We start from the raw sequence: 144,179 nt of genomic DNA, 5'->3' as shown, positions 1-144,179 counted from the left end.
ATGGTCAACTTACCTGCTTAGACCTTTGTTGCGCAGGGAGCTGGACCAGCTGACCTTTGGAGGAGGTCCTCCATTCCAACCTAAATCATGGTTCTGTGATTCTTTCATAACAGGTTTTTGTGCTTGGCATGAACTGCAGTGGGTGTTTGGGAACAGGTGACATGCAGAGCACTATTGAACCAAGGAGGCTGGATTCTCTATGTGGTAAAAAGATAGCCTGTTTGAGTTATGGAAGTGGCCCTCACGTTGTTCTTGCTACGGAAGGTGAAGTATGATCTGAATACTGCTCTTTCAGATAATCCACTTTAGTTAGTCCAGGTGTGAAAGGTCTGTGCTGGTAACGTGAGAGAATAGGGATATAGATTCTAGGCTATCAATTCCAGAGTAATAAAGAAATTGAAATGGGGACTCCTGACTGTCATTTCATCCTTTTCTCTTCTGTATTGCAGTATCTCATATTTTTTTTAGCTATATTATTTCCTTTACTAAAATTATGGTGATGCTGTCCTTTTGGATTTGTGGTCAACAGTATGTGAAGGTAGCATTGGTATGTCCATGGGATTAAGATCCATAAAGGGCATATATATATATATATACACTTAAATATGTATATTGTTATTGAATTTACTTTTCAGTTTGTAATTTTATGTTGTGTGCTCATTGGAAAAATAGAGATTTTAAACCAGCTTTTTACATTTTTATTGTAGAAGGAGAAGTGTATACGTGGGGCCATAACTCTTATAGTCAGTTGGGCAATGGTACAACGAATCATGGTTTTGTTCCCTGCCAAGTCTCTACTAACTTGGTGAACAAGAAAGTCATTGAAGTTGCCTGTGGCTCTCATCATTCTATGGTGTTAACATCTGACGGAGAGGTGAGAATACCTGGAATAAATCTCTCTTTTCTCGTAGTGAAATTCACATTTCTGAGAAACAGGGAAACATTCTGCACCTAGAGCACTAGATGTTTCTTCTTGCCACCCTCACAGTGCTGGTGCAACACAAATGTTTGATAAAAATGGAAAACCTGTTAGGGTCCAGCTGCTTTGAAGTGCATGCAGAACATGGATATTTGTGCCACATCTGCTTGTAATAAGAAATTGTAATTTCTTATTAGAGGGTAGTCAGTTCCTTCCTATGCTATACTCTAAATGCTTAATGGCATTAAAGCTGGCATTACTATAAATCACGTTAATGTAAGGAGTTCTACTCACCAAAGTAAAAAATTTTCCGTCATTTACTTTGAGGTGCCATTTATGCTCAGTTAGCCATTCTACTTCGGCTTCTGGAAAACTAGCAATGAATTCTTCCAGCATTAATGCAACTGTCATATTGCGTCTTACCTTTGATCGAAGGAACATAGAAGAATGGAATATATAAATACTATGAGTGGCATATTTTATGATTAAATTGTAAACTCATGTATCTTACTGTATCTTTAAAAGAATACATCCACTTGAACTCAAAATGTAGATTTTTATCCATATAACTTTTTTCTCTCTTCAATATATACTATGTACTCTATGTATATAGTCTTTTGACAATTCTTTTACAACAGGTATACACATGGGGTTATAATAACTCAGGCCAAGTTGGATCTGGTTCAACAGCTAATCAGCCAATTCCTCGAAGAGTTACCAGCTGCCTACAAAATAAAATAGTAGTTAATATTGCTTGTGGACAGATGTGCTCTATGGCTGTGGTGGAAAATGGAGAGGTAGGAAACTTGAAGTGAATTTTCTGACTGAATTTTATTTTATGTAATGTCATGGGATTTAGATAATTTCAAACTTATCAATAATGAGTTACTACTCAGAAAAGAAGTGTACCTTTCCACACTCCCTCAAATCTACCTGCTTTTACTGCTTGTAAATCCTTTGTCGTGAGTTGTCCAGCATATTCTGACATACTTAAGTGCATATTCCTATCCATGCTGATTATGATTTCTTCTTTAGACAGGAGGTAGAGTGAAACAGGGAAAATTGTCCACTAACATTTAGTTTATAGCTTTTTGGTTTGTGAGATTCCTCATAAAATTCAGCAGCTGTTACTTGGTGTCAACTATTGAAGTTGGAATGGATGCAAGTATCAAATTTCAAATTTACTTGAAAATACTGTTCTAAAGTAAAAATAGTATTGTGAGGGTCGGGAGATTTTTACAGATTTCAGGATTAAATCATATTGAATCTATATAAAAATCTCTCTCTATATATATATATACTTAGCATTTCATGCTAGATTTGTTTTTCCATATGTAAAATAAACTAAATTTGTATCACTAACTTACCAGGTTTTAGAGATAGTATTACATTCTAGCAAAAATGAAAGGACTGATGAATAGGTTGTCCCACTTCTGTCTTTAGCGTTTATAGAAAAATGAATTATTGTCTAGAGTAGATCATAAGTATCAAGAATGTGAGAATAATCAGTGAATGCAATTTTAATTTTCAGTGCTCATATATGCACACTTCATCTGAAGAGAAAACAGAGAAAACGCAAGTACATAGCATATATTTGTTCTACACCAGTAGTCCTTGAATCCCTGTCATACTTGTTTATCCTCATTGCAAAGACACAAAGAGGTTGTCGTGTTCTTGTTGGTTTAGTTCATGAGCTGAGGATTTTGGGCAGCCCACATCCTCTCTGGCTCCCTTGCTCCAAGCATTTCAGTTTAGAGCTAAGCAACTATTGACTGTTTGCAGTAGAACATATGTCCCTGAAATTTTCAGAGCTCAGTATTTTCCCTTTTTCTTTTATTCAGCATGAAGCTGTTAACAACCTACTCAAACTGTTGTGCGTGGCTTTCAGTTTATACTTGTTTTAGTGTGTTTCCTGTTTGAGGATTTTTGAATGAGAAATTAGCTCTTTGAGAAAAGGGAAGTATTCACACTGCATTAACTCTGTGCTAGGAAACAGCCATGTGAATCACTTATTTTCTACTCTTCATATTAAAATATTGTAGTCTTACACAGTCAGACTCTTAAAGAGCAACATGGATATGGAGGTTTAGAATTTTATATAAGCTCATAGTTGGTATTAAACAGGAAATATTGAAAATTATAACTGCAACTCTGAAGTAGTGATATTGCTTTGAAATGCAGCGGATAGTAGCAAACAGTGAAAATCCCTGTCTGTGTTTTGCAGGTCTATGTGTGGGGTTACAATGGGAACGGGCAGCTCGGCCTGGGCAGCAGCGGCAACCAGCCAACACCGTGCCGAATAGCAGCTTTGCAAGGAATCCGCGTACAGCGGGTACGTGTGCCATGCTTCATCTCACAGCCTTGATTGACAGCTGGAAATGTGCTGAGACATGTTCTGTGTTTAAAAGAGATAGTCCTTTATCTCTTTGTTTAAAGTGCCATTTATCAGAATAAAAACACGTATCTCAAAATGGGCCTCTGTCAGTCGGAAGAAGCTGTGACCCTGTGGAGTTCAGTGGGAATTTTGCCATTGGCTTTGATAAGGTCAGGATTTTACTTAAGGAGGACTAGGCCATTAAAATGTTTGGTCTTTTTGTTCCTGTGACACTTAATTAAAGAAAAAAAAAATCCTGTTATTTTAATAAACAAGAAAGTCTTCTTAGGCTACCCCATTCTTCATTAACCTCTCTGTTCTTTTCTGGGAAAATGCTGCAGTTTAGCATTATTGTCTTTCCAGCAGACTGAATATCACTTTAAGAATTGCACTCCAGCCAATGACTAACTGGTGTTTGGAGTCTGAACAAGTTGTCTCCAGCTGCTTTTGGTCAATAGTTGATATGATTCCATGCTTGGTCTTGATCTTCAGTGGCTACTACACTTTACCAAATAGCTGGGCTGCCACTGGTGTAACTAGCAAACTGATACCATCTTCTGACTGATAAGAAATATTTAAAGTAACCACAGAACTGATACTGAAAGTTTGTAATTGGTTTATCCAAAATAGGGGATATTTTCAGGAAAATGACACATTCTGCTAGAAAACACTGGGTTTGTAACCTAATGAAAATTAACAAGTGTTTTGAAATTTGGATCCTATTTATTACATTTACTCGGGGAAGTTATGGATTTTTAAAATCTTTGAAAATAAACTCATTTAATTACGTAGTTTTACATTCAGTTCCTAGGACATAGACAGTAACTTGGCTGGTAACAATTGCTGTTGGAGAATAACGTAATAAAGTGAATGTTATTTTCCTCTGCACTTATTCTCCTGTTTAGAGAGTATAAGTGCTCCAGCAAGTTTGACTTAGATCCCATTTCCATCCGCCTAATTTGCTGGATGTCGATTAAAACCAAGTTGTAGACCTCCAACCAGTAAATAACTTAAGGATTCATTTCATTTAAGGCACATCTCATGCTTCATGGATGTCAGTGGGCTACAGGTACTTATGGTATGTCTGCTTTGCAGATTATATAAAGATATGTGAGCTAGTTTTGAACAACACAGGCTCTGGTGAGCACTAGATCTGTCACAGGGAGGAGGCAGTTCTGTGTGGCTGCAGCCAGGGAGGAGAAGGGCAGATAGGGAGACCTTGCCTGTTCTTACAGCGGTGAGTTATTCATTTTGGAGCCCATAAAGTAAGGTCAGTGCAAGACCCAAGTTGCCTTCTTCTACATTTTTTCCTGCATACTATTCATACTTTTCATATAGCTTTCCTTTTTTTCCCCCAATTTCTAGCTATTCTTGTGCTGTGCTCTTGAGATTATCTGTCAGGCTTTCTCACTGATACAATTTTTGCCTCAAAGTCACCTCATCTACTTTGCTTCCCCTTTCAATAAACTTGCTGGTATCTGTAGTTTTTGTAATGTTTACGCTGGTATAGAATCAATAACATTAACATACAGCATAACCTGTATCTGTCTGTATTAACTTACTGTGACATAAAAATGAGATTTTTCTTTTTATTATTCCTTATAGGTTGCCTGTGGCTATGCACATACATTAGTGCTAACAGATGAAGGTCAGATTTATGCCTGGGGAGCCAATTCATATGGCCAGTTAGGTACTGGGAATAAAAGTAACCAGTCTTACCCTACGACAGTTACTGTGGATAAGGACAGGTAATACTTACAATCTAGCAGTCAGACATTAGTTGACATACTCTCAAAAGAGCTACAGAAAATTATGGCATTTTAAAGCTATTTTTTGGCAGAAATAGCCTATAATTTTTTGCAGTGGTTCTTTTGAACCACTGAACAGACTGAGAATTTGTCTGACATACAAAATCAGTGCATTGAAGTTTGATTTTTCGCTGAAAGTGCTTGAATCTGCCCCATAACCATCCTTGTGAAAGATAAACTGAATGTTCTGAGCCCGAATGTGCTGTTTTCTGCTTCGGCTCATACTGTGCTTTGTAGGCCTTAATTGCAGTTTCTCTTCAATGGTGTAGTTTCATTGTTTGAAGTAAATGATAAAGGCTTTATTGTCTCTGAATATAAATCGTATTTTAATATGCTGTTTTTGACAAGCAGTACACACAGAAAATATGAAGAGTGGACATCTGCAGTTTGTTTTATTTCTGCTATTAAATCTGACTCATAAAACAGGAGGGACAAAAAGGGAGGAACTGTTTCTTGGCTTTGTTGGCTGAAAATTAAGCTTAGATTTTTACAATTAAAAATTTCCTGTAAGTCCCCTATGGTAGTGGGGCAGTTATTTCTATTGCTGACTTAAAGCTGTTTATGTATGTGACCAGAAATTCAAATCTATCCCTTACTACTGAGGTCTTCATTTTGGCCTCCTGTCATGAAAAAGAACAAGAGTGAGATGTCCCTCTTAAACCTGTGTCTGTGAACATTATTGTAAGGAAGAGGCAGCTCCTTTGTGGGCATAAAACATAGCCTGGTTTTGAACTTTGCTATTTCTTTAGGGGTGTTTGTTCTTTTGCTTAAAACATAACTGATTTTTTTCCAGACCTTTTAGCTGCAGTTAAAATGTTACCACATTTTAACACAAATTTTAATGTTGTATGCTGCCTTTCGCTTTTGTTGGCCAGAATATGCATTCCTGGTGTCAGTGAGACAGTTACCTCACCACAGCCTGCAAGATTTGTACATACGGCTTTAAACAAGTTGTTTCTCAGCTATTTTCCCCAGGCAGCTGGGAAAAGAAGTAAACAAGCACTAGTTCAGACTGCAAAACAGTCCATTGTGTAATGGTGTACACAATGGGAGTTTTGAAATCCTAAATCAACTTCAGGATTAGTGAGATAGCCTAACATAGCTAAAATGCAGTTAGAAACAGCTTTCAATGCTGTTTCATTCTAATTTTTAATTTTAAAAACGTAAGTCTGTTAAACTTAAGTAGTAATAATTGTATGAGTAATGACACTTCAGCATTTCAGTTAGAAGTATGTTTAAATTCCTGGTTTATAATCATTACCAATAAGCAAGCAGGAAAAAGGGGGTTTTTTTTAGACTTTTTTTGAAACAGCTCCTCATTTCTTTCTTCATCATCTCCAAGTGCCCCTTCCCTGCAGCTTAATGCAGCCACTCACCTCACTGCCCAGCACCACTGAGGACATTCAGAGACCTGAAACCCATCACAGCTTGTCTGGGGAAGCCGAGGGGGTCAGTAGAGCATGTGCTGCAGCAGATATACTGCTCCGCTGCTACAGTGTCTCCTCACTCCCAAGATGCTTTTTTCACTGAGAAACTTGGTGAATGCACACCATTTGAAGAAAAATCGATAGCCCTTTACATTTTGCTATATATGATAGAAAAACATTCTTGCAATTGGAAATGCGTGCATGCTTACAAATGTGTTTTGCACCAGAGAAAGACAGGAGATAGCGAGCTTCTCCACTGCATTTTTGCTCTTATCAGAGTGACTTGCTTTTTTTCTTTCTTTGCTTGTAAATTCAGAGTTATAGAGATCGCAGCCTGCCACTCTGCTCACACGTCGGCTGCCAAGACCCAAAGTGGCCAGGTGTACATGTGGGGCCAGTGCCGTGGGCAGTCAGTGATCCTTCCCCACCTCACGCACTTTGCCTGCACTGACGACGTGTTTGCTTGCTTTGCTACCCCCGCCGTTATGTGGCGTCTTCTATCAGTAGGTGAGCTTAAATATTTTTTGGTTTGACGTTTTCTGAATACAGTCATTACTTCATAGAACAGTTGTGTGTATTTGGAGCCTAAATTTAGTTTATTGCAAAAATTTATACTGGGAAGCATAATCCTAATCATATATTACAAACGTGTAAATGGTTATAAGGAATTGTAAAAAAATGCTGAGGTCTGATGGCAGTGCTAAATGATTGTCTGTTTTATTTATGTGGTTTATTTCTATGAGGAAATGCCTTGTATGTGGGGAGGTGGGTCTTTTTTTGTGTAGCCACTGAATGTTACTGTACAATGGTATGGGTGGAGAAGCTGAGTTTGAATTTGGGGACTTGAGAGAGCCACGCAGAACCCTTAGGAACTCTGAAGCTTTCTTTGATGTCTTTAAGTAAACTACTAAGAATGAGGGAGCCAAATTCCCACTTTCCGAATTGGCCACAGGCGCTTAGAGTCTCATCACAAGTGATCAAGACCCAGGCTTCTGAGGAGACAAGTTGCTGGATCTCAGATATTTGATTAACATTAAGGTCTGTCTTGCTGGCCTTGGCTAGAATGTGGATTGCATTGTCTAACAGAGAGCTCATTCTCCAGCTACAAATCCAATTCCATATTGGTTGCTAATAAACCTACTAGGTTTGCTGACCTGATCAAAGATGAGACTCTTGGGATTGTCTGTAGGTGTCATCTGGAAGCTTAAGTTAAAAGCTAGAATGCAGGAACCTGTTAATAAGTAATTTGAACCGTATTGAGGCCATCATGCTGCCATTCCACTTCTGTACTGCCTTTGTAATTGCTTTTGTGTTGCTGTATGCTTTTGTCTGACAATTTTAGAACACTCCTTGCTTTCTTGGTGCCTTCTGTATGCCAAGGTAAGGAAATTCTGCTAATAGCACTCATATATCAGCTTTGAGAGACTAGAGGATTAAGTGGAGTATCCGGTTGTCAGGAAACTGCTTTTCCAAAATTCATGTTTTAGGGCACAGTCCAAAGACCCCTATTTGCTCTAGGCTGAGGCAGTTGTGCTTTCTAGGGTGGCTTCTTCAGAACTAGAAGACACATCCTTAATTGCTGTGAAAATTCTTAATATTCCTAATATTTGCCTTCTACTACTTAGATATAAATTGTGTTACTGCACTAAAATCTCAAGCAGTGGGGTGGTTCATTCCATGTAAATATACGTTTGTTGGTTGTAAATTCTACACAAAAGTATCTGTAGTATGTTCAGAATTTTCTTCCATAAGAAATGGTTATTTTATGAAGGAAATGGGGCATTATTAGTATATGTAGCTTAATCATTAATTCAGTTATATGTATCTTTTTATGTACTCTAGGAGGATTCTGGGGCTCTTCAGCTTCCACTTCTTCTTGCCCAGTTAAAATATTACTTCCTGCTATCAGAATTTCCCCTCCATTTTTTCCTCTTGACTTTATTGCATACTGAGGAAATTTTAAAGGGAGTTTGGAAGAAGACAAGAAGCAAAACCTGCCTCTTATTTCACTCCTTACAGGGAAAAGAACTGCTTGAGTGGGACTGAAACTCACAGTTTTCCAGTGGTCCTTTCCGCAAATTCACTTTTTCTTAGCTTCTTTCACAAATGCCACATCAGGTTAGAAATGCTATCTTAGGTTGGCTAAAAGAGTGATTATATTAATATATCATCATTCATGTAATTATCACCTTTGTGCTGAAGACTTCCAAGTAACCCATTTATTAATAAGCATATTGCTCATTTATACTCATAGATACTCAGTCTCTTTAACAGAGTATGGTTAAAGCTACATTCATAACTATTTCCCAAGACATCTTTTATCCCCAGCTTCATTGTCACCATGAACAATACCCCCAGCCTCCTTGCACTGCTTCACACCTTGGGAGTCATTTTTGACTGTAGCAGCTCCTTTTATTTTTGTTGGTTTTTTGACCTTGACTTCTTGCTCCATTTGGAAATACTGTTGCAACACTGTAGCAACATTGTACCAAAACCAGAGGAAAAGGTTATTTTATTTTTAAATAGAACTGATTTCAGGTGCACTTTCAAACCCACTTTCTCATATGCACCAAGTGGTCTGTCCAGCATCCCTGCACTGAAATGTGTGTTCAGGTGGCTTGAGCAGGGTTCCTTGTGGTGACATGGAACAAAGGGTGCTGGCTGTCAGGGCCTCATTGGGTCTCCTGGATTCCTTTTCGTTAGGTGACTCTGTGCTGGTTTCGGATGTGCCTTTTGCACACTCTAGGAGCTGAGAGCGAGCGGTCTCCTCATCCTGTCCCGCCTTGGTGAGCTGTCAGGACTGACTCACTGTTGCTCATCTTGATCCAAGTGTGGTGAGAACCACCAGGCAGCTGCGTCCTGGGATCCTGACATCTGCGGAGCGAGGTGCCAGGGACATCTGCCAGGCTTGTCACCCTTCTCTGCCTGTTGTACTTCGGTGCTTCCACATCCTTGAGTTCCCCTTTGTTCCCCTTTTGTGGCAGTTTTAACATTTCTATTACAATTCTTAGCACTGACTGCTGAGGAGTTTTTCTTGGCTTTGTGCCTTGTCAGTGTGAGCTGCCTCTTCATTTCCTTCCTCTGCTTCCCCCTTCACTGCTGTAACAAATAAAAGCACCTGTTTTCCCTCTTAAGTATTTCATAACTGAACCCCACTACGTTCAGTTTAGCTCTGTGGGCTGTAGGAGTCACCTGGAGATGTGTATTAGTGGACATCTGAATTGCCAGCTAACTTTGAAGAAGAGCTTCAGCTTTGCATTGGTTGTTACAATGATTACATATTCAGATAGCTGAGGTCTGAATAAATAAACCACATTGTACAAAAGAAGAATTAACAAGTATTTTACAGCCTCATTGTGTCAGAAGGATTTTTTTATTATCATTACATTGGGTATCTATCTCCCACCACCCCCAATCCTTTTACCTGTAATACAAAGCACTTAATATTATTATTGCCCTAATTGGCTATACCTGAACGTAAATGACATCCTCGGAAAAAAAAATTGCCCTTAGCAAAGTGCAACAGTATCAAACAATGTGTGTTAAGGTTTTTTTCTAGAGCTTATGGTGAAGGTCTTTCCATTTTGAGCAGAATACTATTCTTATTTCTGCCTTGGTAGGTTCCAGGAATTAGCACTTACGTAATTTGCTGTAGAGAACAGCTTATTAGTGATGCACAAAATTTGTATAAACCAGTAATGTGTATTTATATGGTGAGAAGACAAAATGTTTTCTAGGTTAAGAATGAGGTTTATGGGGTTTAATTTCCTAGTAGTATTAAAATAGATAGTCCTCCGAGGCTACCCAATCTGATGGAGATTTGGAAACAGTTCAGGAGATAACAATTTATATGCAGACAAAGGATGACTTTTCAAGGCTGCCTGGTAAATTTATAATGCAAGTGTCAGGTGCACAGTGGGATATACGTATACAAACAGGAATATGCAGACATTCTCACAGAGTGATTCTAATGCCATAAGTCCAGGGAAAACACTTTCTGAATAGACTTGTAACTGTTGGTATTTAACTTCAGGGTTATTGTACAGGGCAGTTCCACTGCAACCAATATGCTGGTTATGTGATAGCTTTATTTCTGCTGTAACATAATGTCTCCTCATGGGAGTATTTTAGAAAATCTTATTGTGATTTTTTTTTTCTATTGACCTTTTGGGTATCTTATAATAACTAACACTTTTCATGTAGAATAATTTATCCAGTAATGACTGATAGCATTTGCTATCAGATGTGGCATTAAACTTCTGAAACTGTATTAATTTTGTTTTCTGGCCTTACGTAGAATGGAACTTTCTTTTTTTTTAAGAGGGATATTTGTTTGGTGTAGGAAACTATCAAGGACTGAAGAAAACTGCCCTTTATTTGCTTTTCTGGGAGTTTGTACCAAACATGTCATCTACTGGCTTTTTTTTACTAGCCTTAAAGAGATGTCATATTTATTAAGGGTGTTAATTGCTGACAGATGCCCGGTATCATGTATTATGAGAGGTAGTTGTATTACTTACTTGTACTGCTTACTACTTACTGTTAATTCCCCTTTGTATTCTAGAGCCTGATGACCATCTAACAGTAGCCCAGTCACTAAAGAAGGAATTTGATAACCCTGAAACTGCAGACCTGAAGTTTCTAGTGGATGGAAAATACATTCATGTTCATAAAGTTCTTCTCAAAATTAGGTAAGGCACAAACTGTACAGTTTAATACAGCTAAACTGTATAGTGTAGTCCACTGTGCTGAGAAATCACTGCTCAAAATTCTTGACTTATTCTTAGAAACTCCTTTTTCCCTCAGCCGTGGGATTTACCTGCTATTCCTCACAGTTTCTCTCTTTACGTCATTTCCTCACTGCTTGTAATGACCAGACATGCTGCTTACTACCAGCTTTTTCATCACTTTCCCTCCATCTGATGTGTATCCTCCTTCATGCTACCTAAACGGCCTTGACCCTGATTTCTAATAACCCCTTTCTGCTGAGGGAAAAGCTCACTTTTCTTCTGCTGCCTTTCCAGTACTCTGAATGAGTTTTTCCTCCCCTGCATGACTGGTTTTCTCCACTGGGGTGATCTGAGGGTTTCATGTTTATTCTTGCCGTTCATTGCTTCTACAGGACCCTTTAGTTCTTTCTGCAACTTCTGTAGGTGCGCTTCAGCTTATCTTTTTTTCCCTTTTTTGTCAGATTTCTTGTCCTACTTATTTTAAGACTTCTTATCAGTGAAGCTGAGTTTTAAACTGGCTTCTCTTTTTCCTTTTACAGCTTTTAGCAAGTTAACACCACTTTACAGTGAGATTTGACATATGTAGATCTACAGATTAATCACATAGTTATTAAAATACGGAGATGAGTTAGTTATTGCTGATGCAGTTTCTAGTGAGATAGTCTAGAGACGCTGCTTAAGATCTCTCTGTCTTGCTAACTGCTTCTGCCCCATCCTCCTCATTGTTACAATATAGCCCTTTGCTATTTTCTTTCTCAAAACACTTGGCTGCTTCATCCTGCTTATCACCACTTTCGTATTCCTACTTCTGCTCCTGAGTCCCGTTAATGATTTCTTGTGTATTACTGCATAAAGTTAAAGCTCCTATTTTCTGGTTTTGGTCTTTTCTGCTCTCCTCCTACTACTCCAATTACCTGCATTACTATTTTCACCCCTTTGCTGATTTCATTGCTTGTACATTATACTCGCCCACTCTTTTTGTTTGGAATGCCACACGTCCTTCATCAGATAGCACTTCAAATCTTGTGTATCCCAAAAATCTTTCCGAGGTTCTTTTTCCTGATAATCAGACCACATGTAACTTTTTCTTATTTATTTTTTCTCACTCTGTTTTTCTCAGGTAATATGGCATTCTGGGAAGGAAACGTGTCTAATTCTGAAATGGATTTAAATGTATGGCATTATCAAAATAACATGCAGTAAACATAAAACATCAGGCACAGTCTGGAGAATTAATATTTTCTTTAAGCCTTATAGTCTCATGATGCAACTGGATCAGAGGATAATGTATTTAACATGGTATTTTGCAGCATTCAGGCTACTCCAGAGCGTTGTCATGATTTGCAGTGCTGTTAGAATTTCCTTTTCATTATCCAGTTATCTATCTTTTTACCACTTTTGAAGGCTTTTTTCCATCTCGTTCTATGTGTACTGTTGAACAAGATCACATTGGTGGTGGTTATTAGCTTCTCATGGCAGAGCAACACCCAGCTCAGCGTTTCTGCAGAAACATCCACCAGGGTACATGGGTGGGATTCACCCACTCTGCATTTATCCAGGCAAAATTAGATGTCTGGTCTGTCTCTGCTGAGGGACAGAGAGAGGGAGAGGGGCACTCCAGGGGATGAGTCACTCCAAAGGGCTTTGGAGACTGAAGGATGAGTGCCAGCTGATTTTCATTTATTTACTTATTTATTTTTAAAGGAGCAGTGAGCACCACCTTCGCTCTGACTTTTTACTCTCTTGAGGTGCTATTGTGGCAACAGACTGTTCCCCAGGTGTGTTGCACAGCTGGAGGGAGAGCATGATCACCACTGCTTAACATGAGGGAAACAAAGCCATGGGGTTTGGTCTGCTCTTCCAATGCCAGAACATGGTATAAGATGTGGCAGAAGCTAGAAAATTACTTTTTAATCTTTATTAATTTGACTTGATGTTTATTTATTTTATGAAAAAAAATACTAAGAAAAAAATCTCTGAAGAACCAGTAAAATCAAATATGAACGAGGTGAATTACATTATAAAATAAATCACCAGGGGAAGTTTAGCTTGGATATTAGGAAAAAATTCTTCACGGACAGGGTTGTCAGGCATCAGAACAGGCTGCCCCGGGAAGTGCTGGAGTCACCATCCCTGGAGGTGTTGACATATAGATGAGGTTCTTAGGGATATGGCTTAGTGCTAGAGTTAGGTTATGATTGGACTCAATGATCCTGAGGGTCTCTTCCAACTGAAACGAATCTATGATTATATGATTTTTAGGGAACAGTAAGTTACAGTGAGTTGTAAGTTACTGTGAACAGTAAATTGCAGAGTACAGCTATCAAAGGCAGTGCTTTTTCCTTGTTTCTGTCTTGCCCATCACAAACGTATTCAGACTTGTCAGAAAAAAAGATGATGAAAGATCTGGGTGGGAGTGTCTTTAAATATTTTAAGCCTTGAGTATGATGTTTAAATATAAGTTTAAACTGCATATGGACTCTGGCACTGTTATAAATGTTATCTAAAATATTAATAATTTCCCTCTTTGCTTGATCATGTCAGAGAAAACAGACTGAAATGTGAGAATTGTACAACTTTACCTATTACAAGCCAGGTAATAAAATTCATAGTTAATGAATAACTGATTTAAGGAAATGACATTAAAAACACATGGACCGTGCTTAGAGCTATTGTAAGTAGAAATGGAGCCTACTATAAAATATTAATAATGGAAATAAAGGAAAATTCTGATTTATATTCATAAGCTATAGGATTAAACAAATTAATGTGTTCAAACCAGGAAATCATGTAGCTAGAGTCTGTGGTTGTGTATTTAGTCTGTTATGACTGGTTGTTGTTTTTTTTTACTGACTTCTTGCTGCAGCTCATCTTTCAAGCTTAACTTTTCACAGGTTACAATCTTTGTTCGTGTTTTGTAGGTGTGAACATTTTCGTTCCATACTGAATAATGATGATGAAATTATAGAAATGAGTGAATTTTCTTACCCTGTTTACCGAGCCTTCCTGGAATATCTGTACACAGACAACATTAGGCTCCCTCCTGAAGACGCAATAGGTATTTGCCGTAAATGGAAATAACTCTGGGTTGCTGTTTCTGAAAAGTTGGATTTGTGTGTCCTAACAGGGTGAGGAAAGCAGGGCTTGTTACTTTTAGTTTTATTAGCGCTTAAATCTTGAGTTTGGCAGGTGTCAGGAAGAAGGGACAGAGTAGCAGGAAACACGCTCAAAGAGAATGAATGAGTGGTGGGAATGCAGTAAGATCAAAGATGCAAAACGTGCAAAAAGAACTCTTTGTTTCTTATATTAAGAACTTTGTTTTTTCCTTAAAAAGGCACTGATGCCATACTAAAACTTTTCTGTTTGAGTAGCTGTGGCAATATTCTCATGAGTGAAAAGGAAGCTGTTCCCTGCCTGAATTTAAGAGGATGTAAGTCATTAATTGATGCCTTGAATGAGATGCAATACAGTGAACAAACAGACAGAACTTGCGTAGTGGTAAAAGGGCCCTTTTTTGATATGTGTCCTGAGTCTTTGATTAATTCAGCCTAAAACAGTTGGGCAATAGATTAATTTGAAAAGGAATATGTATCTTTTGCACCAGGATAGTTAAAGCTGTATGAATTTTCACAGGACTGCTAGATTTGGCAACACTATATAGGGAAAACAGACTGAAAAAGCTTTGCCAGCAAACAATCAAACAAGGCATTTGTGAAGAGAATGCCATTGCTCTGCTTTCCGCCGCTGTCAAATATGAAGCTCAGGTAAGGAGAACTCTGCAGGCAAATCGTTGTTTTATGAGAAACAAAACTGTTTAATATAAACATAAATGCATTTAAGCCATGAGAGATGATTACTACAATTTCTGTTTCTGGCTTCCCAGATGTTTGTTTTCCCCTTTTTAAGCTATTAAAAAAAAAAGTGCAGCTACTGAGGTTTTTTTTCCTGTCCTTTTGACTTGCACCTGTGAGTCAAGATTCTGAATCTGCTTCCTGCCCCATCACCTGGCACGGCTCCGCACGCACATTTCTCGCTGCCATTTACGTCTCCACCCTTGGGTTTGGTGTTGCCTCCTCGCTTCCCGAGTCCTCCACCTGATCCTTGTGTCTGCCCACGTCTGGCACAGTCATTCTGGAACTGCCTTTTACAGGCAGCGGGAGAATTTACCTGTAAAGTCCCACCCTATTTACACGTGTGCTTGTACAAAATATCCAGTTTTGCCATGTTGTTTACAAGGAATCGTGCTGACACACAACAAATTACCTATTGTTCCTCTTCCCATATCCTGTCATCTGGTCTGCCCTTGGCTCTGGAATGTTTCACTTGCACTCAGCCTGTTATCAGCAGGACCGCAAGCGCTTTTTTTTCTTGTAAACAGGCAAATAGTTTCTAAGATGTTTTCCTTTTCTCAACTTCTTAGTGCTGTGCTGACTGTGGAAATAATGATGTGGTAGTTTTTATTATTCAGGACGTCTGCCTATGTATGTTAGACTTAGTAGCTGTTGTTATAACTGAGCATCTTAGCTGAGGATGCTCATCTTTCTGTTCAAGGTTTCTCCTGCTTTGCTTTACAAGAATAAACTTAATATAGCCAAACAGAAAATTACCTATTAGAAGAACCAAAATATGTAGCTGGTAACAGTGTTTTTTAAAAATAATTTTAAAGGATTTTTTGACACTTTTTTTTTTAAAAAAAATACTTTTGCTTTTGCCTGGCTGTGAAATATAGGATGAAGTTTTAAAGGAGGAGAGGCTGTAAGTGTAATGGAATGGCTTGATAAACAGTTCCAGGTATAGGAAGCAAGTAGAAAGAAGGGCCTGACACAAAAACTGAGTTTAAAGTGTTGCAGCCATCTGTGCTGTGTGGCAGCGGCATACGAGGTGACATGAATTTCTGTAGGAGTTGCAAGGACAAGGCTGGAAGTCGGTGAGTCTTGTAAAACGTAAGAGGGGATAACATCACGTTAGGAGATAATGAGATTATCAGCTGCCAGTTACGAAGCAGTTGTAATGAAGATATTGGAAAGGGGTGGCATGGGCAGCTGGGGTAGAGAGGAATTGTGTTTCCAACCTGTTGTGGTGGCAGAGGCCCAGCCCGTCAGGGAAGGCTGCACAGGAAGGGAGGACCTGACGATTTGATTCTCCTAAAAGCAGAAATCTTCATTAAAAGTTTACTCTGCGGTTTCTGCTCTTACAAGGTTTTCAAGTTTTGAACATCTGGAAAGCAGAAGTACCTTTAGTTGACCTCTGTCAAGTGAAGTACTTCAAGAGTAAAGATACAACTAGGTGTATTGTGAAGTAGTAAGCCTGACCTGGGCAAAGTACTGCAGTTTATAATGGCTGAAACACAATAAAAGGGATTGGCTACATGACTAAATATATGTTACCTTCCTCTTCCTTCTATGATTCAGTGTTTTGTTCTGTATATCTAGTATTTTTCCAAAACATTTAACTATTTTAACACAATCATCAGGTGGTGAATTGGTTTGCCTGCCCTGGGTGCAGCATGTGTGTTTTTGCCCTCCTCCCTACACCCACAGCTCAGAAAGGGACACAGCAGAACGGCTGCAGAGAAGCGCAGCAAAGACTTATCATAAACGTGAGACAGTCTCTGTCTAAGGGAGTGTGAAGTAAGCCAGGATCTTTTAATATCTTGTCGTATTCTCAGAAAATACAAAGACTTGCTGCTGCAAGTTATTTTAAAGCATAGGACCTGTTGTGATAGGACATGGGGCAGTGGTTTTAAACTGAAAGAGGGTAGATTTAGACTAGACATGAGGAAGACATTTTTTACAATGAGGGTGGTGAAACACTGTCCCAGGTTGCCCAGAAAGGTGGTAGATGCTCCATCCCTGGAGACATTCAAGGCCAGGCTGGATGGGGCTCTGAGCAACCTGATCTAGTTGAAGATGTCCCTGCTCATTGCAGGGAGTTGGACTAGATGAGCTCTGAAGGTCCCTTCCAACTCGAACTATCATAATATTTCTAATGCAGAAAATTTTAGATTAATCATTTTCTATATAACAGAACTGAAAGCCAATATTTCTTGAAACTACAGAATTAATGCCCAGGATTCTGTGGTCCTCCTCATAGATGAATACCAGCAAAGGCAGCTGCTGTTCATTTTATTTAATGTAGAAGTTCACACATTGGCTGTAAAGCAACCCAGGTTCTGCATTTCAGCATTTCAGAGATCTGCTGGAACTTAAGTTGTCAGTGTCTTTGATCTTCTGAATTGGTTTATTTCTTCTACATTATTTTTTCTTCTTCTCTTGTCATTCTTTTTCTTGCTTTTCCAGCTCTTTTTCATGGGAGATACAATGTACTTCTGTGCATTGTTGCTACCTTATTTCTTTGTCAATGATACTTTATTCTGCTTGGCCTCTGTTAGAGCTTAAGTTACATCTTGAGGGGGCAATAGACTTGAAACATTCAACCTAAGGAAAAGGTTTCAAAGGGAAATGCGCAGGTATTCCGCTAAATTTCTTTATACTATTAAGCCCTGCTTGCTATGTTTGTGTAGTTAAATACAGACTAAAACCAGCATGGATTAAGAGACCTGTTTTTGCTGTAACCCTTGAAGAGTTATTAATAGATCATGGATCATGCCGGCCATTTGGCCCTATTACAGCAACACCAAGACAATTTTTGGTATCCAAGAATGCCAGTTCCTAAATAGGGACACACAGTTCCCAGGCTGACCACGAAAGACACGAGTATCTTCACATCCAGTTTGTGGTCAGTGAGCATCATCGAATGTTACACCATATTTTGCTTTTATTTTCAGCAAGACTAGGATATCTGGTGCTTTTCACAGGATCGCTACTGAATTCAGGGCAGGGAGGAAAATACAGGAGTTAGTGATGCTCTAGGAGTTGTATGTGGGGAAAACTGATGGTTTTACTTATTAATGACTTTTCTAATGAGCTCAGTAAATGTGATGGAATTCTAGAGTCGAGGTGGGTGGCTGCTCCTGTTCTCTCAGAGGGGTTTTGTTGAATAGTTTGTATGAACAAATGTCATCCTGTCATTTGTGATCTGATCAAACTGATCAGAAAAGGGATTGCTAATCATAGAATCACAGAATGTTTGGGGTTAGACGGGACCTCTGGAGATCATCTAGTGTGTACAGCCTGGTATATTCTCTGCTAATTAAATGAATGACAGATTTGAAACATATAATTATTATTTCACCTTCAGTCATTCATATTACAAATTACCTCAATTTGTTCCTAGGACTTGGAAGAATTTTGCTTCAGATTTTGCATAAATCATTTAACTGTTGTTACACAAACTCAAGGCTTCGCAGAAATGGACCACGACCTCCTGAAAAACTTCATTAGCAAAGCAAGCAGAGTGGGAGCATTCCGAAATTGAGGTCTGACTGCCGCCAAGATGAAGAACACGTCCTCTTCTCTCCTGGAAATACTTCTCCTTTGGGGATCTTGTCCATGGTCAGAACGTGTAAAGGTTTGGAAAAGAAAGACTCGGCGTCCATCAGCTTAGGAAATGTGTAACAGTCTGCTAATGTATAGGTTTTGTAAAGATGGCCACAGCGTATGGTGAGAGTTCATTGCCAACAGTCAGAACTTAACAACAAAAATCTAATGTAGTAACTAACCTTTGCCATTTCAAGTTGAGCAAACTAAGCCATCATTATCTTCTCTGGGTTTGTTTGGTTGGTTGTTTTTTCTTTTTTTTTAAAACAATCTGCATTTGGATTATTTGGATTTTACGGGACAGTGACCTGTTTGCTGTTGACTTTCACAGTGAACTTTTTTCACCAGGCTAAGTTAATATGCCATAGCGGGCTCCTTTGTGCCTGATTTATCATCCAGTGAAGACGCAAACTTGTTTTTTCTGAACATAGGATAAAGCAATATGAATTCTTTAGGGTGAGAGGTTTTCTGATTGGTGTTTGAAGTGTAAATACATAAGCCACGAAGAGCTTCAGCTGGATATTACAGTTTTGAATTCCTGGCACTTAGGTCCATTGTTCTAGAGCGAATGAAAGAAGCCAAACTTTCCATGACACCCAGCATGTTCCCTGGCACCTCAACGGGCCAGGAAGCATTTGCAGTATTTGCTGGGATGTGAATTACTGTGCTGTGTGTTGTGGTCCTCAGAAAACCATCCGGCTTCTTGTTACCAAGAAAAAGAAATGCAAACAAAAAAACCTCAAGGAAAGGGAAGTTCCACCTGAGGTTTGTTTATTCCCATCTCTCCATCCCCCAGGAGATCATGTTAAGAAAGACAGAGGAAAAGACAGATAGTATGGAAGTAATAAGATGGGTCTTACAATTAAATCATAAGAGTGAAACTCGTGATTTTCCATGTGGCAATAAGGGCATCACTGACCATTAAGGGGACTGGGTGGCGAAGGGAGATGCTTAAATTCAAACTGACTAAAGTGAGTTCGAATGGAAGCCCAGCCGGTGTCACACAGAGGGAGGTTTGCCCCATTGCAGAAGATGCCAAGCTCATGAAACATGAATTTGAATTTTATCATTAACCCTGAAGAATCATTTCTCTTAAAATTTTGAGTGGGTGAAGTGACTTCAAGTGCCTTTTGTAGTATTTTACAAATAGAGAAGGCAAGAAGCTGGATGGCCAGCTCAGTGCACTAATGTATGTGACCTTCCCTCAGATCCTCGCTCTGCCACAGAATCCCTCGATGACTTTTTCTAATCCTCAAGTGTGGTTTCTAAGAACTTAATTCCCTTAAATGATCGCAGCCTCATTTCCTCATTTCTGAGGTAGAAAGAGCTGGTTTTTGTTATATTGGAGGACCATTTCTCAAACAATCCTGCTCTTTGAGGAGGAGAAGGAGAAGCACTTCCTCAGAGCAGGGGATGAGCAGCAGTGAGCAGGGCCTCTCTCCACATCAGCCCCTGCAGGTGTGAGTGGAAGGGTGAGGCACGCAGACACTAGAATTGACTTAGGAAGAACTTTGGCCATAAGCAAATTATTTTGGAAAATGCTGTGGTAAAAAAAATACTTGTGTTTGAGGCTTGGACTCTCACTAGCAATGTATCGGATCATCTACTGCTACCAAGCGTGTTCTGCCACCCCCTCAGTGGTCAGTCTAACTTCCTCCAGCAGCACAAGTCCACACTTCAGCAGCTGTGTCAGTATTTTGTATTCAAACAGAACCGGGCAAAAACTTTCCAGTACATAATGCAGTTTCATCAAAACCACAGCTTCCCTGGGTGGGGGGAGAGACATCGGTTTTGGTAACTGTGTTGCAAAGGACTTGACTCAGGCACACAGACAGAGGTTAATGCAGACAGTAAAACACTATCAATGTCGGGCACAACTTCTCTGCAAACCTTGTAAGATTCAGCCCAGCACTAACCATGCCAAAGCACAGACACAAGCCAAGCCTACCTAAGCCAAAGCTGGTTAGTGCCAGATGTTTTGGTGAAGCCAGGGATGGCTGGAGTGAAGTCTCTGCCCCTTTGAGTCCTGGGCTCAAGTCCTGTCAGCATTTTCTCAGCCATAGCAGCACACAGAAGGAGGATGTAACACCACAGCCCAGACTTTGTGGAGCAGCTTGTATTGGATCTTGCCAGCACATCCACAGCACTGGAAGCAGCTGCACACCCACCTGTGCCACCCACAGGGGCCTTTCGGTCCTTCCAACCTTCCCAAGAAATGCACTGTAATAGGTCTCCCCACGTTTCTGTTGTTTTACCTAAACTGTAAACCTGAAATGACTGGTTTTTAACTCAACATCTGATCACAATCCGTGCTCCAGGATGAGCCTGGCTTCCTGCAGACACCACAGAGCGATGGCGCAGGACCATGACACCGCACTGCTAAGCTGGCCCAAGTTCATGATGCAGAAGTTCAGCAGCTACTCCAGGCAAAATAGCAGGCTTGCTTACCAAGGTATTTTTGGCTTAATATAACCAATAGTGCCATGTGTTTTTCCAGTTTATTTCCTTCCTTTCCAACTTACTGCACACACTAAAGCCTAGGTGCAATTTCAGAGCAATTGCTAAAGCCTGTAATTTTAAGGGAAAGCATCTCTGGACTGAATGAGGGTGATTCTAAAGATCCAACATGTCAGTGTTGGATTTTCTTCATGCAATATGTATTGGTTGACCTGGATGCGACAGCATCACATTCATAGAGACATTTATTTATTTAACTTTTTAAACTTTTCATTCGCATGCACTTTCCTTGGCACTTAAAGGTCAATGTTTAAAAAAACAGACTGGCTTAGGTGGTTAAATGTGGATGTTTGTATATAGATCTGTGCTTAAAACCAAATCATGGGACATTTTAGAAGAAATTAGAGATGCATTTTACCATTGTGAGATAGTCTGTAGCAAACCTGGATTTGTGCATCTTGCAGGTTAAATACTTCATTAAGTATGTAAGTGTTGTTCTGTTTTAGGACACTAAGGACAAAATGGTATTTGTTAACAAGTGAAAATAAGCTCAAGTGTAAACTCTATCTGGGTTTAAATAGAGGGATGTTCCACTTTACAGAAGGGGACTGAGGTGGGTAACTTTCTGAATCGAATGCAATTTGAAAGAACAAGAAATGGCAGGGAGAGGGTCATTAAATATTTTCCTGAGTTACTGAAGCTGAGAGCCGGCATTGGCACTCGTGCCACCTCTAGAGGTTTGTTACAACGCCTGACAACCATGTAAACTGTTTTTATATGACCTGAACAACGTCCATGGGCTTTCCTTGTAAAGCAAAGCATTTAATTACCCCATAGAGACAAGACTCATTGGCTACTGCCTAACCATGTAGAAAGTTTACAGCCTGAACGTGATTTTATGTTTCAATTTGTTTCTTTGTAAACTTACCTGGTTTTAATAGGCCATTAATAAAAACACCATAATATTTAAGAAGTATGAGCCGGATTTTTTTCATTTTCATTGGGAGTGAAGAAAGTCTGACACTTCTAAACTGAGTTGACTACATAGTTAGTAGTGTGGAGAAAAAAAGAAGTAAAATAGAGACAGTATTTCAGAGGGATATTTTAAAGACTATTTGTGTTCTTCAGGAAACACCTGCCATCAGATAAATCATTTGTAAGCAGAATAAAAACCGAGTCTGCAAAAAAAGAGCTGGAGAATTTACATAAGTATATTTCCACCTTTCAAATAAATTAACACCTCACTGACTTCAATGATTAATGAAACTGTCCCCTGAACACCAATAATAGTTTCCTAAGCAAATGTACATTATGACAAACTTATTTGTTACGTTTTAGAATATTTCAGCTTGTACTTTGCACCAGTTTAAACCAGCCATCATCTCCAGCTGTTTCACATTGGACACAGGTATCTTCCTGCAGCCACTCCTGTACCTGAGAACACACACTTTACACATTCCCTCCATCTGCTCTGGTACCTGTGAGGAACTCACTATTGACTACAGCCTCCCTGCACTAGTGCTGCAAGTCAAATGCAGGGAGGAAGAAATGAAGTTCCTGTAACATGTAGGAACAAACAGGGGACAGCAGGAAGAGATTTGGGTATAAAACTCTGAATAAAGAGGCTGAGAGTCAGCTTGTCTGTCTCGAGGTGGCTACACCAGCCAAGCCAACTGATTAAATTCTCCTTAGCACCAGTGGGGGGAAACGGGCCTTTCCGAGGCACAATTCCCCTGACCACACTGCACACATGGAGCTTACACAGAGACAGGTTTTCTCCACAAATATCTTTCTCCCCAGTGATTAGAGTTACAAGCCTCACTGGTAGGCACCCAAAGTCCCCTGTCACATTTTCCATCCAACTCTTCTGCTCCGAATCCTAATTTCCTCCTTACACAGAAGCTTGGACATCCTTGGCTGTTTCCAGAAGTCCTGACAGCAAAGGAATGGATTATGAAAAGAGGCGGGGTGAAATGATGGGAACTCTTCTCAATGTGGACACCAACTTCTCTGCAGGACCACACGCCTCTGCAAGGGCCGTGACTGTGACCCAGAGCACGGTATTGCAGTCAGCAATAGGCAAGGGGGCATGGGCTTAAACTCTGCCAGGGGAAATTTAGGCTGGATATTAGAAAGAAATTCTTTACAGAGAGAGGTCAGGCATTGGAACGGCTGCCCAGGGAGGTGGTGGACTCGCCGTCTCTGGAGGTTTTTAAACTGAGATTGGACATGGCACTTAGTGCCATGATCTAGTAAACAGACTAGAGTTGGACCAAGGTCCAACTAGAGTTGGACTCGATGACCTCTGAGGTCTTTTCCAACCCAGTCGACTCTGTGATTCTGTATGGACCTGCCCCTGCCACAGGTGGTACCAATGGTGACCCTCCAACTAAAGCTCTGGTGAGAACCACATGCCCAGAACCTCCTATGGAAACTTCTGAAAGTAAACACAAGCCCAACAGCGCAACCATTTGTACCTCTGTGCCAAGAGGGAATCGCTGGAGACTGAGTCACCTCTGCTTACACCAGCTGCAGGATTGTGATACAGGAGGACACCGTTACCATATGAAGCCACCTGCTCATCTAATCAAAGAAAATTACCGACTATAAATCTTTTAAAAGCTATTTTATTTGCCTTGAAAGGAGAGAAACTGATTAGTTGTATAAAATATTATCATACATTTGATGTAAAAGCCTTCAGTCTGTTTGAACAAAAAAATACATTGTCACAGTAAAGAAATAATACATTTGTTCAGGTACTGGACTCTGTAATACCACCCTCTGGCCAAAGGATCGTGGAAGAACCTCAACTGCTGTGACAGCGCTTACAGCCGGTGTACCCCAACATTAACATAGATTCTGTCTGTAAAACTGCAGAAAGTGAGAAAATAAACACCAGGTACTCTTAACACTTCTGTACATTTTTCAGGAAGAAAGCTGAAGCCACATTGAGACTTAAAAAAATAACTCCATTTTATTTTAAAATTCATTGTGCTGCTCATAGAATTTTTAGTAGCGCTGGGATTAGCTTCTGCTCAACACAAGAACTGATGGTTAAAATGTGCTACTGTGAGTATTCTAGGATCACCTAAATGATCTCCAAAAAAAGCTACCCGGGGAAGACACTGGTTTAAAACTTTTCTGTAATGGATAGCAGGCTTTTCTACTTATCACTGTTTTAATTTAAGTAGCTGCAAAAGCTCAATTGCATAAAAATGGGTACTTTTAAAGCAAGACTTCAATTATTTATTTCTACTTCAATCCACTGGAAGTAAAACATGTGCTTTCCTTAACTGGCTGTTTTGAAAACGCTTTGCCATTGCAAGAAAAATTCCAGTAGCTCAATCAGTAACTTACAAACACATAAGATGAAAAAACTCTTGGGTTGATTTGGGTTGGTTTTTTTTTAATATTTAATTCCTTTTTTATTTTATTGCTGGTTGCAAGAGTTCACACGTTGCCTGTTAAACTCTGCCCTTTCAGTAAAACAAGACAGACTGATTTTCCCAACATGGGCTCGTCCAGTTTGGCCGCAGAACCCGAGTGCAGCCGCGCAGCTTTCCGCTCCAGGGAACACATTTGGTGCCTCTTTGTCAAGCTCTTTGGCTTGGCCACAGTTAGTTGAAAATTTGAAGAAATCAAGAACATTCTACATCATTAGAATTTGGAAATCTTATGCGTACCAGGTGAGGCTTAAGTCGGGGGTTCTTTTTTCTTCATGTGTGTAGTTTTTTGTTTGGTTTTATGGGTTTTTGTTTTAAATAATTGGTATTTTCCACGAAAAGAAAGTGCACATCAAGTACTCTGCCTATGGGAAGAAGCTTCGGCTTCCGGGAAGATTCTTTGTGGGATTCTGGGAGAAACCCATCTGAGATTCATTTTCTATGGAACTCACACTGATGGACAGTAACTGCCCTCGGAAATTACACCGGGGAGGGCGCAGAGGAAGGAAAGCTACAAAACACAAAGTACTGGTTTCAGTAGTACAGCTACAGAACGAGTTCACCTCCAATTCAGGTTGTACTTCTCATGGGAGGCCCTGATGCTGCGGGGTCTGTGACCGCTGTGCAGTTTAAGTTAATGGGAATTTGATGCGCTAATTATATACATAGAGAGAAATCTCCGCAGTATCTGGCCCCTCGTTTTCAAAATTCACAAGTAACAAAAATCTAAAAATGAAACCTAAGAAACAAAATTAGTGCATTTCAAATCATTCTAGCTAACATTTTGTCTTCAGACAGAAAACTTCAATCCAAGTAGACCGAATTGCCTTAAATCAGTAATGTTGCAATAGGAAACTAAAACACCTTCCAAGTCTGTTTTTAAAATCCTCAAAAAAATATATAAATTAAATTCAGTGGCTTACGTTGTATACAAGCTACACCATAAGGCAAAGTTACATGAAAAACATTTAAAAAAAATCTTAAAAGTCCAAATGCTTTCAACTAGCAGCTCGGAATAAAAAGCAACTAAAAAAGCAACTCACTTAATGAAGGCTGTAGAACAGAAACTATCTAAGGGGGCCTTCGGTGCAGCCCCTGGTCCTGAGAAGAATCTCACTTTTCTTCACTGGCTGAGGTATCATTTCCATCATTCAGCTTCTGCTTTTGCATTCTTGTTCGAGTAGATGCTTAAAAAAAAAATAAAGGAATGGAATTAAATATTTTCTTCAGAATAACTCTGGATGTGATTATTTCTTGTAAAAATTGGTAATGACACAAGGAATTGAATTACACCATTCTAAATAAAATCCCACATTTTAAAAGTAATTCTGCGCTGCTTCAGCAATTCCTGCTCAATGTCACGCTTCTTAAATTCCTTCCGCCCGTGCACTGAAGTTCTCCTGGTTTCTGCGTGTTGTCCGTGTTCATCCCGGAGGCGGGTGGATGGACATCAGGCATGGATCTCATCCTGTTGCCAGGCAGATACCGAGGGCCAAGCAGCCCCTGCAGCCCATGGGGGAAACACCTTTTCCCCCCAGGGACACACAAAACCACTGGATGTGAAGTGGAACATCCCTTCTTTAGCTCTGCCACAAGTAAACACTGGAATGTCTCCCCTACCTTAAAATAAACGAGAGGTGCCTGGGTCCCTGCTCATCCCTGGCTTGATGAAACCAAGACTTGCTAGGTAAGAACTTTTAACAGGCAAAGCCACTCAGCCACAGAGCTCAGATTCCACCAGAGAGTGGGAGTTGCCTGGTCAGACCAAGCGTGTTCCTTCTCAGGAGTGGAAAATACAAACTCTCATGTGGGGAGACTAAGACGTTTTGCTTTTTATGAGCTAGATTGCAATTTTATTTGAAAACCAGAAAAGCAATCCCATAAAATCTGAAAGGAATGCTGATCCATGGTAGAAGCGGCAGCAGTTTCAGGCATTTTAGTATAAAAGACAGCAACGCAACATGCAAAATTACCATACAATTTTCCTGTGTCTATAATTTTCCTTTACTATATTATAATCACCTAAAAAGGTGTTCTGGTCAACTAAATGCTGCTGCAATTACCAGAAATTTCTACTTGCAAGTGTCTGTCACTGGAACAAACAAAAAGCCCTGGCAAGCATTTAATTCCATTTCAAGATTTCTAGTGTTTAAGAAGAATTTGTCATGCTAATTTTCTTATTTGACATCTATGCTGCTGTGCCACTTAGTAGCCTCAAAAAGGCTTTTGAGAATTTCCATTTTATAATCCACATTTTCAACATTAAATGGAACAAGGATAAAAAACTAAGCAAGTTACCAAAATGACATCAGTGTCGAGCGATGTTTTTTTATCTAAGTAGGCACAAACTGTTTTATTCCAGGCACTCGCTGCTGTGCAGTTAATGAAAAGATAATACTCACTCATTTCTGCAAGTTTTTGCTGGAACTTGGACTCCTGGGGTAGGTGTTTGCTGCAGACAGAAATCATATGATTAAGCAGAAGTTAAAACCATTTTTTTCCTCATAACCTAACTTTAAATCCAGGTTAGTTCATTTCAGTGCTATTGCCTTCTCTTACAAAGACACAAACTCTCTTTTGTCCACACTAAACTCAAGAGTTGCTTGATTTCTCATATGTCAAATTGGTGTTTGTTTTTTAAAAGACTGATGAGACAACAGCACTCAGCATTAACACTGGGATGCTGGACGTATGGGCACTGGATAAATTCTTGCTTCTGACATCAAAGCATCCAATTGAGAATATTATGGTGCCATCTCTCATTTAGTATTTTGACTAAAGTTCACAAATTAATAGAAGCTGGGATGCCAGGAAACGTCAGGATGGAAGGCCCTGATAACCAAATATAAGTAAGATTACTGAAAAGCCCAGAACCATCTCTCACCTTCCGTCTGCTTCGTCTTGCCCTTCTATATCGAAGCGCAGCCTCTTCAGCGGCTTGGGAGCAGCGCTGACTTCTGCGCTGCGCTTTAGCTGACCCTCACTGTTGCACACCATCTGGTTTATTTTTTGAAACTTTTCAGAAGCCTGAAATGAGAAGACAATAGGGAAAGAATTACCAATAAATCCCAAAACTAAAACTTGTCAGACTATCCACTAAAAAATTAGGAGTTCTAACACTCCGCAGTTTAAGAACTCTATCTTCTGTCAAAGCAACTAAAATAAAACGCAAAACATTTTAAAAGTGAGGTCTGGATATTTGAAAGGAGTTAACAGAACACCCCTGTAATCTTTGTGCTTACAGGTTCCATAAAACACTATGTTAAACTAGAGAAACTCACTGGCAGCTTCACAGATGTCCGCAGGCAATCCCTGTTCCACCACAAGTTACATGCATTCAAGACCAGACATTAAAATATTTAAAACTCACCCCAAATGATTCGCCAATTGACACCAAAATTCTGCCAAAAGAAGAGAAGTGTTTAAGATTAAGCTGCATTTAACAACGACAGAAGTGTCTGCTGATTTGCAGTTTAGCATAAGACATTCACAAAGTCTCTTCCTCTATCTACATTAACAGTGCAAACCCACATTGTACTTTACTAATCTAAAATATACAATAACATTTTAACTTCTGTACACAGTGGGTCAGGTGCAATGGGACTCACTTGATCCTACTTTGGAAACACCCACTGGACACTTGTACATTTGCTGTCATCTTTGTCTGATAAGAACTAGTGACCAACAGGTTGAAACATTCTGCTCAGTCAACTAAAACATTTTGTTCCACAGAAGTATTTTCTCTTTAAACAAGTCTACAAAGCTCATTTTTGTTTTTCAGGAGTGCAATCCAGAGTCAAAGCCAACATTTAGGCAACTAGGTCAGAAAAACCCTTTTGGATGTGACAGTTCTAAACCAAACAAACCATCCCCAAAATACCGAACTTCAGTATACTGACTCAATTGAAACAGAAAAGCGCTCAAAGATGAATAAAGAGTCCAAATACAGGAGACAAACTTTTAACCAGAAAAGATATAATCACCACAGACTATTCACAAACAATATTGTGCACTTTTTCTAATTTGCTTCCACTGAAATCCCCAAAATGCCTTTAATTTAGCCGAAGAAATGCTTGTCAACAGCCTACCTGGACCTTGGAGTCATCTTTGTGGGTGACTGAAACCCATCGGAGAATTTGTAGGGGCTCTTCAAGGGTGAGATGTAGATGTTGTTGCCAGCAGGGACACGGCGAGGAGAGTTGGAAAACTGGTACGGGCTGCGAGGAATGTGTGGAATAGGTGACAGAGTGGGAGGCTATAAAAATAATAGATGAATCACAAGGTTTTATTCTCTATATATTCCTATTCTGTTAAAAAATTAATACTAAACACAACTATCAGCTTACCCTGTTGGATGCATACTGCAGAATGTTTGTCTTCAGATTCTGCATAAACACTAAGTTGTAGAAGACTATAATGGAGTCATACTGTTCTTCCCTGATAAGAACACGTTTGAAAGTCTACATAGGGTGAGAAAACCATACACAGTTTAAAAAAAAAGGACAATTTTACATCTGACAAACTCAAAGCCATTCAAACAATCTGCGTTAGACAAGAGCTAAGATGGCATGGGTGTTGTATAAAAGTCATTGTACCTACTATTTAGAACTGTTCTAAATTGTTCTTTTGTCCCAAACATATATGAACATCAGTAGTGGCACCTACTTAAAGAACTGACAGAGCCCCCTAGTGCAAAATCAGTTCATCAGTACTAGAACAACATTTTCCAAATTTATGCTCCCATTTACTTTCACACATGCAATTGCCAAAAAAAAAAGGCTTCACTACTGTGGAAGCCTTGCAAGGCTAAAAAAAAACCATTACTGACCTGATATGGATAAAATTGTGCTTTAGTCTTGAAGACATAAGTCTGGAGTTTAGCCAAGATGCACAAATACACTATGAGAAATTCTGCTAATAAAAGGATGCCTATAGGTCAGTAACTGTTAGTTTGATTTTCTACTGACTTAATTATCATTCTGTGCAAAAATTTAAGTGCAGTAAGGCCCTCGCAAAGAAAGCAACTTTTTAATCTTAGAACTAAGTCTGCAACTTTAATATATATGTACCTGTTTGATATATAAATGTACATCTCTCCCTGGTATCTAACCATATTTCTATGAAAGCTTCTGAAGTTATCTGCTCACCCCCCTGAACACCCAGAGAAACTTGGGTAACTTTTAAAAGATCTTGGGTTGCTTTTGAAAATCCTAGGAGCTGTATATCTGAATCATTCATAAAGCCTCCAAATATTATAATCACCCATTGTTTAGTATCTTTAAGTAAAGAAGCAGAATGACATTTGTTTTCTGAGGAGAGTTATCAAAGTATTGGTGTGAGATGTTTAAAGGGACATTTCATATTGGAGCCAGTTTTCTCCTCCACAAAATGGAGATACAATGAAGCAGAAGTTTTCTTTGTATGTTCAAGTGTGTTAGACAAACAGAGAGAAACAATTAGTTTACAACATTTTTACGGAGAGGTAACATTAAAGAATTCCCATACCTCTTGGTTTGTGTTGGGAAGCTCCTTGTACGCTGAAACTATTGTTTTAAATCTGAGATCTACATTCTTTACTTTGCATATGCCATACATGCAACACATCATGATCTATTAGAGAAACAAGACAAGACAACTGGAAATGCAGAAAATGAATTCAGCTGCTTCATTTCAGGTTAATAAATCAGTTGATGAGCTTCACTACTGGTTGTGCTCTGTAAACCAGCATGCAACTCAACTCCATAAGAACTTCCAGAATATACACCAAGTACTGTTCCCTCAATTTCTGCATGGCAATCAAGTAACTGGAGCTGATAGTATCATCTTAAACTCATTTTGCATGCTGCAGTTTTAGGGCAGAGTAACAAAACTTTCATCAGCAACGCATCTTCTGAAAGAAAATAAGAATTTTCTCAAGAAAATTACTACAAAATTTGGTATGTCTTCATTATTGTGAAAACAGCTGTAAGTGGTAGTTGAAGATCCCATAATAACTGCAAGTACTTAAAAAAACCTGAGATGATAGATTGTACTCTAAATTAATTTCTCCTTTGAGTGATCAATAAAGAAATAAAACCTCAGATTACAATTTCTAACAGCTAAAGAATGTGGAAGAAGCATTTTGTTCAGGAAAAGCTTTTTAAACTTTTAAACATTTTTTGTTAATGTTACCTGGTCCAAGTGCCTGTCTCTCATAAGTTCATACTCATTTTGCAGTGTGTGCTGGAAGAGGGTCCAGATCAAGGGTTCCAGGTCAGGATGGTCAGAAAGAAGCCGAAAGAACAGAGTGTGTAGTCGAAGATAGGCCAGTAGATAAACTTCAGAAAGAGAGAAGAAAAATAAACTGAAATTCTAATAAAAAAAGAGTATACAAAAATAAAAGAAACACAATGGAGGATGGACAGCAATTGTATGTTCACCATCTCCCACTACAAAAACTACAAACCAAAGGAAGGTGGTAGAATCCAGATTCAAAATAAATGGAAAAGATTCTTCATACAACTGGCATTGGACACACAGAAGTCCACGCCAAACCGTGCTGATCCTGTTATGTCTACTCTGATTCAAAAAGAGTCTGAACAAGCAGTTAGAACATGAATCTGCTGAGAGTTACTAAGCAGACACTACAAAATGCTCAGGAAAACCCCCAAGCTGGAGAAAGTAGAAGCTTGGGAAAGCATTCAAGGGAAAGAAGCGCACATGCTTGGCCAGTTCTCAAGCTTCCCATGACATCTATTTATGGTCACTACTAGAAAAAGGACGCTATTATAGAAGAACCTTCCATCTGAGCCCATATGATTATGCTTACAATCAGTAGACAAGTTTTCAGTTCGAACTCACAGTGTGAGCACACGCATTAATCTGCTGGCACCATTTTAGTGTTTCTTCCAGAGGCAGCTGAGGGTTTGCACAGTGTTTACTACAGATTCTATTACAATATTTTAAATGTTGAGCTCCAAAACCCCAAAAGGATAAATAACAAGAGATAACTTTGCAATTTCAGCATGTACAGAACCGACAAACCTTTTTTGTAGAACAGAGAGAGGGAGGTAGATTTTTGCGGCCTCTGTGTTTGGGGGCTCACACCTGGCTGAGCATCTGGAGCAGAAGTAGCACTTGGAGGAGGTCCAGATGCTTTCTTCTTAGGAGATCTCACAGGAGAAAGATAGCTGGAGATTCAACATGTATTAAACACTTAACATCACAGGATAAAGGAACAAACTTCTATGAATAATACTTGCAGGAACTATTCTCTCTTCCCCCATTAGAAGAAATTAATTGCTACTGTAACTAGTTACTCCCATATGTCACTTACAGGTCTGCTGCAGTGTGGTTATGTTGGAGAGGCAGGTTGAGAGCGGCAGTGGGCTCAGGCTGATCAGCTTGGCCTTCTCGTTCTTTTGACTGCTTGATAAGATCGAACACAGGCGACCCCTAGAAAAACGACAGAAAGTTCATTTTGCTGAGAAAAGACAACAACGCTGGGTGGAGTTTGTTATTACTTCTCTAAAAACAAGCCCCAGAATATGATCCTTAACAGAAGATTAATACTTCGAAATACTTGAGAACACTCACATTTTGCCAGATAAATTTTAACTATTTAACTGACAAAATTTAACTATGAAATACACCAAACACTTTTTCTGTTTCAATAGCAGTCCATTAGATATAGGCTAACCACAGTTGAACCATAGTTCTAGTTTAGAATCTCTTAACTTCCTATTAAATAACCATTTGTGAAAAGAAGAGCAAACAATACAAGAAAATACATATGCCACATTTCCAGAAAAACAAAAAAAAACCCAACCAACCCAAAAAACAAATTGGTGACTAAAAGTTACTGCTGTATATAATGTCAATCCACTTCTGCTTCAACATCTACCCAGTATCTTATACATGATAACATACAAAACATGGTCATAACTCATCTAACTGCACTGGGGATTATTCAGACCTCAACAACATCACGTTCAAGAGCTCCCTCTGGCAAGAGTTTTAGTCACTCACACGAAGTCTCTCATGCCCAAAACCAAAACCCATTTTGATTTTAGGTCAATTATCAGTACTTTAGGCAGCTGGAATACATCGGAACCTACTAAAAGACTGAGGTAGGAGGTGATGCAGCGAGAATCTAAGTGGAATGGAGGTTCTGGATGAAGCAACATCAGTCCTACTGATGACGTTGGTAATAAAGAGCAGTCTTGCAGAAACAAAATCTCAGGTTTTTGCTACTTGTGTGTCATGTACAGAGTAGAATTATGCTGAAACGTGAAACTCCATGGGAAAATATTTTGGTACCATATTTATAATTAGTTTTGAAAACACAGGGTTGCTGGCTTCTGAGTTTTTATTTTCTTTGAACAGGAGACTCATCCTTGAGCATCCTTGCCTTCCAACAGTGCAGCATCAGAGCTCCAGAAGCGACAGGAGAACAACTTATTAGCAAATATCTGCCTTCTCGGGGAAAAAGCAGCGTTGATAAGACTGGAAACGAAGTGGGCAAACCCAGACATTCAGCATTTTCCTCCAAATGGTCCCTCAAAAGACAGCAGTAAAATCAATCAGCTCAGCACTTTGTACATAGTGCATCATCTGACTGTCCAAGGTCTGTTTGATCCTACATATGCATGTTACTAACATTAAAATATGATGGCACAGATGACAAATCTGTAGCTACAATAACAAAAAGGAGCACAGTGTGCATGTAAAGCAAGCTGCATCACCTGTCTAAGGCAGTAAGAAAAAGGCCTAGTTACAGTAGACTACATTTGCTAGAATTAAAACTAGCATTAAGACCTTCCTCATTTAGCCTTATGTCCAAAAACTCCACTTTTATTCTGACGTGCATCAACTAAAAAGTTAGAGCAACAAGAGTGACTTCAGATTTACAATTTTTCACAATGTATATTTTTTTAATTACAGTTTTGGCAATACTGGAGCTGTTTCATCCGTAACAAAACAACCATCGGTTAGTGACTCATAACCACAGGGCTATTTCTCCATTTCTCAACAAGATCAGCTCTTGGGCTGGTTTGCATCATCTTTTCCTGGACTTAGGAGTTCAAGCATTTCTCTCTTTTTTTCTTTCGGTGCTGCCCTTGCTGAAAATGCAGGGACACAACCTTCTCCATTTCTCACTCTCCTGACCACTTGGCCTCTTCCTTTTTATTATTGTCATCAGGGTTTCACTATGCTCTGAAGAACACAAGTTCCTTTTCCAGGGCGGTCACTAATTCATTGCTGAAACATCTCTTGATTCCCTGACAGAGTGAATCCCACTTCATTCATCTCACATTTTAGCTATTAATGACAGAGAAAACCTTGTTTTCAACGAAGCATCAGTAGGAGGAAAAGCAGTTGATAAAGGAGAATGAGAGATCAAGAAACAAAAGCAAAAGTTACTATTTTTGAAGTTACTATTTGCCACCTGCAGTTCCAGGTCCTCCCTCAACCCTGCTCCCATTTTCACTACACAGAGTGGGATTTCATTACATCAGGTGAGGGGTCACAGCAGGTTGCTGCCTGTAGAAGGGACCTGCCTACATTTGTATCACTTCCACTCCTCTTCTACTCAGTGGCCTTGACAATCAGTCTCTGCATAAGCCAACTCAATGCTCTAAACCAGCAGAAAGCTAACAGAAAAAAGCAAAACCAGATTTGAGCCAGCTCTGCCAAGAACAAGCAAAGCCAGGAGAGACATTAGGAAAAGCCAGGGCAGCAACACCACGAAGGTTGGGAGCAGAGCAGGAAAGAGAAGAAAACAGAGAGTACATATCCCACATGTACTGACAACAACCTGTTCAGTCAGCTGATTGGCATGTGAAACTTCACCCTACAGGAATTCATGAAATCTACTTACTGCTTTCCCCCAGTTAGATCAACAACAGTAGCAAGAGGTTATTATTTGTGTAGAAACTTCTGCTTACAGATATTGAGTAGCAACATGCAGCAACACCAATAAACCTTTTCTGGCTCCTGCAAATACTAATTGACTCTGTGGTTAAAAACGTGTCAAGATAAAGGAGGTGTTGTCACCCAGCGGGCCCCCAGCAGCGCAGACCAGCCAGCACCAGCAATGGTGCGATGTGTGAAGGCACCGACTCAGTCCACACCCTGGGGCAAAATGTGGTCAGGCTACCTGCCCCTGACCGCAGAAACTTCATTAGAGCTGCCGTTACATGAGCAGGAAAAGGTTATTTGATTTTCAGATCTGGTGAAATTCTACCGCTGATCACAATTTCCAGCTTACAGCTGAGATGACTGTCGATGAAGGGCTCTGTGCTCATTCCCCAGGGGCTCCTACCACTCCTGCTGGTGGCCTTCCAAATGCACAGCCAGGTAGCTGGAGAAGTTGGTGCTACGCAGATGAGACTGGTGCCTCACAAAAAAACAAGTCTGCCAACACCAGAGACAAGTTTTCTCAAGTGCATCTACTCCCCACCTTGCAAAACGGATGGCTTTAATTACAGCCTTACCTCCTTTCTTCATATTTGAACACACACCAAAAAAAGACTTCTATTTAGTGAATCCGAAGCGCATTCTGTAGCTTGCAGGGAGTTTTCAAGCTTATCTGGGCAAACTCCGCTCAGCTTTAGTCTCACTACTTGGTATTCAATAATCTACCCCTCACTATAATGAACAAATTACAATGTCATTAACCAGACAATTACCGATCCTCTAAGTATTAGTCACAAAAGAACTTTAACCCCAGCCCAGCTTTATCAAAAAGGAATGTTTATCTGTAACTTGTTTCTAAAGTGACATTATTCACACTATCACAAATTTTATATTGCTTTTTAAAGCTTTTAAGCAGCACTTCAGTTCAACGGGTCAGCACCAATGCATTTCTTTCACATGACAGGAGTTTTGCACAGTTTTTACTTTAATGCTCAGTAAGTGATGTTACTAGATGCAGCCACAGGATAAATTTTACTAATTAAGTGAAGTGCTGCCTTTCATCTGAGAGTCCCCTGTGACAGTTAGAGAAGCCCCTTTTTATTAGCGTGAAAAGGGAGAAAGCAGTTAAGGCTGGAATTTCTCAGGGCCAAACAGCCATTGGCATCAGAATGAAGAACAATACTTAAAACTGACTCAGTCTCCTCTCACACTGCCAGGGCTCTGCTACACTGAGCTCTGGGCGTTGAGCGGGGCTTTGTTAAGCAAGTCTCTGCAGGATGCAGCAATACCTGCAGCACAATCACTTGCAGTGATTTTTTTCCCCAATCTGAAAACTCCTTTTATGGACAAAACCAGCTGAACTTCTCGTTGGCTAATCTGTATTTGGCTATGATGAAACTACAGGACACACAGGTGCTCCCCAGCTCCCTGATCTTTACATCAGCTCTGTTCCAACAACATGTTTAACTGGACTTTGGTTTCAATGAAAAGATTAAACAAAGGACCTAAATCCTTAAATACGGACAACAGCTTCCCTGGGGTTTGGGTGTCCTCCACTGAGTACAGAGAAGCCCCTGAGCAGCTTTACTCCCAGCAGTACTAGTCAGCAGTTGAAAACTGCTTTTGTCTTTATTTCTTATTGCTTTATGATTCCATCCTTTACAAAATTTCCTGATCAATTTTCAGGTGTGTTTTCAGTTGGTTGTTTTTTTCTTCTCTCTCTCCTCCCCCTCCATCATGTTAATGCAACACTTATCACTAAACTAGCATTTATCTCAATGCCTAGCTAAACCCATGGGAGTGCGTGGTGGTGGTTTGGTTTTTAAATGCATTATCAACACAACCACAGATTATTGCATCAGTTAATAAAATATAGAACATTAAGAAATGTTTTTCTTCATAATATGCTAAAAGGTCTCTGTGATTTTGCAAGGCAAAGCAAAGCTGATTTAGAATCAACATCTTTGGAATGGAAGTGCAAGGACTGTATCAGAATGATTTCCACTCCTCTTTCCCATGACAGAAATGAGCAGCCAGAAAGTTGACTTTCGCTTGCAACTGTATTTTCAGAAGCTGCACATGACAATTAGCATTCAGAATTCTGAAATAATTTAAACATACCAAAATAAAATACACTTCACAGTCTAAATTTAAATAGTATTTAACATGAAAAACACAGTAAGATTAAGGACTGTGTTTTAACTTCATACATATGAGTCGGGTTATACAAATTATGATCCTATTAGTGGTTGTAGTCACAAAATCTAAAAATAGAAACACTAACAACTGCAATGTTAACAGTTTAATTCATGTAAGAATACTGCCAGAACTGCTTTTAAGCCCTTAGAGCACATGTGTATTTAATACAAGTCCTATTCCTCCCTTACTGATATCCAGCATTTAAAAATCAAGTAATACTGTCATCAAGCTTTCTGAGGATCTCCTTTTATCTAAGTGTGTAGTACACAGAGGGTAAAAAAGCAGAAAAGAAAACAGTGACTGTTAATTAGTTCTGGTCATTCGAAAGCGATATTTTGAGGGGCTTTTCCTCCATATAAAAGTGGCTTAGAAAGTCATAAACCACAGAGGAAGTGGAAAGCACGCACTGATACACATACAAATCATGAAAACTGTGATTATTTGAAGTCCTTGATGCAAAGCACACAAGCAGCTGACCTGAAAGCAAGTGCCCAAGCCTCAAGCCTGTTAGGAGTATTCAAGTTCAGTTCTCTCATGTTCCAGTTTCTTATAAAATTAAGATTTCCTACCAAAAGCTGTTCAAAGGCCTAGTGAAAATGGAGTTCAAGTCTCTCCAGTCAGAGAAGAAAAGACAGGTCACCAAGGCCTGGATATGCATCTTAAACTCATGTTGCTTTAAATGATGCTGCAAAACAATTCTCTTTACAGTTTTGCGATACTCTCTTCCTCAAAAGCCTCTGGAGAGGCCTGGCAAGTCTTGGTAGAATTCAGACATTATTTTAGAACAATGAATACCACAAATTTCAGCCCCTCCACTCCAAAAATTGCGCTTCACCAGATGGTTACATTAACCAATTCTCTATGTTTTACAGGGTCTCTCAGCAAAGGTTCAAGGGGCTACTTCACTACCAGATATAAAAGCATCATCAAGGTATCCTTCCTAGCAATGGAGAAAGGTGCATGTGAAAACAGCCATCAAACTTCGGAGAGGCCCACCACATATACGTCTTTCCCAGAAGTTATGGGAAGGTGTGGAGAGAGACAAAAATCTCAAGTATATCACATCAAGACAAACAGTTGACAGACATGATTAGGTATTTGGGGTGATAGCTGCTTTTAAAAATAGTAGAGTCAAGCTAAATTAAAAAGTGAAACAAATTTAAAGACAACTCAGGGATTTCAGCAATCTCATTTTTATCCCTCTGGTTTTTAAATTTTAACCATGAAGATGATTGACTTCCTGTGTTAACTATCAGAATGTTCAAAAATATTACACAGACTGATAACTCTCTGCAAACAGGGAAACTACTGACACAGCTATTGCTTTGTAGCTCTGCAAACCAATCACCAGTTGAATATTGAAGAGAAAAATGGACTGTGGTCATCAGGACTGCTCCTATTTGCCAAACCTGTGAGACTAACTTTTTAGAAATGGCTTTGAAAGGAGTTTTAAAAGACAGTCTACATGCACAATTATATTTTTAATCAACTATTTTGTTTAAACTACTCTGGATGAGCCTGGTGAGACTGCCACTATGTGGTTTGCAGTAGGCTCTTGTACCACTTCCTTCAGCAGTTTTTCTGCTCAAGACTCACACGCTTTACAGCGCTTTTTATAAAGAAAAAGAAAGGCTTGCTGAGTAACTAACAAGTTAATATTCAGCACATTAAAGCCCTAACTACATAAATTCTCTAAGCTAGTACAAGCCGGTTTTGCACCAAAAGGCACTTCATCTTTCTGCGTCTTCCTCCTCATCATCCCCAATCCCTCTTGTGTCAGCAGACTTGGAGATCTGGTCCAAGGAACCAGCATTTTGTTGGTGGTGGTTTTATTTAGTTTCAGGGGTTTTTGCTGCTTTATGTAAACACATTTGTCAGGGGAGGCCTTAGTTTTACATTCAGAGCAGCTCCCCTACCCCTTTCACCTTATGGCAACACAAGTGTTTGTGTTTTGTCACACAAAGGGACAGAAATGATGACAAGACAAAAATCTTTCCGTGGCAGTACCAGGGCAGAGAAAGGGAAGTCATGCCCCTCAAATTCCCAGGTTTCTCCTCTAAAGTGGTCACGCATCTTGGAATCGGGTGGTCCTGCAGAAGATCTCCAGATCTTCAGCTCAGAGGCTCTGACAGGCTACTGCAGGTAAGGCTCTTTAAAGAAAATGCTGCCACAGGGCAGATGGGAACGCAGCTACTGGCTAAACAACAGATATTGAAAGTATGAATAAATGCTCAATTTTATCAGTGAGGTCTCGTGCTCTCTGCTGAGATTGCTGCTATTTAACATTCCCAAACAACAGGGAAATGTGTCAAGGGCAGGGAAGAGAAGGCTTCTAGAAGCATAAAATTATCCAGTTTTAGGAAAAATAAACTCACTGTGGAGAGATCTCATGACTTTCAATGAGTGATAATAAAATACCTATAATAGTCAATGATGATAAAAGCAAAAATAATGAACGGGGAAAAACGACCTTAACTTTACATTTTCAAAAGGGCTCTAATGTTATCATTATTTACAAATATATGGAGTTAGTGACTAATTCTGAAAACTCCAAGGTCAAAAGTCAAAGCTTAAAGAATTATCAACAAACTAATAAAACAGAATTATAATTGGGACAGAATAGTAGCCATTGGATTATCAGAGTCACCAAACTAAATTATCTGGCAACAAGACTGAAAGCCAAAACCAACTAGTATTTTGTACAGCCCATGTTCAGCTGTGGAAATAACTGCTACAAAACATGAATGTGAAAAATTCACTTTTCTTCAAAAGACAACGGCACATATAGGTTCGCAAAGCACTACAGAACACATTAATCCTTACTATGTATTTTTTGTTGAATGTTATCCAAGAAAATAGCATTGTAGGCCCATCCTCCACGTTTTCCACCCCCTAAAGCAATTGCTACGAGCCTCTTCCAGATGGTCCGTGGTCTGCACTGACAGTGGTGCTATAGAAACAATCTCTATCTGAAGTAATCAGCATGTTTATTGCCTCGCTCCCCTGGGGTAACCAGGCTTCAGTATCTCTAATTCTTGCACAAACGCTCCTTCTCCAGATCTCCAGGCAAAAGCCAAAGGTCTCAAAGTGAACCAAGACCAGTTTACTCCATCTCTGCACAAGAAAGTGTTTACAATATATAAACTAAAACCCACCCGATGTGAACTATTTGACTGTCAGAAATGCTAGTGTATCAACCAGCAACAAGATGTCCTGTCAAAAATCTTGAGGCTGAGAGTGGTTATCAACAGCCTTAAACTGTGAAAACACTTCGGAGAGTGAAGACTTTTTCAGTAGAGGAGGTAGAGATGCTATATGTACAATTACATTAACAGACATCACAGTATTAACAATATCATTTCTATAGTTATTTCCATACGTAAAACTTATTAAACTCAGGAGCAAAACAGCACAGAAGCACTTTCTTCAGAAGAATTTTTGGGTCACAAAATGTCTACATCAGTAAAGAGAATTTATTCATGTAATTACCACAGTAACGAGCAAACAGATTGTCACAGCACCACATCATGCTTTCTAGCAGTTTCATTTCTAACTGACTTACACAGTCCAGGTTCCCAGAACAACAATTAAGAGCAGTTCCAGGAATTATTTTTCCAAGCACAAGTGGAGACACGACAATGAAGCGCCTCTGTGATTTTCAGTTAAAGCCAATAATACAGTTTCAAGTCCCGTGTTCTTTCCAGTTTCTCATTAGCTGGACAAATTTAGGTACAATGTACCACTGACAATTCTCTTAATCCAGCTAAAAGTGGTAAGTGTGCCAGGAAGCTTTGTAGACAGCAGTTTTTTGAAAGAGCAGGACAGTATCTTTCACTAACATAACCAATGAGTCAACAAATTATGAACTGAGCAAAAAAGGACACAACAGATAATGTGCAGAGGATGTGGATGAGCATGAACAGAAAGACCAATTCTCTAGAAAAAGTAATATTAGCTAGGGGTTGGTACATGTCCTGAAACCATTAAGAGCAGGCTGCTCTGCGATATTTAAAACAAAAAAGGACTATAAATATCTTGAAATGTGCTTTGTATAATCTAAGGGAAAAACAGGACAAAGAAATTGGAGTTCCAAAACCAATATGCCATGTTTTATAACAAAATATGGCAACATGAGCATGAAAACTGTTTCATACCATGGATTTACGAGTGTAACATTACCGGCATAAACCCATCCCTTAAGAAGATTTGATCTTAACTTAAGCCAATACTTCTTTGACTGCCATTACAGAATATCTCAAGCTCAGTTACCTCAGTCTATAGGTAGTATTTTCCCAAGGCAGACAAAACCTGCCAGTCATCATGTTGTGTTTAGCTTTCAAAGCGGCAGCATATGCAGAGCTTCTGAGTGGTCAGTTGACAGAATTTAAGAAGATGTCTCCAATTAAGTAACTGCTTGTAAAGTAGAAACATTTAACAATCTGACAAAATACAGTATAGCAGAGGTAAGGAGTAGTGCATTGGAAATCAGGTTAACAAGAGAAGATTAAAAAAAGTCTTGGGCTATTATATGTCTTCATTAAAAATACATTATTCCCAATCTGAAAATGAATAATTGAATTTTGACGGTGGGATACAGAGCAGTATAAAAATCACTCAAAACACCCCAAACTTTTCAATGACTTATCCGAACAGATCACAGGGATTGGAAGAGACCTCAAAAGATCATCCAGTCCAATCCCCCTGCCGGAGCAGGAACACCCAGATGAGGTTACACAGGAAGGTGTCCAGGCAGGATTTGAATGTCTCCAGAGTAGGAGACTCCACAACCTCCCTGGGCAGCCTGGTCCAGTGTCTGTTACCCTCACTGAGAAGTAGTTTCTTCTCAAATTTAAGTGGAACCTCTTGTGTTCCAGTTTTTATCCATTGCCCTATGTATTATCATTGGTTGTCACTGAGAAGTGACAACCTCATGACACTCACCCTTCATATATTTATAAACATTAATGAGGTCACCCCTCAGTCTCCTCTTCTCCAAACTGAAGAGACTCAGCTCCCTCAGCCTTTCCTCATATGGGAGATGCTCCACTCCCTGATCTGAAACAAAAACTTGGAAGACACTGGACTCTATATTTTTTGATGTTACATCCATTTCATATTTACTTTTTAGTAATTTTACCATATGCTAAATGTTTCCCCTACTGTTTTCTCTCAAAGTTTTGCAGCTAGTTCTGAGATAGATATTATAGTGTGTTCTACTAAAAAAAGTTCAGATCTCCATACTGCCCTGGCTTTTTTCTGGTTATCACTTCACTCCCCTCCCTCCTCTTAAGTTTCAGTCATTGACAGCATTAGTTGGCTTCCTTAACTACAAATTGTAAATCTGTATAACCATACCAGAAACAATTCTATAATCAGTATGCCAGCATTAGCTTTTTATAGATCTGAGATGGAAAAAGTGTAACTAATACTGTCAAATACGAGTGTCCCTCAGTAAATGATGGAGTCAGAAGTGTGTTGCACTATAACGCGGGGTATCTGTGGAGTTACTCCAGGATCCTCAAAAAGACTAAAGAAAACTTAATACAATGCATCTGCTTTAATTTTTTTTTAACAACAAAAGATGTACCTCAGCTAGCAAAGAAAGGCAAAAATCACTAAAAAGGGAGGGAAAAAAAAATCATCTAAATGATTTATATAAGATCTAAGTGATTGTGTCTAAGTGGTAAACTACAGCTACGGTCACTTGTACCTCAGCAACATCTGCAAGAAGCTCAAGCTAACATTTCCTCAAATGAGGCCAGTATTATTTTTCAGAAAAATAATGTAAGACATGATATTCAGTGCCTTTTTACACAAATCTTTTTTGAAGACTTACCAGTAAAGGCTGCCTCAGGCTCTGGAAAAACATGCTGGAAGGCAGAACATTCCCTCCTTAGATATTTAGAGCAAAATGCTGCAGGAAGTTACCGACTTATAGTGCCTTAAAATACTTTGTTTCCAGTTTACACAATAAAGTCAAGCCTAATTGCTTTTCTGTGGAAATACAACATCTGATTACTGGATGGATGACTGGAGGATTACTGGAGGACAACTGCTGGTCACTATATTTAACATGAGCTACTTTAATTCACCTCACCAGCTTGGGGGATAGTAGAAAGAAAGGCTGGAAGCTATGTCACACTGTCATTCTGAATTATTTGACTAACAAATAACCGATACATAGAGAGCTGCAATATAGCCAGGTGACAGCACCATAAAATGTTTGCTGCCAATTCAACCTTCCTTCAACCTTTTAACTTCCTTCAAGCTTGTTAAAAATTGCACTGAGCTTTTTTTTCCCTTACCTGACTGAATCACATAAACTGCCAGATTAGAGCATAAAGTGACTTTAGAGAAAACACAGTTTTGGACAAAAATACCCAAGTGCTGAACTACCAATGCAAGTTAGATCCTGCTGATGCCCATGGAAATGACACAAATTTGCATTTCAAACTCAAAGCAATTCTATTTGGATGACTTCATGGGGATCTAGGAAAGCAATGCCAATCTTCAAGTTTTAAAATCAACAGTTAGAGAGAGCAAAGATCATGGGGATTCTTTTCTGAAATACCACATACCAGATCTCCCACTTTATATTGGAATAGAATTGATGGAAAACCTTCCCCTCTATGAGAAGGCCTTGTGCCACACACACACGCAGTGAAGGATTCCCATCTGGCATCCAGTCTTCCCATCTGCAGCCCCTTTGCCCACCTTTTCTGGAAATTAAAGCCATAACTGGGTTTGGAGGGTCCTTGCAAGACCCAGGAGGGCAACCAGCTGCCTCTGAAGAAGGGAAAGACCTTACAAAAGCCATGCTGGTTGAGAAGTACAAACCCAATGGGGGACTTAAGAGCAAAGCTGCCCAGCTAAGACATAGGCATGTGGGTCTTGTGTCTTCATAAAGATGAGGAAGCCAACACCGCTTTTAAAATGAAAAAATCTACAATGTAACATACCCTAAAAGAACATCAACATTTTAAGAACATCTGTGATGCTTGCTTTTTTTTGTGTGCTCGGATACTCCTGAGCATAGGGAGCAGATGTGTTTACGAAAATCAAGAAATTTGCATGGCCTCCGCTGTCAACATCTGTGCAACATTTGCTCCTTGACCACTTATCTTTCAGTTGTGTTTCTACTGGCATAGAATTAAAAACTGCAACATGTACAGAATGTACATGACTTTCCCTGAAGTAATAAATCAGTGACAATAGGCAATAGATGAAGAGCACCTATCAACAAAGCTGTGAAACTGACTCAGCTGACAAGCTACATTCAATTATAAAATGATCAAAACCTGTGTTTCCCTTGTTCTCATTAAATTACAAATATCATGCTGTTTCCACAAGAAAAATGTGAAATCCTGCAGTAAGAAAGTGCTTTTCTATTCAAGATCTCTGAATTTTTATTATAAGCAAATCTCAGTCATTTGTAAACAGAGCAAAGACAGTTTCAATGTTTCTGATGAAACCACTATGTTTTACATCCTATTTTGAGAAAATTCAAGTCTTTCGCTCCTAGTTTTGCTTCCTGAAATTTAAGGAAAATGAAATTAGCTTCTAAAGATTTTTTTTTTTAATTCAGTTGGCCTTTTTGGAAAAAAAACTTCACTGAAATATATCCCCACAGAGACTTCACATTTTGCCAATGTTTTCCAATAAAAAGCATTTCAAACTCTTTCTGTTAGTCCTACAATCAAGCTGTGGTATCTCTTTTAGCAATTGTAAAGCAGAAGCTCACTGATCAGTGCTTTAAAAGGCATCACACTCTAAAACTTGATTATGCCATGAACTAACATTGTGCATGATTTAATTGAAATACCTGAACACTGTTGTAGCATATAACTATGTTGAACTTGGCACCATTTACTTTCTATAGTTGAGAAAACACAGGTAGTTTGGGATGACATGGCAGCTTTCCTCTCTCTCCGAAGTATTTTAAGCCGCCAGGTTTATAGAATCATAGAATAGTTTGGCTTGGAAGGGACCTTCAAAGGTCATCTAGTCCAAACTCCCTGCAACGAGCAGGGACATCTGCAACTTGATCAGGTCGCTCAGAGCCCCGTCCAGCCTGGCCTTATAGAAGCCCCCCAAAATGTTTCCCTTTAGCTCTCAAACTCCAGAGTACGTAAAGGTTGAACATTATGTAGAGAATGATGCAGTCTGATGTCCGTTGAATTTTACAGCTTCTCCTACTATTTGCCCTAAGAAAACAAACCCAAACTGCAGCTTAGCCATTTCTCCTAAGTCAACTTTTCACATACTTTCTACTTGGATCATTTCCTGCCATCAGCACAGGGTGCAATACTGAAGCTTAGCGTCCTTGAACTGTCTAGACATGGAGTGAAGCCTGCCTCTCACAGGCATGAAGACTTCAGCTACACCTACAGCCTTGGGCACAGCCAGCACACCTATGGCAAAAGCCACTAAAAGTGCATTTTGATTGACAGGTCTGCGCAGGAAGAACAGTGCAGATACACAGCATGGTCAGATGGATTATATAAACAGTTTCTAATCTTAGTTTTACAAATGTCCTAACATCTTTCTCCCTCCCACCAGAAACTGAGAATCATTTCTAAGAAAGGCTGAGGGACAAAAACAAAGGGTTCACTATATATAAATATATATATTTTTAAATCAACTTTATCAAATCCACTATTGAGGTGAGCTCTGAAAGGATTATCTTAAAAGACGTAAAAACCCTATAAATTTAAAACCTCATAACTACCAGAGATTTCTGTTGTATTTTAATATGGAAAACCCGCCTGCCTCAGAAAACTTAGAGAATAAAGAATAAAGAAGACATGATCCTGAGGCTCTCTTCTAACTGAAATGATTCTTTGACATAAAAAACCAAGCTGACCTTGAAATTTCAACATACTGCATCTGGTAAGGAAACAGACCATTTTCACACTGACTTAGGTATATACATTTAAGTCATTGTGCGCACCTATACATTCCAGTGCTTTGCTATTTCAGAGGAAGCTAGACAAAGAATGTGTGGAAATAGCTGTCAAATGTAAAGGAATGACTATGTTTTGGATACAATTTTACTCCGCTGTCTTCACTTTCACTGTAGAGAAAATGCCCATTTCTGCTTTTGATTAGTGTGAGCATTAGTTATGGGCAACTCCACTGACTTCGCTACAAATATACTGATATAAAACTTACAGAAAAAACAAAGCAAATATGTAAAGTATTACAGTCCAGCGTGTGCCCACAAATACAGCAGAAGAGCAGACAGAAGCCTTATGTATAAACACCTCTGTTCAAGAAAAGCTCCTACAAAGCACCTCAACTCACATGCAATAATCCAGCAGTAGGAGTTCTATGCAGACTTCCTTCTTTTTAACTTAAGTGTCTAATTTATCATTCAGTGGGCATTTTCTGTAGTTATTCTGAAGCGTACAGACCAATGACTAAACCACAGCAAAACCAAGACAGGTTTCACCATTCACTTCCAATGGAATAAGAGGCTGCAAATGAAGGCATTTCTGAAGTAAGACCTACAAATGACAGTTTCAAAGAATCTGAATTAGTATCTCTCTGCTGTGTGATTCTCTATTCTGTCTGTTCTAACTGCAGGTGACATGAGGTACCTCTAGCATATTTGTCTGAGATTTTCTAACTCTCTAGATTGGTTGACATGAGTTTTTAGACTGTAATATGACGAGGAAAACAGAAACTAATATCAGTACTGAAGACAGTCGACCCAAAGCATCCATCATCCTGAAGTCAGTAAGAAAACTTACAGCATCATCAGTGGACTACAGATCGGATATTTGCCTTACAAAGCTGTCATCCTGTAGCACCCCTGTTCATCTCAACTCAGGAAGTATGACTATGTACACTATGTATTACTGCTCATTTTTATCCTCTTTTGTGGAAAAATTAAACACACATACATAGCTCTTTATTATGTTATAAACATCACTATTTCAAACCATTTACATGAAACTAAATTATAGGGTAGTAGACTAGAAGCACAGATCTCACTGTTGAACTTGGCAGAAGCTTTTAAACTTCACAAAGCAAACAGTGAGTTAACATCTGGCCAAGAGTCTAAATAGTAAAGATTTGAAAGCCTCAAAGTTGAACAGTCTGCCACAACACTTACAGCACAGCTTCCCAATTGGCTTAAACCAGTTTAAGTGCACTGGTGTTTCCCTAAATTACACATCTGCACTTCCTGCCCCATCCCTCGCTTCAGTGTTAGCACAGCTGTGATTCTGGAAATTACACATTTGTTAGGGTTAGTTTTAAACCAAATAGGTCTCTTCATTCAGCTGAGTGCACACACCCACACAACACAAGGGAAGAAGCAGAGAGTGGCCTGAAGGGATAGTAGGAGGGTTACTTCAAGTGACAGCCCGCATTCAAACTGTTTAAATCAATCATAAAAGTCATAGCGGAATCCCACGAATTCAAAAAGTGTAGAGAGAGTTAAGATAATATTTGTAAGCAGAAGTAAGATCTTTGTGGTCTTTCCTAAATAACAGGCACCTAATCCACTCTTATCCCCCGCCTCCATATCAACCACCATTTTCATTTCTTCTTTCAGAGATGATGTAACTGATACCTATTGAAACTTCCAGCTAATGACTTCAAACACTACTGCTTCCACTCCAGACATGAAGGACTTGCGTAGCCAAAAGTTAACTTTTTCTATTTATACCACTGAACCACTAAACCACCACAGTTGGCAGCTGAGAAACTTTGACAAAAGCCAGAAGCTCGAGTGACGGCTGTGCGGGACAGCGCAGCCCGCACACCACAGCCCGCATCCTCGCTGCCACCACCGCTGGAAGCACCCAGAGGACCCAAACCCTACTGCACGGACAGGTGACTGGGAACTGCAGAAGAAAGCTTCTGCTCTCAATGCAGTGCCTTTTTCTGAGGCTAAACACCTTGTTTCAGAGGACTTGATGACTTAGAAGCTATGGTGATGTTATTTACTCTAACAAGGAGTACACTGATGGTAATTAGTAACAGGATATCTATAACAAGGAGCAGAAAGTCAAAAGTACTTAAAATAATGAATGTATATCCTTGAGTGTCAGCATCCCTATCTAAACTTGGTAAGTCAGCAAAGTTCCACTAATTGGTGTCCTGAAAGTGAACTAGCTAATAATAATATGAAAACCACACCTCTACTCTGGAGGTTGCGCACCCCCCAAGGACAACCCCTACCAACTGAATGTGAATTTTTAAGATGCTGTATCATTAAATGAAGGCAAGACGACTCTTAGCCAATTAACACATAAGTAGGAATCCATATGTATTAGAAAGACAGGGTTCAGTACATACCAATGTATAAATAAAGTCTTGGCACCTGAGGTCTGCTAGCTTTGTGGAATTACCACCTGGCACTTACTCTTGCGCAGACATCAAGTAAATAAATATCTCTGTGTGTAAGATGGGCTTATTGCATACCAGGTACCGGACCCTGGTTGTTGGATGACAGACTCACTCTCTAACAGCAAAGGATGAGAAATCCCTCGTAAAGAAAACACTTGCTCAGGGTATGAGACATGGGTTTCATCCTCCCCTCTCCTGCCAGGTCAACCCAGTATCTCCCAGATGAACATCTTGCCTCTTCCAGGAAGATATTCAAACAGATTCAAGTGAAAATGGTGAATTCGTGACAGAAGGTCTTTCGACCAACGTTCAGACATCTGTAGAAGCCTAGCAGATGGAAAAATGGCTTTTCCTTTTCAAACTTACGCTACTTCTTTTACATTTCAGAGTCTCACTCCACCCCTTCCAAGATTTCAACAGAAAATGTTAAAAAAATCCCCCCAGATGTTTGTTCTTTGTCCTCCTCCACAGTTTTGACAGTTCTTTCTCACCTTCTAGCTATTAGGTGATCGGCACACTGAAAATACAACTGCTAGAATCCACCAACAACGTAATAAAGTTCATGAAGTACTGAATGTGTTTCATAAAACTTCAGGATATGGACTGGAATGAAAGAGCAGTTGTGGGGGTGAAGTCAGCTGAAGTACTTTTCATAGTTGTTTACCAGTTCTAATGATATGCTAAATAATCATTTAAGTGATCTTATGCTGCAGAATTTAAAGAGGTTATTTGCTGACTTACACATTTAGAAAGCAATAGTTCTTCACATTAATCAAGTCCAAGTTGTTTTTTGGCAGCAGTTCTCCCCAGACAAGCATTTTCATGTCACTATTTATCTATACTAATTAGCTTACCAGCTTGAACAACTCTCATGAAACTCTTTTTTTTTCCCTAACTTCTTACATTCCAGTTTTGTGAAGGAAAACAAATTAATACCATAGGGTTTGCTTGTTTGTTTTGTTTGGGGTTTTTGTTTGGTTTTGTGGGTGTTGGTTGTTTTTTAGCTATATGAATCCACATAAATTTTACTGAATTACTATGGTAAGTTCTTTCAATAGCTTCATAACGTTCTCCTTCATAAAAAAAAAAAGATTAGGAATGTGACTTTGTGCTGTCTCTGACAAGCAGAAGCTGAAATCCTCTCATACAAAAATCAGAGGACCCCATTCAGCCAGAAATGCAAGAGGCTGCAAGCACTTGATGTGGTGGTTGCAATTAATTTGGCATGAAAGTGAAATACTTCCTCAAAGAGTACACGGATAAACACCAGTAATCCTGACATGGAACCAGCCTGCCTCAGTCCTGGCCAGAGAATACCTGTTGGGCAAAAACTTAACTAAAGATCTGAAAAATAAAAAGTCATTACCTTAGAACTAAACAAATTACAAATGTCTTTCTACAAGTCCCTTTTAATCCCATATGTTTGGAATAGATTTTGAAATTATTCATGAAGCTTCTGTTTCCTTCCTATCATTCCTAGTAATTGCTTACTATAGCACCTGATCTATTTTTTTATAAAAGTCATGTTTTGCACTTGCAAAGTATTTTGAATAAGAATTTTTAGGCATGGAACATTTGGCAAAATTTTGCCAACTCAAACTTTGAATTTCCAGTCCTGTGATTCAGAAAGTATAAGCTTGAATGGAGCCAGATTCTGCCACATTGTTATAGAAAGCCATTTTAGTTATTTCCTGCCTATGCAGTGCAGAGAAATTTCAAATACTGACATTATTTCAATCGTGTTTGCAGAGCGACTGAATAAACACGTCTTTTTTAAGTTCAAAAAAATGCAAACAAGAATTCAGGAACTCAGATACTTTGTTCTAATTAAGGCATCTCTCTTCCTACCTGACATTTTTGAAACTGCTTTCATCGCGTTCCTATCCATTGAAAAACAACATTGCTACGATTGTTTACTAATCCTTTTTCCATTTTCCTTCCCTCTGAACAATAGTAATGTCCTTTTTTCAAACTTTTCATCTTTATGATCCTTTACTTTGCTTTTTAGCCCATCCCTTTTACATCACTCAATTCATATATTAAAGCTTGAAAAGATTTCACATTATCTAACCTCACCAGCCTACTGTTAAGATCAACTAGATTTACTTACATTTCGTAATCCTCTAATGTCTCATGTATACGTCTAATGCACGATACCATGCTGCCTCTTCTCTGTGGAATACACTGCAGTATACATAAGGAAGTTTAACTTTGCATATCACTTCAGGATGTATCTGGATGCCTGTTTTAAACTGCCGGCTCTCCATGTCACCGTCCCTAAGAAACATCTCTACAATATCTACTACATATACCCTAGGGCCTCTGAGAAATACTGTACTACATTGCAGCAGAACTATTTTCAATTATCTTTAAAGAATTTCATATCTTGCCAAGAGAGGTAATTAAATTACTCAAAAGATTCAATGGAAATGGTGATTTTGTTCTTTGTGCAAAGTAATTTCTCTGTTAAGGTGAGACTATGTAAAAGGTCAGAGACTTAAATCAGCAGCCCCTACCACACATACACATACACTGTTCCTAACTACAGAAAATGAAGGATTCATTTCAACTCAACTTCAATGAAGTTGAGGCTGCAAGGGAAGGTTAAGTACATGAGGCATTTCTCACCTTCTGTTGCTGCATATGTGGGAGGGAGGTGGGGGCCACCTTTTAAAATATATCAGATAATTAATGCACATGTTGACAATCTCTTATTCAATGACTGCTTGCTCCCTCTGGATACCTTTATAATGACATTCTCAGGAAAATCTATTTGCACATAAAAACACCTGAGAATGTAAGCAAAAACTGCTGCTGAGACTTTCCATGAGTTGCACAAAAAGCATAACTTCCTGCAAGTATTTATCAGTCATCCGTTAGTAGCCTAAAATGGTGCTGTAACTGCTCAAGTGTATTTACAATGCAAACAACCAATCTGCATATTGTATGATACCATTTACATAATTCCAGATAAGCCTAACGTGTTCACTAGCATTAACTGGACCTTTGAGATAAGAAAGCTTCTTTTACCATTAGACACCGCACATTTCTGTCGGTGCTTTCACAACAAATACTTTTCAAACTTGCAGTTTTGTGCTTTAAAAAACGAATCCCTTATTTTCTGTCCCAACTATTGTGGACAACAAATCAAATACAAGCTCTAAAATGTAAGCAGAGGACACATTTTCTGAAATTAAATATTCTAAAAATCTCAGAACTGGCATGAAACTCCAGGATGCAGTTCTGCACTTGTCTCCACCACTGGGCATGGGAAACTTCCCCCAAAACCCTGCTCCAAAAAGCTTTTATGCAAAATCAAAATGAAACAAGAAAAATAATTTCAAATGAATGTTTAAGATTCTCCCATTTTCTCAGTCGGTTAAAAAGTTGCCCCATAAATCAGAGTATTTAGAAAGCCTCAAGCAAACTTGTAAGTATTCTGAAGGATTATATTACGCTAAGGGATACTGCAATGATTGAACAGTCCCAACTGTAGATCCAAAATTCCACTTCAAAGAAGATGGCTCCAGGTAGGAAAGCAACAGAATATACTTATTTGCCGCTTAGTTGCTTAAAATTATCAATGTGCACATGTTGGTTTTCCTTTCTGCCTATATCAATTTTTACACGATATTCCTAAAGTAAAGACATTCTCTGTAGTCTGCTAATCTTTACAATACCAGATATATAAAGGACAGTATAGGAAATAGCATGGAAGAGACTTCACGTAACTAACCGAAGTGGTTCAAAAAGAGCTTATTCACAAACAGAGATACAAAAAATACTGTTAATAAGTGTTTCAGCACTAGAAATTGAATAAAAGTGACATTTCTTAAAGTATGATTGTTGTATTCATTGCACGTATCTTTATGAACAAAGAACCAAAGCAATCCATTGTGCTCAGGTTATTTAGACAGACTGCAAAATTGCTATACATATATTTGGGTTTAAAAAGTCATCCTCTCCTAGAATCCAATTGCTGAGGGAAAAAAGGGGACTCTAACAGCCTAAATTTATACAAAAGGAGAGAAATTGTTTCTTCTTTGTGGAGGAAGGAGAGGAACAGTTGTGTTTCCTATAAAGGAAAAAGAAACAATTCCAAAGAGAAAAAGAGAAGCATTTCAAATGCACAGGAACGAAGAACTCTCCTATTATTGTGAGCTTCCTTTTCCTTTTTTAAGAAATAACAGATATAGAGAAATTATTTTAACTTAGAGAACCTAACAGACTTATAGTCCGACTAGTTTAGCATCTCTTGCCTTTCTTTTTTGGAATACTTGCAAGATTTTTGGCAGCTATGTTTTAGGATATCGCTAGTAAAACAAAAACTAATCAGGAAACCTGGTTCTAGAAGGTCAGTCAGACTTTCAAAGGAAAATATTTTCAGTTTTCTTTTAATTTTTACTTGTAATTTGTACATGTAGTCTCATCTGCATTAAGCTAACAGGTTTCCTGATATGGAGTCTCTAACCGCCTATTCAACAGTCACGCAGGATTAGTCTGGCTAGATAAAAACAGTGTGTTCACCATAAATCTTATAATGCCCATTTCGAGACTTGTGTACTACACTTGAAAATTTTTAAGGGCGGAAAAACTGAATTTTCAGTATGCTAACTACTTGACACTGTCTCCATAGGTGGACTTACAGAGTGAAGTCTTTTAATAGATCTTTTTGCTTAGCAGCAATCTAATCTAAATACACAACATTTTAATCTTCCCACATTTTTATCACATTCACTAACCACTATAATTATCTCAATATCATATTTAATAGAGGGCTCTCCATCCAAGGACTTCAAGCAATATTTAACAATTAAGATGGCCTCGCATCCCAGTGGGGAAGCAAATGAGCTCTTACACGGAGAGAAACTAAAGCACAAAGTCACGGAAACTTTGCCAGGACTAGAACAGAAAATCTGTGGCACAGCCAGAAACAGACCTCCTGGCTCCCAGCCATAATAAATTCCTTCCTGTACATACACATGCTCAAAGAGAAACTCCAGTAAACAGACTAAAATGCTAAAACCCATGAAAATGACTGGATAAGTAACAACAGTCAGGGCAAAGAAAACACAGTCCTGCCAGGGTTTGTCTTCACTGACAGATAGCACAAGTTCTTTGCATAAGTTTGGTTAAGCAAAGTAGAGAACAAATGCAGTTGTGCCTCTAAAAGCAGTAACATTAATTATAGAATAATGTAGTTACATCCAGCCTTTTGTGCATCTCTGAAAACCTTCATTTAGCAGTGCGTACTCTGGCTTTGGAATCATTGTAAGAATTTATTACCATGTTATTAATGTTTTTTTCCTCTAAAGTAAGAGCTTTTAATAGTAGCATCAGTGCCACACTAACTGCAGCGCACAAGGCAAATTCAAACTTCATTTCACCTTTGACTACAACTCCTGTTTGATTCCAGCACTTAAGACTCAGGTAACCTCAGAGGAACACACAACACCAGCGAAAACAACTCCAAAGGCCTGGAAAACCTTCCAGTACTTGTTTTATTTCACTCTTCACCACTCAGCTTGGAGTTGTGAATTTAAGGGATCCTGTCCCTGTGTCCTAAATGAGAGCAAGTCTCCAACTCTGTGACACCTGGGGGTAGGAGGAAGCAGCAGTTGTGGTGGCAGAGAGTCCTACAGCCGCTCTGCCAGCACACTGCTTGGGTTATAAGGACTTCTTCTGCCCCTCTGTTCAACACTGGAGTAGGTTTGCCACACAAATCCAAGATCACTCAAGGGTGTCAACAGTCCTAGATATCTAAACTCGGGTATTTAAACTCATATAAGCAGAGTTAAGTGGTGACCGACTGAAGAAGCGTACAAAATCCATTCACTGCTGAAGTGAGATGATTTGAAGCATCTCATCAGCTCTCAGCTTGATGAGCCCACGCTCACTCTGCCTTCGATGCTTCCTCAAGAGCCACAGGCAGCCTGTTGATGGAAACGCAATCTTTGCTCATCTCACACTACCAACAAACGACAGGTCCAAACTCATTCCCACCTCTGACACAGACAGGCAGACAGACTTACACCTCCCTGTAGTGGCAGCATCGTTTCCTTTGGAGAAAAAAAGAAACCCTCAGTGTTCAGGGCCTTCCTTGCAGCTGCTTCCTCCTGCCTGCCCTCCCTCCCCATCCCAAAGGGAAAGCTGCCCATGGTGAAGGAGCGTAAGCAAGGCCATTACCACATAATAACCATAATAACATAAACGTTTTCCAAATCTGACAGCACAGAGCCCAGCATCTTGAAACGTGATCCAAGCAGGACAAAGTTCCCCCCCCTGGCTCGCACTGGAGCCAAGCCAGATGGAGGTGGCTCTCGATTCCTGCAGCTCGTGGTGCACTAATGCAGCTTCTCCAGCTCAGAGAAGCTCACGCAAACCAAAACACTGCTTGACAACTATCAGCCACATCTGATTTAAGAAAAGGGGTAAGCGATTCACCTTTGTCATTCACGCTTTTATACTCAAATGAGTCAGAATGCCCACTCAGGCATACACCTCCTCACTGAAACATGAGATTAAGTGAAAGCCTGACAACTCAAGGTTTTCAAATTTTCTTCTGCAGGTGGAGAAACCCTGCAGCTGAATGCTATTTCTGGAAGCATACAAATACCAATTAGGCCTTCAATTAGTTTAAGGTGCATGTACTGTTCTGCACCAAAAAGGTGCAGGAGGAAGAGAAAGTCCCAAAGACAGCAGAAGCATATACTCAAGTCCCTAAAATACACCTCTGAGTGGTGCTCATGTTCGTAACACAGGCCACCACGAGGCAGGGGCTCTGGCAGACGAACTGAAGGATGAGGATGCACCTTTTCGATTGCTCTGAAACACGTATACCACAGTAAAACGGACAGTGTCCCTGGTCAGACGTCACCACCCTTCCTACGTGCACCCACACCTTTGCCCAAACAGAAAAACAGGTACTGATAAAAGGGACCTACTCATTTAGTTTCTCTCTCTAAACCTGAAATGTTGCTTGAGGTTTCAACACGTGACGTCAAATTTCTGTACTTGAGGTATTTTCATTCCAGTAACTCAGCCTGCCCCACGCAGTTTTCCTGTGCAGACAAAGCCGGGGCAGGAAAACCGAGCTCAGAGCTCTCAAGGTCCCATGCAAAACTCATGGATTCTTACCAGAAAACTCTCCTTTTACTGTGCAAAACTGCTGTGAGCAATAAAATTTAACCATGTGACAGCTGCTTTTGTAAGGAAAGCCAGGTAAGGCAAATTTATGCTAAGGCATAAGTTAAATTGGACACATAAGAGACTCAGCCAAGCTCACATTTGCAGTTCTTGTTAACTTAAAAGTGTAGTGTATTTTCCACTTCATGGTTAAGTATGAATTTAAAAGTAGTCAAAAGGGTTTCTTGTGGTTATAGCCTGTTGAAGTGAAACTGCTTGATTTCACCTCAAAATCAAGGTGAAAGTTTCACTGAAGAACCTTATCAAGAAAACTTGAGATAAAATAAGCAAGATCCATTTTTGCATGTTCCTGAATATTGTCTGACATGCTTTACATTAAGAAACTATGCCAAAAGCCTGTGAAGTGCTATTATTTACTCTCCTTTACAGCAGACTAGAAAGGTTTTGCCCAGAGCCCTGCTTAGGTACAACTGATTAAAATCTAGTTCAAAAGAACCATGCCACCCAGCCAGATATGAAGAGATTTGTTATTCTAAGACTTAGAAATAGACTGGTTTTGATGCCAGAAGTGAGTCTATCCAAGCTGTTGCTAAATAAATGAGTCTGTCTAAACTGAGATTTATCTCATAACTGCCCCTAAAGGCAATAAGAACTGCTTTTTTTATATTTACTTAACAATTTAATTGGTTACGACATGTTTTCATTTCATTAATCAGTGACTAATGGGAGTATTTTGTGTATGTGTGATAACTGGACCCCTCTATATTATCAGAAAGAATTGCTTAGCGCAGTACTTTGGTACATAAATTCTGTGCTTTCATATTGAAGAAAGTGGTTTCTCTACTACAATTTTTTTTTTAAAAATAAAGCTTTCTTTTTGTAAAAAGAATCATCCTTCTGATTAGAAATAGAGCTTGGAATATCCTTTCTAATATGGAGCAAGTTAAAAATTTCTCCTCCCACTGCAACACATCTCAGTCCTGGGAATATCCAAGAGCAACCCACAGGTTCACAATCTTTATGCCTCTCTCTTTCACTAATTACTCGGTGAAATTATTTAATTACCTATCAGTGTTACTTTGTCACTCCTGAGGTTTGTACCAGTGTATTGAGCGAATCAAGATAGAACTAAGCTGATTTCTGGTGGTTAACGTGTTATCTATCACAAGCAAAGATATCTATCAAAAAAATGTAACATTAGCTCAATCCTACATAAAAACAAAAATCCCACAAAGAGTAGTATCTCTAAAGAAAAACAGGGATTTTAAGGTGCAAGGGTTATTCAAACACCGAAAAATTTCCTAACTGAAGAAAAAGATGTTGCGATAAAGCTTTCGGACTCAGCAACGTTGACAAAGGACCATTCGGGGAGCACGGAAAGAGTTAACAGGAGGCTGCTGCTGGTGACCATTTGCACTGCCTGCAAGGTACAGTCCCAGCAGACACATTATCAGATTAGGGGAAGGCAAACAAACGGAATTGAAACCATTCTTCAGCGAGTCCGACCTCTTCTTCCTGTGATGTCACGCTACAAATCGTCCCAGCTCTTTCCTCTCCTCTGCAGAAGGAGCCGGGCTGGCGAGCGGCTGCCGTGCTCTGCAGGAACAAACACGCTCTGGAATTTCGTGTCTGCCCTGGCAAACAGCTCTCTTCCCGCCCCACAGGGCGAGCCAGCCAAAAAGAGCTCTCCCAAGAGCTGAAAAGCTCGTTTTACAGAAAGCAAGCTGGGAGAGAAATGCAAGCGCTGACACTTCGAGGCGTCCAGGAGCTCGTTTTCTAAAGCACGCGTTCCCAGCAAATTTGGATGGACATGACTTCACCATCACGATCTGCAGCGAGGAACAAGGCGAAAAGTTCTTACAACGGCTGCGTCGAATTGGGGGGGAAAATGGAACTGAGCAAGCTTCAGGATGACCTCATCTGCCACAAATACGTTTTCTGATTCTCAAAGACTGGCTATGTGATTACAAACAGCACTTGGAAGAGAAGAGTGACCTGGTGATCACTGCTGGAGATGGACTCCCCTGCTATAGAGCTTGTGTTTCTTCTCTGAAGCTTTGCGGTATCACAAACTTACCAAAGCACACAGTTCAAATACATCTGCAAGTTCTTCTGGGATTTAAAACAAAGTTGCAATAAAAATACCAGGGAAACCTCCAAATCACAGGAATTTTAAATATACCATTATAATGGTAAGCTCTAACTGTTCCACAGAGGACTCCTTTAAATATACTTTATATGGGTGTATCTTTAGTATGGTTTTTGTTCTTGGCCTCATAGCAAACTGTGTTGCTATCTACATTTTTACTTGCACACTAAAAGTGCAAAATGAGACTACAACTTACATGCTTAATTTAGCAATATCAGATCTGCTTTTTGTGTTTACATTACCCTTCAGGATTTATTACTTTGTGGCAAGAAACTGGCCATTCGGAGACATTCTTTGCAAGATTTCTGTCACCCTCTTTTACACAAATATGTACGGGAGCATTTTATTTCTGACTTGCATAAGCGTAGATCGCTTTTTAGCTATAGTGCACCCCTTTCGATCTAAGACTCTCCGAACCAAAAGGAATGCAAAAATTGTCTGCGCTGCGGTATGGATAACCGTGTTAGCAGGCAGCACACCAGCCAGCTTTTTCCAGTCTACAAACCGCCGTAATAATACTGAACAGAGAACCTGTTTTGAAAACTTTTCGGAGGACACATGGAAAACCTACCTATCCCGGATTGTTATCTTCATTGAAACAGTCGGGTTCTTCATTCCACTCATCCTGAATGTGACCTGCTCTACTATGGTCTTACGGACCTTGAATAAACCACTTACATTAAGTCGGAATAAGTTAAGCAAGAAAAAGGTACTCAAAATGATTTTTGTCCACTTAGTGATATTCTGCTTCTGCTTTGTGCCTTATAATGTTACCTTAATACTTTACTCTCTTATGAGAACACAGACCTGGATTAATTGTTCAGTGGTCACTGCAGTCAGGACTATGTACCCTGTCACTTTGTGCATCGCCGTTTCAAACTGCTGTTTTGACCCTATAGTCTATTACTTTACATCGGATACAATCCAAAATTCGATAAAAAAGAACCGGTCCACTACAACACGGGACGTCCGATTCTCCGAAAGACCAGTTTCGGAAAACTTCATTCAGCACAGCCTTCAGACCATAAAAATGAAAATATCTGACAGTGACTCTACAATATGAACTGTATTACGATACTACTGGGACTAAGCTGGAATTAGAAGCCTGCACATTTCTTCAGCTGTGAAAATATATGCTGATATGTAAATGTTACACTTCCTTCACATCAGAAAAGTTTATTTTAAGACTGTAAAAGTGTTAAGCCTGATAGTACACAGAAAAAGTATTTTAAGAATTTATGTCAAATGTCTGTTCTGACGGGTTGTATGTTAGAAATGTGCTTTTGGTTTCGGATTAGGTTAACCAAAGTCCGAAGACTGACTGTCAAGTCAGAAATAAATGAAACAGTAGGTGGGGGTTTTTTCTGAAGTTAAAACAGTTGCTCATATTTTTTCCTTATATTTTAAGGACAGAGGTTTCCAAGTTACTGAGGATGGGAATGAAACTACCTGGTTTACAGAACAGGATGCAGTTGCTGAGGAAAACTGCACCGTATTGATCTTATCACTTCAGCTACTGTGTCTGCTCCTGAGCTGCTTCTTCACTATCTTCTCCACCCTCCTTCTTAGGGACCATCATGTCCACAAGAGGCTTCGATCAGTGGGCTACAAGAATTTAATTTCTCCCAGGTTTATCTGATAAAATATATGCTCTCTCCACAAGCCTGGCCCCCACAAAGCAGTTAAATCTTCTGGTAGTTTAGGGCATCAGGAAACAACTCAGCCAAACTGGTTTTTCTTCTCACCTCTGTCTCAGATGTCTGTGTAATTATAACAAAATAACCTCTGATGACTGAAGTTAGTGCTTTAGGTACAGTACCACTTTATTAAGCACTTTTGTGAGAGGTTCTTCCATTCAACACGTTTTGAACAAAATAACATTCTCCGAATAAGGTAATTCAATCTCAAGGTGGTAGTTTCTTAGAAAAACATGACTGTTGCTAACTAGAAATGAGCATCAAAACAAGTATTTCTTCTAGGAAACTATTTGGTGACCCATAACAAAATTCAAGACAACAGTAATTTTTAGAGTAAAAATTCCCCTCAGTCTTTGTGTCCTATAAATATTTTTAACGTGAGCATCTAAAATTTCAAATGTTATTTTTATACTTTATAAAGTTTGCAAGAAAATAAATTACTCAGGTCTACGTGCTGGCAAAATTAAATTAGACACTTCAAAAAGTAAAAGCTATGTAAACAGAAAAATCTATGTATATTACTGTTACAAACAGGAATATATAGACAAGAGTGCTTTAAAACATCCTGCTGTGTATGTTTCTCAGCTACTAGAACATTTTGTACATTTTCCTCAAAATTAATTTAACATTGCTGTAAAATTAAATAAATATGTAAAGGTAAAAGTAAATAGTGGTGATTTTTCCTCCCCCAAAACAGCGTCAAAAATAAAACAGAGTTAAAATTAATTTGCACTTTAGATTTTGGGCAGTCTGTTGCAAAGATACAGCATTGAGGCATTTTTACTTCAGGGCAGTATACAAACGTGCAAATCAATTTTGGAGAAAAAGCATATTGAGCTGTCAGAATAAATGATAACTTCTCCTTGAGTTTACTTCCCTTTGCAAAGCTTTTGCTTAATTGTTGTAAATTAATTGTACATTTCTACGGGAAAACTGAGTTACTCAAAGACTACTAGAAAATGTTGATTGAATTTTAAACTTATTATAAATCCTTCTCCACACAGCTTATGAAAAAAAGTCAAATAGTATGAGCTAAGCTACAAAGATAGCATAGACATAAACGTCTGCGTAATATCTGAAAATAGGCAGTTATCTTCGCTAGGAATCCTAAACTCCTCTGATTCGTATCCAACTGCAGAGAAATGCACAAAAAGCCCATCATGAGTAGTTCTGTGCATGTTTTCCATATGTCACTGATAAATCCAAAATTCAAAAGCCAGATACGCATCTCTAACATCTCAATGCATCTCTCTCACTAAAGAACCTGTTTGATATTAGAAGCCCTCCAAAAAGTTTGGGATGAAAGCCCCTAATGTCACTGCTGGGCTGTGTTTCTGGACTACGACTCTCCCCAAACTCGGCAAAGCTGTTACTCGGCTCAGTGACAACTTGTCCAGTGACGCCTCTGCAGTACAGCAGCAAACACCCTGCAGCCTCACCCTGGTAAAGAGAAGCTGCTCCTCCTGAGATTGTGAAATTGCAGGGCAGGAGAGACAAAAAAATCACTGACTTAAAAGCAGAACAAGCAGATTAAGTCCTATGTATGGGTACTCCCTTTTAAGCCAAATCTTCTTTGGTGTATTACCTCAAAAAGCCTTGGGAAACATGAAGAGTAGCTCTTTTGGCAGGGTAGTAGCTTCTGCTTTTTGGGACCACGCAGTGCAACACAGCACAATAGCTTTCCCACCACTTAACAGTTAGATATCTCAAAACTGTGAGAGGAAGACTATATTTTTTATTATTAAATATATTTCAGTCTTTCCACAGAGGGTGAAAAAAAGGCAACAAAACAAACAGCAACAAAAACCACCACAACAACCAACCACACCCTCAAACAAAACAAGAACAGAGTCACAAAAGCAACATCTGTCACTTAGGGAATTTCTTAAGTAATGGTCAGATTCTCTATCTGACTGATTCAGAAGAGGGGGAGTGAACTGTACCTCCCACAACAAGCTGATATAAAGTCAAGCTCCCAGCTATTCAGGACTGGCTGAGATTTTCTCCTCCACTTCCAGTCCTGCACCAAGATTATCCTGGAGAGCTGTGGATGGAACAATGTTTTCACTGGTACATTCCTGAACAGCCACACTCCTTCCCTCCGCTCCTGCCTTTGATACCAACTCTTCTGTCTCTCTGGTAAGAGCTTATGCCAAAATTTAAATTTGGATAAGGAGTTATTCTCTTAAGTCATGCCTAGACATCTCAAATTAAAAGGCTTATAAAGTCAGAGCTCCTGAATGTGTTGCATCCAGTGCTTCCTAAAGGTACATTGTTTTTACTCATATGCCTATGCAGGGGGGGTTGGCACTCAGTTTTAAGACCAAAACCTACAAATTTGTTCTTTGTAGTCTTGGTTCTTCATCTACAGAGAGCAGATACTGCACACTTGCCATAAACATAAAAGCAGTGAAGATTTAGTGGACTCCAAGCATTTTTTTGATCTAAACCAAGGTAGGCAGCCATTGATAACTAGACAATTAAAGAGTAGTTTTGAACAACAAGGAAGAAGAAACAGGCTGTCAACATCTCTAATTTACTTCAACATACCATTATTTAAAAGCAAAATATTTCCCATTTTATATGCTTTATGTTGAGCTTGAAATTTTAATTTCTGGCTCTTTCAGGAACAGAATACAAGTTGAAATTTGTTTCACTTAGTATACGTCTTTGACATTTAAGGAAATACTAGTACCAAGTCAAATACAACTTTATATTTTTCATGTTAAAGTGCTTAAAAAGAAGATACTTCACACAGGTAAGAAATCCTTAACTGGAATCAACCTCCAAACTTTTATTTCCTAAGAAAGCAACCTCAGTCATAGAAATGTAAAGACCTGAGAAGAGTTTGTGAGATCAGGTGGAAGATACAAATGGTTGTAATGGATCAGACCCTGGGCATTCAGCTAATCTACAATTTGGCCTCCAACAGCAGCCAAGGCTGGATGCCTGGGGAAGGAGGTAACAGGAGGGGTACAGGGCTCTCCCCTCCTCCAAACACTGTCCCAATTCACCAGTTGTATCTTGGAAGTTTCCAGGTCAGATGTGTTTGTGTGTTCAGTAATGCTAAAATTTCTTCCTCTGTGAGTTTGTCCTGCCTCCCTTTGAACTTGTCTAAGCTTTCTAACATCCACAACATTCTGCATTAATACGTTAACATTTGCAGAGGGAGAATAACACTTAAAAAAAAAAGGCAAACTCTCCCCCCACCCCCCGCAACACCAACCCCTTTTTGTTTCAGATCCGCTACTTTTGTTACTGCCTCCTCCTTTCTTTTGGAGCACTAGATTGCCATTTGGCCTCTCCATATCACTCCCGATTATTCAGTCTTCCATCATCTCTAGCAAATGAGAAAGTGACTGTCACTTGTAATTCCAACCAGCCTTCTTGCCAAAGATGAGATTTTTCAGAATTACATGAAGAACTCAGCTAAAATTACAGCAAACCCAGCGAGGTTCACCAAGACTGATAATTTTGAAAATCCCACTTGAGCATAGTATCCTCTATCATTATTTATTCCTCCAAGTTATTTTCTACGAGTTTTATCAATGAAGAGCAACTCGTTCATACTTTTCCAGCAGTAAATGTAATACTATAAGGTTCTTGCACCTGGGCAGACCTGTAAATCCTGACAAGTTCCCTTTTTGCTAGACTATTATCATTTATACCTTAAGGTTACTGGCATTTGAACATCACTGACAAAAGAGGATACATTTCAAGAGCTAAGGCAAATTGTAAATCAGAATGATCCTAAATATAGAAGTTGTCAATGTCTGGATTGCATTTGTTATCTCATTATCAGAGTGGTGCAAAAATTGTATAAATACACCTGACAGTTACTGAATACGTTTCCAGAACGTACTCAATAGAACTCATTTGGGATTAATGCAAATTCAGAAAGCCATCCTTGCACAGTCTAATAGTTCTGCAAGAAGCTGGATGGAGAACTTTGTTCAAATCCTCTGATTCTGCTTTGCCACTGAAGCAATCTGTAGCCTTGCACATTATCACCTCCCCGCCCTATCCAGTTCCTGTTATACAAGTGCTTATAAAGCAAGCCCAGTTTTTCCTGTAAGAAAACTGAACTTATCACAAAATTAAAGCAAACAGAAAGAACCCTGTACACATTTTGTCTTCTATAAAACCTATCATTTTGTTGGAAGACTAAAAATTCCAGAACTGAAAATTTAGATTTTAAAATATGTTTTCTATTTAACAAGGAGTCCATTCACTCTAGTTACAACAGAACTAACAACTGTCCTGCACTAAGCAGGGATAAGTTGTCTACAGTTTAAACATGAGAATCAAACCACAAGCAACAACCAAGGAAGGCCTCTAAAAAGAAGTTCCTGTCTTTTTATGAAGAGATGAAAGAACACTTTTCCATACACGTACCTTTAAGATTTGCCCTAACTCCACCTTTTTTAAACAGGGAGTTGCTGCCTTAAAGAAAACCATTCTTAAATAACAGTAACAGGAGGCACCTGAAATTAAAGCCATACATTAGGAATAATATTAAGTCTATCTCACATGAAAACACCTATGGCTATGTTAACTCTTCTGCTTTTCACATGAATTCTGCAAAAATTGCTGCTTTATGAAAGGAAGTCAATTGTACACATTAGTTGCAAGTCTTCAACTTTCTGCAAAACTATACAACATTTGATCTATCAATTTTTGGAAGTCTGCACTAGTGAGCAATTTCTACAAGCAACTATTGATGCAATAAAAACTGAAAAAAACTCCTGATTGCTAAGGAGTGATGCTGGATTCCAAAAGATTTACAATTAATCACAGCACCAAGAATTACACTTGTCTAAAGCTGGAAGCATCTGCAATAAAACTTTGATGCTTTTATGACATAACCAAGGAAGTACCTACAGCATTGCAGATATTTTTGTACTAAAGAAATTTGTTATGTCTATAGCAAAACATGGCAAAAATTTGAGAATACAGATAACGAAGCAAGTACCAAAATATCTGCCTGTGAAACTAAATCCGAAGTCTCTTTGACTACTTGTTTACTACAGGTATTTAACAGTTTTTATGCATGAAAGAAACTTTATCATATATACTGCATGCTCATATTGTGTTTCATATGCTCCTGTGGGTGTTAAGCCCTAAAAAAACAAGTTAGCAGCCATTTCGTTCCTGTCCAGATGACATCTGTGAGTTCCTCTGAGCTGCTGGAAGGTGCAACAGGCACAGGGTTTGTTCTGGGCAAGCTGAACGGGAAGGACAGAGTGTTGACAGTTCAGGTACTTACTCAAGCCAAGTTCAGACTAAGTACAGCCTAACTGGGTAAGCCTGAAGCTCAGGGGTTCAGGAGAACACCAGGCATAGAGGTCCAGATGTTGGTGGCACCATGTTCAGCTATACCAGAGACATTTACCAGCCTGCACCTAACCTGTTCTGACCAGCAAACACAACCCAAATGAAGAGCTTCACCAAAATGCAGAAGGACAATTACCTTTCTGGAGGATGGTGAACACTATGCCTGTTCAACAGCTGTAAACAGAGGGATCCTCATCCCTGACAAGGACTTTTTATTACTGGAAATTTACTGTACTCTAATACAAATGTATAACTGAAATGCCATACATTTATACAGTATAAAATCAGGCACAAAAGCACTTATTTGGCCAACAACAACGAACCACCAACGACAACAGAAAAAAACCCCGTGCACCTATGCATGCAATGGCTTTGAAGAAAATGAAGCTAGCAGAGGGACAAAAACCTCACTTCCAGTGACATATAATTTGGCAGTCTGCATTTGACAAGATATTGTTATAACCTTAGGAGCTCGAAAATTGAGCAGCATATAGCTGGTAAAAAAAAAAATCCACAGTGAATGTTTGGCACTTCCTTTGCTTCCAAACAGAAGCTAACTCTGTCTTCCAAAGAAAAGTTAACTATAAAATGGCTCAAATAACACAGCAATAAGGATATAAAGAGCCATAAAGCTTATGACAGTTATTCAGGACTGTGACTCAGATAAAAGAAGAGAAAAAAAAAAAAACCAACACAAAACTTAATTTTACCCATTTACCAGTTTTGTTTCACTACAAAGATTCACAGAACTACAAAGTTAGAGAACATAATCCCATCCAAGGAAGAAGTAGCAGGGATATGGCTGCAGAATTTAACCCAAGTATTATTTGTATTTAAGGAGAAAGCCTCATCAAATTTGACCCAATTCAGCAAGATTTCACAAAACTGAAGAACTCCAAGCATATCTCCCTGAATTTTAATATACTTTTCCCTCATAGGCTCTTTTCAGCATTCTTACAAAATATCTGCTATGCAGATATTGCAATGCTGCAGGATGAAAAGCTCAAGTTCAAACTACCTAGAAACTGGGCAGGACTAAAATGAAAGTCCTACAGCTGTGGTATGGCCACCAAAACATTGCACAATATAAAAAAACAACTTGAAAAATCATGGATTCCCAGAAAACTATTTCATTATTTTCATTATTTCATTATTTTTGTTAAAGTCCTACTAACCATCAGGACAATCTTAAGGAAAAAAAAAAAGACTAAAAGTATATCCTGTTCACCAAGTCTTATTTCTGTGGTTAACTCTGTAGTTGGCACCAGTGTAGATATCTTTATACTGCACCAACAGAGCTGCAAGCTCCACTGAGCACAGGCTATAAAGCCTGGCTCCCTATGATAGCTGTAAATCTGAGAAATCACGACATCCTCTGCTTCTGCAGCCACCCTGGTAACAGTACATGACCTCCACACAAACAGAAACCACAACAGGACTATGGATGAGATATATAGCATAAGTGGCCACCTAAAGCAAAACTAGGCATAATTAAATAGCTACCTCTTGTTAATGACCCCTTAACACCGAAAGGGGGAAACGTAGTCACAAAGACTAATATTAGGCATCATGATTCACTTCCACTAACCCCAGACAAACATTATACATCTGGTTTAGGTTTGTCATTGAGACAGATGCTCTCTACAGTCCATGGAAAGAGGGACCTTCAGAAAGTGAATAATCCCATTGTAAAATACTTGTTGAAGATAAATAGAATTAATTGCTTTCTGGAAGTGAAGCTCTGTCTCAAGTATAGAGGGAGCCTAAATACTTAAGTTATAGAAGTCTAATAGTGCAGGATTAGCATCCCCCTAATAAGTTGGGCAGTAGATGAAGTAGAGAAAAACTTCAATCCTTAATCAAGAATGGCATCTAGTTTTCACAGATTGAAAACTCCACGTAGTTGCTTGTGTCTTAGGTAATCCCTTTGGTCATGTTTGTACTTGAATCAAAATAGCATCTTAAGGGTTGGGCTGGCTTGGTATACCTGCAGCAGATAAATCCATTAATACTGTGCTAACATAACCAATATCTTCCAGCCCTAGCGAGTATTTTGTACACTTAGTGTGTACCAAGAAGTGAACACATTGCCAAGACAGACAAAAGCAGGAAACACAGAGCCTGAGCTTTAAGTGTTCCAGTTTCTCTTCCAGTAGCCCAGAGGATTTGCTCAGATGGTAACACCCAAGCATGAATAACAACTTGAGTCATCTTCACAATAAATAGGAGTAGCAGGGAAGATTTTCAAAGTGATGGTGCAGACAGTGAAGACTATCATTGGGTATTCTTCCTGGTTGTTCAATTTGCCTTCAGCTATTAAAGCAGATAAAAGTTTCAAGCCTCAAAAAGCACAGCATGATTTCTATAAAAGGAAACTCTTCAGGAGTACTGAAAGGCATGGGAGAGACACTAACATATTTATGCATTTATTAAAAAGTGCGTGCATGTATATATGCATATGCTCAAACTAAAAAACCACATAAACATATTTACTATATATTTACCATATATTCACTATATAGTATATTCACAGATACCCAGAAAGCAACCATCTTACAGACTTCTAAGAATGTGCCTTGTATGATTAAAGGCAAAATCACAGAAAGCTTTCCAGCCGCAGCTGTGACAACTCAAATGTCAGAGCTAATTAATGACCTTAAAAAAAGAAAAATAAAGCATATGCAGCAGAACCAGTATGGTCCTTTAGCACTATCATGCCAAGCAGCAGTGGTGGTGACCTCTCTCATCACGTACGCTTCTAGAACACAATCATGATGCAAGCAGAAATATATTTAGTATGTACAGACAGAAAACCTCAAATCAATTCTCAGTTCCTTCTTTAAGGTTAAAGCTGTATTCTCCTAACATAACTTCTTTGAAAGGAGCACAACGAACACATGAAATGGCATAGCTCCACACCGAGGCAGGATACGAGGTACCTAAAATCCAGACGATCACAGGAGATGGGTGATGTCTGCAAGAGCAATGTGAAGCCTGCAATTCCTGAGGTACCTGTCTTTGCACCAGTGAAGCTCCGTAGGTGGTTCGTGCATCCTGCCAGTGAGGCTGCCTGCAAACACTGTCATTCTGGATAAGCCAAGCAGTTTTCTGTGCCTAAGGCTGCCCCCCATTCACAAATTAGATATTCCTATATCTAGGGAAAAGCAAAATTTAGAAGGCATGAAAGGAGTATGCCTGACATACACTAGCTTTTCTAAGAGAAACCATCTGCTGTGCAGAAAGACACACGACTACTGGAGCCTTGAGGAGAGACAGCAGAACACTTGACTCACTTGCCAGTGCTGAAGTCACTCATGGGTGAACCCACAGCTAGATCTGCAGTTAGTAACACAACGAGCCCTGGCCTGTCCTAAGGCCTTGAGGGCAAGCGGCAAAGCACAGCTCCCACCCACGCAGCTAAGCTTTCTTCACTTCTAATCCACACCAGCAGTTAAGATAGATCCTGAGCTGCATCATGCCCCAAATCTTGCCCAGGCACTGCCCAGAGGAGTGCTGACTAATGCCAGAACATGCCAGGGAACATGTTACTGCCAGAACACCACTGATGGCTGTGGGCAATACTCAAGCCTAAACTACTGTCTCTTTGAGGCTAGTAGTACAGACACAGCCCCAATACCCAGTCCTTGCTGCCTGGCCTTACTTGGCTGCCTATCACAGAACAGCTGGGGTTGGAAAGGTTGGGGGAAGACTGGGATCATCTAGTCCAACCCACCTGCTAACAAGGTTTTAGAGTCATTCTGCTAATACAGAAGTAAACAGTTTATCTAGTAACCTATTCTATGAAATTTTGACAGTATGACCGTTCCTACTTCTTCCAGTTTTAAAAGGAATTACCTAGGACATTAAAATCAAAGAGAGGACTTCAAACTGCATGTAGGCATCTACCTCCAGAAGAGGTGCAAGACTTCAGGCATAAACGTAAAAGAAAACACCACTGAGAAGCATACATACCACAAGCAAATATACTAACTCCCATTCCTAGATGCTCAATTCCTCCACACAAGGAGCACAGAAACCTAATTTGAAATTGTACACTGCATCCAAGGAAACAGGCTCTAAGCACTCCAGTATAGTGAGCACCACAGTAACTGTGTCCTTGTACGAAGAATAGGAGGCTGCATAGTTAAGCTTGTACTACACAAAATACTAAGGAGTACTTGCTTACCTGTAATTTCTTAGAGCTTTATCCTGACCTGCATTTGTCTAACACTTTTAATGCAAATCCTAAGCATACCTATTTCATATTTTTCAACCTTACTGCATGATCAAAGTAGGTCTGCTGTTATTCCAGCTCAGAGAGTCTGTCATATTAATTCAGTAAAGCATAATCATTGGGAATACACGGCTTTCCTCAGGAAGGTATTTCTGCCACAGTGAGCTGCATCATTTAAAAGCAGCTGAAGTCTTTGGTGTGGGATGAGGTATCTGAGTATAAATTAACTACATAGTTGACAAATATTTAATGCAAATATTGAGTTATGTTAGATCAACAATAAAACAGCACTGCAGATTTCATTGCAAATGTTTAATTGACAATAGAAGCCACAGAGAAGGAACTGACAAAGGGGAAGTATTATGGAGCACAGTTTAGGCAATGCTACATGGAAGGAGTTAAAGACAGAGCAAAGTATACTTGCCTACTTATGATCATATTTTAACCATTAAAAGAGTAACCTTGTAGGGCCATTTCTGTCTTCCATCAGTCCTTAAAAATCTGAACCACTTTAAAACTCTAAATAACAACACCTATCATTACTGGTGTTCCTTCTTCCTTTGAAAAATACAAACATCAATTAAGATAGCAAATATTAAAGAAGACCACAGTCAAAGGAGCCTACAGTGTCAACAGCTGGAGTGCAATGCACTGCTTCAGTTCCACATCTGTTTGCCCCTCACACATAAACACCAAAAAAAAAGTTGAAGCTAGCAGACCAAATTAAACTGCAAAGAAACTCCCTTTAGGACACCACAATGCACCTTCCCATTCTGTTCTGGGCCATTGTGGGGTTGTGGAAGGCAACGCAGCTGCCTCTCATCCCTGTTAACAGCAAAAGCGACGAGGTAGCCTTTTAAAACTGCAGCCCTACAAGGAATAGCCTTTGGACTCCAGGCACTCATGCAGATGAGTTAACAAGTTAACAACAGAACATTTTACCATCTGTAGACCTAACCAGGAAAGTGTGGCTGTGCTGCTTTCTCTAACCTGCCTTACTGGGCTGGTATGAATCACCTGAGCTTTGGACACAGCTGTGGCTGGTTGGCAGCTCCTCCAGCGCAGAAGAACAAGATCCTTTCACTACCCCAGCACTGGGTCACTGAAGCCTGAGAGAGGAGAAGGGCTTGACACATCCCATCTCTGGCCCACCAAAGGCTGGCTTGCAGAAAAAGTATTTTGTAACATAGTCAAAACTATTTTAAATATGCCAAATGTGATGATTTAGAACATGTGTATGCTCCACACTCTTTACCTAAATATACATGTGAAAAGGTATCTGCAGGAAGCACATTCCTTAAGCAGCAGTATAAAAGAAACTGAACATCTTGCTCTTCCCTGCTCACAGCTAATGAGCAGAACACAAGCTGAGAGGCAGGGAAATACAACTGGATTGCTTTGCAGATACATATAACAAAGACAGATACCCCATAGATGTTTACTTTCTTGAATGACACAGCAAAATAACCACCCACCCAAATAACCAACCAACCCACCTCACAACCACAAAGTCACACTGTTCCCAGAAAAAAATATATTTCAGGTACTATAGGTATTTCAACTCTTAAAACAGACTGAAAATTGATAGACTTTATGTGATTTGCACTGTGAACCTGCTATACCTTGTTTCTTCCTAATGCACTGCAGCAAGCAGTGACACTTCAGTCAATTATGTGACATGGCAGCTGACAGGGCTTTCTCTAAGGGAAATTCAGAGATTCTGGAATCTGTTCACACAACCATCATCTCAAATACTCAAAACAATTACTTCTTTGGGTAAGCCACAGGAGAGATCAATTTGATGGAATTATGGAAAAGTTGAGCATGATCTCCCAGGCTGGCAGGTAACAATCTACCCCTTTCATAGGAAATAAATTTTAACTATGCCAGGGTTTATATATCATATTTATATAAATATGATAAAAATGAAGCAGTGGCTATAGGGACCTTTATTTTCTCAGTCAAAGTAACTTCAGTTCCTTTTAAAGTTATAAAATTTTAAAAGTGCCCAAAATACTGTAGGGAGATGAAACAAACATTCTACAGTAAAGAAGGAATATTGTACAGTTTATTTCTATTCTGCAAATAAAAATTATGCAGCATTATTAACATATTCTAAACTGATCTCCACATAATCTGCATCTGGAAGCATCATAACCTCACTGGTAAATAACATTTGAGTTGATAAATGGGGCTTCTGCCTTTGGATTCAATAAAGTTTTAAAGAAAGTAAGTACCTTCCACATGATTAAGTCAGTGTGGACACTTGCCCCTTTTCAAAATTAAGATTTATTGAGAAGAACCTTCAACTTTTTTCCACCCGTTATTTTGTCTGGCTATGCTTTTTTGTTAAAAGAAAGGATGACCTAGAAAAGTTTCACCTCCTTCCTAAAGTACAGATGACTAAATCAGCAAGCTATGCAAGAGCAATAAACATCTTCACAATGACTAGCAAAGGAGTGATATATTATCTTCAGATACCAGTAAAAACCAGAATCATTCACATTCATTTGATACAGCTTCCAAAGTCAGAAAAAGGTCAGATGCACTTAAGACTTTTTCTTCAGAGCAATTATGCAAGGCGTTCTTCCTCACAAAAGCTCTATGACAAGTAAAACAACAATAAATTCAAGTTATTCCATATTCAATTGCTCAGTCTCGTTAAATCTCATCTAGAAATCCGTCTTCCTAAAGCACTCAGGAGAATGAGGAAAGACTGGATAAATACAGACCTGACGTTCCAAAGAGCAGACAAGCATTACAATGCAATGTACTACCTGGCCAGGTAGGTAAGAACTAAGCAAAAGTACATGGCAAATAATTGGAGGAATCAGAGTTGGATTATGCAGATATTTGTAAATAAATATTTTTCAAATGTTGCTGTTCTTATTTACCGAGCTAGAATTTTTTGCATAAAGTTTACTCATTCCATGCTTTTCTTAATTTTAACGCTTTTCAGGGAAAAAAAAAAAAGATTCCTCTAACCATATTAAGAAACTTGAATCTCAAGATCCCTTTTTTTTTTTTTTGGATTATCAGGTAATCTGTTTAAAATTAACCCAAAGCAATCACTTGTGGTGAGATATTCATTATGACTAAGCAGTAGTCATCTGGCTTTTCCCTCCTCCTTTATCAAACATTTGGAGGCAAGAGATTTACCAGTATGAACTATGCTTCTCTAATTGCCTACCCCTTCTTGTGGGAACTGCTATTTAAGCAGACACTTTGTAAAACTGGTACACCATTACATGCTGACAATATCCAGGTAAGGAACTGCAGAATATTATGGTAAACCACTCCTTTGCTCACTAGCTGAAGCTTCCTGGGACACCTGACCTCAAACACCTCACAAGTTTGCCACAGAAGCATTTGCTCCTGTTGCTAGTAAGTTCCACTTCCAGACTAAACCAGCCAATATTTAGATGTGAGGCAGAGGTGGATTTACTGCACTAGAGGACTCGTGGCCGTATGTTTCTATGTGCAGCCTTACAATGTACAGGCCTCAGGTCCCTCACTGCGATGACCAAGGGGCTGAGCAAGACACTTTAGCACAGATAGTTTCACAACTTCTCTCCTGAGCCACTGCTGTGCATTCTGCTGCTTGCAACTCGTAGCCTTTCCCTTATGGGCAGCTGAACTACTCTATTCACACTCAAATGAGCTATATAAGCCACCCCAAAACAATACCCAAACATAAAACCTCTGGCAACTCAAGATACATGAAATACATTAAACACATTCAAACAGAGCATTCAGAAGACTTTAAATATTCCTTGACTTGTTATTGACATTATAATTTGTTTCACAAAAGCCTGCAACTACACCTGCAATTTTTGATAACAAAGTGCTTTGCATTTTCCAGTCCAAAAGCCCAAGTCCAAATCAGATTATCTGCACATAGGGCTTGAACTACTGGGTAGAAACTGGTAGATATGGTTTATTGCTGATCAGTAAGTTGACCTCAAACTGGTCTGCAGAAGGTAGTGGCAGCCACTTTTTGCTTGTAGAGAGTCAAACTTGGGTATCTGTACCACTGCCTTTTGTCCTCTGAATGTTACACTCAAATAAGCACTTTTTAATATGCCTACAAGCTTCTTAAAATACTACCCACCTCTTGAAACACTGCCTCATTTTCCCTGTTTCTGTAGGCTCTGGTAAGAGGCTCTTGGCCTCAAGCGCTTTCAGACTGTCTTATTCAAAGTTAAACAAAACAATGAAAAAATTCATACAGCAACAGAAAGGCCACGTGCATTTCCCAAGACACCAAACACACATGCAAAAGCACTGCAGAGGGAAAAATTTACATTCTATTACAGCATCCAAAATCCTGGGGCACAGAACATGGTAGTGATGAGCATGGAGCTGAGACACAAGTTACAACTACCACAATGGAAAAGTCACCATCATAGCAGGGCACATTCAGGGAGCTGTGTGACATGTGCCCACTGACTATTTGGCAAAGAAAATGAAGTGCCACGGGCTGGCTAGCACAAGGCACTTCACCAGGTTCAGTTGGAAGCATGACAATTGCTTCCACACACATCTTGAGCAAAAACCTGAACGTGGATGGGGCCCTCACTGCTCAGGCACAGAAGCATTCCCCAAATCCAGGAGTATAACCCCACAACCTGGTAAAGTATCACCCGTACTACAAAACGGTTGAATTTTCACTCTGAAGTTATAGTCAAACCAAACAAGAGATTACTCTGAAAACTTGTTTCATTATTAAACTGTCTCATCAGCTACAGGATACTGTGGTTTTTAAACTTCCTAGAACTATAAGATAAAGGATAGGTTCTTAAACAGTCACTTTATGTCTCTGGTCAAAATGCGACGTTTTTTATAGTCTCCTGTTTTGTGGCATTAATAGAATATTTTTGGTTTATGAGTAACATACAATAAAAAGAAACAATGTTTCATTTACTAAGATCCAGCCTAAAAAATACCAACCTAACCTCCCAGCATTTTATTTTAATGGCATTCAAAAAAACCAAAGGGACTAAAGCACAAAGGACAACGAAAAATCAATATTTTAAGTACTATTAACAAACATCTCAGAGGCACAGAACTAAGGCTCTATTGCCAAGTGGAATTAGCAACTGGATAAAAATTAACTTACAAATAAAGGCATAGAATTTATTGTCTTGTCTTTGGCATCAAAATACTGTCTAAGGGTACCACCCTTAAGATTCATGACAGTAGTAAGATGATGTTGGCCTACAATCAGCAGAGCCATGTTGACTTCTTCCTCTGATATACTCCTTTTTTCCAAAACCTGAAGACGTGCCAAAACTAATCTTGTTTTGCTCTTGTAATTTATTTTGCTAGAAATACATCTCAGCAAGACCAGAACTTATTTTATAGAGTTGGGTGTGATTTCCTTTTTCTAGATATGCACATTATACAAGAACAAATACTACTTTAAAGCATTACTTACAGACTGCCAAGCAAGAGACTCCATAATTCGATGTTCACAGCGTTGTAGATGCTTTATCATTTCCCTTGTTAGGTTTGGCTCTGCTTTAATAAAGCTTTCAATCACCTTGTAGAAGTCAAAAGCTTTTAAATCAAATACATTGAGAATCCATGGAAAAGACACATCTGTTTCAGCACTGGTACCATCACTTTGTGAAGCATTTCCTGCAGGGAAAACAGACTAAGATTATCAAGCATACTACATTCTTTCACTTCTGATGTTTTTTCCTTTTTGTATTTATTGAATCATTGTTAGCTAGTTCAAAAATGTCAGCGAGCACTTTTTTTTTTGCTATTTACTGTATTTTACGTATTAGAACAAATAGCAATAATTATCAATAAATAACAATGCTATTTAGGACTTTAGACCCAACTTACTGCCATATGTAGCCATGACGACCTCAATAGAACACGCCAGAAGAGATGTGTGGAAGATGTTATCATTCAGAAGTTTGCTAAAGAGAAACAAAATTATTAATACTTGTCCTAGTGCTAAAATAGCAGACTTTGATAACAAGTTAAGGGCACCTACCTGAAATTCTGCACTGAGAGGCGCTCTTCCTCCTGAAATATATAAATCAAACCAAACTTGTGAATATTCTTAGTATTTGTAAATGCGATGCCAGTACTAAGTCACCAGTAGTAAACTTACCGACTTTAGCATAGATTCCATCACTCTGTAATACAGACGAACTCCAAGCTTATATCTCTGTTAAAAAATACGAAATTCAAGAACATTGCAAGAAGTTTCAACAGACTAGAAGAGGCAGACTCTTGTGCCTTAACAATTCAGAACATTCCCGTTTTTTGGAAGAGCCACTACAAAGAAGTAATTGTCCCCAGTTTCATTTGGCAATAGCAACAGAGAGGTCTCAAAGGCTGCTAAGGTGACTATCCCAACCATATGAAGACTTAATCAAGTGTTCATGTTGATTCCCAGCTAACAGGACAAAGCAGGACTGACAGACAGGAGACTGTCAAGTACAAACTTGGCTGAATTTGTTTTCCTAAATCCTTGTCAAAAGCACAGTTGGCGTACTGATTTTATAAGGAACTGAGTCACCTTTTGCAGTTGTAGGTTAATTTATCTTATTGAATGCAAATATACATTTCACTAGATGCATTTCGCCCAGCAATTTTCCCATTCTTCATTAGAATATTTCCAACATACTTCCAACCAGTTCCTATTGTCCCTTAGGTATTAAGAATAATTTCTGGAATACTACCCTTACAACACTTTAGAAAGAAATACCTGTTCATTCCTCAACTTGAATAATGTAGCTTTTTACCATTATTGATCTGCACTGACAGAGGACAGTCAGTAAGGCAGGTCTCACATAAGCTAGTGCCAACAGGGTTCAAATGAGTAATTCTCAACCAGATGCTAGTTACCTGTAAACCAATTTCAGCACAGCCCTGTCCAACTGCTTCTGCAAATTTCTTTTTGAAGATGTGCTCCAGACATTCCACTCTTTTCAGGATACTGTCCTTAGGGTTCACTGTGCAATTCTAACGGAGTACAGGAAGGAGGGCAGGGGAAGGAAAGGCAGAGAAAGGACATTTTACTTCAAAAACACTTGAACGATTTCATCACGAGTCCTGCCTCACTTTGTAACATCTTTTAATCAGCTTAAATAAAAGTGGAATGGTTAAAAAAACAGAATCATTAGATACGTTCAACAATTTCCAGTAACTACAGCTTCATGTCTCACACACAACCAGCTGCAACCCAACTAACATGGAAGTCATACCATCAACATCAATGTCTTTAAAGTTAGAAATACATTTAAGTTGCTGAGTGTGGACATGAGATCCTGAGAACATCCTTCTCTTTTGTCTCCCTTTTATATCCCCTTTTTCCATCTGATACATACATAAATCTTAATATTTAGTGCAGTGACAAAAATATTTAAGAACTTACAAGGTTCCAGTATGCAGTTAGATAGAAATGCTTTCTAAAACAAGTAATTACATTTAAACCATCCAAATGAAAATGTACTTCATCAAAAAACAGCTGTTAATAAAGGAATTTCCCAAGACATGCATCAGATCTATAGGTGCTTATTGCACATCAGTGATAATTCCGGGAGTCTTTCACAAATCCTCCTTCTAGTCACTTACATTGAAATACCTGTTGAGAGTATCTGATGGTTTATCAGCTGCAGAGTTTAAAATCATAATCAATTGTTGAATGTTGTTCATTGCAGCTCTGGAAAAATACAATAAAATGTATAACAGACATTAAGGTTGGCTTGACAGTTTCCAGAAACTAAACAGCAAGTTATTTCTTACCCCAGTTATCAAGCAACCTACTGGGAAAAACTGTTGTACTGTGTTAACTATTGTGAATTCTAATAATCTAATTTATCTAATAAGCTAATTATTAGAATTATTACAATCCATAAGTAAACAACCAAAATAACACAAATTAAGTAATAAACAATAACAAGCACTTCTAAAAGCAATAAAATAGTGGAATTGCAATCCTTGTATGTGAAAATATTCAGTTAAATCAAGCATCTCCTTAAAAAATGCTCTTTGGCATGTGTACAAAAATAATACAAAAAAACCTGGTGAATGAAGACAGTTTTTACGTTTCAAGTCACCTGTTCACAAGTGTAGTAAGTAAGATGTACTAAAATACAGCAGTCACAAGAAATCCTGCTTTTTTAACACAGATGCTTTGAACAACCCTTATTTTTCAGGTGCAGAGCTGTCAACATTCCTATTGGCAATGGCAAGAGAACATGACTTTTCTCCCTCCCTGGATGTGAACCCAGAAGTCACTTTAGGACTTAAATTCTTACTTTAACTCCCAATTCCTTCTAGTTCAAATAGAAAGGCTACAATTTCTGTAATCCTTATTTTACCTACTGTATCTGTAGCTACGTTAGAAAGATCTTAATTATAAAATCTTCTTTCAAAGTATTATGGGTGGGGAAAAGGATGTAGACATTAAAGAAATTTTTCAGGGTTCCCAAGAAATACAAACAGTATCATCTTCAAAATTAGAATAAAATTCTATATTGTTTAGATGAAAAATAGATAGAAATAATGTTTTATCAACTTGGATATACTGAAGTATTGAAGTATGCCTCTATATATGGTCTTATTCACATCATCTTACACGTACAGAATTAAAGAAAAGCCCACACTGACATCAGAACTATTTGTATCTCTACGTAATGCCTAGAATTTCCTTGCTAAAAACAAATTCAAAAGTACAATCCATTGATTCATATCCAATGTGTTAACGCAGAGAAAGCCTAAAGCTAACCAAAGTAAGAGCAGTATATCAGAAAAGCTCTAATAATTTAACTATTTAGGGATACTTTGAAGACAAGTACATAGGATCCTGCTGTTTATTCTACAGACAAATGCCTTGTTAGAGCGTCTGTCTCTCTGAAGAAAGCATTTTTCAGTTTCTCTTCTAGAAGCAAAATCCTGACAACAAACATTTTTCATTACTTTCAGGAAGACCATTGTTTTAAGATAACAGAACAATTGCCCTTCTCAAATAGCACATATATCCAGGTGACTGAAATTTCTACAGGTGGGAAAATAAGAACAATAATGATCTTGTCATACAGGACAAGAACATATGAGCATGAACTAGCATCAAAACAGCCCACATTTCCAACTTTTGGAGGTGTCGTGCATTTTTCTGCCTTTATTATTTCAAAAAACATACAGAACTAATAATATATCCAGTACATCTGTAAGTATTATTGTGGTCTGGCTCTTTTTTGAAATATATTTCAAATTGTGTATTAAGCAACAGCATTAAGTGTCTATTATTTTAGAAAGGTTAGTGTATTATTTTTTTCTTCTAACTCCTAAGAAACAGTTTGATTCTTACAGTGGTACTGTCACTTTCTGAATTTTTCATTGTGGTTTCTCTTTTTTAGTTTTGGGCTATTTAACCTCAATTTGGTTCATATCACTCAGAAAATAAGTGAAGAACGAAAAAGATTATGCTCAACCATTACAACTGTAGTAGTGCAAAAATGCATTTTTCTTTAATCTACTTATCAGAAGGTTTTGATAAAGTCTCTTCTACCAAAACTCTGCTAGTGATAAGGAAAAGCATAAGGACAGTAGGAAAAAACAAAATGGAAGTAGTACTTCTACCAATTTAATCTACTTCTTTATATATAAATGACCAGATACAAATCCACTGATGAAAATTATTAGATTCTCACTAATTTCAGGGGGCTTTAGAGCAGATGCCTAGGGTCTAAGTCCAGAAAGAAGATAAGAAGATTCAAAGTAATAAGCACAGTGCTTTCAACATAACCTGTAAGAGGTTCTACCTAATTAAGGGAGAGTTAATGACAGACTTACTACTCTTTGCTGGTGACCAAAGGTTTAGTGCCATCTAGTGACGGTTCGGTGGCTTTATGAAAAACATTTCCCACAACCCAAACCACTGTGCTCAAATAAACCTTTGCTTGAACTTCCTTAAATGGCATCAGTTTTGGAAAACTCAGAGACTCAAGTGTGGATGAAGAGAATGTAAGTATCTCACTAGACCTCCTCTCAAGATCAAAGTTGGTTTCCCACATTTCTAATTATTAGTAACACAGAAACTTGGTACTCTTGTACTTTCTTGATAAGACTCCCATATCAAGAACTTTAATGAAGCGCCTTTCACAGTGTTAGAGGGCTTTAATTCTAGTATAATTGAGAAGTGTCAATAGCTATCTATGTTTGTCAAAAAAGGAATTTGTTGTCAATGTCCCTGTTGTTAAATACACTGCATGTTATAGATTGTCTAGTTCCTAATAGTGCCCTCAGTCTGGGAACCGGAAGGCAAACTCATGCCCTTACGGCTGAAAAAGCATCACTGGCAGTTAAAGATTGGAACTTAAAACTAAAAGGGTCCACAAACACTATAAAATAAAAGCTTCTGCAGTCACAGGCGATTAAAAGTGCTATCATATACAGATCAATATCTATCTCAGCTGCATGTATCCTTTCATTATTTTTATGAAAAAGCTTTTCAGAACCTTGCTGCTCTGTTGGCTCAAAAACAATTAGTTTCTGCAGGTAGCATTTAGTAGATTTATAGCAGATGCACAAGTCAAGAGTCCAATTCATTCTTCCACAAGCATATAAACACTGGAGAAGTATTTTTAATAAAAACAAAAATAATTTCACTAATTTGAGAAAACTGAAGTCATAAGAGTACAATAACTTCTCTCATTTTGACAATGTACAAAAATGAAAGGCATTTATACATGAAGCATAGAACAAGAACTTAACTGTTCGATTTTATTAAATTGGACACCTTAAAAATGACTGCCTGTGCAGACACTTCTGTTTGTCCACACAGCACATGGCATTGCTGTGACACAGCTGGCTGGTTCTTGAGTGTCCAGGAATTTCTAAGCACCATTACACAACAACATACCGATTTTGTTAAAAAAAAACCCAACTATGTGACACAAGGGAAAAACGGTATGTGCAAACCTCCTTTCCTTTGGTTAACTGAATTCAAGCTTGCAGTTTTTCCACATTTGATTGTATCACAGTATCACAGTATCACAGTATGTTCTGGATTGGAAGGGACCTCAAAAGATCATCTAGTCCAATCCCCCTGCTGGAGCAGGAACGCCTAGGTGAGGTTGCACAGGAACATGTCCAGGTGGGTCTTGAATGTCCCCAGAGAAGGAGACTCCACAACCCCCCTGGGCAGCCTGTTCCAGTGCTCTGGCACCCTTACTGAGAAGAAGGTTTTTCTCAAATTTAAGTGGAACCTCTTGTGTTCCAGCTTGATCCCATTGCCCCTTGTCCTATCATTGTTTGCCAACGAGAAGAGCCTGGCTCCGTCCTCGTGGCACTCACCCTTTATATATTTATAAACATTAATAAGGTCACCCCTCAGTCTCCTCCAAACTAAAGAGACCCAGCTCCCTCAGCCTTTCCTCATAAGGGAGCTGCTCCACTCCCTTAATCATCTTTGTTGCTCTACGCTGGACCCTCTCCAGCAGTTCCTTGTCCTTCTTGAACTGAGGGGCCCAGAACTGGACACAATATTCCAGATGTGGTCTCACCAGGGTGGAGTAGAGGGGAAGGAGGACCTCTCTTGATCTACTAACCACCCCCCTTCTAATACATCCCAGGATGCCATTGGCCTTCCTGGCCACAAGGGCACAGTGCTGGCTCATGGTCATCCTGTTGTCCACCAGGATCCCCAGGTCCCTTTCCCCTACACTGCTCTCTAATATGTAATTTCCCAACCGATACTGGAACCTGGGGTTGTTCCTGCCCAGATGCAGGACTCTACACTTTTCCTTGTTAAATTTCATTAGGTTATTCCCCGCCCAACTCTCCAGCCTGTCTAGGTCTCGCTGGATGGCAGCATAGCCTTCTGGCGTGTCAGCCACTCCTCCCAGCTTGGTGTCATCAGCAAACTTGCTGACAGTGCACTCTATTCCCTCGTCTAAATCGTTAATGAATATATTGAATAATACTGGCCCCAGTACTGACCCCTGAGGCACTCCACTAGATACTGGTCTCCAACTAGACTCCACACCATTGACTACCACTCTCTGGCTTCTCTCCTTAAGCCAGTTTGTAACCCACCTCACTACTCTATTGTCTAGACCACACCTCTGCAACTTAGCAACTAGGATGCTGTGGGAGACTGTGTCAAAGGCTTTACTGAAGTCAAGGTAGACCACATCCACGGCTCTGCCATCATCCATCCACCTTGTAACATTCTCATAAAAAGCTATGAGGTTGGTCAAGCATGACTTACCCTTGGTAAAGGGTGATCAACCAATCACCAATTAACACCATGTTTCTACCCTATCTATCCATTTTCCCCGTATACCAAGATATGTTGGTGCTCTTAAATGTTAAATCTTCCCAGATAGAAAAAACAATACGAAGGAGGAAAAGATAACAGAAGAAGAAATGTGTATGCTTATACAATTTGGTATCAGAAAAAGCTAGAAGATAGAGAGCTAGAATAAAGATGAGAAGGGAAGATGGAAGTAGAGCAGACTAAAGTACTACTGTGGAAGTAAAAAGTTGCACTGGCACAAGAACAAATACAGTAATCTACAGACATCCTCCTGCCCTTCTTAGACAACTCAGTAAAATGATTTCTCTGTTTTGCAACAACTTCACCAAGAATTGAGGGCACTCAGCATCCCTCAGGACGTGCTCACTGCTCATTAGTGATCAGAACTACAGCCTGTCTTATGAAAAAGCAATAAAAACATAGTTTTCTTTAAAACTAAAACAACTACTCTAAAGATTAATATTTTTAGTCAGGGTATTAAACAAAAGAACAAAACTTCAAAGAAAAACTCATACCGAACTGGAGTCTGTGGAAGTATAAGGTTAAGTTCCTCATCTGGATTGTTTTTCAGTGGCGTCCTCTCCAACTGTGAACTACAGAAATGGAAAACAAACTCATGAATAAATAAGGTAATTCAAAAAGGAATCTTTTCTATAACTTATTAATCTAAAGATAAAACTGTAGAACAGACTTTTAGAAGTTGTTAGAACAATGTAAACTAAATTCCCAAGGAGATCTGCTTTGAGCAGGATGTTGGACTAGATAACCTTTGAAGTTCCCTTCCAAGCTTTTTTTTTCCTCTAGAATTCTGTTTGCAAATAGCTTAATTTATGTGTACAGCTGGTATTAGCTTCATTTTAATCCAATTTTAAGTGAATTTATTTTTCTACCATAATGTCACAGACTTGCATTGTGAGCTCACATCAAGTTACAGAAATGCTGAACTGTCAGGAACCACTGGAATTTAAGCATATGACAAATAAAATCAATCAAATAGAATTATAGAATCACAGAACAGTTTGGGTTGGAAAGGATATTCAAAGGTCATCTAGTCCAACCCCCTGCAATGAGCAGGGACATCTTCAACTAGATCAGGTTGCTCAGAGCCCTGTCCAGCCTGGCCTGGGATGTTTCCAGGGATGGGGAATCTACCTCCTCTCTGGGCAACCTGGGCCAGTGTTTCACCACCCTCATTGTAAAAAATGTTTTCCTCATGTCCAGCCTGAATCTTCTCTCTTAGTTTTAAACCATTACCCCTTGTCTTGTTGCAACAGGCCCTGCTAAAGTCTGTCTCCATCTTTGTTACAGGCCCCTTTAAGTACTGAAAGGCCACAATAAGGTCTCCCTGGAGCCTTCTCTTCTCCAGGCTGAACAACCCCAGCTCTCTCAGCCTGTCCTCACAGCAGAGCTGTTCCAGCCCTCTGATCATTTTCGTGGCCTCCTCTGGACCCTCTCCAACAGGTCCATGATATTTGTTATCCAACAGCACCAGGGAACGTGCCTCATCAATGGTACTTGACTGTTTATTCGGCTAAACCATTCGTGGAACATTTCTGTCCCATGCAAACAACCACTCCCCAGACAATATGTGGGTACAGGTCAGAAGTCAGAATGGGCTGACTCTCAGCAGACAGCTTCCAAATGTCACCATCTAGTTTTTAGGAATGAGAATCTGGACAGTGAGGATCCAAGCCATTCCATGCCGGGTGGCCCCAGAGCCACAATGCCACATCAGCCATACCTAATCAACTTGCATGGCAGGGCCTCAGCCTTCTCACAGCTCCTCAGCTTCCCCTGGATGACAGGTGCTCCCACACAGTAAGAACTGGAGTAGATTTTCCAAATCATTTTAGGCGGAGTCACAGTCATGTTTTCTAACTAGTTAAGCAATAATATAAAGGAAGGCTGGTGATGCCAGCTCAACTCAACAACAAACCTAAGAGGTCAACATGTTACAGACATCTCCATTTATAACATGAGGGGGCAGAATACAACAAGTTCATGTTCTCCATTACAAAATTAAATCAGTAAATTGAAATATTACCATGTTATGACATCAGGCTGCAGAGTTTCATCATGATCCAGAAATAATCTTGCATCTATATCTTTGTTTTTGAGATAGAGCTCATCATACTGTTTCGAGAGAACCTCAACCTCAAAAAAAACATTAAAAACCAACTTTATTTTATAGGAACAAGTTCAACAATTTACCAAATAATATAAGCTAGTCCTACTTCATGTATACAATGCTGAAATTTTAAGAAAATGACACTGGAGCTCACAAAGTCACTTCTTACAAAACAGCTGAAACATATCCAAAGGAAAATTATTGCTCACACACAAAGATAATTTTATAAGAGAAAGTAAAGATTACAAGACTTCCTTGAAGAAATGTAGGTCTTGACACTGTAAAAGAGCTAAAAATAGCTGGAGTGGGAGAGACAGACCAGCAAATCAAATTAACATTTCCAGGCTTTTAAATCTTTCCTTCCAGAGTAAAAAGGGTCTCCAAGAACAGGAAACATAAAATGATTGCCCTTAGAACAGGTGTCAGGCAATCGGCTTGGTCCTTGTCTCTCCTGGTTTGGAGATAAAGGCTAAAACACAAACTCAAACCTTCTTGTTCTGACCATACAAGTTTCTCCATTTCAAATTAATATTTGTACTGGTGCAGTTATACAAAGACATAGACCATTGTTTCCTATCTACACTGTTGGTTTTTAAATGACTGTTAAAAGTTTGTTTTTCAGTTTGTTTTGCTTTTTATTTTATTTTGAGTGACTAACACTAACTGGAAGTCTGGAATTTATTTTTTTTTAATTGGGGCCAGATACCAGCCTCCACTTCTAATCTGCTGCTGTGCTCCTGCACAAGTGGGCAGTCACCTCAATTGTCTGTTCCCTGAGCCCTCAAACATACTAAATGATGATGCACTCTGGCAAATTTCTGCTAAAACAGCAGGCAACAACAGATATGAACTCAAATTAGTCCCCTACCAGTCCCAGGAAAAAGCAAGCTACAAATACTTCCTACACAGCTTCGCTCCTCGTCCTCTTCTTTTACCTTTGCCAAATGAATTTGCTCCAAAATGATCTCATGGTTAAAACTTAAAGATTAGGATTGTTAAATCAAAGATTATCTTTACACAGAATCACAGAATCGACTGGGTTGGAAAAGACCTCAGAGATCAGAGTCCAACCCTTGGTCCAACTCTAGTCTGTTTACTAGATCATGGCACTAAGTGCCATGTCCAATCTCAGTTTAAAAACCTCCAGATTCTTACTATTGCTTTGCTTGTTTAATTTTAGAAGTTCGTTTTATTTTCATTTTTCATTATCTTCCTAATGGTTTATGTGAGGTTTTTTGTCTTAAAAATTTCATTATTTCGTGAAGCTGCAGAAACTTCAGATTCTCACTGAAAAAAAAACCCAGCAGTTCTTAAATGAACTGGGCTAACTGTGAAGAAACCTTCTGCCAAAAATAAGAGCGCTGAATCAATCTATTCTTCAGTTCATGAAGTCTGACCAAACACAGAGTGAAGACAAATGAAATAAAGCCTCAAAAGCTTTTTTTTTTGTTTTGGAAACAACATTAAATCCATTGAAAGCTTGGTGTTCTTTTTAATGAAAATGAAAGTCAATTTAAACATATTACCAGTTATTGTACTGATGATCTCAGCTATGGCTGATGGTTAGTTGGATTTCTTACATGAACTGTGTGCCTCTGAAATATAGCTGTAACTTTCTGCTTTGTTTTAGAACATCCCTTCAGGCATTCAAGGTTCAGGGGCAAGGATCAGGTGACTAGATTTTCTCCTTCAATACTTCATCTTACACCATTTTCAGCAGCAGAGTCTTAAATCAGTAATTTTGATACTAACGCTTAAATGGAACAGCCATGGATGAGAACCCTCACTAATTTGAGAATAAGCTGTGTAATGATCTTTGCCTGGAAGTTCATACATGGCTTACCAACTACATGCACCCATAAATTAAAAAGTTTAAACAGACTGCTGATACCTTGAAATTAATTTTGGAAGAGCTTAAGAACTTCAGTGGGTCTCATATTTTGTCCCCCACCCAACACACTATGAAACCAAACAGAACATGCACTTTGCTGAATCTTGGAGGCCTTAAGTCTGAACAAGTTTCAGAGCTGCTTATTTTCAGGTTACCACATCTATTGGTGACACAGAGCTAAACCTGCTCTTTAAGCAGTGGATGTGCGCACTCTTGCATACAATTGCATAGAGGGAGTTGGCCGCATCCAGGCTACAACTCCATGAGATGAAAGTAATTGTGCATGCACACAGCAGTCCAAACTCTGCCAGCTGTGAAACTGAGCCTAATCTTTTGGATATCTCTCCAGCATGACTACAGCAATATGTCTCAATTATATTTAAATTAAGGTGTGTAATTTAAGACTGTATGCATTCACAGACTGACTTCAGAGACTTGATATTGTAATAACCGTATTTTAGATTAATGGCCTCACCAAGATCATGGATATGAAACTCTTACGTCATGTTTTGCTTTGAGCAAAAGCACTGGCTCAGCCTCAGGAAATTAATTTATTAAATTCAAATGTAAAAGCTAAATATACTCCATGAATACTGGAATCTCTGCTAAGCCACATTTTTGAAAAACAATGCATTTTGATAGCTGATCTTAGAAGAACCTATTAGAACTTCATTGATGTGTGAAAGGTATATCTTGAACAACTTGGCATGAAGTAAAGCACTGTTGTGGAACCATCTTAAATTCCTCCAGTTACCTCTGGTAGTCCATTTGAAGCTACAATACCACTAGAATTCAAGAAAGGAATAAAGCTTGTGAAATACACATTTTTGACCTAAAAAAAAAAAAAGGAAAAAAAACAACATTACCAATATACAGAGGCAACTATGCATTTACTGCTTTCAAATCTTTAAATCAAGAAACTAAATGAGATACTTCTGTAACGCACTGTATTTTGTTTTCAATAAAGCAAAACTGAAATTGCCTACATGTCCAAAATGTAATGTAATATGTAAGCATGCAGCACATAATCCATTGCTGGAACTTTTAATGGCTTAACTGGGAAAGACCTGCACTCTTCCCAGCCCTCCTGTATTTCTACTTCCATCATCTGCTTGGATATTCCAAAAAAAAGTCCTTTTCACACAGGAACAGATTTACCACTGAAGAGGAATGGGGTCTTTAAGATCCCACACAGAAGCAATGTGCTTGTTGAGTATATTTTCTTATCGTGGGCTTCTTTTTTTAAACTACCTACTGGATGAATACCTTCCTCACTGAACTTGAGGGAAGAGTTAAGCAAGCACAACTACTAAGAATTAATAAGACCATTTAAATAAACACATATTCCAGGTAAGGTTTAGCAGCAAGATCTAACAGACTAAAACACAGGCATTACCTCATCTAAATTACAATCATGCTCTTTACAAAGGACTTCAATAACTTTTGTATCAGTATCAACTTGCTTTGAAGTATGTGTACTCCTGTTCTGACCTCTTCTTGGAGTTCGAGCTGAACCATTAACAGTCACTGCCGACACAGCAGACTCTGGAAAGACAGTCAGAACCATCACAGGGTTAGAGTTGTATATCTCTTCTTTCTTAAGACATTTTTAAACCTAAGAGATCTAAATTTTTATATGATTTTTCAGGTTCTCCTCTTAAATTTCCCTTTCTATCTGTTCAGCTGGGTAAGAAACCTTCATTACCAAAAACCTACACAAAATCAAAACATTTTAAAATTCCTGTTTCAGTACTTGGATATTCTGTTTTTTTTAAAAAGCTATTCAATGCAGAATGTAATAGCACTTTTTGTAAGTAGCTTTGAATAAGAATCTGTTTCGCAAAGTTAGGAAACCCGTATCGTTTCACATTTTCTATTTTTACAGAAATATAAAAGAAGGAGCTGAAAGAGTAACTTCACCCGATATGTCTGAAGGTTAACAGAGTCAATGCAGGACTTAAGTGCTGGTGGGAACCTGGAAATATGGTTATGCAGGGAATTCCTCCTTTCCCCAGATACCCCCAACAAACAAGTAGGAACCAACAAGTTCACCTTGAAGATATCAGAAAACCTTAATTCAGTGAAGTAAAAATATTTCATTTTGTTAAGCTCAAAGTAAATGGCTTCAACACTGTCAGCTTAAAATATGTTAATTATATTAATAATATATGTTAATATCACTAAATATTGTTGGTTTAAAACTGACATTCTAATCCATATGCTGTTCTGAGAAAACCTGACAAACTACACTGCTCAGGTGGCTGCATCATAATCCCCTCAGCCTTAGCCAGACCATAAAGCTTGACATCATTTAGCACAACGTGAAGCCTCTTGGTCATGAGGATTTGAACAACACATTGTATTATTTGCTAAAGGAATGAAGCACCTGCACATATCACGCAGCTTCAAGTTAGAAATTAATGCTTTACATTTATGACAGCAACAGCTGTATTTGCAATTTAGTCTGAAGTGGCAGTGTTTCTTTTCAAGATAGAATGCACAGAACCAAGCTGCTTCTAATAATGAGCTCCTAGTCCTCGTGGTTTCACTAACAAAAACACATCAGTGTGAACGCGGTTCAAAACCAGCTAGTTTCACTTCAGCATTCTTTGAGAAAGATCTGCTTTGTAACATCTGAAATAAGGAGTAGCATATGTCTGTCCTACTGTGAAGAACAAATTTAAATTCAAAATAGTACTGGAAGAGGGTAGGGATTTGCTTGTCACAAGCCCATCCTTTCCTACCCTTTATTTGTATTTAGATTAGAATAAAAGTGAGATTATTTGTTCTTACCCACAACAAATAGTTACCAGGTCAGATAAATATCCTCCAAAACATGGAATTTAAAGAATATAGCAGTGAATACATCAACTATTCTAAAAAATAACCCAAGTGGATATTTAGTTGTGAAGCAAATGAAAAAAGCAAGTAAATTTACGCTATAAATATTAGTTTTGTATCCAAACTCAGAAGAGGATAAACTAATTAGTGTCAAATAATTGTTTTCTACATACTATGACTCCAAATACTTCAGTATTTAAATACTATGGTTTGCAGAAGAAAATAATCAACAACAATGGAAATCTATCTCTGAAAGTTACCATAAATGCTTACTTTCTCTGCCTTTTAACGAGGCTTTCCAAGTTTTAGGTACAAAAACTGAATGTACAAAAGGTTACTGCTGAAGAGAAGTGTATATAGCAAACACCCATTATATTTTTACTTAAGATAAAAAGACACTTGCTAATATCAAAGGGGATGTAATAAAAGCAAAGCTATCTACATTTTACATCTACCATTTTATTTTGAGTTACCACCACAACTAGGTTTTCTATCCACTACAGACTTCTTTTAAATGCCTGTATAGTCCAGTATCTTGTACAGTTTTGTTGTCATCACACCATTCTATGTCAATGAAATAGTCATAGCACCACCTTTTCCTTTTGTAACTCAAAGCAAACCTAAATAATAGTTCTTGTTCATCATCTACCCAGAACCTGAATTCTTTTACCAAAGTAAAACTGCTGTTTTAACAAGCCCCTGAACAGCTTGTATGGGCAGAGAACATAGCAAATGGATGGTAGGAAAAAAAGTTAAATACACTGCCAGATTCAGGTAATTTAATTCAAGTTCACTATAATCTAAACTACATTAAAACATTAAAAAATCCGTTTAAATAAGTTGAAGTTTTATTGTGTTAATTATGACTGTTAGCATGACTAATAGAAATTTAACCAAATTCGAAAAAAAGAAAATGAAATCCTTACTGTATGGTTCCTTGAGCATAGCAGGAGGTGACAGCTTGATAAAATAATCTAAGACACACAGCAACAACTGGAAAGAAATCACCAGGTCATCTTCCACTTGCAACACTTTACCTGCAAAAGTTTAAAAAGGTAAAGAAAATATGTTTGTGAGATGTTTGACTTAATTTTAAGAGTAATTTTGAAAAAATAAAGATTTGGAAGTTCATTTAATAAAACACTACAGTTAGAATTCAGAAAGCACCATGCAGGATGCCAGTGTTCTTTAAAGGCTACTGATTTTAGAACTCTTCAGAGGTTTGTTGCTTTAGAGATAGCATACATGTAAATAACTTTACTGTGTACAAAATTCCCACCTCAGTGCTCCCTCCTGATTTCTTTTTAATTTTAGTCTAGTGGAGTAATTCTGCAGATTATTTTGCCTGTAAGTACCTCTTTCTTGTGTGCAATTCTTCCTCACTTACTTTTATGTAGTCTTAAGTTTTGTGAAAGAATTCAGAAAGCAGGAGTTGCTACTATATAGTGAAGACAAATACAAACCATGCTATCACACTGTAAGCTCAGCCTGTCAAATTTATATGAACTGACTTAAAAGCCACACAAATATCAGCATGAAGAGTGCTTTTAAAAGTACATTATTCCAGTTGTTCCCAAATTATGATTCTTACACCAGAGAAGATTTCCAGGGCCATTCCAAGATAGCATGCACCACCACAAAAAATCTGGAAAGCCCACAGTAACCCAGAATGGCTACAGACCACTAATCGTGCTCTACTGACACATGCAATTTTCATATCTATTTTGTATCAGATTGAGCAAGCATCACCCAGGCTCTCCTGTGACTTCAACTATTTGCTGGTTAATTCTAGTTTTCCTTATCCTCAGTGAAAAGGCAGGCTAGAAAAACTGAATTCAGCTTTATGCTTATGCTTGGAGAATTCTAGTGAAAAAGCTCCATGAAGCCCAGCTGATCCAGGACTGATTTCAAGGGCAGAGACATGCGCACTTTACTGGTAACACAGCAATTAAGATATGATTCATTCCTTTTTGTAGGAATAGTATAATGAGACAGAACTCCATGAGCTACCCAAATTGTTTCATCACTCAGCTTTAACTGGATCTTCAGCCTTTTCAACAAAGAATTGTAGTATACATAATTTCTGACTTATCTTAAAATATATTATTATTAAATTTTATTTATCTACTTGTTATATACAAGCTATTAAAAATTCTGCAGGTCTTTTAAGGTAATCATCCATTATTAAAATATTGGCAGCTTATAAAGCACCTCGAATAGACTCAAATACAAAAATACCAACCTTCAAAGTAAAAAAGTTATAAAGCTTAAAAAAATATTTATATACACAGGCAGAAATAGAAGATAAAAGTGCAGTCAAATTGTATAGAAAGAAATATTACTGAGTAGTTACAAAAGCCATACAATCCAAACATTGTGGGCCTGTATTATGAACACTTGTAGTAAGGATGCCAGTCTAATACTGGACACAAAACAAATCCATAAAATCACTTCAAACATACTCATTAAAAATAACTGTCTTTAAATCAAAACTCACCTTTTGCCAGCAAAAAAGTAATCCAGTAATTTTTCAGGACTAATACAGAACTGAGTTCAGCAGAAATCCTGTAGAGACACAGAAATAAAGCCTTTAAAATGGTACAGAGCTGTTAATGCAAACTATAGTTTCTGAAAACATGCTTCAGTCTACAGAACAATTTAAGACAGTATGCAACATTCTCCATATAGTTAAGCTTATTACCTCATTCCATTCCCTATGTAATTATGACTATATATTTGAAAAAATTAAGTCTCTGTAAAGCCATTCAAGAATCAGGACATATCTATATCATCCATGGAAAAGAAAGTGAATGCGCATAATTCACTTAACTGTTATGAGCTGGTTTCTCTCTTGTGCCTTTGACTAATGCCCTGTTCTCCAGTCACAGCATGAACACAATCCCATTTGGGAGTTGCTAAGGCATCTTTTCATCCACTCATCTGTTGCTATGATTAGGAAGGTCACTCTCCAAATGCTTGTTTCCACCATGCCAAGACACCTGCCATTAGGTGGTGATCCTTCACGGAAGAAGTGATCAAGATTTACATATAACTTCTGCAGCTTTCATCATCCCTCACTTAAATTCAAAGTCCTCTCTAAGTCTAAATTAAACACGACATACTATGACTTAGGTCAGCCTCAGTGGGTTAAAAAATAAATTGCTGACACATTTTACATCTTATCTTGAGAAACACAATTTTGAAAAGTCAGACTTACTCACTACTAGGTTGTTCCAGATAAATAAGGCCACAAGTCCTAGAAAATAAAAAGAAATTCTTATTTTTAAACACTTCTCTGAAAGCAAACTGTGTAATACCTTTTACTGCAATGTAATGAAAAATACACTAGTACACAAAACATTCTAACTTTTAAAAAATGCTGACTCTTAGAAAACAGATTAATAACAGAGCAACTAAAGCCCTGCCAGAGCTGCAATAATACTGTTGCCTCCCTGCTTACGTAAAAGCTTGCATAGAACATTTTAAATTTGGTACAATAAAGTTTGTTGTTGTTTTCTTCCAGAAAGACAGGATTTGTATGTACATTGTTACTCAGTGGCTTGTAAAACATAGTAAAGTATGTACCACACCTGTGCAGAGCACTCTATAAAAGGGCAATTTAAAACCTTTACTCCTTCTGTAGCGTCACTGCAAGCCCTGCAGTATAATGTTTCTTCCTAATTATTCTAGGTATATGTCTTTCAATAAATTCCTTTTCTTCAAAAGAAAACAAGGGTAAAACAAATTTCAGATCCTTCTGATTGAAAAAAAATTGTTACTGCATTTCAAATTTTGAAAAAGCAAGCAAGCAAAGAAGAGTTAGAGGGACAAAAACAAAAACACGCCTGCATAAATCTGCAATGAAACTTTTATAAGCCCAGAAGACTTGTAATGGGTAAACTCAAATTATTTACAAGTTTCATAGCACTTTATAGCTTTAAGGCAGCTATAAACTTTACAAAAATGTTGTGATACATTACCCAAGTTAACAGTGCGATTGGATTGGACTTCAAAAAGAAATAAAACTTATATCACATTTGTGTCTTGATTCTATAAACTACTAAGGGGTGACCTGCTGCCCCTTTTAAGGGTCACATAAGGGTTGAGAGTCTTTTGTGGTTCAGGAGGCAAAACTGTGACTCCAGCTCCCGTAGCTGAGAAGTACCACAGGGCTGAAGCACCAGGATCAAGTAGTATGAGCATCACAGAATGATGCTTCAATGCTTAATGACATGAAACAGTTTTCTACTGGACTATGCTATAGAGAATTGCACACACTGATTAAAAATTGGCTCAAAGGATATCAGACCTTGCCAACACGCACCTATAACCAGCACACATTCACCTGTAAAAGGATCTAAAGCCTTCATCTCTGTCTTCACATTAAAGCACAGAGTGTGACAACTTACCACCTTGGAATAGGAGCAACTAAAAAGCATCCATTTGAAAATCTCCCAATTGTCAAGGTGCACACAGAAAGCTCTTTAAATTGAATATGTTCGTCAGAGTGCATTCTACACGGAGAGAACACCCCTCTATTTTCACTGTATGGTCACAGCTAAACCACTTGGGAAAGTTTATCTTGATTACAGTGAGACCTGCTAACAGAGCAGGCCCTGCAACACCTCTAGACACTGGAACAAAAAGCCATCAGGTCCAGATCTGGGAGAGAGAAACTATCTGATTTGTGCCTTTTTTTTCTTCCCTTAGAAAGAAACTCTTAGAATCTGGGGAGGGGTGGGTAGTTAGAAATAGAACATCCCTTAAATTAAAAAAATATATATAGTAAAACAATCCGTATATTTGTAAAAAGCTTAAATAAAGGGACTAGTAACCACTTGCCACGCTGCTCTCACTATTGCTCATACTGCAACAAAGCATTGTAATATTTATGGAGTCAAATAGAAGAAGTGTTTATTCAATACATGTAAACATTGTAAATATTAGCATGCAGAGTTTAAATGGGCTCTTCTAATACACATTTGGAAAAGTCTAAATACATAATGTTAACAGCCATAAAGAATTCATCGTTTTGAAATGAACAATGTATACTACCTTTCAAACTTGTGGTATAGTGCAAGCAATACATCATATTTCTTTTTCAGTCTTGATACAGTGCTATCAACTTTAGTGCTTACAGTGTCCATGTTAACATCCACCTCTTCCAGAAACTGAAAAAATGTGCATACACTGAAAAGAAGGAAAAAATATGCCAGGTTATCATAACTGAGAATGACCATTATGCAATAGCCCTTTAAAAACACCACTAAAACCCACTGCCTTACTTCACTAGACTCCAGCACATTCTTATTACAACTAGCAGTGACTGAGAACCTTGCTTTGCAAAATATGACTTGCTTACCTTGAGCCCCATATACCACCTTTAAATTTTTCAGAGGTAGGAAAATTGTTTAACTGGGAAGCACAAGTTTCTTGTGATACGGGCTTTACTACAGAAAGATAATTTTCTTGGCTAGCACAGATTATTTGTAGAAGTCAGGATCTGCTCACTAGACACATCTTTCTTCCTTGCTCTGTCAGTAAAACCGCAAATATCAAACACAGACATCTTGATTCTTCTGCTCTAGCTAAAAGTTCTACTTCAAAAATGTTCTTACTGCTTTAAGAACATGACCCTTGGCTCCATCAATGCTAAAGAGAGACCAAGGAATGAAAAGTAAGATGAATGCACTGAGTTACTTGAATTACAAATCTTACAACAGGCAGTGGGGACAAGCACAGCCCCACCCTTTGGAAATACTATTACAGAGGGGATTAATGTTTTCCCTACTCATCCATGTAATGTTATGGCCATCAAGAAAGCATTTTATGTTTTTGTTCATAACCAAAATGAGCAGACTACTAAAAATGAAGGAGGATGCTATCAAATATATTGAACTATTTCAACTATATCAAATATAGTTTGATCTTTTATCAGAGAAAAGGATTCTAAGAGATGGATTGACCTTTTTTTAGACTAAAAAAGAGAACAGAAAAATGGTCAGGAGTTCATTTGGGAATTCTTTTACCATGGAATAAAAAAAATCTTTCCAATATGTCTGTGTGGCTCTAGAGAATAAGATGACTGGTAGAAATCTCTGCCAGATCGATTTTACAGCTGACAAAAAGCCCAAGGCTAACAAGCAATTGAGTATTGCTAAAATAAAAATTGCCAGAGTAATAGCTTACTCTATGAAACCCCAAGGGAAGAAAAAATCTCTTTCAGTTTTCAGCACAAGTTGGTCTGTACTCAGGTGGAACATGCTGAACATCGCTGCACAAATGCAATTAGATTTCATCCACAAAATTCCAAATTCAGTCAAGACTGAAGAGATTAAATAGAAAGATAGGACCTGCCCACTGCTCTGGAGAAGTCCAGTCAAAACTGATGACTTCCAAGAAAAGGGTTTTTATCCCCAAGCCTGGGGTTAGCACCATGATGAGCCCGGCGTTCTGCCTGAGCCTCCTGCCCTAGAGCATCCCAACGCTCTGCTCCTGCTCTCGACACACCGCACAGTTATTAGGCAGACAGCACTGGGATCCTTTCCTTAGATTAATACAACACAAGGGTATGTTGACTGCTGCTGCCACCTAAATCTACCTTAAAAGCAGATATTGTCCTATAATTTTAATTCATGTATTATGAACTTGGTGAATATACAATAGAACGGTAACAATTCCTTAGCAAAAAGCATATACAGAAGCACAAAATTTAGACTGGCATTAAAATGTCTGAAAGAGCAGCATGATGGCAAGCTATTTGAAGAGTAACAATTTTTCCCCACTTCTTGATTTAGCCCAAGCCTAATGTTGGTAAAAAGGTTTTATTAAAAAAAAAATCTTGACACAGGGAAATTAAGGGAAATATTTTAGGTGTAATTTACACCAAGTTAAATTCATGAAGACTTCAGGTTGAGCAAGAACAAGCTGTGTGATACAATCAGCTGTGTGATACAATCAAAGCCAGTCACAGCTGGAATCAAACAAGTATTGTTGCTCCCACAACTAAAACATGATAGCAAGATTCCTAGTTTACCAAAACATACAAAATTCCCATAAGTAGCCTTCACTTTAAAATCAGCTAGCCTGATATACACAAAGATTCCCAATGCTTAAAAACATTCTCTTTATAAAAATGTTGACTAGTTCATTGTTGAAATCTAAATTCACACATTTAAATTCATTTACCTTATGCTAATACTTTTCAGAAGCTCTGTGAAAGTGAATGTCATTTCATCCAGATCAATTGCTACAATGAAGATACAGACTCCCCATGTTTCCTTTTTCTTTTTGTTATAAGCCTTTTAGAAAAAGAGAAAACAGTATCTTTATCATGCAATACAAGCAGGTAATATATGAAAAGCATTAATTTGTCCAAATTTTACTAGAAATGGTAAAACAAACCACCCTCAAGCAAACATTTGATTATGAAAGCAAATTATTTGATATCTGTGATGTAAAACTTGCAGTGGTTTTCAGTTGAAAGACCGTGCACTTCAACTTTTATTCCTAGAGTACAAGATCAATTTTAGCCATACAATTCAGCAATCTTCAAAATAGAAGCTTTGATTCCACAGAACATTTATGCAAAGCAGTTTTATGCAAATGCATTATTAGTTTTTAAGTTACTATATTTTACTAGAATAAGACATTGAAGATTAAAGAATAAGGAGAAAAGCCACACAAGCTGTAACCAATCATTCTCATTTAGAGCCACAAAGATGACTGGATGAGTGGAGAATCTCTCTGTGAGGAAAGGCTGAGTGAGCTGGGTCTCTTTAGCTTGGAGAAGAGGAGACTGAGGGGTGATTTCATTAATGTTTATAAATATGTAAAGGGTGAGTGTCACAAGGATGGAGTCAGGCTCTTCTCAGTGACAACCAATGGTAGGACAAGGGGCAATAGGTACAAACTGGAACACAGGAGGTTCCACTTAAATATGAGAAGAAACTTCTTCTCAGTAAGGGTGCCAGAGCACTGGAACAGGCTGCCCAGGGGGTCTGTGGAGTCTCCTACTCTGCAGACATTCAAAACCCGCCAGACACCTTCCTGTGTAACCTCATCTGGGTGTTCCTGCTCCAGCAGGGGGACTGGACTAGATCTTTCCAGGTCCCTTCCAATCCCTGACATTCTGTGATCCTGTGATCCTTCATCAAAGAAAAGCCCTCCTGCAACAACAGACATGCCATCCACACGGACTTCACTCTTGATGGAGTTCACTCCAAGCTGGTCACTTGGAGCCAGCTGGGCATCAGTTACAATTCCAGTTCCCTTCCACCAGCACAGCATCCCTACAGAAAACCTCTAAAGAGATCTCTCCATGCTTGGCAGAAGCATGGAAGAAAAACCCAGGCAGATATATGGCACAGCTTTTGAAAACAGAGCTATTTTGAAGATGGAACCAAGTGTGAGTGCAGCCCTGCAAACTCTTAAAATACTCTTTGGACATTTGGCCTCCCTGTAAATAAAATCTCCAAGGCCACCTAGGCCCACAGCCACTTTAACAAAGTAGCAGGTTTTGAACGGGTACCTCAGCAGCTCCAGATTGAATGTGACATCCACGAGAGGACAGAGGTGAAGCAGACCCCAAGGAGCGAGTCAGCTGAAATACCAACTGGCTCTCCTGCTCCCTGGTCTACCCTTTTATCCTGTTCTCATCACTCTACCTACCTGTCTCCCAGAAAACATCAACACGAACCACAGGGGCCAGTTCACTTCAGAAAATACTTCCAAAAGGCAACAGGAATATGTCCGCACCAGACCCAGTACCCTTTATCTTACATGGTTTTCCAAAACTACCCTGAAGGGCTCTGCATCCTCAGCACCCACTCATATCCTCACTTACTCAGCAGCGTAACCATGACAAGTAGCTTGCCATGCCACTTTTTACAATTGCTCTGTTTCTTCCTTGGGACCAGTGTTTATACATCCATGAATACCAGCTGGGGTCTCCTCCAAACAATGAGAAATTCCATTGGTTTGTGCAATTGATAAGAATCATAATACAGGTTTGACAGCTAAGGTAACCAGCCACCTTCAACAACATGGTAACTGTGCATTATTTATGTTACTGCTTTCTTTCTGCATTCCTACTTGTGCATTTCTATAAATCATGACTCCTTGTACAACAGAAAATTATTTTCAAAGAAGCTATTAACAGACAGATATGATACATGAATAAATATTAATATCAAATAGTCACCATTTTTTTTAATAGAAACCCTTACTTTTTAGATATTTTACGTACCATCCTATGCTACCAGTAAGCTAAAGATGAGGCAAAAAAATTGCTCTCAAAGGGGTGTTTGCACAGAAAAAAGGCTTTGCTGAGAGATGCACTCCCAGCATCTCAGCCACCCTTTGCTGTCAGGTACAACAAGCTACCAGGCACATAAGAACTAAAAATGTCCTGTAGGATGGGGATGTCTATTTTCCTGCATTAATATGTCTGTGATGCATTGTAAAAAATCTTGAAGGTTAAGGCTAGCTAGGGCCTACCAAGCAGAAGGATGACTACTCATTAAGGACATCACTGCCATCAGAGAACCTCCTCTTACTTCATGCTCCTGCAAACACAGACCATGACATTGTTCTGTAAATATAACATTTTGTAGAGCAGGAGGACCGAGTGCTAGGAAGTAGTGAAGTTGTTCTTAGTTTGCTGCTGATCCAAACAAGCTCAGCTCCCCTAAGCAGACTAGTTCTATTCCGGAAGGAAAATTCTTGGTGGCTATAGCAATGGTTTATCTGATAAGAGTGAGGTCTGATTTCACAAGAACTACCTTCAAACTCCTTGTCCAGTATTGGCTGGGGTAACAACTCATTTATTACTATCATTAAACAAGACAACAGCCTCAGAAGCAGCCTGTCAATCTACTAGATTCAAACTAATATCAGGACTAGCTCCTTAACCATTCCTGGTGTTACAGGATGCTCTGGGCACCTTCTCCTCAACCAGACAGATGTGGAATGACTGCTGGCCTAACAAAAAACATTACATAGAATCCAGGATAAACTAATAGATTAAGAGAAGGTGAGCAGCTCCTGAGTGTGCCTACCTCTTAACATCAGCTGTGTGAGGGAGGAGAGGAAAACATGCAGGAACACTGGACTGGGCCCATACACCCAGATACTGCTGGTTAAAACACCCAAAGGTGCAGGTAAACTGCACTTGCTTCAGAAAATAAAACCATCTGCCCCTACCCATGCATGAAGAATTTAGTGATTTTTAATACATAAAACATAAACATCATGGGGTAGGAAAAGGGGAGAAGAAATAAGGAGAGGTTTTCCTGGCAAGCCAGGATTCCTGAATATTATTCTTATCACAGCCTTTCCCTCCCTACACTCAGACATTTTTCAATTCCTTTCCTATACAAATGACTTAAAGCTGATGGCAGAACAAAAATGCAGCAGCAGCACTCTGTTCAGCTATTTTGCCAATGTCATAACTGCAAGGGAGCCAATCCTACAACACAAATTAACAGTTTATTTTAAGCCAAAGCCAGACGATTCATCCCAGATGGACCTGAGGGCATGGGAATGGATGCAAGACAAATTCACAGCCAGAAATTCATTTCTGAGGGTTTTCTTCTTGACCACAGTCTGACTCAAGACCTTTGTTGATACAGCACCACTACAGAAAACAGGCAGGACAAGGGCTCAACATTCATCCTTGGCTGTCAGCTCCAATAAGATGACTTCCAAGGACCTCATTTCAGCTTATCACAAATCAAAGCCTTCCCATTACTAACACAAAGATTATTTGGCACCTAGTAGTCTACATAGGTTTCTTTTTTTATTTGTGATTTTGGGGAACCAGTGCTGTAACTTTTGGCAATGTAGGTTAGTTCTGTAGAATCAATACAGCTTTCTGTAGGAAAAGATCTAAAACTCTTACAAACTCTTTAAAGATATTTACTTCTCATTCTGGAACTACTATTAATACTATTTGATTTATTTTTAGCAGATCATCAGTTTGCCTAAATCTAGTGAAAACAACATGGAGGAGTCATAGGCTTGAAACGCTCAAACTGGACTACTGTGAGGGGGGATTTTTGCCTTCCTTCTTTCCAGATGTTTTTGCAAGGTGTTAAAGGCACTAACAGAAATAACTTCTGTTCTCTACCTCAAAAGGTTCTCCACTGCTAAACCAGTCACAAGGAAGAGAGGGTCACAGCAAGTCTCAGTTCTAGTTTGCAGTTAGAGATGTTTATTATTCTCCCTGCGCTGATAAGTTCTGATGACAGCCTACAAAAGTGATCCAGGAATAGAAACTTCAAATGATGTTGTGTAAAAGAAGGTCAAGAGAAATGTACATGAAAAAATACGCAAACGCAGATGGGTATTTGAATCACATGGGATATAAGCTGTCACACTGTCAATACCAAAAACCTAACTTTTGAAGGGGTTATTAGAACCTCAGCCACCACATCCTAATCAATACTGTGAACTAGTTAGATGGTACAAGAAACATTCACAGATATATTTATCGTTACAGGGCAGAAGGTAGCAGGAAAAAAATAATGAAGAAGCATTCAAAATAGAAAACTGATCAAAATTAAGACTTGTAGGAAAAATTTCAGAGAAAAAAATCTGAAAGTGAACACTGTACCCACTGCCTACATACAAGAACTTCTGTGTAAAATCAGATCTTCCATTTTTCAGCAATGATGGTTGCAGAATTCCTATTGAATATTGTCTGGAATGGAAGATCACTATTAGTTCTCAACAGATTAAGTCAAACTCATACATAATACTAGATAAAACTAACGGAAGTCAATGGAAAGTATTGAACTGATGAAGAATAATTCTTCTGATATAAAAATTTCCCATTATATTTTTTTTGCACATAGCAAGACTGGAGGGGACATCAGTTTTTCCCCAGGATGGGCAGATGATGAGCAAAAAAAAGAAACTGTATGCTAGTTAGCGAGGCTTTTAAAGTGCAAGTGTACAATACATACATGCAATGCATCTGCTACTAGTATACTGATTCTCGCCAGCAAGAGGCCATGATGATGATTAGGTTTGCTTTGGGACTTTCAGTAGCTCTTTGTTATTTTGTTTAATAACTGAGGCCCTTAAAAATATCTGTAGTTTTGCTCATACACACTAAGCTTCAGGGAATTCAGGTTCAGTTTAGCTGCAGTTCTATAAATAAAGTCTTTCCTGTCTAGAGCTTTGTCTCTTACTAACTTGCACGTGTTTCACACTTTTGACAAAAGCAAGAAGCCTCTGCATGCCTTTTAACATAAGGATGAGATGGTTTACCAACTACAATGTTTTATTTTTCATAAGAAACTACAACAAAAAGGAACTAATTTAAGTGTGAAATTTAAAGGATTGGAAACATCTGACCTGCTGATCATTAACTTTTTGGTCTATATAGAGCAGCAACCTTACTATATTTAAGAACTCATTATTTCTTTCCTCTACTTAAGCTACAGTTCACCTTTTCAGTTTTCTTTACTAAGAACATAGTTCAAGTCTTGCATGAATCAAGTGCTCTGCAGTATCTGCATACCAATGTAAGTCACCAGTTGGAGATCATTTCAGAATGTAAGATGAGCAATTAGAAACAAGGAAAGATGACAAATACCTTCAGATGCTAGAGACTCTCTAGGAATAAAAGAAAAGCAGCAGTAACACATTCTCGTGTTCACAGGATACAGAATAATCACCACTGGCTTGAATTATAACACAAAAACAGATTAGCATAGTACCTGGGGATAAAAATCACAGGCAAATAAGGTTAAACTAGGAAGGATTAACTACAGAGACCACAGATGTTTCATCATCAGAATTTTTTTAATAGTGGGTTAGACAAGCACTTGATAAAAATTACTCAGGAATCCATAAGACTGAACAGCTGAGCAGCAGCACAGCGGGTCACATTTCCCAAACAGTGCTATGAACAGCAAACAAAAAGCAAAGCTCCTACCCACACACCATATACTACAGTAAGCTGGGCTGATGAGGTTGAAGCACACCAGACCATATGCCCTAAGGTCCTTGGCAGACTCCAACTTCTATCAATTTCCTAAACCGCTTCAATTTCCTTCGCAGAAGTTCAGTTCCAATTTAGTCAGTGTCAGCTGCTCCTCATGTTGGTTCTCTCCAAAATATTAAGCAACAATTCACTCAGGTTTCTTTTTCCTGCTTACATTACCCAATATGCTACTTCAGATTCTCATTTTGTTGTTCTTTATCAAAATAAACAGTAGCAGAACACAAAAACACCTTAAACTTTTTACTAGCAATATTAGTATGGCTTCCATTACCTCTCCTAGTCTTTCTTACACCAATAATCACATGCTACTCAAAGTACATTAGTAATTCCACTAAATCTATTTACTGCATCTGGAGTTTACTATCAATTCATTATATGGGTTCCAGGATAGTTACAAAAAAATAAGGGTGCAAGAGAAGCAAGCATCAGAGCTAATTCTCTAAGTCAACAACTGTCAGTGTATAAGAGTTTTGAAACTAAGACAGTAAAAACTACAACTCTAAAACAAATATTTTGTTTAATTAGGTAGCTTGGTTTGGTAAACAAAAATGACAGAAAGAACAAAAGTCTTTGTATGATACTGATGCAAAAAGCTCTTTATTTATATATACACATCCATGTTTATAATGAGCTTGTGCAGGAGTCCAGCAGATATAAAAATAATTTTAAAATAAAATATCTTTCTGGTCAGGCATGAAGTACCTTCCTTCACACCATATACCAACAGCACTGATTCAGTACGACATTTCTGAAACCAACATTTAGGGTTTTATCTCAGATTTCAAGTTATGATGTTACTGTAGAAGAGTGTAACTAAACCCTGGCTGTCACAGAGGAAAACTTTACCACCATATTCAACACAGTTATAGTGGTTTGAACAATCCCTCTCTGCAAGCCATGCTTTTCCAACTACAAGTCAGCCTCAATTTTTAAGGTCATGTAACCATCTCCCTCCTGCCACCTTCCTCCTCCTCCACACCTCTCACAGGGCTTCAGCTGTTTCACAGATTCAAGGCCCAGCAGTGATAGGGTGCATCCCTGACTCAAATTGCTGCAGAAACAGATAAGCTGAGAGCACTATAAGAAAAGCTGCAGTGGAAAGCTATGCAAGATAAGAAATAAAACATTTCAGAGAGAAGTTGGATCATTAGTAGCTCAAAGATCCAAAATGAAGAGAAAAATATCTACATGGAAAGACGTGACATCCTGAAGGAATAAAAAACAGGGAATCGGCCAATTTTGGTGGCTTCAGAGGGTACCAGCACAGAAGATTCGTTCCAGGGAGCAGCAGATATCAACCTTTCTCCTGACTGATGCCTGCCTGGCCAGCAGAAACTCAAGTGTCTCACTGAAGCTCAGGGCTGATAGGTCACTACATCCTAGCAATAGCTTGTGCACATGTGCCAAAACCAACTGCTTTATACTTTTAGGCTGCATATACCTTGTCTGCAGAGTCTCTTTGCACGTGATTACACATACCCTAAGTAACCCAATAAAGGCAGTACTAATACATGTTCTTTAAGTCACTAAACACTCACTGAGCAAGGATACAGCAGGTGTTCAGACTAAGTCCAAGCCCACATCTGCACCCTGAATCTCTGCCAGTTACCACAGTGCCTAATGTTTGTGCACATCACATCCTAGTTAGCACTGTCAGTCCTCTCCACAACCTCAGAGGCTTGGCAGGCACAGTTCTGAGATCAACCACAATGAACAAGGCCAGTGTGCCAGGGAAAGCAAGGTTTCAGGTCTTTATGCTCTGTAAATTGCTTGAGAGCAGGATCATTAGATGCTACCTCTATTTTCATCAGCAGTCTGATGATTTAACCTTACTCAAGTCAAACCAAATACGGAGTTAAACAGAAGTGTCCTGGTAGGTATTTGCCTTAGCTGCTGTCCTGCTATTTCCCTTTTTGCTTGAGAACAGAAAGCTGCTACATAAGCAGCTTCTTCTGTTCCAGTTCAGAATTGAACAGGTTAGCACTGAACCACATTGATTAAAAACTCATACAGCTAGTGCTTGCAGGACAAACCTCCAACACATTACCTTTACCAGTAGGGAGAAAGGAGTGGGTATTTAAATACAGCCTCCTCTTGAGTGCCTGCAACCTGAACCAGAGAGTCACCCTGAGAAGCCCTGCTCCCCATTATAACAGCTTGACTTGGAAAGAGAAGCAGTAATCAGCCAGGCTGTTAATTTGCTTGACTTCACACTCAAATGAAGCCTGTACCGGTCTCAGCTAGAAGTAGCAACTCCAGCACTTGCCAGGTCCCTGTGGAGCAACACACTCACCAGCTTCCTCACTTCAACACCTTGCTGATACATCAGAAAGTTTGATGAAAAGGCCCATGATTGAACCACAATGTGATGTACACTTTTTCCTGTACATTGCAAGGCTCTTAGAATAGGACTTAACTGCAAAACCTTAAAGACTAGCTGTATGTCACAATGAAGATCTAGTCATTGCCACCTTCTGAATAGGTACAATAGGTCACCTTTAGATGCTGAAGAGAAGGGCTGCCCTGTATCTTATCGGGCCACTGCTAGGTAACAGTCAGCAAAAAGAAAACTCCACCTGTAAGTGAAAATTTGCAGAATTATACTCAAATCGGCCTTGGTTTTTTTTCACTCCATAGAGCTGACTATTCCTGTTTTGGTTCATACAGAGGAGCTCAGCTATGCTTTTAATTAAACGTTCCCTGGGAACATCCATGGCCAGAAATTGTATCAGTTACCAGCTGTACACAGTCTCTCTCCCTTGCTGTTACTGTATTGTGTTGTGAAATTCAAAGGCATTGAGAGCTGGTATATCCACACTGTGGTTTAAAAACACCACACAAACAAGATATTACTAGTGACGCCATAGCTGTGGCAAGTCAGCTCAAGCTGCAAAAGAATAAGCAAAAGTTGCAACAAATACAAGGACACTAGGACACACAGTGGGAATAATAGCCCAGCTAGGTATTTTAAATCTAATTCAGGTCTGTAAAACAAAGTGCTGGTCATGACTTAATTGTATTGTAGCCATTCTCTCAGTCAGCTCATTGAGACAGCAGAAATGCAATGAGAAGGGGAGGGGGAAAAAAAAATCAAGAAAGGGCATAATTTTTTGATGTGTTTATACCTGCCCAAATGACTAACTTTGAACGGAAATATCTCAATGATAACTACATACAGATTAATATTATGTAGTAGAAAAAAAAAGTTTAACATGCAATCACCCTTTTCTCTGCAATAGCCTTCTTCACACCCTTTCTGCAGCCTCATGAAGAATGCAGCAGAAAGTAATACACAGAAACACACAATGAGATGACGCATATAAAGCTGACTCAGACATATTTGAAATAACTTGCGGTTTGACGAATTAGCTGATCACATAGTGTTGTTTTCCAATGCCATTTATTAGCAATCTAAAAGAATTCTTGAGTCCATACCTTTACAGGAAAACATTAACAAAAATGGGATATATATAGAAACCCCTTTATATAGACATGTACATGGTAACATCCAACTTTGGTCTGACTGTGCAGTCACACTGCACAAGCCTTGACCGCAGAACACTTAGAGAATCATAGAATAGTTTGTGTTGGAAGGTACCTTCAAAGGCCATATATTCCAGCCCCCCTGCAATGAGCAGAAACATCTTGAACTAGATCAGGTTGCTCAGAGCCCCATCCAGCCTGGCCTTGAATGTCTTCAGGGATGGAGCATCTACCACCTCTCTCTGGGTAACCTGGGACAGTGTTTTACCACTCTCAGTGTAAAAAAATTTCTTCCTCATGTCTAGCCTGAATCTTTTAGTTTGAAACTATTATCCTTGTCCTATTACAACAAGCCCTGCTAAAAAGTCTGTCCCCATCTTTCTTATAGGCCCCTGTAAGTACTGAAAGGTCACAATAAGGTGTCCCCAGGGCCTTCTCTTCTCCAGGCTGAACAACCGCAGCTCTCTGAGCCGCTTGGCCCCCAGTGCAGTGAAGTTATGTTTAGTATTTTAACTCAGACACAGGACAGACACCACAGCAGATGGGCAGGTTACAAGCAGCAGCAGGTACTCACCAGAGCTCCATCCACAGCCGATAAGCTCTCGTAGGTCTTCCACGCTTTCTCCCTCACACTCTCTGACACTTTCAGCGCATCACAGAGCGCAACGAACTCCGCTTCGCCAACTTCCAGCCTAGGGACAGCAAAAGGCATCAGCAACGGGGACTCCGAGCAGCACACGGCAACGTACGGGAGCTCTGAGCTACGAGGGAACGCTGGTTACTGACGAGCGCCCCGGGCTGACACCGACCCACCCCGGGAACACGCACGACCCGGGCCCGCGGGCGCAAGCAGCCCCGGCAGCGCAGACCGAGCCCGCCGCCCCCAGCCGCGGGGCAGCCCCGCCGCCTCCCCAGCCCGCGCAGGACGGTCCCGCCGGCGCTCACCGGGGGGCGGCGGGCGGCGCGGAGCCGCTGTCGGGGCTGGCGCGCTGGCTCCTGGCGGCGCTCGCCCTGCGGGGGCCCTTGGGCGGCATGGCGGCCCGCGCGCGGCCGGACCGTTGGGCCCCGCCGTTCGGGCGGCAGTAACGACGGGCCCCCGGCGACCGCTCCCCTGCCCGCCGCCCAAACCGCGGGAAAACTGCGTCACCGCCAGCCGTCACTTCCGGGCCGGCTGCCGCTCCCCCGCCCTGCCCGCCGGCGAGGAGCGGTGACCGCGCCCCACACACACAAACCGGCTCGGCGCGCCTCGGAACCCGGAAGAAAAAGCTGCCCGCGCCAGCCGCTAAGCCAATGAACGTGCTTCTTTCTCCCTGCTAGCCAATAGGAGCCGGCTCCGCTTCGTGCGTCCCGGCAACGGGAGCGAGGGCGCTCCCCGCGGCGCGAGGGCGGTGGTTGGCGGGAGGGGCGGAGTGGGGCGGGGCTTCTTGCGATAGCGGCGGGATGGCGGGAAGGCTTCGCCTCTGGCCGAGACCGGCCGGTCTGCCCTGTGTCTGGCGGCGTCTCCTGCCCTCCCAGACTCGGCTTTGCAGCTGAAGTCACTCAAAGCTGAGGAGGCAGCGAGGGAAGGAGTGTCACACAGAATCACAGAGTGTCAGGGATTGGAAGGGACCTCGAAGCATCGTCTAGTCCAACCCCCCTGCCGGAGCAGGAACACCCAGATGAGGTTACACAGGAAGGTGTCCAGGCGGGGTTTGAATGTCTGCAGAGTAGGAGACTCCACAACCTCCCTGGGCAGCCTGTTCCAGTGTCTGGCACCCTCACCGTGAAGAAGTTTTTTCTTGTATTTAAGTGGAACCTCCTGTGTTCCAGTTTATACCCATCACCCCTTGTCCTATCATTGGTTGTCACCGACACTGCTTGTCCAGCCGCCTCAGTGGGAGCCAGGCAGGTGCTGGAGGGAGAAAGCGTGTCATGGTGAGGTGGTCAGTGCCGTCTCCTCACAAAGTGAGCACCCTGGGCGTTATGGATCCTCCAGGGCCCGTCAGTCACTCCAGAGACCACAGCCCGGCTATTTTTGATATTTTAAGTACTCAACAAGCTGGAGGCAGCAAATACATCATCTCTATGACATGGAAGAACCACAGATCTAGATATGAAACTAAAACCATATAATTGTACAGATATAGAGCAGAACAGAACTTACAAGTCCTTTATGACCTGACATTCATCCAACTCCTAACTAAAATACTGCTTTTAACAGTATGCATTACAATTAAGTTTGATGCAATAAATTCTCTAGTCTTTGGGCATCTTCTGGATTTTAAGTCCATGAGGTTCAAATCCCCGGTGTCCTGATTCACAGATCTTGCAGATCTTCTCTGTTGTCTCCAGTCGCATATCCACATTTAGAAGGCAGATCAGTGCTGCAAACAAGCACATTTCAGATTTTTGTGATGATGACTTCCTAGAAAAATCCAAAATGTTTGTATGTAAGGACTCTTACTACATGCACATATTTATCATTCATCTGCAAAGCAACTAGTTTTAGTGAGGTTGCTGTCAAAGTTCTGGATTGAAAAGAAAAAAGAAGTACAACTATGGTATACAATAAAAATTCACTAGTATTTTTAAGATTCATAAGCTTTATTAATTTTTTCAGGCTTTTTCTTTATATCCATTAACTTATTAAAAACAGGAGAACAGGCCATTTTTCTGGTTTGTAATTAGAATTAAACCAATTCCACTAAAGCGAATACAGAACAAATGGGACTTCTGAAGCAAATAAAAGTACATAAACTCCAAATGAAATGTTCGAATTGTAGAGTATATCGGGATTCAGACACTCCTTATTGTGATTCTAGGAAAACTGTGACTAATTTTAGCCAGCTTTTAGGCACATTTAAATCCTTCTTGTAATCAGATGATACCATATGCTATGGAAGGTTTGAAGTCCAGAACTGTGTGTCGCCTACAGTCGAGCCCCAGACAACTAGGCAGATCTACCAGCTTGGAATAGTAAGTTAAACCCCTAAAGTGCAGATGAGTACATTGCCTTCTCCTCACAACTGGCTTTAAGAGCACAGAAGAATTTAAAATGAGAGCAAAGCATCTCAGAAAACATGGTCAAGGCCAATGTAGACCCTCCCAGCTGTCAGCAAGAAGGAAACACACCCTCCTGGGTAGGTTCCCTCACAGCTGCTTCAACATGCTTTTAGAGCCAAGCCCCAGGTCATCCAAATGACAGGCACAGACTTTTACTGCTCTCACACCCCCCTGTGCAATCGTGCTTAGGGAATATCACGTTGTTTTGAAGAGCTGACAACCAGCCTCAGTGTAAATACTGATTTTCTAAAATTGTCTGCATGCCAATCACCTTCTCAAGTCAAATTTTATGCACTTTTTCATCAAGCAGGGCACTTAGGGCTCCTTCCATAAGCAGGTACAACCAAAATACAATGCTTCAGGTTACAACTGGAGAGAGAAGAAGGGAGACAGGAAATGAATCAAGCTACAATAACCTTTAATCTTCCATCCTGAAGGCTCAGAGGTAGTAACAACATCTAAACTGCATTAAGATGACTTAACATATATGTATCTGCTTCCAAAGAAAGGCATGTGTATGTGTAAAACTATATGTAAATTGCTGTGCTTTCCCCCCCCATTTTGGATATACTGATTTCAATGCTTTAATCCTGTATTTTGAAATGTTCTCTTTTAAATGGAGCCCTTGGGCTTTTGGAATAAAATGGCAAAGGAAGGAAAAAAAGCAGCTCTTACTGGGGGGAAAAAAAAGAAAAAGAAACAAAGGAAACACTGGAAGGTCAAATAAAGTATTAATGGTAATTTCTCATCTGACCTGACAATATTTTTATTCTAAACATCTTGCTACAACAGCTTTTAAAGCGTAGGTCATAGACAGATGAGAGTCTGCAAAACATTGCACAGTCGAGCACTCCTGACTCATTGTTTCCAGCTGCTAAAAAATCCTAAGTAATTTTATTATCTTAATTCTTTTTCTTAAAACTGTTGCTATAGTTTCATGGTGATTGCCAGTGGGAATAGAAGTCATGCTTTCGTTGGAAATGAAACCAAGCCTTTTTATTTCGACTCTTACTGCTCAGATATGGTAGATGCTTTGCTACTTCTTTAGTTTTCAGCCACCAGCCCCTGCCATCAGTGTCCCCTGGAGCTCAGCTGTCCCTCTCAATAACCCACCAAGGAGGTGAGGGACCTGTCCCCACTCCCTTTGGGGTAGCTCTTCTCCAGCTGCTGCCCTACAGGCCTTAAGAAGGACCAACTGGAGTAACAGATGGACTTTTGGGTGAGAGTCCTGCTTTCCACTCCCCAGCGTGTGCACAGCCGCATCACACCACAGGTTTTGCCAAGCAGGTACCATGATGCAGGCAAAGCGCTTCTAACTCCAGACACATTCTGCATCCTGCACCCCTTCTGCACGGCCATTCATTTAGGCTGGCATTGCCAGCTGATGACAAAATAGAGGTCAATAGACCAGCCAACCACAAACATCTTGTTGCTGGCAATTAGAGGGCTACATTAATGACCCCCTTGCTATCCCTCCCTTCCTATCCTGCTCAGTCCCAAGTTCTGCTTCCTCTTGCCATGTGAGAAACGTGCTCCGGCGTGGACAACGCCCGTCCTGCTGCTGGCCGTCTCCCCAGTGAGGATGTTTCCCATGCCGCCTCTTCCGAGATTTCCTAAACTCACAAGACGCAGAATAACCTCTACTGGAAGCGGTTCTCAGGAGTCGAATTAACCTTAATCAGTAACCTGAAAACCAATTGAAAATTGGCAGCCATAGCCTACAGTGAACAGACATAGGCATTTCTCCAAATTAAACCAACCCGCGATCTTTGTTTTTTTCTTTCTGTTAGGAGTGCGCCTAGGATGATGACTTTCTTTACCAAACCATGGCGGTGAAACACCCTATGTAGGTAGAAACATTTGTGTATAGTAATCCAGGAAACTCATAATACAACAACAGCGTTACAGGCTCTGTGTTACTTCCTCCATAACAGTACAATATTCTCCTACAACCAGAACAAGCAATGTCAGCGAGAGTACAGCTCTTCTAGTATTTCTAAACCACAAGCTTCTGCTAACAGAGGCATGTCAGACATTCATCCTCCCACCCAACTCATGTGAACAAAAGCGTGTACCCACCTTTACAGAGGGGACAATGTTGCACCAGATGACCAAACTCCTGCATTTTCTTTCTTGCAGGCCTTCAATATTTTCTTCATGCCAAAACCTGCCCCGTGGCTCTTTACTAAAGCTGCAAGACTTCAATTAGAGGAGGGAAGACTCGGAGCTTTTATCACACTTGGCAAGCTCAGATCATGCACACCTACTGGTGACAAACGCCTTACACATCCAAAGACCTACTGAACCTCAGAGGCTGTTTGGGACCCCCCAGAGCCAGCACAGCTCCCTCCACCAAATAAACACAGTGGCATAGGATAGTGGCACTTCTTTGATTTTGCTGCTTCAATGACAAAGTGTGTCTCAGCATTAGGATTAGTTTTCTTTCTTATGAGGAGTTTTAAAAATATTTGCAAAGATAACTGTCCAATGAGGTCATTTTTATACTAACCCTTTTGTGGAACTCATTGGATTGGAAATGTGTTTTTCTTCAGCATAGCACAGCTGTGTTTATTATATCCTTTTTTTAAGAGCTAGTTTTTTCCATGGATTTGTGTCCCGAGGGCATTAGTTCCAACAGGAGCTTTTCATGCAGTCAGGGTGTTTTAGGTCTTCTTCTCATAAAAACTGCGTGGCATTAGTAAGTAAATTAGTAAGACATGAGCACACGCTGGGAGCTTTTCCTCAGTGCACACGTGTTTCTCCGTCCTTCCCCATGCTTATTTTCATGCTACTGATAAGATAGAAATTTCCACTATCCAAGAGGCTCAGAAGTTATGTGGGACACAGGCGTGCAGCATCACCATATAAACCCCGTCTATAAGTACAAATCCAATTCTCCCCCTGCCTTGCCACTCTTCCAACAGCTTCATTTGCTCCATTAAAGGACACACCACAGATCACAGTTTCTTACTCAATTTTTTAAAAACAAGTTAAAGATGATGCGAGGCTCGCTTAAAAATTAACAAGGTTCATGTTTAACTTATGGGAAATAGGAACAGTACACTCACAAAAAGCTAGGAAACAAAAGTACTTCAGCGTGAATTTCGTGTCATACAGGGCTCCAAAGAACACACCAGTCACCCTTTCCTGACATACAATTCACCTTTATTTCAGGCACATAAATGCGACATCCTGAATGTCTGCAGCTACAGACCCAGGGGGGCCTCCAGCTTGCTTACTTCTATACCAAAGAGTAGCTATGTAAATAACATTTATACACAAGCATCTAACCCACATCTACATGAGGCTTTGTTTGATGTTCATGACCGCCATGCACCATCAAGAATGGATTGAAAAAGTCCAGCTTGTGGAAAGTAACAATTATACTTTTCATTTTATATATAATGCACCTACACTAAGACTAACTGTAAATTAAGCCAAATGCAGATGAAGAAAAAAATGTATTGTGTATTTAAGAAACTTCCTTTAAAACAAATTATTTTATCTCAATCCAAACGTTCACAATAGCAGGAAGCTGGATGATAGCATGTTTACAGTTGTATAATGGCTCCAAACCCACTAGAGCATCCTCCCACTATATTAAGAAAAGATCCTTTAAGAGAACAAAAATAAGATTAGCCCAAAGCCTCTTGACTGAATTAATCTAAAACAAAAGAATTGGACACTTACGGTACATATTATTTAAAAATCAGTTGAAACAGTTTTTTTTGCAAATATACAAACGTTCTATTAAATACTTCTATTTTCCTGATACATCAATGCTCAAAACTTGGTCAGAAAGACAAGTCAGTTGCCATATTATGGAAGTTTAGAAGTGGATTTTGGGGAAAATTTTCCATTTTTTTGAGTGTTACTCCTTTTTTTTCTCTCCCGTTATTTTTCTTGCAACCAGCTTCGAAACACCAGGTACCACGATACCTCTTATCCTGCACTGTCCCCCACAACAGTTGCCATTACAAAGATCCCAATGACGCAAAGAAGTTCAAACTCACCTTAAGAATAGCAGTTTCAAGTGCTGATGGCACCACACAGGACACCACTAGCAATATTTGAGCTTGCTCCAAGCTGGACAGCACAGGAACTCCATGAAGCTGAACAAGGGAAAGTGCAAAGTCCTGCCCCTGGGGGGGCACAACCCCATTCCCCAGTGCACACTGGGGGCAAACTGGCTGGAAGGCAGCTCTCCACAGCTTCAAGATCAGCACACAGTATCACAGTATGTTTGGGATTGGAAGGGACCTCAAAAGATCATCTAGTCCAATTCCCCTGATGGAGCAGGAACGCCTCGGTGAGGTCGCACAGGAACATGTCCAAGTGGGTTTTGAATGTCTCCAGAGAAGGAGACTCCACAACCTCCCTGGGCAGCCTGTTCCAGTGTCTGGCACCCTTACTGAGAAGAAGTTTTTGCTCAAATTCAAGTGGAACCTCTTGTGTTCCAGCTTGATCCCATTACCCCTTGTCCTATCATTGTTTGCCACTGAGAAGAGCCTGGCTCCATCCTCGTGGCACTCACCCTTTATATATTTATAAACATTAATAAGGTGACTCCTCAGTCTCCTCCAAACTAAAGAGACCCAGCTCCCTCAGCCTTTCCTCATAAGGGAGCTGCTCCACTCCCTTAATCATCTTTGTTGCCCTACGCTGGACCCTCTCCAGCAGTTCCCTGTCCTTCTTGAACTGAGGGGCCCAGAACTGGACACAATATTCCAGATGTGGTCTCACCAGGGCAGAGTAGAGGGGAAGGAGAACCTCTCTTGATCTACTAACCACTCCCCTTCTAATACACCCCAGGATGCCATTGGCTTTCCTGGCCACAAGGGCACAGTGCTGGCTCATGGTCATCCTGTTGTCCACCAGGACCCCCAGGTCCCTTTCCCCTACACTGCTCTCTAATATGTAATTTCCCAACCTATACTGGAACCTGGGGTTGTTCCTGCCCAGATGCAGGACTCTACACTTTTCCTTGTTAAATTTCATTAGGTTATTCCCCGCCCAACTCTCCAGCCTGTCTAGGTCTCGCTGGATGGCAGCACAGCCTTCTGGCGTGTCAGCCACTCCTCCCAGCTTGGTGTCATCAGCAAACTTGCTGATAGCCCACTCTATTCCCTCGTCTAAATCATTAATGAATATATTGAATAATACTGGCCCCAGTACTGACCTCTGAGGCACTCCACTAGATACTGGCCTCCAACTAGACTCCGCACCGTTGACTACCACTAATTCTACAAATTTTATGAAAGCGTGTACCAACCTTACAATTTAAGGTTGTCCTTCATGTGGGATGGAAGAGACGTGAACTGGCTGCTCTAGTCAGCAATCTGCACTTTCTCTTGGTAATGCACAGGGCAAGAGCTTCACATACTTGGCCCAGTGAACGCTCCTGGTGCTCAGCTGGGTCAGCCTGGCTCATGACACCCTCTAGATTCTGTACATTTGACAAATACTCAGGACGGGCATTTCAGACATTAACAACCTGTAAGTCCGCTTTGGATCTCTGCTCTACATACGGTGGAAATAACAACCCAGAATTTAAGCAAGCAGCACAATACAGCCTTTAAATGAAAAAGGAAGAGAAAAGCCTGCTGCTTTGTTTGTATTTCATTTATTAACCATCACCTATTCCATTTTATCTTCTCACTTTTAAAAATAGTTCTGCAGGTAAAAAGCATTAATTTTAACTTGAAATTTAACTGTACCCCCCCTACACCTCAATAATAGCAAAAGAAAACAAAAGACTTTTAGACAAACAGGTTTATAAGATTTATTTTCCATTGCACATACAGGGATTATATACAAGTTAGTAACATAAGTTACTTCTTAATTTTCTAAAAGATTGTTACAGCAAACACTTGCCATTTTAAAACATCAAGTCAGAAATCAATCTAAAAAGGTAAATATGACAATATTTTAAAACCAAAACAAATTGCACTTCGTTAGGGAGAGTCAAATACAGGTTTGTCTATATGCTGTAACAAACTATATAGCAGGTAATATTACAGGTAGAAGTAGCTCTTGCAGTCCATTTGTACATTAATAACTCTTTTCAATTTTACTTAATTAAAAACTGGTGGATATTTCAGTCTTTCTCTTCCTCCTAGTATTCAAGATGCATCACATGAAATGCACTAGCAACTAATTCTTTATACAATTGCTATTCAAATATAAGAAGAACATCGCACCTGAAAATAAAGAAAAAACTAAAACGTATTGATTTTACATGTATCATGAGATGAAAAGTATGGAAGGTGTTCAGCAATAAAGCCCTGTCCACTACTTACATAAAAGAAGATTTTAAAAAATAATCACTGCACACACAGGGCGGGGTCATACTGTAGCTTTTAAAGTCTCCCGGACCAGTAACATTCCTCATTACTGTTCACAGATGAGCGTTTCCATAGCAAACCTGTTCTCAAAGTGTCGAATCTTTCGGCAATTGACAGCTTCACGCTTCTGAATCCCTGTGTGTAAAGAACAAGGGAGGGTACACAGAAGAGGGGATGAGGTACATCAGAGATGTAACAGTTTTACATTTACTATAAGACGTCATCAGAAATCGGAACCACCTCTCCTTGACCCCTCTCTCAGAGGAAGCACATGTAGGGACACATTCACACGCAGAAAATCAACAAGCAGGCAACGATCCTGACAGTGCGGTGAACCAAATCACAGCCCTGGTTTAGTTAAAGCCAACCTGCCAGAACCCCTCACTGGCTAGTCTGGACCCAGATCAGTTCCCAGTCTCCCTCTCTGTGCATCTGTAAAAACGCTTGCGGGAATACAAAAGAGGGAACAGCTAAGAAAGATGGGGACAAACTTTTTAGCAGGGTCTGTTAAGATAGGACAGGGGGTAATGTTTTTAAACTAAAGGAGAGGAGATCCAGGTTAGCCATGAGGAAGAAATTTTTTACGCTGAGGGTAGTGCAAGACTGGTCCAGGTTGCCCAGAGAGGTGGTAGATGCCCCATCCCTGGAGACATCCCAGGCCAGGCTGGATGGGGCTCTGAGCAACCTGATCTAGTTGAAGATGTCCCTACTCATTGCGGGGGGTTGGACTAGATGGGCTCTGAAGGTCCCTTCCAACCCAAACTGTCTGTGATTGATTCTATTATTCTAATAAGCTGCTACAGGCAAAAAGGCACAAACTAGCAACATTTAAACAACATCATCTGGGAATCTGAGAAAGGCAGAATTCAACCAAATTTTAGTCAAACCAATGCTCACTGCCAACCTATGCTCATCATTTTTTAACACAACATACTGAATTTTGGATTGGGTTTTGCTATTAAGACCTTTTTATTTTTAAGCATTGTTCTAAATAATTTTATAAAATGGATTTCTTTTCCTTGTTTTCCCAAGCAGTCAGGTCCAACAATATGACTAAAACAATTACACTGTTTCAGTGCGCACTTGCACATCACATACAGTTGTTTTTGGTTTTGGTGTTAAAAAAAGAAGTAAGTCTGAGTAAAATCTGAGCGAAAATTTTAAGGCAGTGTTCAATAGCTTGTCAAGACTCTTGCAAATGACATTTGTCAAACGTTTTCCAAGAAGGAGTACCAAGGACTACAGTTCTCCTATGGAGCCAGCTCTTACTCTCGTTTCACTGATGCCAATAGGAAGACGTGGACTAATTTTTAAATGGCTTTAATGACAAGAAGCAGCTGCCATTCTGCACTTGGGCTACAAGGTTATGGCTTCTCACGTATTAAAGGATTTTTTGGTTTTGGGGGTTGGATCAAGAAACAAGAAAAACATCAAGAAAAGCCTGAACCCCAGAAAACACACCCATGCATGCAGACACGTTTTAGCAGCTCCTGGCTCACTGAGGCCTTGAGCACTTTTGCACAATAATAAAATGACTTATTTCCATTTCTGCACAGAAAATATCAGATGTACTTAAGCCCAAAGAGCTGGTTACTGCAATAATTTCTATCAACACAATCAAGCCTATTTATTAAACTCAAGCAGCATTGAACTTTATGCCAACACAAAAGATCGCAGGAGGAACATTTACCTTTCATGGCTTCTTTGCGCTGTAGTTTATAGGTTTCCTTGCCACGGCAGAGGCGGTAAATAAAGAATCCCAGCTGATCCACATTTTCAATGCGATCAGTAACAATCATCTGTTCATGAATCAAGTAGGACTGAGGCAAATACGTTCCAGCCTGTTGAACAAAAATATAACAGCTCTGTCAAAACCCATCTCTTCGTGGTCCAAGTACAAAACAAACACTTCGCGCTGGGTTTCTTTAACACGGCTGTGACATATCTGCTTTGAATTCTTTCAAAACATGTATCATCCACAGAATTTTATTCTAAATGTGCAAACATGACTGCACCGCACTACAGAAATACATAATGAGTATATTGAAAAAGGTCACAAAATGTCCACTGCCCTCCTGCTACAGTAATGTCTCCACCAGAGAGGATATCTTTCCTTCCAGGAGCACCCACTGTCATGGATCAGTCCTACACTTCTTATCCAAATTTGTCACTTAATTAACAATGACCCAACAGACCTCAGTGGGAACTACACCCAACAGAAGTCGGCAGAAGAATGCTCTGCATGGAGCAGGCTCTCCATACTCTTGCTGAGGAAGCACGCCGGCTGTGGGGTGCTCCAGCTGCAGATCAGGGGGTTTGGGAAGCCTGGAACATCTTCACAGCGCAGGTCACAACTCAAGCCAAATGCAAGACGAGACCGCTGTAACTTCTTATCGCGACTCCCACAATTGTTCAAACAGAAAGGTATTATTAATAGAAAGCCACAGTGGTGTATCAGGTGTTTTAAGGCAATATACTGAAAAAGGGACAAGCCAGGACAAGGTGCAGTGGCTTCCCAAGCCTCTTCTAGTCCCTTCAGTGTTATTCTGCCACAGCTGAAATGATGCAGGAATCTGTCTCTGTGCACACCTCACTGTACACAACTGGAAAAGCACGTAACTTCGCACGTAACCATCAACAGCTTTCTTGAAATACTACTTCATTTAAGAAATCCTGTTAGTGTGATTCTTATTTATGGCAGCAGAGGTGGTGTTGCTTCCTTTCTAAAAATAAAATGATCACTTATTATGGAAACAAATTCAGCTTCTGAGAGGAAAGATCACTATAGATTTTATTGACACTGAACAACTTGAAATTTCCATTGCAAAACAAGCCTGTCTTTTCCATCCAAGCAAAATGTTGAGATGAATCTGATTAAATGCTATTCTTTTCAGTACAGAACGAAAGGACTGTATTAAATTCACTTTAAATTATGAAAATTTTCTTCATACTTTTCCACATACTATGAGGAAAGCGGCAGCAATTTTTTTCTTTAGATAAGAGCTTGGAAGACTTCACATTCCTAGAATCACAGAATTATAGAATGTCCCGAGCTGGAAGGGACCCACAAGGATCATTGAGTTCAACTCCTGACCCTACACAGGACAACCCCACAGTTCACACCATGTGTCTGAGGGTGTTGTCCAGTCTCTTCTTGAACACTGTCAGGTTTAGGGCTGTGACACCTCCCTGGGGAGCCTGTTCCAGTGCTCCACCACCCTCTGGGGGAAGAACCTTTTCCTCATGTCCAACCTGAACCTCCCCTGGCACATCTTCCTGCCAAATTATTCCACTCCTTCCTTCCAAAGTATTCCCATCATTATTTGGTAATAAAATGACTGTAATTTACTGTATTTTAACTCCTGGTCTCTCAAATTTCAGGAGAGAGCCCCTAAGCCAAGCAGCAGCACAGGGCACTGGCAGGGTGGGCAGCTGCAGGAGCAATGACCCAGCGCTGGGACCCAGCACAGCCACAAGCGTCACCGTCATCTTTGAGATGTCCTGTGCATCCCACACAGTTCAAATTGGCTGGTTGGCTCAACAAGGAAAATGAGGTGGAGGAACAAATATACCTGCATTTCAGCCTTATTTCCCAAGGAAATGAGGCCTTTCACTGTCTGCATATATACAAACTATATCAATATATAGAAGTGTGGCTCTTTAGGCTAAAATTACAGCTTTTTAAAAAACAAACAAAAAAAGCCCCCCAAAAAAACAAACAAAAAACAGCCCAAAGCACCTCCATTTTCATAAAATGCCCTCTGCATGTATTCAGAGCTCATTTTAATGAAATGAGCACTTTAATTTCATACATTTTTCTCCTCGTGCAACCAGTGTGACTGCAGGATAGTGAATACAAATTTACTCACTTTGTGCATCTGCCGAACAGTTTCCCATATTCCAGTTACAAAACATTTAGCCCGATTTTCTGAGACATCAAATGCCCACAGCTTTTTGTTAATACAATGAGAATTAAACAGATGTCTCAAAAGTAGGGCACTCATTGTTGGGGACAATGATCAAAACAGTTTGCTTTTGCATGGATTTTCAATTAAACGTGTGACGCCTGGTTATCCTCTTACTTAACAGATTTTAATAGTGGAATTTATGTGAACTAAAAATGGAATCAAAGCAGCACACACAAAGCAAAAAAATACAGGGTCACTGATTTTACAGACACCACCTCATCCTCATGTACAGGAAATAAAAATGTGGTTAAATAGCCAGTCTTAAAATAGGCAGCAAAAAAGCAGCAGAGGACTTAGTTGTGAAGTCATTTTTCACATGAAATGTATTTATATACACGAACCAGTCAGAAATGGCTACAACAGTTCCTGGAGTCCTAATTCCAAAGCCTTGTTTGAAAGATGCAACCCCCAAGACGATATTAATAATTCCAAAGTCACAAAAGCCCACTGAAATAAAATTTAGAACACCCTCCTGAGATCTCAGACACGAGTTAGCTTATCAGCTCTCTTCTCTATTCTGAATGTTTTGCTGTTCTGTAAGGAAACCAGAAGGCTGAAAAAGCAGGGTAAATGCCATCTGAATCTGTATTAAAAGCATACATATATTAGAGTTAAAACAAAAAAACAAACCAAAGCCAACACAACCAACCATAGACAATTCATATTAAATTAAGAGACCTCATTCCTCATTAGAAGATCTGCTTTGGCCTCCTCAGTTTCACAGGACATTATGTTCACCCAGTTACTCCGAAACTACTGACAGAACAGGGTGTTCTTGTGGTGATGACAAGCCAGCCAGCACCACAGGCCAGACAGTAAGTCCCATTATCAAACCCTGCTGGAAACCCATTAGAAGTTGTCACAACGTTACACTGAAAACTAAGGTTTGGTTGTTCAGTGATTGTGGAACCTCAGTCCCTTCCAGGGTCCTGGTTTTAAAGGACATTGAACATTGTTCTGAAGGTCTGGTGGCCGCAGAACTAGGAATCTGGCTGTGCTAAAAGCCCTATTGCTTAAACAGGGTTTGTTAATTACACAGTCCAAATCCTGATCACTCCTACAAACCCCCCCGAGTCCTGGAAACAGGCAGATCCATCTGAAGGCTCCTGGAAGCCTCATGAGCTCCCATCTTACTCTCAGTCTGTCTTAGTATCCCGTTTTAGTCCATCACACCTAACTCACATCTGATTTCCCTGAGCACCCACGGTGGATCCAGCACACCTCACATCCATCACCCTCAACCCACCGCATCAGTTCAAAGCAGGGACCTACGCTTTAAACAACACCCACGTTAAAAGGATTGCCCAGTATACTGACTTTAAGCCTCTCAGCTAACCAGTCTTAGTCCGGTGCTTTACGGAAACTTTCATCACAAATTATAAATTTACATATTATAAATTTAAAAAAAACGCACAGACTACTATCAAAGAGTCCAGGTACACTACACCTACACAATTTTGTCAATCAAATCTGTAGCATCGAAGAATTAAATCAGATTTGTTTGTCCTCCTCTGAATTAATAATTCCTTCATGACTGTAGTTAATTAACTAAGAAGGTTGTAGATTCTTTTCTGTCTTTGCAAAGATCTCTAGTGAACAGTTAACTTTTTAACACATGTACTTTATGTGAATGTCAGTGTTCTGGGAAAAAAAAAAAAAACAACCTTATTTTTCTTTGTCTTAAGAACAAATTACTTATGATTTAACCATACCTTGATGTTGATGAGCAACTCCAGGAAATTTTTTGGTGGCATAACAACTGAAGTGTTCAGAGGAATCACATAGCACTTATCCAGGCTCAGGTCAAGATAGGCAGTGAGTCTCTGTTGAGAAAATATTTATTTTAATCAATATAGTGAAAACATCAGAAAATTCACATACAGACTTTGCAAAACTGCTGTTGCCTCGTGTTGTTCTTCAAATTATTGCTTTGTTCACTATAAAGTCTGTCCAACAAACTCCAGTTTGTGGGTAGGTAAATGCAGAAATAAAAGGCAGTCTTGGTAATTGGGATTTGTGAGCAGGGAATAGCTCAAATGCACCAGAGTAATGAAATTACAAAGGTGTATTTGAACTGTCATGGAATCAAGTACAGTATTCATTTATTCCTAGTGCCTGCATTTTGAAACAACAAGGCAAAAACCTTGCTCTAATCTCCACGCTTTTTATATTTTGTTACAGTGTAAAGGGGAAATGCTGCCACTAAGAACAAAATACAAAAGAAAAAAAAGACTGTTATAGATAATGCAAGAAAAAATCTCTATATTTTCAAAAATACTACTAATTTGAAGTGTTAATGAAGCTGAATTTTTATCTTTATAGTACATGAACTGCAATATTTGCCATTATTTGATAAAAACAGAGACATAAAAGCCCTGGGAATTATCCTGATGAATCCTGCAGCTCTGTTCACTGAGCTGTGTTATACTGCATCTGTTCTTGCTAAAGAAGACATTATCTCAAGCTGCTGAAAGCTCTAAGGCTGCGGATGTATAGAAAATACTGAGCACCAAGAGCCCAACAGTCAAAATAGTACCAGGATGGCAATCAGCAGCACAACCAATCTCATCACATGCGAGTAAGTGCCCTGCCTATGGCAAATGATCCTTGCACTGACCTTTAGAGCAAATCCTTTAACCCATTAAATCTAAAAATAAATTTTTAACATTGTATTGTTCTTATTAATTTACATTCTGCCTTTTTTTTCCCTGGCTTTTCCCCCTTTATAGGCTTTGTTCTAACTCTTAACAGAAGCTCCTTAAATATATTCAGGAATATTTTTAAATGACATAGCTTGAGCAAGCTATGTTTTCCTCCAAATCTGGTTATGAATATTTGATAGATAGCACTCATTCTGCCTGGAAAACTTTAAACTCCGAAGTTTGCATAAAAAAATAGGACGCTTCCCTATTCTTCAGCTTCGCTTAAAAAAGCTGTTCAGCGACATCTTCATATGTTCACAGAAATTTAGCTTCCTGAAAACCAGCTGTAGAACATTTCATTGCTATCAGAAAGCTTCCATCAGGCTGATACAGAAAAGAATGGCTTCTAATTGTTTTACAGCTGTCGTTAATACCAAGAGCTGTAGGCTTGTCAACTGCCTTAGCAAAAGTTTATTACCATTGTTCCTATCAAAGTTATTTCTACAACAACAAAAAACAAACAAACAAAAAAGAAACCACTAAAAGTGCTTTGATACCCTAGTTCAGTGCCTTTAGGAATCACAGTTGCCTCTGGCACAGAAGGAAAACTGAGGGGCTGGCAGGCTCCCTGTGGCACCTGAAGACGATCTCTCTCACACAGTCGCTCAGCCAGTTGCCTCCTTCCCTTTCTGCTGGTGCTCTGGGGTTTTTGAGCCATGTCAGAAGCATCCCTCGGGGTGCCTAAACACATCCAAGAGCATCTCTGGGGGTGCCTGAACATCCCTGGTGATGTCAGACACATCCAGCCCCTGCAAGCTGAGGTCAAAGCTACAACAGTCTTTTCCAAACTTCCCTTGGCACCACAGCAGTTGGCCGAATTCTGGCTCAGCAGACATAGCAAAGCAATAACTATATTCTCTTTACTTCCTCATACTACGGAAATGAAATAGCTCTAAGGTATTTTTCCCTTTCTACAAACAACCGTATTTGCAAATGGTGGTTTACATACTATAATATCTCGTGTTGAATGCTGTACTTTGTATGCCTGGTTAATAATTGCTTGCAGCCTGCTGCTGAGCAAAACGCTTCTGCTGCCTCCTCCACTTTCCCCCACCACAATAATTAGGGAGTGCATTTATCAGGATGACTGAGGGGGAACACTTTTCAAGTTTTAAATGCTTTCAGCCTCTTCAGAAATATTTCTTACCCGGTGGAAGTCATGGACGATATCAGCAGGATCGCTATCAGCAAACTCAGGGACTGGCACACTGATAAACTCAACATCTTCTTCCTCCAAGATCTGAATATTTTGCTCAATCGTGTGGTAGCGAGCACTCTGAGCCTCTGCCCCAGGCTCGGGCAAACTTAAGCCGTCTTCAATGTACTTTATTCCACAGAAATACACGCCATTCTGCTAAAAATAGTAAACAACCCAGCAACAAAAACCATCAGTAGCCTAGAAGTTTAATATTCTCAAAGCACTGCAGAGAAGAAAAACTCGTCAGACTAGCTGAGATGTTTTCCCATTAATTTGATACACCAGTGTAGGAGCCGGTTGCTATCTACAACAGGACCCTGGGTAAAACCTTCACTGTACTGAACCCAGAGGGACTCCCCTTCCCTTGAATTCAAGGAAAACGGGACACCAAAAGCAGGTTCTTAAAAACTAGTCTTTTATTTTACATCTGTAATCTATGGCACATTGTACCCTATTTTTAGAAGGACAATGAAGTTCCTATAAGGACACATATAATTATTAAATTATGACTTAACTGCAGTCCTTAATTACAATTTAAAACATTTAAACTGGTCATCCAAATCACCTTGAAAAAACAAGTCTAACTCTGAATTTGGTCCTGCTTGCAGACCAGATGACTTCAAGAGTTTCCTTCCAGCCTCAATTATTCTGTGAAGCTGCTTACGTTTGCAAGGCTTCAGAAGCTTTGAGAGTCCATTTCTAAAAATAAATTATTTTTCAAGAGGTTTAAAGGACAAAAAGGTAATTAAAATAAATGAAAACAACCAATTTGTGTCCTCCTGTCACAGCACACATGGCAGGTTAACCAAGTGAAGTGTAATATAAAGCCAAGTCAGAAGAAGTCATATACCAAATTTATAGGTCAGATAGTTTTAGAAACACACATGCATATGCCATCAATTTAAGGTTTCATATTGAAGATGTCTTCAGTGCAATGTTAGCTCAATTCCTGAATGCTTCCTTCAAGCCAGACCTGACTCGTGAACAAGTACGACAGGTTTGAATTGAATGGTACTTTCAATGTTGGTGAGCTGGCACATGAAAGATGGAGCACCAGGGTGCTAAGCACAGATGAAACACGCTGGTAACACAGCAGGTCTTCAGCTACTCTAAGCTTGGTAATCCACCAAGATACGCTATGCTGTTCAAGCTTCGTTTGCAACACTACTGTTCCCCTGTAAATTAGGTTAATGTGATAGCCAAAGAGACTACAAAGTGCAAGTTCAGCTGGAATTGTTCATGTTTAATCACTTGCCTTGCGCATCAGCAGCTACTAAAGTGGGGAGAAAAAAATTCCTAGTAGCAGGGACAAGAACACAGAATTTCTACCTTATAATTATGTGCACTAACAAACGGGCTATAAAAGGATTCATGTTTTGCTTATACTCTCCCTTCCTGACCCCGCGAATCTTGCGACCCCGGCAGTTTCTGAAGAGGGGAGGGTGTGCTCACACCACCTGGGTAACAGCCCAGCCCATCCAGTGCTGCCCAGTGACAACTGCCCCCCGAGGAAGACAATATTTAACTCAGATCTCCCATGTTTCAGATAAATTCTCCACTTTCCTGGCACCACTGCCTTGCAGCAGTGCCATTTGTTAAAGAGTAAAAATACATTTTGTCAGACGTCTGATCTTCTCAGTGTAGATTAGACTTGACAAAACATGTTTAACCCTGCTGACAGCGCTTCTCCTAAGTCCCCTGCAGGGTTGTATTTCTTATCCCTGCGGAGACCAGGAAGGAGCAGGTCACCGCACTGCTCTGACAAGCAGTCCCTTTCCTGGGCATTCGCAGTACCGTGTGTGTCTAGGAAATCTAGGGTGAAGCAAGGAGGCTTCCAAGGGGTTAATCCACCTCCAGTATTCATCACTTCGAAACAGGAAAGAGAGCAGGTGAAAATCTGGGACACCGCTGGGGTTCCTAAACCCAAGTCCTATTTAGATCTAATCCTTTCTCTGCAGAGTAAGGTTTTCAAAAGTGCTGCTCCCTTTAATTTGCCAACTTCGCTCCTGCCCTCCACTGCTGATAGGTAACTTTAGAGCAGGCCATACATTTTGCTTTTAGAAAAGCTGAAGTTTTCAGGGGGAAAAAAAAAAGGTAGAAAGGATATTTGGTTTAGTCTTTTGGTCCTCTTCCCTCTTCTAAATGCAAGGCATAACAGAGAAAAACACAGTACTCCCATAACAGAATGTATTTGACTTACCTGGAATGCAAAGTATTTGTAGAGATAGGCACCACCCAGGATCACCCCAGCCAGCATAAAAGCCAATCCGAAGTACATGCACCAGCACCAGGCCCTCCTCTGCCCCACGGGCACAGCATCCTCAGGGTCCTGCAGAGCAGCAGACAGACCTTCAGCACAGCTCCCAGGGCACACAGGACACAGATACTTCAGACCCAGCAAATACAAACGTTGCACCCGTCAGAAATGGCGATGAGCGCTCTACCACAATTGTTTGGAAACGTATTTTATTTGGTAAAGGGTAAAACAGATCTGTTTGAGTTGAGGCTTAGGAAAACTTGTACCAACAGTCACTTTTAATGCCATTGTCACTGTCTACATCAGCAGACTTAAGTCTGAAGGAAGATAAAAATGTAACAAAGTCTCTCCAAGATACCTAAAAACACCCAGTGAGCCACTTTACAGACTGCGGACAGAAAAATATCCGTTCTCAGGCAACCTCTGTGCAACAACAGCGGGGAGAGGAAGTCAATTCGGAAACGTCAGATCCTTTTTTATCTCGGTACACGCAATTTCAGTGAACCTGAAGAACCAACAAAAGATCAAAGGTAATAAGAGCAAAATATATCCTTCCCTATGTTGTTCTAGCAGGACGAAAGAGACTTTACCACCTCTTCGCTGGCAGAATAATGAGAGCGGGAATGAGAAAATATGCTTTGAAAGTTGTTGTTAAGGAAGCTTTCTGCCGTAAGACAACGTTGGTGCCTCTCTCTGCTGCTCATATTATGCTAAAGGAATGACAGGATGTTTCACCTTGGGGGCACTAGTTTGCATAACCAAGCCATCCCCACAGGCATCCTCAGCAATAAACTGCTGCTTGCAACATCTTTCCTCTATCAGCCACATTACAATGCTCTTTCCTCCTCCGAGTGTTTGCATAACTCATATCTCAAAAAAAACCAAACCAAAACAAAACAACAACCCACAAACAAAAAAGCCATAATTGAGTCACCCTCTTCCAAACTGTGAGAATCCTTGGAAAATAAATATCGGAATTCAAATAAATACAAAGCAAGTCATTACCCCTTTGCAACCAAAAAAAAAAATAGGGTAGAATGATGACCATGGCAAAATCATTACAGGCAAATAAACAAAAACCACAACCCCCAAAAGAGAAGATGGAGAAAGAACATGATGAAGAGATGGCGTTGACAGAAATGGCTATCAGTCAATGTTATGCCTCATGGTTTTTTTTGCAGCATTTGCTACTTAGTATGATTTTCCACTTGAACAAAGTGGTGGGTATTGTCCCCACTTGGCCCAGCAGGAGGGAATTCCTCTCATCTGGCCGAAGTCACTAAGCAAGTCAGACACCAAATGGAAAGGGGACCCTCCCTGTAAATGGTGGGGAGAAAGAGGCGCTTCCTCTGAATGACTCAACCCAGCCATCCCCGAGAGGGAGACGGAGTCTGCTAGAGGGACTTATTTCTTTTCACTGATTATAGAGGGAAATTCCTCGGTTAACAAACTAGGTACCTAATTCATATGTAGCTAAAATTAGGTGATGTGAAACCCACCTTTAGAGTACACTACAATTATCATTCATACAGAAACAGCAATGCAGCTTCTTTGCCAGGCAACGGCTGCCAAGATCTGATTCAGAAATATTTAAGAGTCAAACTGAAGATATTTCACAGATTTTGTTTCACATTACCTTGCAAACTACTGCAGTAAATCAGACTGTGAAAACTCCATCCTTGGAGGTTTTCAAGACTCAACTAGACAAAGCCACGGCTGATCTTGCTTTGGCAACCATCCTGTTCCTAAAGGAAGATTGGACCAGTTGATTTCCAGAGGCCCCTTCCAACCAACACTTCTGCAGTACATTAAAAGGCAAAGCAAGAGTGACTAGAAAACAGTTGCCACGGGCTGAAAAAGCAGAACGTAAAGGCAAGTAACAGCTTTTAAAAGTTTTTACACTGCTAATAATTTAAGGAATTCAGTGTAAAGAATCACAGGATTAGCAGCTGCGTGGTTTTTAACCTGGCTGTTTGCTACAACTGAGAATAGGACATAATACCCATGATAATCTAATTAACTTTCAGGTCAGGTTAAGATTCACTGTGGATTCTTCTATAAATCATCTCAATTATAAATCTAAACCAGGTAATACAAGGATTTTTATTTTTATGTTGCCCCGTATCATTAGGTAACTATCTCCCTAGATGTTTCAAAGCATAAAGGACACCTGATTAAAACTTTTTAAAATAGCTGTCGTTTAAACTGTCGTAAGTTAACATCAGAAAAATTGATAGCAAACTGGCTGTGGGATACAAAGCCAAAATATTCCCTACTGAAGAATACAAAGAGTATCTTTATTCTTTCCCGGTGCTGCTTTTGTGCCCCCCTGCCTTTTTTAACTCCAAGCAGAATTATCCATTAGTGGAATAACTGCCTCTTCCATTTTTATATCATTTTTTAAGTTCAGAAAGGCTAATAAAACAGGCATTTGAGAAACAGTGCAGAAGGCATACACTGTGTGAACACCTACCTGGAAATGAGGATTAATGTCAAATTAATTTTGCATAGGCCACAAAAATAATGAGAAAAAGGAAAGTAACTTTTACACTTTTACCATGCTAGGAGGAACCTGAAGGACAAGTTTATCACTATTCTACCGTAAATAATTCACCTTTGATATTTGAGATGACAACTACAAAGAACAGGTTTAATACAACTCTCTTATCCCTTACCAGCAGATAAATTTTCTCATTATTATTTCTGAAAGCATCCCTAATGGTGGCATGTTAAGCTATTTTCTATTTGTAGTTGCCTATTGCATTGATTTGTCCACAGCCTGCTGAAAACTGCACACCAAATTTAGAGCAAGAGTTCAAGCCCAGTTTAGCCTCTTGCTTAGGAGAGCCCAGGAAAGAACTGCACCTCAGTATGGAGGAACCACAAGCATTAGGTAACACTGAAAACATTTTATGCTGTTGAAGGAGAACACAGAACTGATTTCCTCTTCTGATTTTGAAAACTAAGTACATCATCAAGCAGTTTAAAACCACCCTAAATTAAAATAATATAAATAACCTACTGAGGCTAAATTATACTCATATTAGTAGCTGTCCTGAGGCTAAGCTTTCATATAGCTGCCATGACCGCTTAATTTGGACTGAATTGAGCTAAAAGAATAATTCATCCCTTGATATATAAATCTGACCCTTCTCCTTGCAAGAGAAGAAAGCGCCACGGATGCTGAACCTCCTTCCAGGTGACTTATGTTCTGAAAGAAAAAACATTAAGTGAAAGCAGATCCCCACAAAGAAGGACAGTGCTGAATTAGCACCTCTTCCCACATGGTTACCACGGCACTTTGTTCACAGATAGCAGTGAAGCCAGAGCACAAGATGAGATTGCAGCCTCACTGACTAATTTTTCTCTACGTCAGCTCTCCACTGCTAGAGATATCTGACAAAAGAGAGCATCATGTACTTTAGGTGAAGACTGACCTCTAAAAATACACCTCTCTACTTCTGTGAGCAGTAATAATTAATCACTGTTGTTCCAGTCCTTTTCTTTCCCCTCCTCTGCTCCATCGCTGCCCTGTGTACTTCCAGCTCCCTGGTGAATTCTCAACCTCAAGATGATGCCACAGAACTTATCTTCTCTGATGGAAAATGCCTTAGGAGGAACTGGATGCAAGCCCAATACTGGCTTGTTTCCCTTGATGAACTGATTGTTCTAATTCGAAAACATTTGATTAGCCTATTTCCCATGGACAAGACATGAAACAGAAGCATCTCTCTGCCACTTGCACGCTAAATCCTACAGTGTTAAAATTAAACGGTTCAGAATTTCCCAACCTGAATTGCTTCAGGCTCTACAGGAACCATTTTCCTGTAGATGGAGAAGTATTAAGTCCTGTATTATTTGAGATTTGCAAGACTCAAGTCTGTCTTCTCACAAAGAAGTTACAAGATGATGGCAGTTTTCAGCAAAGATGCCTTCATCAGTGACCACAGCAGCTGATGTGAAGCTACACTCTGCCTTGTTACTGGAACCATGGAACTCTTTGGAGACGGACAAGTGATACCACAAAACTATTCACCAAGCACCTCTCAACTACAGAGAGATCTTCACAGGAACATATTTATGACCATTAGCATTAACTGTTCTAGAGTGGACCAAAGGAAAAAAAGAAAATAATAATACCCCCTAAACCTCCAAACATTAGCAGTTATTAACAGCTGCTGGCCACATACTCTCTTGCTCTTTTCAGTTCAATTGTAATGCTACTTTTTTTTTCTTTAAATAAATGCTAAATTTCAGGAAGATCAAATTCATGTTTGGGGCAACATCACAAAATTATTCTAAGCAGCTCCAATACTGAGCCATGAATGTGTATAATTAGACTTGGTAATTACTTAGATTTTCCCCTCGTGGCTTTTTGTACATAGTGGAATATAATTGCTTTAGCATTATAAAAGTAAAGCAGTCAGAAAAATTACAAGGCATATGTCTAGTTCATATTAAAATGGGTGAGAAGATTATCAGACATTATTCCTTTGCAGAAATTAAGGACACATTAATTATATAATTTAAAAACAAGTATGAATCAATTAGGTAAGAATCCACCTAAACAAGATACAACGGATATGCTGTGAGAAGTCCGGAATATTGGATGACCATTGTGCACCTATGCAGAAGATAATGGCTTACATTTAAGAACAGATATGATAGCAATAACTTCAGGAGGGGAAAATGTCTTTCAGAACAAAAACACTGTCTTTGATCCACAGTGAAAACAGATGCAGAGTATTACTGAGTGTTACAAATATTACTAAAATTTTTCTGCAGCATAATACATAACGATCCATAATTATGCATCTGAGAATAACATGTTTTTAATATATATATATGTATATATATGTACACACACACACACACACATAAAAGCTTACAACTAATGTGGGTAGAACTGGCTGGAAGCTGTTCAGAACAGTTTTCTTTGAGGTCCTTTGAGTGCCAGTTAACTCACATGGATGGACAGAAAGCAGTGGGGCAGACTGAGCCTGCTAAAGGCAAATATTGACCAACCGCAGCTTTAATTAGTGGAATGGGGAGAAGATACATCACTGATGACTCCCTAAAAGTGGGTTTTTTTTTTTAATGAGGGAGGCTAAAAAGTCTTGAAATAAAACAGTGACAAATTCAGTATGAACTGAATTCTGTTGGTCAGGCTTGACGACTCTGACTTGTAAATCTGACATCTGTAGAAAATTCTCCCCAAAAGACAGTCAATTTATAATGAACTTAATTTAGAAAGAGCTCCGCATTCCTCCCATGGTATTCCTGCCTGAAGACTGCTCCAAGCCTGGCATTCTATTTATTACTTGTTGCAGATGGGAAATTAAGGCAGGCTTTTGCAAGGCTCCTCACTTGGCAGATGTTGCGAATGTGGAAGACCATCATACTGATCTGCCTCTCAAGCAGCAATTTTATGCTTCCTAATAAAATTAAATTTAAATTTTAAGTACAATGATCTTTTAACTTGCTAGTTGGAAAAACAGGCTCAATATACAATAGATGCTTCAGAGATCTCTCGCTTATCACAAGGAGTGACGTATCCTTTCTACTCAGATGATGAAGCCTGAACACAAGCTATGGTTGTTTATGTGCAGTTGATATCGGAACACTGCAACCCTTCTGTGGCAGCACTGCCAGTTCCTTCTCTATCAAGACGGACAGGGACTTGTCCATCTGGCCAAAGGCCCCCTGCCTGAAGAACAGCACAAAAACCAGACCTTAGTTCTGCTGTACTCACGTAGCCTGGATAACCAAGGAGATAAATTAATTAGAATTATCTATTAGGTAGTTGGTACTACTAACCTCTTCCTATATTTCTAATATCTGTGTATGTTCTGTAAAATGAAGTTGTAAACACAAAATCTGTTATACAGCACTAAGAAATCCAGCAGTGAGTAGAAAATACATTACAAGAGCTTCCCAAAGTCCAAAGTCCACAGTCATTTTGATGTTAGGTGAATGCTACCTTTCACCAAATAATGGGGGTATGTTATTAAAAAATGAGGTGTCTGTCAAATGACTCATTTCATGTTTCAAACGTCATAACCATCGTGGAATAAAAATATTAATATAAGCAGCCAGCTCGAGATCATCCTAAAAAGGGAATCAGTGCTGGTGGGTAAGAAGGTAGTTGCATGTATTGGGAAAGACAGAAGTGAAAACAAAAATCAGAAAACGGGCAAGAAAAGCGGAGTGGGAATTAAAACCAGGGAGAAACATGCTGGAACATGAAGAGTTCAATTTCTCTGAAGGAAGTCAAGGAAAATTACAACTGTAAAGTGAACATAAAGGACATGAATCAGCAGTTCACCTGCAGCTATGTGATAGAGGGACCATAAAAGACGGGTGTATTGGAAGAGTAATCCTGCAACTCCTAACTGCTGTGAGTAATCCAGATTTACCTAAACATTGCCTCCAGTTTGTGAAATGAGAGATTACAAAGCAGCCAACAATTAAAGAGGATAAGTAAAGAAGGAAGAAGCCTGAAACTATTTAGTCTGCTGCTTTGGTTAAATTTGGGAGCAGTATTGTTAAGAATGGTTATTTTATTGTTAGCTTTAGTCTTACACGGACTAGAAAGTGGGGGAAAAACTAACAAAAAACACCAAAACACACTTATCTAAATGGCCTGAAAGTTCTGTCTTTGCAGACCAGGCAAGGACTTTCTTGAGGTGAATGACATGCACAGCTTTTGGCTGTATCATCATCCCCAGCTGCCTACAGCAATAGTACAACTAATCACACACTGTATTTTACTGTTTCCTTCAAACCATGTTCCCCAAATTGTCTCTTCTCTGTCCAGTTCCAAGATCACGGTCAAACACCCAGGGCCAAGGACCACCCTCCTTTTTCCATACAGCAATTAGCACAACAGGATCTTAATACTATTTTTTATATTCCTTCTGAACATGAGAAATTTTTTTTATATATATATATATATACTTATTATTTTTTTTTTTACTGTGTGATCAAGTACTGGCACAGGTTGTCCAGGGATGCTGTGGAGTCTCCATCCTTGGGATGGAGGTTCAGGCTGGACATTAGGAAAAGGTTCTTCCCCCAGAGGGTGGTGGAGCACTGGAACAGGCTCCCCAGGGAGGTGTCACAGCCCCAAGCCTGACAGTGTTCAAGAAGAGACTGGACAACACCCTCAGACACACGGTGTGAACTGTGGGGTTGTCCTGTGCAGGGACAGGAGTTGGACTCAATGATCCTTGTTGGGTCCCCTCCAACTCAGGACATTCTATGATGTTCAAGAACTGACTGGACATGGTCCTGGGCAACCAGCTCTAGGAGATCCAGATGACCTCCAGAGGTCCCTTCCAATTACAGCCATTCTGTGATACACATCTACTTTTTAAGTGAAACTATCACTATTCAGGCAGAGGATTAATAATCCTAACCATGTGCATCATCAAAAAAAAAACAACAATCCAGGAGTGCTGGGTCTGTGCTAGACAACTAATGAAGTTCAACACATCCTTTATTTCCTTTGCCTTGGGGCTTTATGATTCTTCTGCCTACTCCCCACTCCCTTGCCTCCAGCATAAAACTTCAACAAAACCTACAGCACTTGGAAAATATGTTGTCTTTACATGTCTGGACACTGAACTCAAAAGTTCTTGTGCTGCTGACAGTCACAAAATCCACAATTGCCACCGTGCTGTACTGAATAAAAGTTTTCATAAGCTTGGCTAATGAAGAGGTGGCGCAAGCCAGTTTTTTTATGTGATATATAACTATTGATGAATTTACCTATACATTTTCATAAATGAGAATGATGGAAATTTGTTCTACATTCCATACCCATTTATCTCAACTATGTTAAGAAAAGAGACGTGTTGTCATGCAAGAGTTTTCAAGTCATAGACTAAAGCACACAGATGAAAGCTTGCATAGATATCTGGCAAGAGGTGCCTGAGGGATGTTTATTTTTTTAAAAAAAAGAAACCTCAATCTTTATAGTATGTATGGGAACTTTTTCAGAATACATTTCGCTTTAAGAAAACAGAATCACTAGACCCCCTTTATGGTTACAGCATGTCAATCATGGCATTTCATTTAATTGTCCAATTCTGAAAAAGGCTTCATTTAGACATTGCCAAAATAACCCCTTTTCCCCACTTGTGTTCTTTGACTTATAACTGACTTGTGTTCTTCCATACTTACTGAAACTACACTAAATAAATCTATAACTGCAAATGCAATATTTCTCTTGATTTTACCCTGAATTAGATCAATGTTTGAAAACAGGAACTTAGAAGATCCACTTAAAATGGATCAATACTAAATTATCTTTTTGACCTTGATTGTTCCAGTTCCTGTCTCTTCCTTGCCCTGCTAGCTTCTTAAGTCTGAAATGTCTCTGCTTTTTTCCTATGACTGCCTGAATCTCAGACATCAGTATGATGGAACGCTATGTGGATTTAACCTAGATTTCTCTCAAGGCTATTTTCCCAAGCGGTGTTGGCTCCTTCACCCAAGAGATCTCATTAGCATGCACATATGCACCACTGAGCCTCAGAATTTAATAACTCTATTCCTAGTTCAGCCACAGATGGTATGTCATCTCAAGCAAGTCACAAACGCTGTGTGTCTCGGTTTCTCTCAAAAGTAGAATCAAGCATCACACAAATCACTCGGGAGGTCTCTAGTCTAACCTCTTGTTGAAAAGGAGGGTGGACTCTGAAGCCTGTCCAGATTGCTTGAGGCTCTTGTCCAGTCAAGTTTTGAAAACCGCCAAGGACCGGCACTTCACAGCATCTCTGTGTAACCTGCTGAACATTCAGTTCTCCTCAGACTGAAAAATACTTTGCTCATACCCAATTAGAAGTTCTCCTTTTTCAATTTATGGCCACTGTCTTTCCAGACACCTCCACAGGTGTGGGGAGGCTGCTGTGATGTCCTCCCGCAGCCATCTCATCTCCACAGCCACTCTTCATGTGTTCCAGCCCCCAATCATCCTGGTGACCCCTGCTAGAAACAAACCAGCCTGTTCATGTTTTGTTTGTTTGTTTGTTAGTTGGAAAGCATTCAGCCTTCAGCAATGCCAGTGGCTCATGCCCAGCTGACTGTCCACCAGGAGCCTTGGGTCCTTCTCAAGTAGAGCGCTTTCTCAGTCAGGGGGTCCCCAGCTTGTCCTGATAGAGAGGTGAGTCTGCTCCAGGGACAGGAGCAGCCTGTTATTTCTTAAACCATGAGGTTTTATTCAGCCCATCACTGTAGCCTGTTTGGGTCTCTCTGAATGGCAGCCCTGTCCTCAAACAAATATACCTTGACAATACATACATTAGTGAATTAAGCTGTGCAGTAACCGTACAGCAGAGTTCTATAAGTGGAAACTATTCCACATGCACATACAGAATAGCATTTAATTGTAGCACAACTATCAGCACAGAAGAGCTGACCTTCAAAGGCTTACATTTAAATACACCCTCTTTGTAGAAGAAACTGTTGTAAGAATCTCAAAGGCTTCACAGCAATTAGACTATTGAGAGCCTGAAGTGGAGCACACACTGGGGTATCCAGCACCTGGCTGCATCGCACCCTCCAGGAGAACAGACCCTGGCTGGTGTTCTGACACCTCACCAAAAGGTCTTCCCAAAACTGCAAACCCCAGGCAAGGCAACTCATCACACTGTGACAGCCTTGAAACGTCACGTTCATCCTCCCAAAACTGCAAAGGGCACTGTGTTTTCAAATGTGTAAATGCAAGGGTTTTCTACGCAGACTAGATCTTTCTAAAAACAAATAAGTCAATAGAGCTTCATGATTCAGCAATCATGTAATATCTACCTCAGAGGTCACTGTCCCCTCCCAGTATGATCCTCCCAGCATATTCTTTTTCCACAGTCATTCCACTGACTCATTCTACCCTCAAAAGAGAAGAAAGCTGCCATCAAAAGCTGGAGTTTGTTGAACCCTAGAAGGAAGACAACCACAAATTATCCAAGGATTTGCATTCAAGGAACTCTTAAAATGCTTGTGGGTTTTATTTTTATGTGTGTGTATATATACAGATATATAAATAATACATATTATACACTTCATAATATATAAACTTTATAAAAATATTTGTATATATACAAACACACAGACACTGTTTGGAATGGGCAAACAAAATATCAACTTATTTTTTCCACAACTTCTATAATAACTGTTGGGCAAACACTACTTTGCTGTTTTTTTTCACGGTAAGTTTTGTAGGGCTGTTGCACAGAGGACCCTTGCTTGTGGATGCCCCATCGATTGCTCAGATGGGAGCTGGAGTCTCTATATGTCCGTTGTGGTCCAAACCCCAGGCCACGTGATGTCTGCTGCAAAACTGTTTCTGACTTCATTGCAGAGCTCAATCTTATTAATTATCTCACTCCTTTGGTTTACCACATCTGTAAAATTAGGACAGATATCTGAGTTTTATAAATTAGCATGCTTTTCATCTGTAGATTCAAAGTAATTTCCACCGAGGATAAAAAGCAGTACATAAATAGTAAGAAAATGAATGTTGTATTATTCATATGGATCAGGAGACTAAAACCAGATAATGCTAACCTTTGTCAATCAAAGCATAAATGGAGTTGGGGGGAAAGAATCTATGCAACAGCTAACAGAACGCACCATTACTTATCCCAGCTGTAGTTCTTATGTTTGAAATACGTCAGCATGTTTTTGGAAGCACAGAATAAAGAACATTTTAAATTACTAGGACTTAAAAATCCAATATTTGCTTCCAAATATATTTCCTGAGAATCACAGAAAGAATTATTTTATTTGTATGGAAGCTATTTGGTAGCTGTAGCTAGTGGCTACTGGGTAGAAAATACGTATAATGCTGACACATATTCCAAAACTCACAACTGCAGAAGAGTTAACTAAAAACGCTACTGGAGGTAAGTATGCTTACCGTTCTTATAAACTGCCCTCAAACAACCACTAGCATCAAAAGTTATTACATTGTTGATAACAAAAAAATATTAAAATTAAGAAAATTTATTTGAGCCTTTAAAAACACAACTGTTAGATTACATTTGCAACTGCAAACATTTCATTAAAATACTTCATAGGGAAAACACATATATACACATTAGATTTTGAAACTAAACTTTTCTTGATATAGACATTCATGTGTTGGATTAAATATTCATTGTAATGGGAGGAGTCTAAACCATTTCCTGTGCAAACACTGTTGATTCCAATAACATTTTCTTTCAAATGTTTGTTTTTACAGGAAAGTTCAGCATCCCATCTTGATCCACATCTTCAGAAATGAACTAATTTAACTTTAGCTTTTCCCACCTAACAGAACTTTTGGTTCCAAAAGGTTTCCATTCCACTATGCAATGTTAATATTCAAACTAGTTTTTGGAAGCTGATCAGAAAGAAAATGATACTGTAGCACAGAAAGACAGGTGTGAACACAAGAGAAGTATTTACAGCATTAAATATAACAAAACATCACAGCGCAGGATAGTTTTTCTAGATATTGCACTATATAAAGCTTCATCTAATTGTGGACTTTGCCACATGACAAATGTTAAGCAAAAAAGTTCCGCAAATACATTTTTAGGGCAAGGGGCCTCAGCCAAGTATAAATTTGTTAATCTGAAAAGAGAAACTATTTACCACTGCATAAAGTATTTGCCTCGTCTCTATGCTCATCCCTGCACTGAGTGCATAGAAGTTGTAATGCTATGTATGGACAGCAGCTCTTGCTCAGGCAGCCAAAAACATAAATGATACCAACAACTGACGATGCAGCTATCACAAAGGTCTGGCAGAATACATCCTGTTTGAAATATTAACTATCATTCTTCTGGGAAACAGTCGTATTTTGAAACAAAAGCTTCATATTTGTTATTCAGGTCGGGAAGCGAAGATAAATGGAAAAGGAAGCGAGATACAGAGCGCTGACAGAAATCCTCTGTCCCACAGGTTCCTTTCTGTCACTGGGGAGATGGGGACGACACGAGCTCTTCCAGATCTCTTTTTGAACTTTCTAACCTCGAATTCCAAATTCTTCAACTCACTTCAAAACCGCGAGATATTTTCAGGGAAGCACCACAAACTTTTTGAGATTTTTTTGTTTGTTTTTAAGTATTGTTCTCACAATTGCTGGCAACCTCTACAGAACAGTTTTAGGAGCCAAAATCTCAAGAACACGGTGTTATTATTTTCAGGAAGCTGCGCTACTTAACCAGTTGCACAAATTCACCGTGTAAAAGGATACAGGGAGTAACATCAGCCACAAGACTTTTTTTTCTAAGGACGAGTTCCTCATGAACAACAAGTTTTGTTTACATAAACTCAGTTTCCCTATATTTATGCTTGCAGGTGCCCATAAAGCCAAGTAAGCAACAGAATCCTGGGTACCCGTTGTGGCTGAAGCCAGAGGGTTGTCATTGGAAGTCTGGTGGATTTCATTAAAATCTTACCAAAGTGAGGGAGAGTAAGGGGGAAGAAAACTCAGTTTGCTAGGATTTTTTTACTCTTGTCCTCTTTTAAAGAATCATACCCTAATCCAGAATGCTCTGACAGACAGCAGAACCTGGTTGGCTTAAAGACCTAGTTGCATCATGGAAAACACAGGAAAAGACAAAGTTTGCTCTTTGCTCAATGGTGACTGGAGAAAGAAAACTTGGCTGGAGGAAGGCTATAAAGGGAATTAAGGAAGCTCCTCCAAGAACAAAATAAACCAAAAATAAACAAAACAACCCCAAAACAACCATGTCCCATAAAATGAGAAAAACTGCTTTGCTGACAGGAAAAAATAAGTAAATGACTATTTATTAGTGTGTTCACTAACATATAAATAGCATATAAATATATGTTATATCGTATTTATGGATATTTACACACACAAAGTATAGCAACTGTAAAGCTAACACTGCTATTTCAGAAACATCTATCACCAACTACACAAAATCTAAGGGTTTTTCTGTATGGAAAAATAGTGCTCATTAGTTACTCGCCAGTATTTCCCAGGTGGACTCTCTTAACTCTGTGTTAAAAGTGCCTATTTTAGTCTGCTTTACAACAGATTAAGCTAAACTGAAAAAAAAATGGTTTTAGAGTGCAAGGTAATAATGTTCTCATAAGGAATAAACGCAGAAAGCTGTTGCTTATAAAATTTTTAACATTTACACTTTCACACTGAAATCTCTCTGTAAATACAGCTATCCAAAGGTCAGTGATGATATATATGTGTAAATCCACACCTTCCATGCACAAAACTGTATTTGGTAAGGATGTGTCGAGTTGAGCACCTCAAGAAAAAAAAGAAAATATAAAAGAAAAGGTTGTCACCTAGTCCAGCAGGAGGGAGTAATTTCCTGAGAGTTACTGAGCACCCAAAGAGGTTTGGGGAGGACTTAAACTATTGAATGGACTCTGCAAAATGTCTGAAGACTTCAACCATGCTCAGAACCATCTTTGGCTCTCCAAACATCTATTGTATGGAGAAACGTTAATACCACACATTCATTATTTGTTGGGAGACTGCGTCATAAAATACCCTATTGTACTGACAATGAGCAAAGCAGAAAATTAAATGTGGCTTGAGAACCTTCACTAAGGGTATTCTGTATTTGGGACGAGAATTATGGTACAGCAGTATCATCCCAGGAGCCACAGCAGAGTCGTAATGCTGCCTGCAGTAAGTATGGAGCCACTTTCACAACACGCAATCATACTGACAGGTGATTTATGCCGAGGCAGGATTAGCACTCTTGATTTTTAAACTCCTTTTCTAAGTAGCACACTCCAAAGCATAAGACTTTATGCCTTCTGCAAAAGCTTTTCTTAAGCTGTTGTTCACATGATACATCCCCTACTCTTCTCACATCTTCTTCTCCTCTCTTCCACAATTAATTTCCTATTAGCATCCTCATCAGAGGTTACTGGGCAAATTTGGGTGAGATCAGAGTATTTCTACGCCACATCACCAGCATATTTTGGCTGCAAACATTCTTTAGTAAACCCTAGGAAGATTATCTACTTGAAGGTAATCCTGCAATGGCAGACAGCGTGGCACCCTTCATGACACTGTGCCAGGAAACGCAGCAGAAGACAGTCAAAGAACCAGCCCAAAAGCTCATTCTACGAACCTTTATTTTCTGGAATTTCAGAGTATTTGGCTTTATTCATTAATATCAACTGGTTTATTAATATATCTTGCTCAAATCTTTGGAAGTTCTTGATAATATTCTGAATGTATAACTCTGCTTGATCCTCTTCCACTCTTTAAGTGCTTTGATTTACTTCAAGTCCAGAACGCCTCCTATGACTTTCTTCATATAATAAATCTTCATAAAATGTTGTAATATTTTTCATGTTCACACTTGCAATTCAGATGTATTAGTTGTCCTACAGAAACAATGTCTGTAAAGACAGCAGAGAGGGGAAAACAAATGTCCCATATATGCCATTTTGGTGATGTGAGCTTTTTTCAATCTACCAGAATTCATTCTTCTATATACGTTCTCATATGGCTTTCAAACCTCACTTGAGGCTAAGGGTTTTCCAGCAATGAAGTGATATGAATAATACATTTGTCCCCTGCCCTCCAAAGACCTGCATAGGCAGTAGAAGTTCCTTGTGGAGAAGGTAAAAAGATTAATTTCTAATGCATTTATATTAGAGAAGGCAAAGTTCAAAGAATATATCCCGCACTTAACCTCAAAGGTATCAAGTTTTACAATGGCCCTCAGTTCCTTTCTTGTCTGAGATCTGAGAATGAACTCCCAAAGATCCAAATACCTCTACAGCTACATAATTTTTTCAATTTGTTAATCCTGCATGGATTGCACAGCCTCTTCTACTAAAACTACAGATGATGCTACTGTATTCAGATCTGCATTTATTTATGCTCTAAAACATGCATGCTCAAAAAAAAAAAAGGCTTCTTCAAGATAATTTTGCGCACTGGTAGGTGTAGATCTGCAGTTCTGCTGAGAAAAGATGCAAATGTGTCAAGGAGAATATCAAAGGCTCGATGCCCCCTAAGAGCGCTCATTTGCTTTTGGAATTTTCATCTGTACAGGGCATCTGCTCCTGGCACACTATTTTAGGACTGCTGCCTTGTTCAGGCATGTGCATCCCCCGATAACAGTGCAAGAACTCAGAAGTAGCTACTGTGAGTCCAGACCACCTTTTAATCTGGTTAATAAATATCTGCAAGTCTCATTTCTAGGCAAGGAAAGCAGTACTAAGACCTGGGCAAAGTTAAGGCAGATCCTGTATCTCATCCTCAGCTGCAAGAATTGACAGTTCTGCCTTAAGGAAATCATAGTCAAATAACACGCTTCTGTCAGTATCTGGACAGGGTCAGGAGGATTTGCTCTCCAGCGGACAATTAGCCAGATGCATTCTGTTTGTTTAGCAGTAGGAACTACAAGCCCATAATGGTAGGCTATCTGGAAACAAATATCATACAGGGCAGATCTGGATCCCGAGGTACTATGAAAAACCTGTTTTCTGGAACTTGCAGTTCGTGTCTACTTGGTGTCAAACCAATTGCCAAACCTTTGGTCAGGAAGGAACTCCACAGCTCAGCCTGGGTCTGGGAAATCCATTATATTCTATAGAAAGGCACTCCTGCTAGGAACAACTAGGCATGCAGATCACCTAACGGATTTCCCATAATCACAGGCAATTTGAGCAATGATACCGTCTCATTTGTTGTGGCACACTGTTCTAAGGACTTGAATACTTTGGTCAGAGTTTTATAAATGCAGCACATTCAGTAGAAATGTGCAATTTAACCACTCGCTGTACCAGGAAGACGTCACTAGAAAACATCCTGCGGCCCCCTTTGGCTTTGAAACAACAGTGGGTTCTGCAGGTGAAGAACCTGACCCCATCAAATCACAGCAAAGCCTACACCAGGGCACAACTTCATCGTGAAAATTCAACAGATCCTGTCTTCCCAGGCAGCGGTTCATCACAAAGATTTAGGAAATTAATAAACACCATCTATTCTGCAGATCAAATTTGGCAACTCAGAGACTTGATGCACAAAAGATTGTGAAAGCAAATGAAAACAGCAAGGCATGCTGTTTATGCACAGCTGGCCATTTTTCAAGTTTTCATTGTCTTTTCAAAGAGCTTAGAACAAATTACGCTACTTCTAATTAAAAACTGGTTTTGATCACGGGAGCACAGAAATTACAAATAAAACCCTTTATATTCTGGGCAGTTTTGCACTTCAAGAAGTTTAAAAGCAGCTGCTGTTGTGCTCTTTGTTGCTGTTGGGAGGCGCGGAGGGAAGGCGGCAGCGACCGGGGCTGGGGTGCTGTTTTGGGGTGGGGGAGGCAGCTCTTTGTTCCTTTATTTAAACCAGCCCGAGTTTCAAGGCGAAGTTCGCTTGTAACACACACACACACACACACGATCACCAGGCTCTGCAAGACACGCCGCGGCCAAACCTCCAACTTCACCCTCGCCAAGCCCTCCCTGCCCTGAAGCGCTTTAGGGTTTGCGAGCTCGCTGGCTCGTCGGACTCATCCGTGCCGCCGGAGGAGATTAAACAACGTGTGGAGACCAGGCGCCATCCAGACATCGATCTACACGCAAACCAACTTCCCGCGACCGACCCAAGCACACCGCAGGGCACCCCGACCCCCCACCCCGGCAGCGACGGCCAGGGACGGGCTGCGGGAGCGGCCGGGGACGGGCTGCGGAGCGGCCGGGGACGGGCTGCGGGAGCGGCCACGGACGGGCTGCGGGAGCGGCCACGGACGGGCTGCGGGAGCGGCCGGGGACGGGCTGCGGGAGCGGCCGGGGACGGGCTGCGGGAGCGGCCGGGGACGGGCTGCGGGAGCGGCCGGGGGCGCCGCCGGCCCGTCCCCACGGCCGGGCTGGCCAGGGAGGGCAGCGCCTGCCCGGGCCGGCCCCTCCGCTCGCCGCGGGTCTGGACGAGACGCCGCGAAGAAGACGAAAGCGCCTTTTAAAAGCCGAGTTGGACGCGATCCAAGCGCTGTCGGGGTAAAGAAAAAAAAAGAGAGAGAGAAAAACATATACACACACACACACACAGAAATCCCCAAAGTAGGGAGAAGCGGGGCTTTAAAGCTCGCTCTCCTGTCAGCCATTTTAGAAGCGTGAGCTGCGAGGGGCGGCGGGGCGCACCGCACCGCTGCGCTGCTTTCCCTGCCGGCCTGCCCGCGGCTGATGGACGAGGAGCGAAGAGCACACACGAAAAATACACCCGTCGCCAGTGCGCTTCCCTCCCCGCGGCAGCACGGAGCGGAGCGGAGCCACTGAGCGGAGCGCAGCGCCCGCAGCCGGGCCGGCCCCGGCGCCTCGGCCCCCCCACACTCACCTTGGCGTCCGGCGGCAGGATCAGCACCTGGCTGTTCTCCTCCTCCTTCTTCGCCGCCTCCTTCTGCGCCAACGCCGAGTTGAACGACACCTTCACCATGGCCGCTCCTCAACGCCGCGCACGCAGGACAAGGAGGAGGACAAGAAGAAGCCCGGACCGGCAGAGGTTCGAAGGCAACGTCCTGCCTTGTGCCCGCCGCTGCCGCCGCGCCGCGAGTGCCGCCCCCGTCCCCTTGTCAGGCGGCGGAGGAGGAGAGGCGACCTGCGGCGGGGCGGGGAGAGGAGGGGAGGAGGCGGTGCCTGGAGGGGCGGGCGGGAGGGAGGGAAGGGGGGAGGCGGGGGTGACGGGGCTTCGCCCTCCGCTCGCCCGCGCTGTGATGCGGGGCGCCTGGGGCTGGGCGCCTGGGACTGGGCTAGTTCCCCCCGCAGCTCCGTTCTCGTCGGTCGAGGGCTGCGTGCCCCGCGGGCTCAGCTCTCTGCCGGCGCCCTGCTGTGCCCCCGGGCGGCTTCGCCTGCAGCGGCCTGGTGCCCCCAGCCTGGCCCCGGCGGCGATCCCCGGGCCTGGCTCTTCTGCAGGGCCTCCAGGGCAGGACCGGGCCTCACGCCGGGCTGGGCGGCGGCCTGGCAGGCCCTGATGCTCCTGTGGGGTTGTGGCTTCGCATGGGGGTGCCACCTTTTCCGGGGGGGCAGGGGTGGCATAAGTGGTTTGGTTCACCTGATGCTGTGTGTGCATTTCTTAGATTGCCATTTTAATTAGATTTTTTACTCAAATCTATAGGTGTTACAATCAGGAACAGAATCCCACAAATGCTATTTAGGAAGTGTGAAGTCCAGCAATTGTTAAACGCCTCAGGGAGGGTACGAGGAGTACCAGGAATGTGGAGCTGTGACCTTCCCCCTTCCTCACCAACGCAGCGGGTGTGAAAAGTCAGGCGAGCCCAATGCACCATCCTGAGCCCTGCAGTAAAACTACATGATGCACGCAGTCGTCTTGTGGATATGGTTATAGTCTGCTCCGAGAAGGATTGCATTTTGGTGACTCACCTGGGCACAGTTGATTTCCTGGCAGGAGCCTGGCAGAGTAACGTTTCTGTCGCTCTGGGTAAGATACCTGGCATGCAAAATGCTTCAGCTCAGCGGGTGCTCTGCTGCTGACTTTGGCAAAATCTGGTCTTTTGCCCAAGGGCATTAGATGGCACCATGACTGAACTGTCCTTATGCCATGTGCCTAGTCATATGTCTCCTTTAAAACTGTCGATGTAAAATGGCTGACAGAAAAGCTAACTTAACCTGGTTCATTCATTCCTCCTGAAGTCTTTTGACCCAAAGGTCTGTGGATAATTTAAGGATTTTTTTTTTTTCTGATAAAGATATAAAATCCACAAAGCAAACCAGATATTTTACATGATGTTGAGATAAAACAGCTGATTGTACAGCTCGCACCCAAGACTGCAAATTGCCCTAGGTATTCCAAAAATTCAGTCTAACTACCTTAAAATTCAACAGAGCTTAACTTAATCATTTGCAGATACTTCACTGAAGTATAAAAAGCCATGGGTGCCAAGGAAGATGGAATACAGAGATTTCTTTAGGCACTTTCTGACCATATTTGGTGTGATCCTGGAGGTTTTGCTTGAGTAGGAACTTTCATAAAAAGTATTTGAGCATTCTACATTAAAACCATAAAGTACTTCAACTAGCCTATCATAAGCTACAGTTTCCCAGCCTACTACTATGGATTTTTTGATTTATTTTTTTTAAATAAGTGGGACTTCATTGTCCTCCTCCCAGATTGAGAAAAGCACCGACACCTCTGCTCCCATTTCAATGGGAATCTGTGCAGGCACGTTGTATATTCAGGACAATATTTAGCATGCAAAGGCTGCAGTTCTGAGCTTTGCTTTGCTTTGTTCTCCTTAATGACATCTTCAGATATTCCTCACAGGAAGATGGGTATGCAAAAGACAGTCAAGGCTAAGGCATGGCATTTCATTATCCGCGTCAAAGTATATCTAACTCTTTCCCCAGGCAGCATACGCTCTTATCTTTCCAGATCAAATATTCTCTGTCTTCTTCTTGAATCATGTTTACAAATCATGGTGGCTCACCACAGCTGGATTAGAATAGCACCCTTACCGTGTTGCCACTTCTTACGTTTTGATTAGTGAGAATTTAGGATATTTGAGGTTCTTTCTGTTAGGAAACAGAGTAAAAACATAATACTAGGAGAACCTCTCAGCTTACTTCCAGACTGTGCTTTGCTTTTACGTGCTTGCTTTCAAGCTGTGGTTTGACAGGCAGTTGAGCTGATCTGATGGCTCTCTTCCTCCCAAAGGAAATCTTGCTTCATCTTCTTTCTCCTCTTGCCCTTCATCTCACCCTTCATGCTCCTCTCCTTCCACCAGCAATCCCGCTCAGTGCCTGTGCTACGTTTGTCACCCACGCATGAGCCAATTCAGTTCATAAATCCAGCAGAAAATTACCTAAGGTTTTCTGGGTTGCTGAGTTATATCAGTTCAGAGGGCTCTAAAGACCAGCACCAGCTTAAACACTAGGACTGAGAGGCCAAGAAAACGGAGGGGGAGGTAAGGAGGAAGGCCTCCCCACTTCTGCATAGACACAAGTACTAGATCTCTCAAAACCACAGCCTCATTTTTTCTCAGGCAAGTAGGTGCATCTCGGTTAATAGCTGGATGACTTTCTGTTTCTGTCTCATGTTTCTGCTGCTTCTTTCTCATGTACAAGGCTTCAGTTCCTTCAGTCCTCTGCCCCATCATTTATCAGATCTCAGGACCTCCTTTAGGTACAGATGAGCTGTGCTGTTGAGATCTGTGTGTTTGTGTCCTTGGGCAGAGGTTTTCCATTGTTTCAGCTGACACTAAAAAGGGGGCATTTCATTGATTCCTTGTTTACCCTCAGTGGAAAATGGCTATTATATCCATCAGCACTGGGAGTTGCTTGCTCTTTCCAATGCCTCTCTTAAAATGCCGCGATGCTCCGTGCTGTACCTCTGCTTGCCCATCTACAGTTCAAAATCATTGCACATGCTATCTCTTACACCAGGGTCATAAGTTTCTAATGCCTG

The 144,179-nt window shown here is 40.0% G+C and overlaps 4 protein-coding genes across 8 annotated transcripts in view; 2 read left to right on the top strand and 2 right to left on the bottom strand.

The window, feature by feature from the left end:
• LOC308040265 (RCC1 and BTB domain-containing protein 2) overlaps window positions 1-18,635 on the top strand; it is a gene marked incomplete at its 3' end in the record, with an annotated part of 20,461 nt that extends 1,826 nt beyond the window's left edge. For both annotated transcript variants that reach the window (XM_080344176.1, XM_080344175.1), the window contains exons 3-12: window positions 114-264; window positions 708-874; window positions 1,558-1,716; window positions 3,144-3,251; window positions 4,899-5,041; window positions 6,845-7,035; window positions 11,093-11,219; window positions 14,180-14,316; window positions 14,892-15,022; window positions 18,495-18,635. In XM_080344176.1, coding sequence (XP_080200302.1) covers window positions 114-264; window positions 708-874; window positions 1,558-1,716; window positions 3,144-3,251; window positions 4,899-5,041; window positions 6,845-7,035; window positions 11,093-11,219; window positions 14,180-14,316; window positions 14,892-15,022; window positions 18,495-18,635 — 1,455 coding nt within the window. The remainder of the gene's footprint in view (window positions 1-113; window positions 265-707; window positions 875-1,557; window positions 1,717-3,143; window positions 3,252-4,898; window positions 5,042-6,844; window positions 7,036-11,092; window positions 11,220-14,179; window positions 14,317-14,891; window positions 15,023-18,494) is intronic.
• A 5,138-nt stretch (window positions 18,636-23,773) lies between these two features.
• RB1 (RB transcriptional corepressor 1) lies at window positions 23,774-105,395 on the bottom strand. 3 transcript variants are annotated; one of them, XR_013922015.1, is made up of 28 exons: window positions 105,198-105,395; window positions 104,827-104,944; window positions 94,946-95,058; window positions 92,813-92,947; window positions 90,975-91,013; window positions 90,255-90,322; window positions 88,684-88,794; window positions 86,313-86,461; window positions 85,671-85,748; window positions 82,942-83,051; window positions 81,413-81,490; window positions 76,208-76,295; window positions 75,479-75,595; window positions 74,739-74,795; window positions 74,619-74,650; window positions 74,465-74,541; window positions 74,049-74,251; window positions 31,913-32,031; window positions 31,621-31,766; window positions 30,769-30,914; window positions 30,103-30,207; window positions 28,944-29,057; window positions 28,686-28,852; window positions 27,968-27,998; window positions 27,482-27,624; window positions 27,000-27,049; window positions 25,641-25,784; window positions 23,774-25,125 (listed from the first exon to the last, which is right to left on the bottom strand). XR_013922015.1 is itself a non-coding variant. In XM_080342542.1 (27 exons), the coding sequence occupies exons 1-27, from the start codon at window positions 105,284-105,286 to the stop codon at window positions 25,711-25,713; spliced, it is 2,757 nt and encodes a 918-aa protein (XP_080198668.1). In that variant the 5' UTR covers window positions 105,287-105,395; the 3' UTR covers window positions 23,774-25,710. The 3 variants fall into 3 exon arrangements, 1 of the variants encoding a protein (XP_080198668.1); XR_013922016.1 differs by having other exon boundaries at window positions 23,774-25,108; XM_080342542.1 differs by having other exon boundaries at window positions 23,774-25,784.
• On the top strand, window positions 57,387-58,409 carry LPAR6 (lysophosphatidic acid receptor 6; the record flags this gene model as incomplete). The annotated part of the gene is made up of 1 exon (XM_080342562.1): window positions 57,387-58,409. The coding sequence occupies one exon, from the start codon at window positions 57,387-57,389 to the stop codon at window positions 58,407-58,409; it is 1,023 nt and encodes a 340-aa protein (XP_080198688.1).
• Window positions 105,396-113,061: 7,666 nt separating the features above from the next.
• ITM2B (integral membrane protein 2B) lies at window positions 113,062-141,330 on the bottom strand. 2 transcript variants are annotated; one of them, XM_080357691.1, is made up of 6 exons: window positions 141,096-141,330; window positions 123,707-123,835; window positions 121,456-121,662; window positions 119,319-119,429; window positions 115,329-115,479; window positions 113,062-113,773 (listed from the first exon to the last, which is right to left on the bottom strand). In XM_080357691.1, the coding sequence occupies exons 1-6, from the start codon at window positions 141,192-141,194 to the stop codon at window positions 113,685-113,687; spliced, it is 786 nt and encodes a 261-aa protein (XP_080213817.1). In that variant the 5' UTR covers window positions 141,195-141,330; the 3' UTR covers window positions 113,062-113,684. The 2 variants fall into 2 exon arrangements, with proteins under 2 accessions (XP_080213817.1, XP_080213818.1); XM_080357692.1 differs by having other exon boundaries at window positions 121,456-121,659.
• Window positions 141,331-144,179: the final 2,849 nt, after the last annotated feature.

Source organism: Nesoenas mayeri (genome assembly GCF_963082525.1).
Source record: "Nesoenas mayeri genome assembly, chromosome: 1".
NCBI lineage: Eukaryota > Metazoa > Chordata > Aves > Columbiformes > Columbidae > Nesoenas > Nesoenas mayeri.
The sequence above is the reverse complement of the archived record's forward strand: the minus strand, read 5'-3'. Positions and strand labels throughout refer to the sequence as shown.

What these genes read in the sequence shown, in the direction of transcription:
- RB1 (XM_080342542.1), bottom strand. Translation starts at nt 105,286, where the DNA reads ATGCCGCCCAAGGGCCCCCGCAGGGCGAGCGCCGCCAGGAGCCAGCGC. An exon ending in CGGCTGTGGATGGAGCTCTG is followed by an intron (nt 95,059 to 104,826) that starts GTGAGTACCTGC and finishes TTTTTCTAAAAG; the next exon opens with GCTTATAACAAAAAGAAAAA. An exon ending in CTGGAACAACCTAGTAGTGA is followed by an intron (nt 90,323 to 90,974) that starts GTAAGTCTGACT and finishes GTGTCTCTACAG; the next exon opens with GATTTCTGCTGAACTCAGTT.
- ITM2B (XM_080357691.1), bottom strand. Translation starts at nt 141,194, where the DNA reads ATGGTGAAGGTGTCGTTCAACTCGGCGTTGGCGCAGAAGGAGGCGGCG. An exon ending in TCGTCCATGACTTCCACCGG is followed by an intron (nt 119,430 to 121,455) that starts GTAAGAAATATT and finishes TTTTCTCAACAG; the next exon opens with AGACTCACTGCCTATCTTGA. An exon ending in GCGCAAAGAAGCCATGAAAG is followed by an intron (nt 113,774 to 115,328) that starts GTAAATGTTCCT and finishes CTTTACACACAG; the next exon opens with GGATTCAGAAGCGTGAAGCT.